This window comes from Pteropus medius, unplaced genomic scaffold, assembly GCF_902729225.1.
Source record: "Pteropus medius unplaced genomic scaffold, Ma_sr-lr_union100, whole genome shotgun sequence".
In the NCBI taxonomy this organism is placed as follows: Eukaryota; Metazoa; Chordata; class Mammalia; order Chiroptera; family Pteropodidae; genus Pteropus; species Pteropus medius.
Window position 1 is genome coordinate 1,267,159 of NW_024347793.1, and position 116,041 is coordinate 1,383,199.

The window sequence follows — 116,041 nt, forward strand, 5'->3', positions numbered from 1 at the left end:
CAGCCACCCTCTGGAGGAGAGACTGTGGGAGGCGAAGACAGGAGCCAAGCGCCCAGCAGTGACAGTACAGTCCATGACTTTGGGGCGGGGGGCATGTTGAACACAGGTGGTCGGGAAGGCATCGGTAAAGAGCCCATTGAGAAGATGTAGGGGAAGAAGGCCCTCCAGGCCAGTGCAAGGTCCCAGAGGAACTAACCTGGCCCGCTGGAAGAACAGCAGAGACTGAGTGAGATGGGGTGGGGGTGGTGGGAAAAGGGAAGGTGCAGGCTGAGTTCAGGCTCCAAGACAGTGCGCTGGGCCACGGGAGAGCTTGGAGCAGGGGAGGGTGGACGGTGTGGTGGGCAGAATAACATCCCCCCAAAGATGTCCTCTTCCTCATCCTAGAACCTGTGAATAGGGTACCTTACGTGGTGTAGTGGGGCGAATAGTGTCCCCCGAAATTCATGCCCACCCAGAACCCCAGAATATGCCTTTACTTGGAAATAGGGTCTTTGTGGATGTCACTGGTTAAGGATCTCAGATGAGATCACCCTGGATCTGGAGTGGGCCCCACACTCGATGACTGGGGGAGGGGGGACCCTGAGACACAGGAAGAAGACGGCCCCATAAAGATACAGAGATTGGAGCGATGCTGCCACAAGCTAAGGAGCACCTGGCCACCAGAGGCGGGTGCTGGCCATATATATTTAACCACAATAAAATATATTAAAAATGTTTTAAAGTAATATTTGGGGGTCTTGGATTTTCTTTGGTGAAAAGCTTGGGAACTAGAGAACAACAGTACAATGTTGGGAAGTGTACTCAGTGCACCAAATGGGTTAATGTTGTGAAGTTCACCTCAATGAAACAAGTAATCATAAAACAAAATAAAATAAAGCCGCTTGCCTCGGGGGACTCCCCGTTGACTCGCTGATGCAGATGCTTCCAGAACTTTCTCCTTCCACGTCACTGTCCTGAGGCTTCCTCTGGCCCTGTCCATGTACCCCGGGCACTGGTCCGCGTCTGCTCAGGCAGCTGACATCCTTTGTCACGGCTGCGAAGGTTTCCTTTTTGCAGACAGCAGGGGTCGCCCGCCCCCTGGTGGTGGCCTTCCGGTAGTTTCCAGTTATGGGTGCTTCAACGCCGAAGCCAAGGTGATTGGAAGTGTCTCTGTCGCTCTAGAAAACAGGCCGAGTTTGGTTTATTTTGAATTTCCATGGAGGCTGAAGACACCACTCACTGTCACCACGTGTGAGAGGGTGCTTGTTCCGTGTGCACCCCCCCCAAAACCCTCCCAGGACTCCTTAGTGCCCCTGAAATAAAATCCCCTGTCCTTCCCACGGCCCCCAAGGCCTTGCTGGACCTGCCCGTCCCCTCTCCACCCTCCACTCCTCCCTCTGGCCACACGGGCCTCCTGGCTGTTTTTTTGGACACACCTGGCACGGTCCTGCCTCAGGACCTCTGCATGAGCTGTGCCCTCTGCCTGGAGGGCCCCTCCCATTTACCCCCTCTCCAGGAGAACCCCGTCTTGTTTTTCAAACCATAGCTGCCACTTCTGTTTACTCACTGAGGGGAGAGAGAGGTGAGGATGTCCGAGAGAGGCGAGCCAGTTCTGGGGAGCAACCAGACAAGAGACCGCGAGGAGGGGGCGGGGCGCGGCGCTTGGGCAGGGTGGGGGAGGCCGTGGGTGGGGGCCGGGGCGGGGCAGCCGACCCTGTTGTGTGGACCCCCACCCCTGCCAATGCCCAGCTATCCTACATCAACACTCACCAGAGAGGCAGGGAATATTTTCTCTCTGGGCTGACACTTTTGGCAAAATACGATTCCTCCAGCTTTTTTTCGTGCAAAAAAACATGTCCATCAAAACTGTCCGCACGGCGCCTGAGGGAGAGGGAGGCCGCTGGATCTGGTCCGGGTATGGCAGAAAGGGCCCCAGGGAGAGGGAGGGAGATGCAGATGCAGCGACCTCGTCTCTCCCTGCATGTGGAGGGTGACTAAAAATGGTAAGAATAACAGTGAAACGCTGGCTGCCGAGCGCTCGCCAGAGCTGGACGCCCCCCTGTGTGTGTGTGTGCCTGCGCCGGGTGCCTGCGCGAGTCCATGGTTGTCACTATACCCGTTTTTCAGATGAGGACGCTGAGCCCAGAGAGGGGAAGACACTTCCCTAAGGTCACGCGGCAGCGCCAGGATGAACCCAGACCCTAAGCGGCTTCCCCAGCGAGGACCGCAAGAGACGCCTACTCGCCCCGCCCGCCGGGAAGGGGGAGGGGAGCGGAGGCCGCGCGAGCATCCTCGGCGCAGGCCAAAGCTTCCAGCAGGAGCCAGTCCGCAGCTCCAGCAGGGGCCAGTGGCTGTCAAATCCGTCCATGACCGTTAACGTTCCAAAAACACTCGGGAGAGGTCCAGCCTCGAGGAAGGCGGCAGGAAGAGGGCTCTGGCCCCGGAGCCCCAGCTGCCGCCTCCCTGTGGCCAGCACCTGACTTTTCTAGAACGTCGCCCCTCCTCCCAGTTTGCATCCGGAGCCAGCACGCGGCATAAATCCCGCTTTACGGCTGTTATTGAAGGGAGCAGGGAGAGAGCAGCCCCAGCAAGGCCCAATTAATTTTCCCGTCTGGCTTGTGTGCCGGCTGAATTTCTGAGCTCCTGGAGGCGGGGCAGAGCAGGCTGGGGACAGGGAGGCCTGAGGACAAGGTCGTGGACAGGCTGGGGCATTCTAGACCCCTGTCCGAGGAGCACTGTTCAGGGAGTCGCAGATTCGGAGCCCCGGGCTCTTGTCTGGAGGGTGGACTAGAAGCTGGCTCTAAGCCCTGAGTGTGGGGTGGGATTTGCAGTTTTTAATTAGGATGAAAATGAGGGTTTCGCCACGCAGACATTTGAGCAAAAACCAAAGGAGGTGAGAGAGGAAGCCGTGTCGCTTTCTGAAGGAACAGCTTGCCGGCAACGGGAACGGCCTGTGCAAAGGCCCCGGGGCAGGACCGAGCCTGGTGTGCCGGAGGAGCAGCGAGGGGGCCTGTGTGGCTGGAACAGAGTGAGCGAGGGGGAGAGGGAGGAGGGGAGGGCAGGGAGGGGGCGGGGCGGGTCACGCAAGGCCGCGTGGCCCTCAGGAGGACTTGGGCTTTTACCCCGAGGGAGGTGGGAGCCCTGGAGGGCTGTGGATCTGACGGGGAGCTCACGGGCGCCCTCTGGCTGCTGTGGGGAGAATAGTCGCCGGATCCACAGTGGAAACAAAATGCCCCTGATAACTTCTCCCTATCGCTACCACGAGCCGCGAGCTGCGGCCCTTCTCGCTCTTTAGAAGGAAAGTTAGCACCTGTGAAGAGGCTTTAGCGCATTCTCCTTGAACTCTGTGCGATGATAGAAATGCTCTCTGTGCTGTCCGGTATGGGAGCCACCAGGGACAGGTGGCCTCCGAGCAGTTAAAATGTGTCCAGTGCAACTGTGAAACTGCATCTCAAATTTATTTAATTAATTTATTTTTTAAATTGTGGTAAAATACGCACAACATAAAATTAACCATCTTAACGATCTTTAAGCGCACAGCTCAGCGGCATGAAGCACACGCACATCGCTGTGCCACCGTCCCCATCGTTTACCTCCAGGACTTTCTCATCGTCGCACACTGACCCTCTGTCCCCATCACACGCTCACTCCCCTCCCCTCCCCCAGCTCCTGGCTCCCCCATCTACTTCCCGTCTCCGTGGATCTGACTCCCCTGGGGACCTCTCGTCAGTGGAATCACATAGAATTCGTCCTTCTGTGTCTGGCTTATTCACTGAGCATAGTGTCATTGGGGTTCATTCATGTTGTAACTGGTGTCAGAATCTCCTTACTTTTCAAGGCTGAATAATATTCCACTGTCTGGATGGACCACGCTGTGTTTACCCACCGTCTGTCTGTCGACGGACACTTAAGTTGCTTCCACCTCTTGTCCGTTGTGAATAACACCACTGTGAACGTGGGTGCACAGATATCACTTTGAGACCCTGGCTTCAGTCAAACTCCATTTAATTTGAATTAATTTGAATTTAAACAGCCATGTGTAGCTAGTGGCCACTGTCCTGGACGGCGTGACTCTAGGATCGAAAGAGAATTGACGAGAACGAATTTTCTCTTTGTTCGGTGTGATTGAATTACCCGTTTGGGCCAGCAAGTGACGTCTTACAAACCACCCACACGTACTAGCGTCCCACACAATATCCGGAGTGGGACGCTCCTAGTGTCAGAGCTCCGTTTCTGTCCCATCTTGTACCCCGAGCCCTCTTGGTCTAACACTGATACTCCCGGCCCACTGTGACGTCTGCTGCGACGGATGAGAGGATACACTGGACCGCAGAGATACCCAGAGAAGGTCCCTGGACCGCCCTGGGGGGTGCGGAAGGCTTCCTAAGGAGGCAGCCTCCGTGCTGACCCCCAAGGATGAGGCAGAGACGCTGGGTGAGGTGGGGGCGTGCGTCCTGGGTGGAGGGAGGGACCAAGGAGCACAAACACGTGCAAGGCCGAAGGCTGGCAGAGCAGTGTGGTCATGGGGACAGGCGCCGGGCTGAGCCATCACTCTGCCTCTGAGGGAAGTAATGCCACACCCCCGGTACAGACGGGGAAACTGAGGCTCCGGGGCCAAGCCGCTTTCTCTGAGTCAGACGGCGGGGCAGAGGAGCAGCCTCGTTTGTCAAATGGGTAGTCAGGTTCTCCTTCACCCTCGCCCCCTAAGCCCGAGGCCACAAACAATAATAGCAGTAGTGTTTGCTGAGTACTTCTTAGGTGTTAAGTGCTGCTGTCAACGCTATATGTACATCAGGGGTCAGCCCAGGGTCAAATACGGCCCAACACCTGTTCCGCACGTTTTTAAGTGCTTGAAAAAAAAATCAAAGAATAATATTTTGGGACACACAAAAACGACATGAAATTCAAATAAAGTTTTATGGCTCACAGCCACTCCTATTTGTCTACATATGGTGGCTTTCACATGACAATGGCAGACTGGACTGAATGGCCCACAAGGCTGAAAATTTTGGCTTTTCGACTTTTTACAGAAAAAGTTTGGTGGCCCCTACCATTGGTGTATTAAGTCCTTGCCACAGCTGTGTGAGTTAGATGCTGTCGCTTTCTCAGTGTATAGAGATGAGGAAACCGAGAAGCACAGAGTTAAGTGGCTTAGCTAAAGTCACAGTGGGTAAGTGGCTGACGGGGATTCGAACCCAGGTCCGTTGGACTCCCTGGACAGTGCTCTCAGCCCCACACCACACCTGGCCATGCCCTCTGACCCAGCCCTCAGCACTCGAGGCTGAGCGCATCTGGGTCCAGCTCTTTCTGCCCCCAGCCTGGGGAGGGGGTAGGCAGTCAGCAAGTACCCAAAGGAAGCTCCAGTTTCCACTCTGGCCCCTCCGTGGGGGACCCTCTGGGAAGACAGCCAATTAAGAGCAAATCAATTAAGCAAACTCTGTGCTGGCTGCTGCCCTGTTTTCCTGACCTCAGTCAAGAGGCTGACGCTCCGGGCTGGCCAGCTCGGGTTCGAGCACACGCGTTTGCGGGCAGATCTGAGCAGGGACTGTAGGATCAGGCATCCCTCCCGAGAGCTCTGGCCCAGCCCAGGGGTCTGCGATATTGGGTCGTACGATCCGATCAGATCTCTGATGAGGAGGGTGCAGGGGCGGGTGCTTCGTGAGCAAACGCTGGGAGAGGGGGACCTGTGGAAGGGGAGCCCGCTCTGCAGAGGAGCTGCTCGGTGTGACCAGGAGTGAGGGAAGCGGAGGGAAGAGAAGGCTATAATTTGCGCATTTTACTTGTCAGTCAAGCGATGAAGGTTGCTGTTTCTTTATCACATGCTATTCAAGAGATGTGACATCTGAAGAAAAAAAAGCGTCATAACGCAGGCTCTTCCCGCTGTGCTCAAGCCTGGAACGATGGGGTTAGAGCTGCTGCAGACTTCGTGGTGCCTGAGAGCAGAGCAATGCAGAGAGAGCAGAGAGAGCAGAGAGACCGAGAACAATAAGCCCCTGGATTCAGCCGTGCCTGAAGCCGACAGTCGCCTGTCCTCACCACTTGCAAATGGGCATTTATGTACGTGGCTTGTGCATGGTAACTATAATGCTCTAGCCAAACAAGTTCCTGATTGTCACCTTCCCGAATGTAGATTAAGTTATTACTCAGCAAATGTCATTCCATGGAGGAACCCGCCCGCCCCGTTGATGTCGAGCCCAGTCATGTGACTTGCTTAGGCTAAGGCGATGTGAGCAAAAGTAACACTGTGGATTCTGAGCTTCGGCCCCGAGAAGGACTGCCTGTTTCTGCGTGTCCTCTGCGCCATGAGACAGGTCTGCAGCAGCCACGAATCCAAGGAGGATGAGAAACCCCTGCACCAGATCTGGACTCGATCCACAGATCAGAACTGAGCCTAGCCACCCCAGAGATGTACGGCGAGAAATAAACGCTTGTGGCTGTGTGCCGGAGATTTGGTGTTTGTCACGAAGCAGTCGCCGACTGTCACACGAGCGCGGGACAGCGTTGCACTTCCGGCTTCTATGGTCGGTTGGATTGGACGGCTCTGTATGACGAGTTCTCGCACACAGAACGGGAAGTGGCCCGTGTCACTTCTGGGACACAGTGTTATTGCTCCCGAGAGCTGTCTTTCTCTAAACCACAGAGATTAACAGCATTCTAGACAGTGGCTGCTCCATCGGCCGGGGGCCTGGAGTCAGGTGACATGGGGCGGGGCCCCACCTCCCCCCAAAAAACGGTAAATATACAATGTGAGTGGGAAATAACTCTTTGATGTCACTAGCCTCTGAGCCGCAGGGCCTTGTGCTACCACAGCAAAGCCATGCGCCTGTCCTGATTCAGTAAGAATGGAAGGTTTTTGATCATTTGGGCAAAAGGAGGAGGCATGTCCATAAGCCGCAAGCCGCAAGGTGCTCAAATGACCTGTTGGAATGTAAATCAACAAAATCCAGCACCTCCCCCAGGGCGGCCTCCGGCAGTCAGCACCCCAGCTTCTGGTTCCGTCTGCGAGCTCAATGGCGATCAGGTGGGACCCAGAATTCCATCCGAGGCGAGACTCCGAATCCGGGTCGGTTTTCTTCCAAGTGCGTGGTCGGCAAAGACAGTCCCACTGCCCCGGCCCTTAGCCGTGTGGGCTGCGCGGTTTCTCTGCTGGTGCCGAAGGCCTTCGAAAGCACCGTCGTCATCTCTGTCTCCCCTTCACACACGCCCTGCTGCGTACCTACTCACTCCTGTGTTCTGCGGACTCTGAAACGCCATCGGCTAGAAGAGCCGACTTTGTTTTATATCCTGCTAAGGCAGAAAACAGCCCGGCCAATTAAATTATGACACAGAGGAAGAAGACGTGTCCCGGTTTCGCAGACGTCAAGACAGGAAGATTGCGCATCTCAGAATCGGTGAGCTGTAGTGTGTTTCGTGGCCATCTCTTTTGCTGGACCCAAGGGACAAGACGCTGTCCTGGCTGTCGCTCCGTCGCCAGCGCCCAAAACAGGGGGCGGCATACGGCAGGTGCTCGATAAACATCGAATGAATGAACGAACCGTCTGGCCCGTGCAAGGTTTTCAAGTGCTCTCTCATTTTATCCTTCCCACAGAGGCACCGTCCATCTGCATTTTACAAAGAGGAAAACCGAGGCCCCCAAAGAGATGGGGACTTGCCCAAGGCCACGCGATCAAACCTGAGAGTGTCCCCCCTGCCCGAGGCCTGGCTCTGGCCCACGGCCTCTGCCCACCAATTCGTGTCGGGGCATCGTTGCGGGGGGCCCATGTCCGGCTTCGCCCCACATCCTCCTCCTCCAGCTGTGCCTCCCCAGAACCTGTTTTGTGAAAACCTGATCACGCCTGCCCAAAAGTCGACATCGAAATTCCTGCCGAGCCCTTGACTCTGGGTAATTAAGAGCATTTTGGGACGCCTTGCTTGATTAAAAGCAGATCATCCATTCAGAATGAAAATTCAGAAGGCAAATTGCTTTTGTTGCAGCCACGATGCTATTTTAAACTCACGCGGTTCTGGAGCTAGTAAAGGCCCCCAGGGGTGCGTTTGCCCCCCCAACACCTGGCCTCGGAGGGGCCCCTATCAGGGTGTCAGGTCCTCCACGTCACCCCCAAACCTGCTCCCGTCTCGGGGACACCCCAGCTGTTGCCTGGCCCTCCGCCTGCCTCAGGCCTTCCCCTCTCCTGCCTGGACCCCAGCCCTGCCCCACCCCAGCCCAGGAGGGTTTTAAATCGGTCGGCTCTCTCCCCAGGGCTCCTTCATCCCCGCCCTCCACCCCTTGCTCTTCCAGATCCAGCTGAGACATCATCTGCCCTGACCCTCAGGCCAGCTCAGAGGCCTCCTCTGGGCGCTGTGGCTGCCTGCGTGTCCCCCATCATAGCTCCCACCACCCATCCTGTCTGTCGCTGCTTGGTCACGTGTCCATCTCCCATCTGGGAGGACAAGGCCAGGTGCGTCTTGGTCACCGCGATGTCCCTAGTGCCCAGAACAGGTCAGGGTACTGATGAGGGAGAGGTAAATACTGAATGAACGAATGAATGAACAAATGAATGAATGACGAATACACTGAAGTGAGGGGTGCTAGGGACCGCGGTGTTCTCAGACACGGCCCCTCAGCTAGCCCCCGTCTGCCCTGTAGCTCACCATTTGCAGCCTGGAGCCCCCACTGCTGCCGTTTCGGCCCCTCCCTTCCCCCAGCAGTGAAGAAACCCAGTCAGAGGCTCAGCTCAAAGCGGAATATTCCTCCCAGCCCCGCCCTCCGACCCCTTCCCCATCCCAGGACAAGGGAGGGGTGCGGGCTGTAGGGGGAGGAGGAAACTTCCATCACAGAGGAACCGCTAGGGGAAGTCCGCGGTCTCCCTCAGAGGGAGATGCTGTCTCCTCGGTCACCAGATGTACATTACAGGGAGGGTCACAGTTACAGCCTAAAAACCCTGCCGCTGAGGGGCAACGGTGTGGAGGCCCAGTGGACAGGCTCCCGCGGTGGTGACAGCCACGGCACGCGCACGCTCTGGCCCGGCAAAGTCACGTCTAAGAATTCATAACAATGCACAGCCAGCAAGGGTTCTCACCCGCAGCAGCTCTGCACCCCAGGGGACGCTGGGTGACGTCTAGGGACATCTGCGTTTGTCACACTGGGGGAACTTCTGGCATCGAGTGGGTGGGGACAGGGATGCTGCTCAACACCCCAGTGTCCAGGACGGGACCCAGTCCACTGTCAGCAGCGCTGGGGAGGGGACCTCCCAGCTGACATTTAGGGATGCTCACTCTGCACAGGCTTTTCTGGGAACTTTTCCTATGAGGTGGACATAAACACCACCTTGTTTTCCAGATGCGGAAAACCAAGACTCAGAGCCGCAAAGCCAGGGCCCCGAGGTCACGCAGTCCATTAGGAGGTCAGCCACTCACCGATGGGTCCCTGGGGCCTAGCACAGGGCCTGGTACATAGTAGGTGCTCAAGAAACGCTGAATAAAGAGCCGAACTGGGACTCGAACCCAAACCAGGTGATTGTTTTTCCGAGGTGTTCTGGCTGTCAGAACCCCGTTCACAGCCCTGGGCCGAGATTTTCCAGGGGCTGTGACCCTCATGTCCCTGAGCCCCAGGGCCTAGGGGCCTTTGGGATCCCGGAGGCGGAGGCTGAAGCTTAACTTCCCTTCGTGGCCTCTGAAAAGGCAGCTGGAGCTGGCGGCTTTGCTGAGGAGCCCCGTCTCCGGCTCCGCCTTTGTGGCCTTTGTGGCCTTTGTGGCCTTTGTGCGGGGAGCCTCTCCTGGGAGCCGGCTGCCTTTCAGGCCACTCAGTCCCGCCTCCCCTCCTGAAAATCCCCCCTTCGGCCCAGAACGGGTGGCTTTGTTCATCTTGTCCTGGCCGCCTCTGCCGTTTTAATCGCTTCTTCTCCGAGCTGTGGAAGGGAGGGAGGAGGAAGGGCGAGAAAAAATAAATAGGGAGGGGAAAATAAAAGAGATTCTTGAGTGTTCGCAGAGGTTTGCATTGAAGGGGATTTCGCCTGGCACTTTGAGATACTGACAAAGGCAGGCGAGGGGTGAGGGGAGGGCGGGGGAGAGGCAGTCGGCCGGTACCCTGCGGGCGGGCGCGCTTGGCCCCCGCGGCCTCATTGAGATATCCACAAAAACAAACTCATCCAGCCTGTCCCTGTGGCAGTCTGGCTGCCAGACCTCCGTTAACCCGTGCGGGGGAGGTGGCCGTGCACGCTCCCCAGGCCCTGAAAAGGAAGGATGGCTGGGGGAGGGCCGGTCCCTTCCCCCCATGACTTGCTGTGTGACCTTGAAGAATCTGCCTGCTGTCTCTGTGCCTTGTCGATCATCAGCCCTTTATGTTTCCACTCTGTAGAGATATAGGATCTTGGGGTGCTCAGAGGATGGAAGGTGCCTGCCCAAAGTCACCCCGCCGTCGAGGGGCGAGGTCGTAGTTTAGGGCTCCCCGCAAGAGGCAGGGAGCAGAGGAGAAGCCCCGGAGGCTCTCTCCCAGGGCGGGCAGGAGGAGGGCAAAAGTCACCATTCTAACATCACCTCGGGGCTCGCTCCCAGCTGGCCTCAGGGGCCTCCCCTCCTCTCTCTGGGCCTTTTCTGTAATAACAATCCACCCAGTGTATGTTGTTTAATTTCGTTATTCAGGCCAAAATGTTGACTGGGCTCCTACCATGTGCCAGGCTGTGTGCTGGGCACTGGGGACACAGCAGTGACAAAGGGAGATGGGCTCAGCCCTCCTGGGGCTCACAGACGATCACATGACCAGGTGGTTCCAGCCCCGGGAGCATGAGGGCTTTGGTGGGAGACACAGAGGTGCTGTCAGATGCACCCAGAGGAACCGAGGCCTCGTGGACTGGTTCCTGGAGGGAGGGACGTCTGGTCTTCTAGGGCTCCTATGGTGACCAAGAAAAACCACGAGGAGCGGGAGGGAGGGAGTCCCAGCGGGAGAGCACAGCGTGGGCGAAGGCCTGGCAGGGGGATGGGCGTTCAGCGTGCAGACAGCCCGGAGAGATGGGGGAGGGGAGGGCTGGAGGGCCAGGCTCCAGGCCCCGGGAAGCCACATCACAGGACACGTGGCAAAGCCTTGCCCAGGCTCTCTCTGCCTTTGGGGCTCTGCACCGCCCAGTGAGATAGCAGATGAAGTTACTCCCAGTTCTCAGAAAAAAACAGAAAACAGAGGCCGCTCAGCGGGGCTGTGGCAGGGCTGTGGTCACGGACAGGGGCAGGGCCAGAGCTGGTCAAGTGACTCAGGGGCCAGGCTCCCCCCCAACACCCTCAGACGTGTTGGATTGACTGAAGCAGAGCCTTCGGCGACATCTCGGGAGAAAGGGCTCGTGTGCGTGGAGAGGCGACTCGCGGTGGCCCCCGGCGTGAGACCCCCGGGGCTGCTGTAACCAGGACCACAGACGCAGTGTAACGCAGAGACTGACTCTCCCACAGGCCTGGGTCGGGGTCCTCCACGGGCCTCGCGGGCTCTGCCCAGGTGCGGGCAGGGCAAGGCCTTCCCGAGGCTCCAAGGAGAAGTGTTTCCTGCCTTTTCCAGCTTCCAGAGGTGCCGCGTCCCTGGCACGTGGCCCTTTCTCCCTCGTCACGGCCAGCAGGCGGCCTCGTCCATCTCTCTGACTCTGACCCTCCCACCTCCCCCTGATGAGGACCCTGTGAGGACACTGGGTGCCCAGGGATCCAGGGTCATCCACATCTCAGGGCCCTTGACTCAATCCACCCGCAGCACCCCCTTTGCCATGAACCATCATGGTCACAGGTTCCGGGGGTGAGGACATAGACGTGTCGGGGGGGGGACGTGATTCTGTCCATCACACTCACCCCCAGAGGGCACATGGCCCAGAAGGGGTCAAAATAGAGCATCCAGGCAAAGCCCAGGCCTTGGAGGGGCCTGTTTCTCCATCTGCGAGATGGGGACCAATCGTAGGCTCAGGTCGCTGTTTTGCTCATCCGTTTAACAGTAAACCTGCAGCAGTGGCCGAGAGAAGCACGGCCCCAGTAGTCACGGGCAGTGAGGGACAGCACACATCGGGGGACATCAGCAGCACCGGTGGGGTAGAGCGTAATGGGGGTCAGAGCACAGAGCCATAGCGAGAAGAGGGGGAAGGGAGTTCCAGGAAGTGGGAACAGTACGTGCAAAGGTCCTGAGGCAGGTCAGTGCCTGGCATCTCTGAGGACCAAAGAGGAAACAGGAGAGACTGGTCTGGGTGGGAACAGCCGACGGATTCCTGGAAGATGTGGGGCCGCAGCTTCGGCACAGACCAGAAGTATGACCGGTCCAGTGCGAAGGACCGGAGGAGGCCAAGGCAGCTGGTGGGCAGAGCGGAGGGCGCGGAGCCGGGTCTGGGGTTGTGAGCCAGTGAAGCTGCCACAGGCAAAGCCCAGCCTGGTGCTTATGAGTCGCCCCGTCTGCATCAAATCCCAGCTCTGCCAATCAGTCTCATGCCGTGGGACCGTGGGCAAGTCGCCTCCCCTCTCTGGGCCATTATGGGGACGACGGTAATGCCAACATCACAGACCCGCATGAGGATGAAACGAGCAAATCCATGAGAAGCCCTAGGCTTGGAGCACAGGAGAAGGCAGAAGCCCAAACTTTGAGGCAAAACTGCCCCCTAAAAGATTCAGCACCCCCTTCTCTCCAAGCACCAGGCTTTTCTTGAGTCTGTGTCCCCAGGAGGGAGGGGTGGGTAGGTGAGGGTCTTACTATTGTCAGGAAATGAACCCCGCCTCCTGAGCTTGATTGCTGCCATCCGCCCCCCCCATCCTCTCACAATGAGGGCGGGGGGCACGGAAGCTCTAACGAGGGGGGCAGAATTAATCCCAGCTCCATTCACAGAGGCACCTCAGTCACTGCGAACGATCTCATGACGAACCAGAAATATTCACTGCTTCACCGAGGAGTTGGAGAGAGGCTTTCCACAGTAGGATTTTGTTTCTTATTTTGTTTTTTAAAAAGTGCACAATAAAACCCTGCCGTTCCTGGGCCCTGGTCCCGGGGTGAAGCCAGAGAGAGGCGCCCCGAGGGGAAGCAGCATCCTGTCGGGTGGGGTCTTCGCCCCGCCCGAGTCTCCCCATGTTCCCTCTCAGGCTCTGGCCTGCTTTACGCATCGCAATCACGTCGTCCTGCTAGTCTTCCCTCTGGCTCTGCCCTGGGCACAGTAGGGACACAGAAATGCTGCCTGCGTGGAACCAGGTCACTGTAATGGCTGTGGAGAGGTGGGAGGCGGGTCTGACCCCACACTGTCATGCAGGTATTTCTTCCTCAGTAATTTGACGGAGCCCCTGCCCGTCCCCAGCAGGATGGCCTGGCTGGGCCCCCACTGTCCCCGCCCTTGTCCCCTCCACTGCCCCACGCATCCAGGGCTCCTCATCCAGGGCTCCGGCTAAAGCTCCTCACCTTCCCTCCCCCTCCTCTGCCATCTCCCACCTGCCAGGGCTGGGGGCGGAGTCTGGGGGGGAACCGCATGTCCTGGGGCCCCCATCGGAGCATATGCCCGGCTCAGAGTCTGGATGCCACCCCTGTGGGCCTTGCCGCTGTGACTGCGGAATTCCTTTATACTCAATACACGCTGGCCTGGTGCTCCCTTTGAAATTAGTCTAAACCAGGCTGAGCCCCGACTCGAGGCTGAGATGCTGGATCCTGGCCTCCTCTGACTCTCGGGCTCCACATCCATCTCCGGAGGAGACTGAGTCCTTCCCAGTCCTGCCACGTCTCAGTCCTAAGCCCTAAAGTCCCACATCCCACTGTGGGACCTGGCTCCGTCGACCTACACCGGCTCAGCCGGATCCAAGAGGCCAGGGGTCCTGCCCTGCCTTCTCCCTTAGAGCCCCCAGGACTGGGGGCCCAGGTGGCAGAGAGAGGGCTGGGGCTAAGGCCCCGCCTGCGGGTGGGCCTCGCTCTGGTCTTGGAGGCCCTGCGGGTGCTCTATCTCCTGCCCAGCGGGGGCTGCATTAGCCGCTCAAAACCCATTCGTGGAAATTAGAGCATAGGCCTCTGCGACAATCACAGGTCATTCTCGTCTCCGTGCCCAGGCTCTCCTGCGGCGATGACAGCCCAGCAGCAGGTCTGAGGGGGATGCAGGGGGACAGGGGGGTCCCAGCCGGCCGGCTGCAGCCTGAGGCCTTCTCCCAGCCAGCCAGAGGAAGGAAGCCACAGTCGTGGGCGGGCGGGGTGGCCACGCAGGGGCCCTTTCTCTGCTCAGCACCTTCTGTGGCTCCCAGCTGCCGAAGACTTCAGCCCAAACGGGTCAACCGACAACAGCGAGTCCCAGCAGCACTAGGGGAGAAGCCCGCTCTGCCAGCTCCCCGTCTTTCTTCCTACAGACTTTGTGGGTTTCTTGAACGTCCTCCACCTCGGTGGCTCATGAGGCGAAGTGAGGCCAGGTTTGCATTTAATTCAGAAGCAGGGGGGACTTCGGGAATGGTTTGATCTAGCATTCCGGCTGTCATCAAGAATCAAAGCTCATTCTGTCTTCTGAGATCTAGTCCCAGCCTCTTCCCCAAAGCCCCCAGGTTTTCCCACCTCTGGGTTTTTGCTCCCTCTTGGCGGGCTTGTTCCCGTGCTCCTAACCGCCCCTCTCCCCCAACCCCCACTCCCCTGCCCAACGTCATGCCCACAGGTAGCACAGCATGGGGCTCTGGCAACAGGAGTCAGGAACTTGGTCACTATCAAGGCCAAGACTTCTCTGCCCCCCACAGCGGTCAGAGGGCTCTTGTTCTATGTCACTGCCTCAGAGAAGCCCCCTCTGGTTACTTCTGTGTCAGTATGACCGGGCCATGGGGTGTGCATCATCGAGTCGGCAGACTGAGTAAAGCATATGGCCCTCCCCAACGCGGCGGGCCTCATCCCATCCCTTGAGGGCCTGAAAGGCAAAAAGGGGGAGGGAGGGAGAATTCACTCTGCCCGACTGCCCACGCTGGGCCACTTGGCTTCTCCTGCCCTCAGCTGGGACTCACGCCACCGCTTTCCTGGGTGTCCGGCTTGTGGGATGGCAAACTGTAGGACTTCTCAGTTTTCATCATCGTGTGAGCCAGTTCCTTATAATAACAAATCTACGTCTAAGTATATGTACATCCTACTGATTCTGCGTCTCTGGAGAACCCCACGATCTCCTGTCCTGATCGCCCCGCCCCCAGACACTCCCCTTTTTACTTCTTTCCCGGACCTCTGAAGCGGCCTTCCTCATTGCCCACTCCTTCTCCCTCCACTGGAATCTAAACCACACGAGGGCAGGTGTGTCCTTCGACTTGGTGGCTGGATCCTCAATATGAGGATAATGCTTGGTATTCAGCAGGTGGTCACTAAATACTGGCCAACTTGAATCATTGACTCGAGGGTCTCTACAGACCTGCAGGGGGGCAGGGGAGGGACCCAGAGGACCAGTGGCGGTAGAAGCAACGGAACGGCCGATTCTGCCCCACATTATAGCACCCCGGGCCGACCCGGGGCTTGCACCTGGGACCCTCCAAGCTTCGGAATTACCAGGACGCAGGGCTCAGAAGCGAAGACAGGGAAGAGAAAGGGGTCCAGCAGTGTCCCTGACCCCACCCATGTGATGCCAGGAGCTCCCCCAGTCATGACAACCACGATGTCCCCAGACATCGCCTAGTGTCGCCGGGGGGGGGTCGAATCGTCCCTGGCGGAGACCCCCAGCCCTGCAGCACTGGCTCCCGGCCCGCCGCCCTGGGCAAGCACCTGCAGCCCTGACGGGGACGCTGCTGGGAAGACCCTGTGAGCGCGACATTCCAGGCGGGGCCAGCCCACCCAGTCACAGCCAGACCCAGAAAGATTGGATTAACTCCGAGAAGCTTGCCAAGACGATCTGTCATGCCGTCTGAAGGACAGTGTATTGATCTCCGCGTTGCAAAAAATTAAATGATATCCTTTTTTGTTATTTAAAACGCTGCTTAAGCAATTCCATAATGGAATGGCCCGGCCCGGGTCCAGGAGCTCCCTGGCCAGCAGCAGCCTCTACGGGTTGGGTGAGGACAAGGGACCGTGGACGCAGCCCTGTCTTCCCCGGGGAATTGATGAGCCCCGGGAACAGCTCCATTTTGCCGGCTACGTGCGCAGCTTTGATTTATTAAAGACATAACAATTATGAAAATAGCTGATTTATAATCAACTCGCCTGAGCCCTAATTGATTTCTGGGGCAAAATTTAGAATGGGAGGCACTGACACCTTAAGGACAGGGCCTTGGGATGGACCGTGATGGGGTGGCTGGGGGGGCTGCCGTGGGTGCAGGAGGATGGGGTGGAGAGACAGTGGCCCGAGTCTGGATGCATTCTTTGTCACCTCATGAGATGTTGGGCTTCCGGCCAGCTTTGCCCCGGAGGGTCAAGCCTCAGTGGAGGCTGCCATTTCCAAATGACCGAGCCGGGCCCCGGCTCCAACAAGACTTGCGCCATAGCGCCCACAAATCTCTCGACGTGTTCTGTGTTTGGGGACCTGCGTTCAGAGTGGCCGTCGGAGCCTGGCACCGTGTGCACAAACGCACCTGCCCCCCGGTGTCCAGAGCCTCCTAGTCCTGCAGAGACAGCCCCGAGCAAGGGTCGCCAGATTTAGTCAATAGAAATAAGGGAGGCCCAGGGAAACCTGCATTCCAGACAAGCGACAGATAAATTTTTAGTATAAGTATATTCCACACAATATTTAGCCCATGCTCATATCGAAAAATTATTCATCATTTTTCTGAGATTCTAATCTAGCCGGGCATTTTGTATTTTACCTGACAGTCCCGCTGTGACATTAAGATGCAGAGACCGAGGCAGAGACTGTTCAGGGCCTGGCCAGGGTCGCAGGATGGCTGACCTAAGAGTCAAATCCCACCTGAAGTCGGAACCCTCCACAGCCTTCAGGATCCCACACTACTTTCAGAAGGGACAACAGCTTTTCCTTCAATGCAGGGACAGATCGGACGGGTCGCAGGGACCAGGCCCAGTGACCAGCAGCCGTGGGTTCAAGATCGCCCCAGTTCGGCCACGTTATTATTGCTGTGTGACCGTGACAAAAGAGCTTCGTCTCTGTGGGCTTCCAGCTCCAGCACTGTAAAATGGCATCTCCGTCACGGGGCGCTGGGGAGGAAACACTGACTTGTGGGCGACCCCCCGGATGAGCACTCAGACACCTGGGTTTCCCTAAGAACCAATAAAGAAAGAGAGACAGAGACGAAGAGAGATATGACAGAGAGAGAGACCGAGAGTCAGAGAGAGAAGGCCTCGAGGCAGAGAAACAGACAGCAACAGAGAGAGATGGACACATCCCGCTTGGAAGTGGGGGCCTCTGGAGGGCAGGAAATCAGAGGGTTCCAGTAGTTTCCTAAGGCAGGGAGAGAGCAAACGGGAAGACCACGGGACGCAGAGCTCTGGATGCACCGCCTGGCAGCTACCCATGCCCAGTCCCCATGACGGCCCCGCTGAGCAGTTTTAAGTATCGTTAAAGATAAAATAATTTTTCCCCCTCTGAGCCGTGTGATTGATGCGGTAATGGGCTCCGCCGACAGGGAGAAGGTCAGGCTGGAATGTAATCAGTTTTTTCCAGAGCGATGCATAAACATGATGGCACGGCAGCTGGGAAAGGGGGAGGGACCCGCGATTGTCCCCAAATCCTCTGAGCTCTCAGCTGAAGGGCACGATGGGGCGATGCGGACAGTGGGGGCCAGGAAGACTTCCTGGAGGAGGTGTGGCTGCAGCTGGGGTTGGAAAGAGGAGGCCTCACGGGCAGGGGGCACTGCAGAAGCAAAGGTGTGGAGGTCGGACCTGTCTCTTTTAGAACCTTCCTGTTCTCCCCCGGTCCCCACATCTCATTGCATTATTCCCAGCCTCAAACCTTCCATGGATCCCAGCTACCGTCCCACCTAAGGATTCAAATCCTGACTCTCTTATTAGCTGTGTGACCTTGGGCAAGTCACCTCGCCTCCTGGCCTCAGTCCCCTCATCTGTAAGACAGAATGATCTTCACTTCCCCATTCCATGTATATGACGCGAGAACTTAAAGAAAGGAACGGCAGAGTCAGTGCTTTTGGGTGCAAGTAACAGGAAAACCCAAGTTAACTTGCTTCGACATTAAGAAACATTTGAGACTACATTTGAGACTACATTTCCCAAGAGCCTTTGCTGATCAATCCCTCTGCTCTCTCCCTTTCGCCTCCTTCATTTTCCTCCCTAGCGCTCATCACTTCCTGACGCTACGCATTTGTTCATTATCTGCTTTCTCCTCCTCTAAATATCGGCTTACCGAGGGCAGGAATTTTTACCCGTTTCGTTTGCGTGTTTGCAGTGGCACACAGAAGGTGCTCGTTAAATGTTCAATAAATGGACGACGTGTTCATCCGGGGCTGAATGGTTCAGCTATTCAAGAACAGTTCTGTGTCTTCCTCGGTATGTCTACCAGGTTGCTCCTCACGGTCCAGAATAACCGTCAAAGCTCCGACCATCACATCCTCGTCCCGGCAGCAGGAAGGAAGAAGGGTGGACGGACAGAGCAGGCTCTCTCCAGCAGTGGACGGCTCCTTCGCAGAATCTTCCCAGAATCTCACTGGTCAGTACTCAGTCACATGGTCACGCAGCTGGCTGGCTGCAAGGGCTCCTGGGAAATGTAGTCTCTGACAGCACGCCATCCCGCAGCTGCAGGATGGACGTTGGGGGCGGGAGACGATGGCCACATGCCTGACTCCTACATCTGCCAGTGCCAGCTGCTGCCTCTATGAGTCTCCTACGACTCCCGTAACCAATTACCGCCAACTTAGTGAAGCTCCTAGTAAAACAATACACACTGAATATCTGACAGTTACGGAACTGGAGTCCAACAAGTCTCCCCGGGCTCAAGTCCAGCTGTGGGCAGGGCTGTTTCTTTCTGGAGGCTCCAGGGGAGAATCCGTTTCCTGCCTTTTCTGGCTTCTAGAAGCTGCTGCATTCCTTGGCTCACGGCCCCTTCTTCATCCATAAAGCCAGTGATGCGCTAGTCAAGTCCTGCTCACACTGGCACCTCGCTGCTTCTCCTTGTCCTTCCTCCTCCTTCCATTTCTCAGGACCCTTGGGACTACATTGGGCCCATCAGGACCCTCCACGATCATCTCTAGCCACGATCAGCTGGCTAGAAACCTCCTTTCCCTCCGTACCCCCTAACTCCTTTTTGCCACGTCACCTAGCGCCTTCAGCGTGGGCTCTGGGGATGACAATCTCTATCCTCTTGAGCCTCCCCAGCTCCTCGTCACAGGAGAAAAGACTTTTGTACCCTCTGCCCAGATAAGAACAGTGAGCCCCCCAGAGATGGAAAAATGGGGTCCCCTTAGTCTCATAAATTCCAAAAGTGGGACCGCGAACGAGTCACATGTGAGTGCGAAGCCCGCGCCTGCTCAGCTGCTGTGCTATTTAGTGCTGCTGCTGTGCGGTCATTATCCGTCCAGCGCAGGCCATGTCCACACTCCTCCACGACTCACGCTAGAGCTCATCGGGGGAAGTCGAGGGCATCTCAAGGTCGCCCGGTGGGTGGCAGAGATAGACCAAGAACCCAAGTCCTCCTGGCTGCAGGCCACGGCCCTCCCTGCCTATGGGGGGAAAGGCACTGCCTAATGGGATTGCCAAGGACACTGCTTAGGCTTCCAGCGGCTCAGGGGCTCACCGGGCCTTCTTTCCTTCCCGGCAGCGGCTGTGGGCCGGCAGCAGGCCAAGTGCCAAGTGGGCAATGTGACACAGCTCCATAGAAGCCACCAGCCACATGTCGGCTCACGATCAGCCCTGCCTCACTGGAGCCCTCTGTCGCTCCCTGTCCTGGTGTGTGCCCAGCTTCCTGGTGCAAAGGAGGGCCTGGGCTACACCACAGCATCCTGGGGGAGATGCGATGAAGGGCTCGCCCGGCCCGGGAGATCGGCCCGGCCGGCCGCCTCGGAAACACTGAGGCAGGGTCCACCAGCCAGAGAAAGAGCAGAGGGTGGGAACACGAGTCATGGGGTCCGGGGGCCCGGTCCCCACTGCAGCTCCTTAATCTTGTTATGCCTCGGTTTCCTCATCTGCAAAATAGGTTTGAAAAATAGAATCTACATCACAGGGCTAACGTGAGGGCACGCACTTCGAATACTGACAGCAGATAAATTCTGTGTGAGTCCATAGGAGAGTTCAAGGTAGTCCAGGAAGGCTTCCTGGAAGAGGCAACATTTGATGTGGGCCTGAAAATATGGGGCGTATTTGGAGGAAATGACCGAGGGGAGGCTGGGTAGTGACTCGGTTCGGGGTGGGGGGAAAAGGTAAGCATATGGGTGTTCATAAGGGGAAACTGAGGCTTAAGGAGGTTTACTGACTTGTCCAGAGCCACAGGTGGGTAAGTTCCAGGGCTGGGATTCAATCCCAGGCAGTCTGGCACGAGGGTCCCCATCTCTGCCCACTCTGCAAGGAGGGCTCCTACCTGCAGCACCAAGCTCTAGCCCTAAAGCTGCTCACTCAGCGGCTGTCATACCTAACACCTGCCAGGTGTTAGAAGCAGATCCCCACCCATGTCACCCCAGCAGCCAGGGCCAACCAAGACAGGTCTGCTGTTAGAGGGGTCCTACTGATCACACACACACACACACCCCACTTGCTTGGTGCCTGTTATAAGCTGTATTATGTCCACCCTCCCCGCCCCAAATTCATATGTTGAAGTCCTAACCCCCAGGATCTCAGAATGTGGTGGAATTGGAGATCGGGCCTTTAAAGAGGTAACCGAGTTAAAGCGAGGTCATACGGGTGAGCCCTAATCCCACGTGACTGGTGTCCTTAGTACAGCAGACACTGACACACACAGAGGGCCGACCACGTGAACTTTAATCGTGAGGGCTCTGGTCTTCAAGTGGCCAAACAACAACAGCTGATTCAGATTGGCTTAGTAAAAAGGGAGCTATTGGAACAAAATGTATGACTTCAGGCATAGTGTGATCCAGGTGCTCAATTCGTGTCAAAATCATCTGCTTTCCTCTCTATTAGCTCTACTCATGGGACAGTGTTTCCCACATGGTGATCTGGTAGCTACTAGGAAGACCAGATTTCCATCAGCTTAATAACCCCTGAGGAAAAGAGCGTCACCTCCCCCATAGTAGAATTTCCCCACATAAGCCCTTCGAATGTTCAGGACTCCACTCTGATTGGGCCGACGTGGATCATGGTGGGTGGCCCTGAGCCAAATGCTGCAGCCGGAGGTTCAGCATCCTCTGACTATCTTTGATTGGGCTTCTATTAAGTCCCCAGTGGGATGGCACTGAGTGTCTTTTCCTGACTTTAGATTTCCCTTGGGGCCACCTCAATCCATAAGAAAGAGCCTCAGAAGGGACAGAAACAAAACCTACATCCCTTTGCTCTGGTGAGTTATACCCCATTCCCATTGGCCTCCTCTGGACATCAAAGAGTTTGAGGAGAGGTGTATCGGCCAGCTATAGCTGTGTAACAAACTGCCACAATCGTAGCAGCTTAAAACAACACTCAATTATTATCTCACAGTTTCTGTATGTCAGGAGTCTTAATATGGCTTAGCTGGTTCCTTGCTCCAGGATTTCTTACAAGGCTGCAATCAAGGTGTCAGCTGGGGCCAGCATCTCCAGGTTCCATTAGAACAGGGTCTGCTTCCAATTCAAGAGTGTTAGCATGCTCTGCTCACTGTCATGGAGCCCGCTGCTCGTGGAATAAGCCCAGGCTAGTCTGCCGGAGGAGAGTCCTGCTTGTCACGGAAGGTGACGATGGAAGGAAATCTAGTGGCCCCAGCCAACAACCAGCCGACCCCCAAACAAGATCTTCCAGCCGAAATTCACAGAACTGCCTCCCCAACCTCAAGCTGAGCAGAGAGGCAGGAAAGGCCAGGTAGAGACTGGAAGGGACACCAACTAATCTGCAGACTTGAACAGAAATAAACGCTTAGTGCTTTCGAGGGTCAGATTTGGGGCTGGTCTGACAAATCTAATGCGCTACCGTGGCGCCATCACCGTTCCCCACTGCGACGGGAACCCTGCATGTGAATGAAACTAGAAGGAATCATTCGACGGACTCTCCCTAAATAAAGAAGTTCTGCTTCGCAGAGTGTAGCTGTCAGCCCTCTGCAAAGTAAGGGTGGCCGGCAGCTCGTCCTGATCAAAAAATGTTAAGTCCCACTTCACCAAGCACCCCAATACCCTCCCTTTCCGTCGCCTTCCTGGGGGGCTCAGCAGTGAGGGGATGCTCGTCCAGGTTTGTAAGCTGAACTGCGGACTGGCCAGGGGCTCCTGGGTCCCTTTAGCTGCCATGAACAGAACCATCTCTGCCGCGCTAGCCCCAGATGCAGCACACTATGAGCCTCGCTCAGGATCTGCAGGCCTTTTCAACACCCGAGATCTTCTCGAGAAGGAGGAACAATACATTCTGGGTGGAGGATGGCAGGACCGGCTTCGGGAAGCCTCTGATCAAAGCGTGCTCAGATAGGGAGCAAGACAACTTGTGTTCTGGACTGGGACGTGACCTTGAGCTTGTCACTGTCCAGGAATGCTTGGTACATAGATGATGGCTCCTGCCCAGTGCCCTGGCCCACCCCTGAGCCCCATGGAGCTCCCCATGGTCCAGCCACGAACAGCACCGCTGGGACCTGCCCTGTCATGTGCCGGTGCAACAAGCTGCACCTGTAACTAAATATGTTTAATATCACCCCCAAAAAACAAGAGTTCTTAGACGAATAGCTCAGCGGTCAGGAGCATAAGTGCTACAGCTAGACCTGTGTAGAAAGCTTAGAAAAAGTGGGAGGGGTCTGTAGATGACGGAATGATGGTCCGGCCATACAGAGCCCCTCGCCACTGCATAAAGGAGGAAGAAATGCTACGGACAGCATCCCCGGGGTGCATTGGAGTCATTCGGACTCCAAAGGGCCTGAGCGAAGGCCTGGTCCCGCATGACTGCTCTGCCGGAGCCGCTGGCGGGGGCGGCAGAATGAGGAGCGAGCGTCTCCTCTGCGGGAGGCTGGGGAATTCCTCCCTAGAGAGCGCGGCTGGGTGGGGACGTCCCTCTCCGTTAAGTCCCAATCACCATCACGAGATTAGGTGATTTCGTTATTGTCTGCAAAGCTCTTGGGAGGGTTTGCGCTTACAGATAATCAACCCTGACGCAGGGCAGAACAGCCGTCAAGGATGCGCGAGGGGGCTCAGGGGGCGGGGCCGAGGAGGCGGGGCCAGGAGGGCCCTGGAGATGGCCCTGTCCCGCACCTCCGCGTGGAGAGAGGGGCTGGGGAGCCGAGAAGGGGGCCGCCTGCCCAAGGTCACACAGCCAGAGGCCAAGGTGTTCCCCGTCCCCTGCCCCCGCAGCCGTGGGCGGTAAACCTGAGTCAGTCCATCCCTGCTCTGCCCACAGTCCTTCGGGGCTCCCGCCCGCCTGCGGTAAAAGCCCAAGTCCTCCCTGTCCTCCTCTCCTCTCTCTGTCCCCCTTGCTCTTTCCATCCCAGTCCCTGGCACTTAGCAAGTGCTCGGAAAAAGTCGAAAGACTCAGTGCGAAATAAATGAGCACCTTGAACTTCTGCAGCCTCTGCTTGGACTCCCCTCTGGATAAGAAGCTCACTACCTCCCAGCCTCTCCGGTTTCACCTCTGAGCTGCTCTGGTCATTGGCAAGGGTGTGTGTGTGTGTGTGTGTGTGTGTGTGTGTGTGTGTGTGTGTGTGTGTGTGTGTCTTGTAGCGCGCGCCTTATGCGCCGAGAGAATCGCGTCGTCGTGCAGTCCGCAGGGAAAATTCTGGAATCTGCAGGATGGTCACTGTTTTGAATACTTTGAAAGCTCGTCTGAGGGTGGGGTGCCGTGAGGGGATGAGGTCAGCCCCGACCGCCTTCCCCTCCTCCCCTGTCCCCCTCCAGCTCTCTCAGTGTGTCTCTGCTTCTCTCTTCTCTTTCTGTCTCTGTGTTTCTGTCTCTGGGCCTTCATGCTGTTCAGAGTCACACAGATACAGATGGAGCTTCTCAGCCCCAAAAGGAAATTACCGGCCACCCCAGCAGCAGAATAATTGAATCTGCGGGCGGCCAAGATTGAATCAAATGAAGGGGTAAAGAGGGGAAAGCTGGGGGCCATGTTCTCGGCTAAAAGCGGGGCCCTCATCAGGGGCCTGTGCTTAGCTACAGGCAACAGGAATGCAGGTGTGGGGGGCTAGGGGCTGTGAGATCATATGGGCAGGCCTGCCCCCCACCTGAGACAATCTGAGCCCTCCAGAAAGAGCTAGAGGCCTCTAGCTGTGCCCCCTCGACACAAGTCCCCAGGGCCACTCAGCAGGGCAGGGACGGGGGCTTCACCAGGGTCCGCTGCCCACCTCATCAGAGCGCGGTTCCATTAACTGTCATCAATCCATCCATCCATCCATTCCCTCTGCCCCCATCCTTCCATCCATCTCTCCCCCACGCAACCAGCCATCCATCCTCCCATGCCCCCCCACGCCCCCTTCCCTTCCTCATCCACCACCCCTCCTTACCACCTGCCCACTGGTCAACCATTAAGTGCCCAAGGAGCACCCCTTTTCATGCGTGGTGCTGGTGGTGCCAGGATAAAAACGACGGCCGAGGCCCCTGTTCATCTGGAGCTTTTAGCATCTAGTGGGGAAGATAAGTGTTAAACAAACAATTGAGCAAACAGCTCCGACATTGACATTGAGATGGTTCCTTAAGGCTGCTCTGGGATATAGCATAGGGGGCGGGGCTAGTCAGGTGGGAGGCCGTGGAAAGGCTCCACGGGGGTGGGGGGATCGGAGGAGGGGACAGTGTGACTGGCAGAGGGAACAGCATACTCAAAAAAGAGCCTGATGTCTGGTGTTGTCACTCGAAGGTGGGTATCCAGGGGAGGTGGGACGGAACCAGCCATGGGAGGCTTCAAGAAGACGAAGGAGATGGAAGGCGGGCCAGGGAGGCGAAAGGGAAACCCGGGTGGGTGGAGTCTCGGAGGGCCTCGCCCAGATGGAGGCGGGGTCCTGCCTCCCACCAATAACCTCTCCGTCCCTTCCTCGCGATGGACAGCTGCCGGGGGGCCCCGATGACGTTGAGGGCAGCGCCTCCAGCCCCTGGTTTCTGATCCCAGCCCCGGCAGCTCTCGCGGGCCAAGCTGCACACCTAATCCAGCAGCCTCCACGCTAAGCTGTGAAATGGGAACATTTCGGCCACCCCACGAGGCTGTGGGGAAGCGCCGAGGCCACGAGCAGTCACTGTGTCCTCTACCCCACGGCTAGCATGGCCTCCTGGACCAGCCAGCCAACAAATATTTATTGAGTGCCCAAATACTGCTCTGCGTGCTGAAGATTCGGCTGTGAGCGAAACAGAGGCAGCTCCTCCGTCCTCGAGGTGCCGATATTAAAACAGAGCCATACAGAGAATAACAACACACAAATGCCTAGTCTAATTTCAGGAAGCAGAATTACAAAGCGAGGAAATGGTACAGAACCGGTCTTGGGGAGATGCCTCTTAGCTGGGGCAGTCCTGGAGAGCCTCCCTGAGGAAGCAACACATGAGCTGAGGCTGGGTCTGGCCGAGAGCTTCGGGAAAAGCACTGCAGGCAGCGGCGGCAAACGCAGAGGGCCGGCGGCAGACTCGAGTGTGGCATTTTAACGATCAGTTCCTGATTGTGGCTGGAGCGGAGCTGGGGAGAGGGAAGGGGCCCATGTCCCCTGACCACCCATTCCTGGCAAACCCTGTTCTCCTCCCCTGCTTGTTTGTCCTGTTTCAATTCATACCATGCGCCGTGCTGTACATTTTTGTTATTTATCTTGCCTGTCTCCTCTCTCTCCGTTAGTTTCATGAAGACGGGGTTTTCTTTCCCTTCGGCCTGCCTGTTCCCTACTCTGCTTCTAGAGCCTTGAACAGTGCCTGGCTCATGGCAGACACTCGGTGAGTGATTCTGAATGAATGAACACATGAACAGTCATCATTCCGACCAGGAGGGCCAGGTTGGGGAGCAATCAGAGCCTCCAGCCACTTCAAGAGTCCCCTTTAGGAGGTCAGAGCTGAGAGGCGTGGGGTCAGCGCCTCCTTTGATTACTGAGATTCTAATTAACTCTGGGGCTGAGAGGGCCGCCCGCTCGGAGGAATTATAGATAAGTCTGCATCCAAGTGTCTGAGCAGCAGCCCTAACGGGCAGGGCAGTGGATCCCCTGCCCCCAGCAGCCAGCTGGCCGGGGAGGCAGGAGAGGAAGGAGGTCATTTGCATAGGCAGGTAATTGGTTTTGCAAATAAATCTGGTTCTTGAAATTTGTAGATTAGCAATAATACGTCTCCAGATGAGAGAGAAAGGTCACGGATGAATAAAACAACAATTAAACTTTCGGGAGATTATTAAACTAAACAGAAACCTGGCACAGGGCAGCCGAGGGAATATGGAGCGAGGCCAGGGAGGTGGAGGGGTCTGAGCTGGGGGCATCTGCAGTCCCGGGGAGCCAGCTTCCTGATGTCCTCACCCTCCCACCTCCTGGGAGCACCTTCCATATGCCAGGCTCTGGGAACAATGAGACATTCTATGTGATACGCCCAGGGCAGCTTTTGGGAGCCCACTTCTCAGAAGAGAAAACAGGTCCGGCGAGGGAGAGGAAAATGTCCAAGGCTGCACGAGGCAGGATTCGAACCCAAGGCCTTCGGGTTTGCACTGCCGTGGGTGGCACTGAGCCTCTATCAGTGGCCAGGAAGCGAGAAGGGGGAATGCCCCCTGCCACCTCTTTGCTGTCTGACCAGAACCATTCCCACCACCACCCCGCACTGTGCCTCAGTCCCCCACGCCTCTAAAATTGAAGCTAAGAGTGTTTTATGTGTCCTTTGAAACCTGCAAATGTTTTCATACTCGTGTGGCAGTTAAATGCGACACAGCAGCTAACGCACCAGGCACTGTGCCTAGCGTGATGGAGGTGCCCCCCGGTCATCCCCGGCTCCTCGCTGCAAGCAACAGAAATTCACTCCAGGAAACACGGGCAGAACGGAAATTTACAGGAAACTCTTGGGGTGGAAGAGAAAGGTAGAGAAAGAGGATTAGCTGGAACTTGGTGGGTCACATAACCCTATTTTGTCACCCACAAGCGTGTGACCTTGAGTGAAGAGTCTGTTCCTTCAGGACCTCAGTTTCCCTATCTATAGGGTTTTAGAGATGTTAAATGCTAGGAAGAAAATCAGGGCAGGAATGAGCAGGAGTCGGGGAGGGAGGGCGGCTGGCAATTTTAAACAGGATATTCAAGGAAGGCCTCACTGGTGAGGTGACATCTGAGCAGAGATCTGAAGGAAGGGAGGGAGGAGCGAGCCACAGAGAGATCTGGGGGAAGAGCATTCCAGGCGGAGGGACAGCCGTGCAAAGGCCCTGGGGCAGGACCATGCCTGGCGTGTCGGAGCAACAGCCAGGAGCCTCATGCAGTTGGAGCAGAGTGAGCGAAGTGGGGAGATGGGAGGGGGGTGGGCAATCCAGAGGACAAGGGGAAGGGGCATCTCCCTGCTGCGATCGCTGAAATGGTGGCACATGTCCACTCCTCCTTTTCAACCCTTTTGGTGGCAGAAGCTGTGGGCTGGCCCCCATGTTCATTCTCTACTTTCTCCTTTAGAAATAGGACCTGCCCAGCTAAAGACTACATTTCCCACCCTTGCAGCTCAGAGTGACTTTTGACTAGGTGGTGGATGTGAGTGTAAATGGTGTGTGAAACTTCCAGGTCGTAACCTCCAAAGAAAAAGATAAGCCGTTTTCTAGCCCTTACCTCCTCCCCTCTTCCCCCTCATCTGGAAGGTAGCCGTGATGGCAGGGGCTGGAGCAGCCATTATGGTCCACAAGATGGGAGTTCTGCTGAAGTGGTATAGCAACAAACTAAAAGCGGCCTAAGTCCCTGGTGATTGTGGAGCCACCACCGCAGCCTGGGATGACGCCCAGTCTGTGAGGATAGACAGTGATGAGCTTCTCCCTCATTTAAGCCATGGTCTTACAGTTTCATAGTCACGGTCATGCTGTCATGGCCAAATCATCAAGAGTCCTGAGTGCCTTCACTGCCCACACTGCAGACCCCAGACTTTCTACTCCCTGCGGACTCTCTTCTGCTGCAAACTGAAGGCCCTCCCTCCCGATTTCCCGCTGACTCTGCTCCTGGCCACGCCCCTCTCCCGGCAACCAAGCTGTACCACGCCAAATGCGCCACCCTGTGGCCAGACCGGAAACTGTCCTTCTTGGTGCTCTTCGAAAATCCTGCCCATGGATTCTTTTTTTTTAAGTTTATTGAGGTAACATTGGTTAATATAATTACATAATTTTAGGGTGCGCATTATAATTTGACATCTCTATATTCTATTGTGTGATTACCACCCACAGTCCAGTCTGGTTCTTGAACGGACTTAATTTTACTCCTAGATGTTTTCGTGGCGGTCCCTCCTAGAACCCAGCAAGTTCCCTCCAACCTCTAAGTCCTACGTCTGCGGCAATTCTGCAAGGCAGAAAGGGGACGGGAGAGAGCGAGCGAGCCGGCTGGGTCACACGGCAGCTTCTCCAGAGGAAGCAGAGAGTGACCCCGGTGGAGAGGATGGACCACTGACCTCTGGCCTGTGGACAGAGAAGAGCGGGAACCCTCGGTCCGCCGGCCCACATCATTCCCCCCAGGAAATGCCTCTGTCATCCCTTCCACAGACGCTTACTGAGCACCTGCTGTGTATCCCCGTCCCATCCCTGATGCTGGGACCAAAACCCACCCGCCCCTCCCCCTCGGAGCTCACAGGTTTGCGTCGGAGCCACGATGAGGGGGCCCAGAAGAGTCCCCTGAGCTTCCCGGATAAGGTGAGACGTAAAAGATGAAGAGAAAGCAGAGAGGTTCACACGGAGGGGGCAGCAGGGGCCGAAGCTCAGAGGGAGTCGCGGTGGTTTCGAGGCCCTGAGGGAGGTCCAGAGCAGGGGGAGATGAAGTCAGGGAGCAAAATGTGGGAACATGAGGTCAAGGGCACTGGGGAGCCAAGGGAGGAGTGGGGAGGAGTGAGATCGGATTTGCCTTTGAGGAAGATCCGGGGCGGGGGGCCGGGAAGGCCAAGCCTGGAGGCGGGTCCAGGTGGGCGAAGGCCCAGGACCGGGCTGCGCCTCCCCCAAGACCTCGCTGCTCCCGGGCGCGGGCAGGAAGGAGAGCGGGAGCCGGTACCTGGCAGCCAAAAGCCCAGCAGCTAATGAGCCCGGTGAGGCGCGAGCTATTTTTAGCAGCCGCTCCTCGGGACGCCTAATAGTTGCGGCCGCCTCCCGCCAGGCTGCCATGGAAACGCTCAACGCCACCGCCGGGAGCTCGGGCCCGGCCCGGCCCGCGCGGCCCGCCCCCCAGCCCAGGGCAAGGACGCCGGCGCTGCCGCGGCCGGGGTGGGGCCCCGCGTGCCACCGTGCGCCCCGGGGGCGCCTCTGCCCCTCTCAGGGCCTTCGAGGGTGAGGATGTCATAGTGGGCGCTGGAGGCTGGGCTCCTGGTTCGAGTCCTCGCTGGGCCAGCCGAAGGACTGCGACCTCGGGCTTTTCCCAGCCGTTCTTGGAGCCTCGGTTTCTCATCTTTAAAACGAGTCGCACCTCAGATTACCGCGGGTACCGGGACGCCTGGAGCTCGAAGCCCAGTGCCTGGCTCCAGTGATTTCAGCCACCCATCGAGCACCTGCTGTGTGCCAGGCACCACCCTGAGCTTTCCACACCGTAAATTCACCCATTTAATCCAGAGGCATTTTGCAGATGAGGCCGTTGCTACAGACAGGTTAAGTGTCTGCCCAAGGTCACACAGCTCGGATGCGGTGCAGCCACTGCTGAAGCTGGCTCTGGATCCTAAGCCTCACCTACACATACATCCACACTGGCGCACGAAGGGGGTCACAGCTACCCCGGGAAGGCCTCCTGGACGGTGGCCTCTCAAGCAGGCAGGTACATGATCCTCGCCACCCCGCTTGCTGGACTAGCCTTTCGGCTTCCAGGGTACACACGGGGCCACTGAGGCGTGGATGGGAGAGCAAGGGCCCGCTGCTTAGCCCTGGAGCTCCCTCCGGCCTCTCTCGCCACCCAGGAGAGCCATTACAGAGAGCCGGTGGGCACCCAGCCCCGGGCAACCCGCCAGCCACTGACACCCACGGCTATTTCGGGCAGCGTCACTCGGGCAGGTTGACAGGGACAGGCTGGAGACAGGAAGAGGTCCAAGCTGGGGAGGGGAAATCAAAGCCCCAGCCTGGGCCAGGACAGGGCTGCCCAGTGGGGACGGGGGCAGAGTGGACAGGAGCATGGCACCTCACTTTCCTCGGGGGTCCCCACCTCCCAGGGGCCGTGGGACGAAGGGAAGCATCACGCGCGTTCTCCCCCCAGCCCCGCAGGGTCCCGCCCGTCTGTATTTAAGTTTTGGATATTTTGTTTCACGGGGACTTGTTTTTCTGTTCTCCTGGATTCCGTAAAACATGGCTGAAAACCGTCTTTCTTCTGCTGTTTGTTGGCGCCTCCTTAAGTTTGGCCTGAGGCGAGTGACTCGCTCACGATGCCCTAATCCCAGACCAGCGACAGTCACATTTGCTCAGGACTGAGCCTGGCACAGAGTTAAGCCACAGACGGCGGTGATAAACGTAGCTAACATTGCAGAAGGGCCGAACGCCACAAACCACACCAAACGCTACATGCCCCCAAGGCTGGTTATCGTTACTCACTACTGTCAGGGGCCCGCAGCCTCGGCGGGGACCTCAGGCTTTGGCGGACCCACCTAGAAGACAGCGGACTGGGCTGCGTGGTCCCAGGTATCATCATCAACCCTGGGTTGGGGAAGACGGAGGGAGGGAAGGGAAGAGGGCGAAGGGAGGGAAGCAGGCGTGGAGATGCTCACACGCGGTGCCGGGGCGGAGGGAGGATCCCGCCTCTTCCCTCCGCCCCGCCCCGCGCTCGCCCTTCCGCCATCAAGGCAGCCTCCGAGATTGCACCCTAGGAGGAGGTGCTGCAGGCTGGCGCCGCTGCCCTGAGCCGGGGCTGGGGGATAGAGGGTCCCGAACGCCGTCTCCCCACCCTTCCCCAGGCACCTTGGTGGCAGGGAGGGCTGGGGAGGGCTAGGTTTCCGTGCCCCTCCCAGCCTGGCTATAATTAGCACGAAGATGAATCAAACGTGAGGCGGGCCTGTCTGGGGCAGCAGCAGCGTCTGACACTGTGATGGTTCCCAGGGCTGATGTGTGAGGCTGGGGGTTAGAGAGAGAACGACCTGCAACCCACGGGTACGGCTGTGGGGACATGGGGCGTGTGGGGCAGGCCCCCAGTTGTGTGCAAAATATACATGCCTGCGACAGGTGCCTGTGTGCGTGTGCATGTGCACGGGGGCCTGTGAGGGACAGAACCAGAGAACTCCCAGCCCCAGGGGTCAGGCTGGGCACAGGAGACCGGGTGGCCCTTGGTAGGGGTTTGTAAAGCTGAATTTTGGGGGTTCACAGAGAAGGCTTCCTGCAGACATGTGCCCTGGGTTTTGAAGTTCCAGAGGGATTCACACATGGGTATAGAAGGTGTTCCTGGTGGAAGGAACAGCCCAGGCGAATGCTCAGAGGCTGAAAGCAAAAAAATAAAAAATAAATCGCAAATTCCGATCTCATCCGGAACCCAAAGTGGTTCCTCTGCATCGGGGCTTTGCAGCCAAGGTCTCGGGTCAGAACACACTCTGGTGGATACCGGCGGGCCCAAGGACACAGGTCCTGGATTCAGATGAGCTCTTGGAAAATGGGGGTGATCATAGCTTGTACCCCTCAGAGCAACTGTGAGATAAGCTAAGAAGCGTGTGTAAACACTTGGCACATACTCAGTGCTTACAGAACAGCTGCTGTTTGCCCTGCTCCCAAACAAGACCACGTAGATCATTTATATATTTCAGTGCATATCCCCCAAAACTTATATACAGAGTCTATTCCGCTCAAAAATATGTATATACCTGGGTTTTCATGGTCGGATATAAAAGTGCATTTTAAAAATAAATACATTTGGTAGAAAAGAATGGAGAGGAGCTTTAGAGAAAAACGATGAAGAAAGCCTGGGGTCGGGAACCACTGGGTAATGGGCTCCTCAGCCTGTTTCCGGGCCCAGTAGTTAACCCGGAGGGGCTCGTTAAGTTTGGGCTTCCGATTCAGCCACTGAGGCCTCCCCTCCAGGGTCCCACCCCAACCCCGGTCCCCCTGGAGGCACAGCCGGGCCCACCCCAGCTGGGCCTCCCTCCAGCCATGTGGGGGCGAGGTGGGCAGATCCGTGGGCTTAGTCATGGGGAATTAAGGTTTAATCAGAGGCCTTTGCTGCTGGGAGGGAGGCCGCGTGGGGGGCTGGGCCGCCCAGATACTGCTGCGCCTGGACTCAGGAGGGGCGAGTGGGACAGAGAGGGACAGAAAGGGACAGCGGAGCCTGTGTACAGTCGGAGCCTGACAACATTTAACACTTTGATACTTTGTTCATTGTCGGAGCCTGACAACATTTAACACTTTGATACTTTGTTCATTGTGGAGGTTTTTGCGCTCTGTTTTTTTCATATTGCATTAAAAGTATTTATCTGGTTGACAGTTGGTGGAGCCCCTTAAATTTTGTTCCCCGGCGAGTGCCTTGCCCTCTCCCCTTAGTGCCCGTCGTGACCCCCGCGTGGTCAGGAGCTCGCCTGAACCTCAGTGCCATCTGATGATGATCTATTATTGCACTCGTTTTACGCATGGGAAACTGAGACCCAGAAGGCAAGTCCTTGGCTCCAGTTCACTCGGCTAAGAGAAGGCGAAGGCAGATTTGGAACCCTGACGCCACCGAGGCGGGGTTCTTGCCCGTCCCGAATCCAGAGACAATGCAACCAGCCTCTTCCAGCCCCTCAGCCTCTGTTCCTGCTGGACCCACCACCTACCACCCATCCAGGAGGTATAGCCCAAGTCCTCCTGAGGCCCACAAGGCCCTGCACGACCTGCTCCTCCCCCTCCCTCTCCCTCACTCTGCTCCAGCCACAGGGGCCTCCTCGTGGTTCCTCCAACACTCCAGGCCCGGTCCTGCCCCGGGGCCTTTGCACAGGCTGTTTCCACTGCCTGGAACACTCTCCCCCGTCATCACTCACCTGGGCTCCCACCTCACTCAGGTTAAAGTCCTAGTCCTCCTCGTGGTCCGCATGGCCCTGCCTGACCTGCCCCCGAGGGAACTAGGGACCCACAGAGGGCTGACAGAGGAGGCCTGGGACCTGACTCAGGTGCTCACCGGCACCCTCTGGGATCTGCTGCGGGGAGGACAGACTGGGGATGAGGGTGGGAGCCGGAGGAGCACAGCGGAGGGAACTGTACCGGTCCAGGCAAGGGATAACCATGCACCCTAATTCCATACTGTCCAATATGGGAGCCGGTGGCACTTAAAATGTGACTCGTTCAAACTGAGATGTTAAAATACACACCAGGTTGTAAAGACTTGGTAAGAACGTAAGATAGCTCATTAACAATTTTTAAAATCGGTTGCATATTAAAATGTTTTGGATGTATTGAGTTAAAGAAAACACATTATGAAAACCAGTTTCACCTGTTACTTTTTACTTGTTTTTCTAGTGGCTACCAGAAAGTTTTAAGTGACATACTTGGCTTCCGTCATCTTTCCACCAGACTCCACGCTAAGTGAACTTGAATTCTAAGGTGCTGTGTGGCCTTTGCACTGCCCAGCAGGGGGCGCCGTGCCCTTGCCGTGGGGCCGGGCAATCGAAAGGAAGAGGAAGCAGTTCAGAGGAAGTCGGTTTCTTGTGGTTGTTCCATCAGTTCTTACAACGCAGCCCGTGTTTTCTATCTGCTATGTCACACCGTCTCAGGGAGACAAATCTACCTCTGGGAAAGGATTCCGCCCCTGCCCCTGGCCTCGCTCGATTCTGCCGGCGTCCGGGGCAGAGAAAGAGTTAGGCCTCCAGAGTCACCTTACGAACCCTGCAGCATTTATTGGGTAGCTACTGCGTGCCACGCTCTATTAGCTCGAGGTGACTCTCCCGAGAAATTCATCCCAAAACAGGAGGATGTTTTCTCCTCCCTTTTTCCAAATGACAACGCCGAGGCTCAGAGAGGGAACGTGACTGCCCGCAGTGGCCCGGCAGGGCCAGGCGTGAGACCAGCTCCGAGTGGTGCCGGTGCCTGTTGCACCTTCCCCTCGGCCGGCCACCTCCCAGCCTCTAATAAACTCCTGAGAAGTGCTGGGCAGACGGCAGCAAGGACACTCTTTATCTGTCCCGATCGGGCCGGCTCGGCGGTCAATAATTAATTCTGAATTTTCCCCATTTATCACGGTGGCAGGAAGGAGCCTGAGTGCTCAGAAAGCCGATCTGGGGCCTCTGTGCCCCTTGGCTCCCTGGAGTCTGGCAAGTGACTGGGGCGAGGGACCCTCACCCAGCCTGAGAGGGGAGGGTATTCCTGGCTCCCACTCCCTTATGCTGGGTGATTAAGTGCCGCACCATCCAGCGGGGACCATCCGAGACCCCACCCCAGCCTTCCCGATGCCCACTGAATGAACGATAGTCTAAATAATTAATGCTGCCAAGGAAAAGCACAGGACAGCGTGAGAATGAAACCTGGAGAATGTGACTTCTTTAGGGTCTCCCCCAAGGGACCACGAAGTGGAAGACGACGTGGGAGGGGCGGGGAGAGGGCGCTGCACCCAGGCCAGCAGCACAGTGCACGTGCTCTGGGGCTGGAAAGCTCCTCTGTGGGGCCCCGCACGAGGCTGGCGGGCTGAGCTCAGAGCACATGTGTGGTCAGTGCCAAGCCGGCACCCCCAGGACTAGGCCTGGAGCCCTCCCAGTGAGGCCAGCAGCCTTCAGTGGACAGCTAGGGGCCGTCGGGGGAAGAGACAGGCAAATTTCCCCAGTGGCCTGGGGGATGGCAGCGAGGCTATTTCTGACCCCGAGGGAGGCAGACAGCAGGCTGGGCTCTGGGAAGTTTTTGTTTTTTTCCTCACAACTGTTTTCCCCTCAGAAGATTCTTTCAAACCCATCGGTCACGGGGATGAGTCAGGTTTCCTCTGCCGGCCTACAGCCTATGCCACGTGAGCAGCTCCTGGTCCGGCCACCCCAAAGACCTCCCTCCTCGGCAAGGTGGGGCAACTGAGGCCCAGAAAGGGACAAGGACCACCCAGAGGAGGACTGTGGGTTCAACTCAGAGGAGGAGTTTCCGGGGCCCCAGGAGTGGCCCCCTGCCCTGCAGCTTCCGTCTCTTCTGCTAGCCCCATGAGGGCCCGCGGCTGGGCGTCCTGGTCACCACAGTGTCCCCAGTGCCCTACACATTGGAGGTGCTTAATCAACGATTGCAAAATGGATGGCCCCAGCAGCCCCAGAGGTCATGCTCAGGGCGTCAGGGGACAAGCGGGTCCTTTTTGGTTGGGGTTATGAGAGACAGATACAGGGACATAGAGACACATAGCAAAACAGACAGAGCCATGGAGAGAAACAGAGACAGAGAAACCCAGATACAGATACTGGAGAGGCAGAAAAAGAGACACAGAGACGCAGTGAGAAAGGGCAGTAAGCAGGGAGCAGATATGTGGAAAAGACACTGAAAGTTGCAGAGACAGAGACAGAGACAGAGAGAGAGAGAGAAGGTGGGGAGAGAGAGAGAGAGAGAGAGAGAGAGAGAGGTGGTCAGGACCACCGCTAACCTGTAGGGGAGCCTTTGTCTGAATTACAAAAAGGTCCTCCTCCTGGGGCCCTGTCACCCCCTCAGCTGGGTGCTTTTGTGCAGTGCATGACCTGCCCCACAGCCTGGAGCAGCTGGAGCCGAGTCTGTCTCGGTATCTCCGGCAGCCAGCACGGGCCAGGCACAGAGATGGCACTGATAATCGCCCACGGCACGAACAAACCGAGAACTGCAGAGCCTGGCCTGGACTCACAGAGACAGACAGACAGCAGGACTCAAGCAGGGAGTCTGCGCCCCTACAGTTCTGAGCCACAGATGCCTCCTCTGGGAATCGCCTGGATTTACTGCCACCCAGGAATATTCCCCTTGACCTTCTGGGAGCGCGAACCGGGTGGGCAGCCAAGGCGGGAAGCGGCCCCTCCCCGGGACGCCTCGGGCCCCAGCGAGAGTTGGTGGCTGCCAAGTCTCACCCGAAACTCCTTGTAGCCCAGACTTGCTCCTGGGGTGGAGCCAGGAGCCTGGGAGGCCCTGGGGTGGGAGTGGGGGGCAGGCTTCCCCCAGTCCAGTTTCACAGGCCAGAGACGGGCGGCAGCTGGCTTAGGGTCCCCCAAAACGGGAGTCAAGGGAAAGGCATTCCTGGCGGAGGGGACAGCTTTTGCAAAGGCCTGGAGGTGAGCGAAGGGCAGGACGAGAAGTGCTTGGTTATCACGGATCTGAAACTTGATTTTGTTTTCAGTCTTTTATTCGACATACTCTGAGAGATAGATGTTCCCTTGGTACCTAGTCCCAGGTGGCACTAGGAGGCCCCAGAGGCGACTCCTCAGAACTCCCGTTACGTGGGTCGGGGGTGGGCCAGGCGGACGGAGGCTGCAGAGCCCACATGGAGGTGGGGCGTTAGGGGAGGGCCTTGGAATTTGAGGGGTGCGCCAGGTAAAAAAGGCTGGAGAGAGCATTCTGGGTGGAGAATAGCGTATGCGAACGTCTAGAGGTACAAAATAACCAGACGAGTCAAGTTAGAGCGGACAGTGACCCCGCGGGTCCCGAGTGGTCAGGGCCGGACCGGAGAGGGAGAGAGGTAGGGCAGCCGAAGCCCAGAGGGAAGCGGAGCCTCTTCTTAGAGGATCAGAAATGGCTGTGCGAAGAAGGGACACTGGAGCTAGGGTTTTGCAGGATGAATAGGAGCTTGCAGAGACGGCAGGGCAGGCAAACGGGGCAGAAGGGCTGTGGCCAGAATTCAGGGAACACGCTGACGGAATAGCAGGAGGAAGGGCCGCAGGAGTAGAGCGAATCAGTGTGGGGCGTCTCCAGACCCAAGCTCCGCAGCGGGCGGCCACTCAGGGCCAAGAAGCCCGGGACGGTTCCACCAAGCCCCGTCGGGCCTGCTCCCGCCGCTGGTATCTCTCCTCCTTGGGTCACAGGTACTGTCCACTTTGGCCCATGAGGACACTTGGCAGGGGACACGTTCCACAATGTGGCTCTGGCACATCGGGTCTGGCTCGTGCCTCAGTTTCTCCATCTGGGAGCCACTTTTGCTGTTCGTGCTCATCTCAGGACTGGGAGGCCTTCAACAAATGATATGAAGGAAGAGAAAACAGGAAAAAAGGAAGGGAGGAAGGAAAGAGAAGAGAAGGAAAAGGCAAGGGAGGGAGGAGGGAGGAAGGGAAAGGCTTTGTTCCCGCCTCCAGGCACTATCTGAGACAGGTCCAACATTATTACTCCAGAACACGCCAGAGCTGTCGAGGCTTAAGAAATGGGTGACGATTTGCATGCGATTTGCATTCAATTTGCATGCTGTTTGTTAAATGTCAAAATGCCCTGAAAATGCTTTCCCCTACCCTGTCTCCAGTCAAGAAGCAGGAAACCCTCCCCGATCCTCCATCAGGGACCCTCCCCCCACCACCCCCGCATGGGCCCCGGGGCTGCTGGCCCAGCAGCCAGGAGGGCGGTGACCTTGGACGTCCCATCTGTAAAATGGGCCGTAATCACAGCCCCCACTGATGCTAAACAGTGCAGCTGGCAGCCTACACTAAATCAAGGCGAGGATGTGGTGCAGACCCCAGCATGGAGTTGGGGCGATTACTAAAAGCCCCACTTTCCTGTTGGGCCCCGGGAATCAGGTTCCAGAGTGTGTGCAGGTGGATGGGCAGGTATGTGCGTGTGACCCAGTGGCGGATAGAGGCCCGAACCAGGCACGAGCAAGGCCTGCGCTGCCTCCCCCACTGTGTGCCCCGGGGTGCCTGGGAACCATCGCAGGCCTCAGTTTACCCACTGTGGAACAGGTGGCTGAAGGCCCTGCCTTAGGAGACCCAGGAGCAGGCACTGGCGTCTTTGGGTCCTGGGCTTGGGCTGGGCACCCAGCAGGGAATGGGGGACAGGACAAAGCACCCCAGGGCAACCTGCTGCACCTCCAGCTGTCTGCAGGAGGGAAGTGGGGGGCCCTCTCTCCCTCCGATTGTCTGTCCTCCCCCCATCTACCTCCATTCCCTCTTGGGCCAGGGAGGTGCCTGCACTGGCGTCTCCGAGGAGAGGTGAATGGGGCTCAGTGGCCTGGCGCCAGCCCCACAGTGGGCAAACACGTGGTCTGAGTGTGCTCTCTGCGTGGTCACGAGTTTTTACCCACATGGGCCTGCTCTGGGCCCTGCGGCCAACATGGCTCTTAATTAGCACATTATTTCTTCCCAGACGCCACACCTCTGCCCTGTGCCTCTCCAGCACCTGGAGCGTGAACACGAACCTCCGGGGCTTACGCAGGCCCTACATCCCCGCCCTGGGGTCCCCCCACTCCCGGGGTCTGCACAAAGGACCTGACACCATGTGGCCGCAGGTCCGAGATCCAACTGAGGCCCAGGATTCTATAGTGGATGGTCTCGTACCCAGACTTCCCTCAAAACCCTTCCTGGAATGCCCCCCAAATTACATCCCATGCGTGCCTCAGTGCCCTACCTGGTACAGGAGCCCTCACATCCCCACGACACTACCAGAGCCCTCAGACCCAGCTGGGCGACGCCATGCAGGGGGCGAGGCAGTGGGATTTAAGGGGAAGGGGACACCGCTTAGGGGACGGAAACAAGTATGAAGTGGGGAGGTGTCTGGGGATAAGGGTGGCATGCGGAGGGACCCTGGAGAACTGGGAGAGGGCTGGAGGCCCCTAGCATCCACCTTTAGTCATCTGAGATTTCCTGAGTGCCTGGCTGCACCCCGCAGCCGAGACTGTTCACAGTAGCGGGGGCTTGTGGGAGCCCGAAAGAGGACAAGGTGCTCCATGGCCGGGCAGGAGGGCATCCGAGAAAACTTCCTGGAGGAGGCGGGAATCCCAGGTGGGTTGGAGCCGCAGAGAGGAGTGTGGAAGGTACCTTAGGCGGGGGCACAGCCTGGGCGGAGGTGTGGCCGGAGAGAGTACAGGCGGGGGCGTACTGCCCTGAGCCCCCTCACCCCCTGGCTCCCGAGGTGGGACACTGGGGCCCCCAAAGGGCGCCATCCTGCTGGGATGGCCTCAGGGTCACACAGCACAGTCTGGCCGGCTGGGGGCGGCAGAGAGGCGGCAGTGTCCGGGGTCAGTGTGGGGAAGGGGCTCCACCCGGAGGGTCCGAGGCAGTGGGCATCAGCTGGTCAGGCCAGTGTTTCACTGTCCACCCGGTTGTGAGCCCAGAACCTGGAACAGCAGGAGGACGCAGATGACCACCTCGAGCCAGGCCGTTGGGGGGACAAAACCCCAGTCCTCTGGCCAAGCTGCCTTCCCTTTTCCCCAATGTCCCTTCCCGACGTGGACGGTGACACCTGCAGCCGCCTTCCCGATGGCCCTGGCTGCCCTCCAGTAGGGACGACGATAGCCCTCAGCCACAGGTAGCTAGCCATCCTGGGTCGTTTAAAGCTGCTTAGTGGCAGTCACGGGAAAAGAGTATGATTGCAGACAGAGTAAGTACGATGAAACCAAGCCTACCCAGCAAAGCCCTGCCCTTTCATTGTAAGGAGCGGACAAGCAGAGCCCAGAGAGGCAGAGAGACTCGCCCAAGGTCACACAGCAAGTCGGGCGACATCATTCGCATTAGTCGAGAGGTAAGTGAGAAGGCAAGGACAGTGTCCCCGCCCAAGGGGCGAAAAGCACAGGGGAGTGAAGGGGGATGACGGTCAACAGGTGAGCCCTTTCTCTCTGGGCCTCATTTTCCCCATCTGTGGCCTCCACAATCTGTGAGGTCCCTGGAGTGACTTACCCCCTGACGGTGCCCCCCACCGCAGGCTGCTCCTTCAGCCAGCATCTTCGGTCCCCTTGGTCCTGGCTCCGCCTCCTCCAACCCGGACTACCTGAAAGCGGGGGACAGAAAGGCACAGGTTGCAGGCCAAATGCAGCCCTCACCTCAGCGCTCAAGACCTCCCTGCCTGCTTAGCATCTAGCCAAAGCATCGTCCCACATCTCCCAGCATTCACCTGCAGCCTGGGGCCCTTTCCCTGGCTCCTAGACACAGCCAGGGCTCCAGGGAGCTGTCCCGAGCCGCCTCGTCCTCCCCTCCAGACACGATGCATGCCACATACTTACTGAGCACCTACCATAAGCCAGGCACTGAACTGGGGACACGGCAGGGAATAGGATGGGCAATGACGCCCTCATTAAGTGGACAGGAATAAGGTAAGAAAAACTATAAAAATACAGTGAGGTCAGCTGGTGAGTGCCGGGGAGAAAGGTAAAGCAGGGGTGTGGGGGACGGGTGTTAGCAGGATGCAATGGCAAACAGGGTGGTCAGGGCAGACTGCCCTGAGGTGGCATCTGAAGCAAAGGCACGAAGGAGCCGCTGGAGGAGGGAGGAAGCCAGAAAACATTCCAGGCTGAAGGAGCATCCAGGGCAAAGTCCTGAGGCAAGACGCTGCCTAGGGAGTCAGAGGAACACAGCGCCTACTCATAAGCTGACGTTCATCATATATTTATTTGGTTTCTTGTCTCCCTCCCCCACTGACCTGACCCGGGGCTCCGTGAGGGCAGGCCTCGTCTGTCTGAGTCACCACTGGGTTCCAATGCCCAACACATGACCTGGCACACAGTAGGCATTCAATAAATGCTTCCCGTATATCGAATGATGAGTATGGTGTGTGGACATTTATGGGTTATCCAGCTGCCAGACCTTGTAGGGGAATGCCCTCTGCCAGCCCCAAGTCCCAAACCCCCATCGGTCCCCATCCCACTGTCCCCACCGCCCCCTGAGGTGCTCCCTTCTGAGGGCCTGGGGGGGGCAGGCTCTCTCCCCAAACACACACACACACACACACACACACACACCAAGTCTCCAGGACCAGCAACTGAGGCTCCTGCTCTCAAAACGTCACCCCAGGCTTGGCAGAACCAAGCCTCTAGTGCAGCGGCCCCCAATCTTTGTGGCACCAGGGACCAGCACTCCTATGAGAATCTAACGCCTGACGATCTGAGGCGGAGCTGAGGCGGTGATGCCAGCGCTGGGGAGCGGCTGCAGATACAGATGAAGCTTCACTCGCCTGCCCACAGCTCACCTCCTGCTGTGTGGCTCGGTTCTTAACAGGCCACGGACAGGTACCAGTCCACAGACCAGGGGTTGGGGACCCCTGCTCAGGGTTCCAGCAAGCGTGACCTTCATAAACTCCAGGGTTACACACATGTCTCCATTGTGTCCCCTGCCCAACACCTCCTAGGCGGTGCCTGTCTGGGGCTCTGGGACCAGCCCCGGCCCATCTCCCTCACCTCATTGTCTACCTCATCAAGCACCAGCCTCCAAAGATGCCTTTCTCTGGCCAGCGGACTTCTTTGGGGACCCCCGATGGCCAGGTTAGAGTATAGACAGCAAGCATCAGAATGGGAATGAGGGGTGGACAGAGGTGGTGGAGGAGATGGATAGAGGACAAGAGATTCAGAGAGACAGGGACTCAGAGAAAAACAGAGACCAATGGACAGAGAGACAAAGATGGAGAGACGCAGAGAGAAAGAAAAGCAGAGAAAACGGCACAGGGGATAATGGACAGACACAGAAATGGACAGAGCCATGGAGACAGACAGAATGACAGGAAGAGAAATAAACAGGACAGCACCATGGAGAGAGGGAGAGAGGTGACAAAGATCATGGGAAAGGGGAGGCCAGGGAGAGGCCGACAGGGAAAGAGAAAAGGAGGAAGTTGCGGGGGTGGGGCATCCAGCTGCCCTCCGCCGCACTCAGGGCCCCCCTCTCTCCCTCCATCCTCTCGGGGCGGTCACACAGCAGCAGTGCTGGAGGCGGCCTTCTAGGGGGCAAGAAGGGCCCGGAGTCCACCCGCCCGGACCGCAGCCAGGCCCTCTTGCCCCCCACGTCCGTCCCGGGCCCTACCTGACCTGACCCACTGTCCACCTGGGACCCCCGCCAGGCCCTCTGGCGCCCCGCTGTCTGCCCCCAGCCTACCCCAGCAGCCCCTCCCGTCCCAGCCCTGACCCACTGCCCCCACAACCCGCCCCCCGCCCTGGCCCCACGCCCGCCCCGCCCCCGCCACCTGGGGTCGCTGACGAGCAGCAGCACCGAGCCGTCCTGCAGGCGCACGTCGCGCACGGTCTGGTGGTCGTCCAGGCGCCGCGCGTTGTAGTAGAAGGTGCGCTTCCAGGAGCTCACGCCCTGGCCCACCAGCTGCGCGCGCAGGTCGCTGAGCGTGTCGCGCGGCCGCACGGTGAGCGGCAGCAGCAACGCCTCGTCCGCCAGGTGCACCTTGATGTGGTAGCGCTTCCAGCGCGACAGGCCCCGCCGCAGCCCCTCCATGGCGCCCGCCGGGCGCTCCGCACCGGCCCCGGCCTCGGCCCCGGCCCGGCCCCGCGCGCCCTGCGCACCCGCCAGACCGGCCCGGCCGCCCGCCCGCCCCCGCCGCGCCCCGCCCTCCCGGACACGCCCGGTGTGCAGGACGGAGGCCCGGCGAGGGCGGGGCGCGCAGGAAGGGCGGACGGGCCCCCGACCCCCACCCACAGACGCCCCTCTATTTATACACAAATTCAGTATCTGCTGGAATCGCAGGGATGCCCGAGAACAAAAGGCACAAAAAGAAAACACATCATAAAGATGAATACATAAATCCACAATGCATCTGATGACCCTGGGAACTCCTAGCGAAAGAGAAAGGAAGCAGATTGGTGGCTCTCCTAGAGATGAAGGTCAAGGGAGGTCTCTCAGAGCAGATGGCATTTGAGTTCAGATCTGAAGGAGAGGGAGTGAGCCAGCCGTGCAAAAGGTCATGGATCACGAGTCCTGCGGGCTGGGGCAGGAACAGCCTGTGCAAAGGCCCTGGGGCAGGACCCAGCCAGGTTCATTAGAAGAACAGAGAGGAGGCCTGGGTGGCTGGAGCGGAGTGAGCGTGGGGGACAGGGAGGAGGGGAGGGCAGGCAGGGGATGGGGCAGCTCGTGGGGGGCTGCATGGGCTCCTGGGAGGATTGGGCTTCCACCTCAGGGAGGTGGGGGCCTGGAGAGCTCTGGGCAGAAGGGGTCACCACTCATTCATTTATTCCCTTAGTTCTTTCGAGACACAGTGAACAAACACCCACTCTGTCTGGGCTGGGCTGCCGAACGCCTGGCACCACAGAAATCACGGCCTAGGGCCCTGCCCTTGAGTCTGGGGACACAGACACTCCCAGCCCAGTGGGGTCAGGGCTGGAGTAGGAGAGAGCCCATGCTGGGAAAGGCCAACAGGTGAGGATGGCTTCCCAGATGGGTAGGCACTGGAGCTAGGATGTTGGCAGATGAATCGGGGTTCGACACGCCCATAGTCATAGTCACCGGCTACATGGTTCAGTATGTGCCTAGTGGGGAAAGGTGGTGGATCAGGCTGTGGCCAGCGGCGGCCACAGGAGGCTTGTGAGCAGGGACTCACCCACCCCCAGTTCCGTGCTGCCCCCCTCACCCTCGCGACCCCTTCCTCTGGTGCTGCCTGTCTGTTCAGGTGCACGTATCCAAGCACCTTCTTCCCAAAAGCCTTCCCTGATTGCTGTCTGATTCCCGTCCCACTGCCATATCCTCCAGGACAGGACTGACCAGTTCTGGGTATCTAGGATGCGGGCTTGATCTTGATGATTCAAAGTCTGTACTTAGAAGCCATTTAAGATGGAGCCCACTGAGAACTCTTCCTCCAGCAGCTGCCGGGAGAGAGGGAGGGACACCGAGGCCAGAGCAGGGCAGAGGACGGAACAGGGGCTCTCATCTCGACCTTGACCTTCGGAAGTTTCTCCTTGGGCCTCGCTGGTCCCCTCTCCCCGGTGGGATGCCGTGATGGTAGAGCACTTAGAAATGTCCCCGAATTCAGCACAGTCACTCATAATTGGCTATTTGAGAGAATAATCAAAAAGAAAGGCAATTTCACTCTTCCAAAAAAGCAAATAAAAACAAAATTAGCAGACAGGAAAAGCACCTGCTACTAAGTGACAGGTGGTCTTCTAGGTACTTGATTTAAAAAACGGAACGCTTCCCTTCATTCTCAAATGTCTCCATGATCTCCCATTTTACAGACGAGTAAGCTGAGGCAGAGAGAGAGTAAGTGACTTCCTGGAGGAGACACGGTGAAAAATGGCAGAGCCAGGATTCGAACCATAGCCCCCTGGCTTCAGTGCTCATGCTATTGTTCACTGACTATGCAGCTTCTTATATAATTATCAGATTTCAGACGGACATTTTAAAGGCGGCTAAAAGCAAAGTAAATTCCAGGAAGATCTCCCCTCCCAGAAAACAAAACAAAACAAAACTATAAAACTACTAGAAGAAAACATGGGACTTAAAAATAATAACCCCAGTTTGTCGAAGCATGACACGAAACCCCGAAGCCTTTAATTAACTGACTACATACAAACATAAAATTCTTACACACGCACACACACACATACCAGGAGGTCAACAGACAAAGTCAGGGAGAGTCTCCTCCAAAACGTGATAGACAAAAGGCTGATTTCTTTAACGTGTAAAAAGCTCCCAGAAATCAACAAGGACCAACAGGCCAAAAGAAAAAGAGGCAAAAGACATGAATGGTTTTTTAAAAGGAAAATGAGTCTCTTGTAACCATGAGAGGAAGCTCATTCTCACTCATAGTTAGCCAGGTATGACATACAGCTACCACGAAATAATCTTTTAAAGTGTCTATCAGGTTGCTGAAGATGGATGAGTTCGATAATACACCGTGTGGCTGGGGCTTGGGGAAGAGCCATCTCGCACATTGGGGTTCCAAGTGTGAAATGGGGTGATCTCTCTGAATAGTTATTGAAATGATAAGCCACCTAGATTCCTCCGGGAGCCCACCGGTGTGTCCAAGGACAGGTTACAGCACAATGCACGTGCTGAGTGATGTACATGTAACCCGCAGCAAACCGTGAGGCTAAGTCATCGAACGAAGTTGGGAAACTGAGGCCCAGAGAGGGGAAGTGGGCAGGCTGGCTCTACCTGCAGAACCAGGCCAGCCCCAGCTGCCTCCCTTGCCGGGCCAAGCTCTGGGCCTCACGTGTCACACCTGTTGATGTCTAGAACAGATCAGAGCAAGGCCCAGGGACAGTCGGCTTTAACATATGGATGCCAAACCGGCCACGCTGAGCCCTGTGAGTGTTGGGTGCCAGTTCCAATTAATTCTGACTTTCTCATTAAGCCGTTAGGAAAAGCCAGGTGGCTGTGGGCAGCAGGCCCTCTGCCTGGGCCGCTGGATTAGAGGAACCATGGTTTCTGCCTAGAGACACTATTATCTGTCACGAGCAATTATGGAAGAGCTAGGCAGACAGGGACAAGCTGGAGAATCCCCGAGTTCTGGAACCGGGGAAGCTCAGAACCGCGGATCACCAAAACTGAAGACGCCCAACATCCTGAGAGGCCTGGAGTTCTAGGCCCTCAGAATATTCGCTCCTCCCGGAATATCCTGAACATTCTAGAATTGGAGGGCTCACTAGTATAAGGGTCAGGGTTCCAAGTGACAATCAACACACGTCACATCCGGCTGTCTGAGGGGGCAAAGGAATGTTGGGGAAGGTGCGAGGGAGTTCAGAGAATCAATGGGATGTGAAGAAAATGGGCTTTGAAAACGGGCCAGAGCATGTGGGTCCTCTGAGCACCCGCGTCCCCCCAGTCCTCAGGCAGATAGGGAGGGAGGGTGGGTGCTGTGCCAACTTGACCCCGGGGGTGACGCAGCCACTGAACATGGCTGAATTCCGGAATCACAGATGCTTGGCCTCTTGTGACACAGAAGAGGTTTCTTATCTAGAATTGTCCCTCGTGAACTGCAAGCCCAGAGGCTCACAGGATGTTTTTTAAAATGAATCGGTAAATGAGTGTTTCCATGTAAGAAGTTGGCGCCTCGCCGAGTCCCCAGTCCAAGCGGTGGCCGTGGGCCCTCCGTAGACAGGACGTGAATTCCCTACAGTCCCTACCAGGTCTGAGGTACCCACTGAGCCCCAAAGGCCAGGTTTGCCCTCTGCGGACCAGTAATAGTACTTACTTTGTACCCTTGTTTTGATCAAGAAAGTGAGTCCCAAGGCGGCTGTTTCCCAAGATTCCCCCCAGGGGGAGGCTGAAAAGGCTTTGGAAAAGGCTTTTTTGTGCTTTATGATGTCATCCCATTGGGTCCCTGTCACCAATCCTATGAGGTTGGTACTGCTGCTCCCCCACTTCTCAGAAGAGAAAATTGAGGCCGGAAGAAAGAAGCCACGCCCCCACGGCCATGCAGAGAGGCGGAACAGAGCCCCTGGAACACGGCAGGACTGAGTTAGCAGGTGGGCTCAGGTACCTCTCTACCTGCGGCGGGGGGTGCCCAAAGCAGAATGTAGTGTGGGGAGGGTGGCTTTGCGAAGGGCACAGGGATGTTTGGATTTTCTTCTAAGGGCAGTGGGGAGCCATGCGAGGCTTTGAAGCAAAAGTGTCATGATCTAATTTGTACGTTAGAAAGGTCCCTGACAGTGGAGAATCTATTTTAGAAGACGGACACACTGATCTTTAGCTGAGAAAGGCCTCAGTCTTGCTCGGTCAGCTCCATGAACACGTGTCCTCACCTCTCCAGGGAGTGTTTACTCGGGGTTTCCACGGAGGACTCCGGGCACCAGTAAATGCTCCATAAATGTTTCGGACCTTAGGTCAGAGGACTCTCTTCAAAGCTACTACTTTTGGGGCCTACCTGTACCCCTCTAGGAAAATTTCACAGGACGTTCATTGCTAGGGCATCCAGCAAATGAGATTTCATGATGGTCCCCGTTGGTAAATTATATTATTCCAGTCTAGCTCTATTAGAAACAAAGGCCATTTTCCACCAACGTGTTCCAAAGTGGCATCTTTCATGTATACAGAGCTGTCAGAGATAAGAACAGAGAGACACGTGCAAAGAACATAGATGCCTCTTTGAACACACAAGACTTTAGGTAGGAAACTGTGAAATAAAAACAAACATGGAAAAGTGCTGAACCACACTAGCTAGGGTCCTCCCCATCCGGGTATTCGACAAAGATAGTTGATAACACTAAAATTCTGTGAAGGCGCAAGGCGTCGCTGGCGTAAGTTAGTAGCTTCTCTCTGGCAGGTAAAATGGCAACATGTATCGAAAGCCTTTAATGGATAATAACTAGTTACAATGACTCACCTTTGTGGAGCGTGGAATCGATTTCGCCTTTTTCCCACTGGAGCAGAGGCTCCCCTCAGGCAGCAGTTAGGGTGTTTTGTCCACTGCTGAGTCCCTGGTACCTGGAACAGCACCTAGTTCGGGTTTATATACCCTGTGTGAGCGCGTCTGGTCTTTCTGTAAACTGACCTTTGAGAATCACTGAGCTAGACAAACAGGGAGGTTTCCGTGCAGGCCCCTGAGCAGCTCCTTGTCAGGCCCTTCAAGACAATCCTCAAATCCTGGGAGGTGAGCAGAGAGTTTGCGGGGCCTCACGTGTTAACGGATGTGCTTGCGGTTATAACAATTAAATCTGATGATTTCGGACACTTGCTGTGATGTGCCAGGCTGTGTTCAGAGAGCTTTTAAAAACTCGGTCACTTAACAGCAAGACTATGAGGTAGGTGCTAATAGCAGGCCCATTTTACAGACGAGGAAACTGAGTCCACAGCATGAAAACACCCCCCTGGCTAGGGCCTGGCACTCAGTAGGTGCTCAGGTTTAGTCGAACCTAAATCTTGCTCGGTCAGCTCCACGAACACACGTCCTCGTCTCTCCAGGGAGTGTTTACTCGGGGTTTCCATGGAGGACTCTGGGCTCCAGTAAGAGCTCCATCAATGTTTCAGGTCTCGAATTCCTTGGTTGACTCAATGCAGAACTGTCAGGGCAGGCGACCGGAGAAGGTAGCGGCAGGTTCCTGTGCATAAACACGACACAGAGTCACCCCTCCTGCCCAGACACACACAGGGACACAGGCGAACACACTCCATGACCAGTGCAGACACACACTTCAGAGAGATACACGTACCCGCTGGCCAGCGCAGCAGATATGCACGTGAGACACACGCACACGACCTAGGGCTTTGGCCTGGGGGAGCCAGGTTAGAGAGGTTCCCCCCCACCCCCGGCCCCGTACCAGCCTCCACCTCTGTCCCTCCTCCCTGGGGCCCAGAGCCTCCTGCTGGCAGACCAATGCAGGGACCGCAGGTCTAGGGAGAGGGACTTGGGCAGCAGGAGGGGCCCAGCAGCGCTGGCTGTGACACAGAACGTGGCTCTTGGGCGCCACCAGGTGGGCACAGGGGAGGGGGCGGGGGTGGGGCACGGCCGCCCAGGGGCTCAACATCTCTGTGGGGCTCTGGGGCTCTGGGTCCCTCCGTCCTTCTCTGCCTGCCTTTGTCTCTGTTTGTGTCTGCGTGTCTATTTCTCCGCATCTGTCTCTTTTTCTCCGTCGCTCTCCCCCATACCTCTCTCCCACCTCTGGAGCCCAAGGTCTCTTCCATCACTGAGCTGGGCACCTCCCAAGCCCCCTCTGCACACCCCCTTAGTAGCCGCATCCCCTGTGCGCTACCCTCCAACGGCGTCACCCGAACACTTCCCGCCACCCCAAGGGCTGTTGCTGTGACTCAGTCTGCGTGGGGTGTGATGACCAAGCTCACCAGCTTTGCCTGCCACCCACTCCTACCTCCCACGCTCTGGTCTCTGGGGAGGGGGCCTCATGCCTGGGGGAGTATGTGGTCCCCCTGCTGTGCCTTTGTCTCACCCGCAGGGAGCCGGTGAGGAGTGCTGGTTGTGTGGTGGTGGCGGGGTGCAGGGACTGTGGGGACTTGGGGCCCCAAGCAAGGCAGGCCCCAGAGAGGAAGCGTGAGGGGGAGAAAGAATCCTCGAACCCTGCTAGGAGGGTGGGGATTTCCTCTCGACGGGCTGGCGGCCTGACCCCTGACCAGCCCGGCCCTCACGGGCCTCTCTGTCCCCATGTTTCCCCTGCTCCCTCTGGCCCAGCTCCTCTGAGGTGCCACACACTTTCCTTCCGGGGAGCTACTGCGCATTCAGTTCCCTGCCCTGGAATGCCTTTCCAGTCACCTCCTCCAGGAAGCCAGCCTTACTCCATCCACTTGACCTCCAGAGAGCGGGTCTGTCGGTTATGGTCATGGCCGTGTCCCTGGCACAGAGCCCAGCGCGCAGGAAGCGCCCAAGAGGAGGCGTCTGCTAAACGAATACACTAGAAAAGGCTGAGGCTGCTCCTGAGTCTCGATCTCTGATCTTGCCTTGGGGAAGTGGGTGGGCAGCGGGGTGCTTGGCCGAGTGGGCTTCTTCCCTCTGTGCCCTGCTTTCCCAGGGAGAGGGGGGTAAAGGGATATTTTCTGGGCCACTTGTGAAATCTACCCTGCTGGGTCTCATTTCAGCCAAGTCTGTAAATATTTGCTCCGTCGTGGCCAGCAGCATCCACGCAGGAGAAGCTTCGGTGCCTTTTATGAGCCTCCCCGTGGGGCCCGACGCGAGGTTCCTGTGGCTGGGTATGTGGGGCGCCCCGGCAGTTTCACAGCTGCTTGGCGCGGGCTGGGTAGGACTGCGGGACTGAAGACGCCGCGAGAAGCCATCAGTGGCTCTGGCACTTAACCCCACAGCATGCGGCAATCGAGAGGCTGAACCCGGTCCTCTGGTTTTAAAAATTGCGAGTGCAACATGACAGATCCCAGCTGTGATGGAAATGGATGCCAAGTGGCCCCTTGCCCCAGGTCCGAGGCTACCCCTGATCCTCAGAGGGAGGGGCTCTGGCAAGGAGGCAGGAGGCCCAGGTTAGACCTGGCTCTTTTGGAAGAATTATCAGCGACCACAACCATTTGCTAAGCACCTATTCTAAGCAGATATTGTGCAAAGCACTTCAAATGCATCATCTCGTCGCATCCTCAGATTCACTCAGAGGGGTTCAAAGTCACTGGCTCAAGGTCATCCAGGTGGCAAAGGGCAGAGCTGGGACTGGAACTCTCACCTGGCTTGGCCTGAAGTCACCCGACTCATGGAAGCCTCCCAGACAGGGCTGCCACTCTAGTGCTTCTCACCTGTCAGGAGCAGCTGGAGGTGAGACTTGGATTAGATCAGGTCTGAGTCGGGGCCTGGGAACCTGCATTTTAGAAAGCACCTCCCTCCACACCCAGGTAACTCTTGCTAGATGTGATCCTCAGTAATAGCAGGTTACTACTGCACGTGTCCAAACGTTCGCAGTGCTCCCTGAGTCTCAGCAGGGACCATCTGTCACCTGGTGCTTACTGAGGACCCAAGACACGTGGACATGGCGGCCCTATCACACTTCAAACTAGAAGAATTTTCCACCAGGCCTCAAAAGAGCCACAGGCCACACAGATGAAGCGATCTGAAAATTTGAAATTACAGGATTATGATGTATTTTCTTTCTCTTCTCTTCAGATTCGATGAACATTTACTCATTGTCTATATTTCAGGTGTGTTGGTCATGTCTTAATTTTCCGGTTTTTGATGCTTTGCCATCTGGGTCTCATCCTGGCTCACTACCCTGGACCGCGTGACCAAGGTAGGGACGGACTTACTTCAGAGTGGAGACTCCGGCCCTCAGTCTGCAAACCAGCTAAAAAGCGCCACGGCCCTGCTAACCAACAACTTTGCGTTTTTAAAAACTCAAAAGACTTTTTATTTATTTATTTATTTTTTAATGTATATAACATTGCATTTGAAATCATTTGACTAAAAGTAACACATGCAATTTCAGCCTGGCAATCATCGCGCAGGCTTGGGAATTCCTGCAAAGTGAGAAAATTTAACCTAGGAGTTGTTTTGAAATGTCATGAAATCTTTATGAATACAAAATTTAGCAATTGATGAAGCTGACACATTTTCTTTGTCGATGCGGAGACATCTGATGAAATATTAATTCTGATTCTAGTTTTCTTTTTGTTTGTAGACCCGATCATTTCTTTCCGCCTCCTTCCAGGCCTCACGTTACAGGTCCCGCAGAGGATGAGCATCCCAGGCCCTATCCTGCAGCGCCTCCCTGTGCCTGTAAACATTTATTAAGCACCCACTATATGCCAGGTAGCAATTCTGAGCTTTATAAGTGTATTAACTAACTTAATCACAATGAAGACGCTCTGAGGTAAATACTATTATCACTCTCTTCTTCCAGTTTAGGAAGCCAGAGCAGAGAACTCGTTAGGCCCTGTGGGCAGACAGGCGGGCTGATTCCACGCGTCTGGCTCCCTCACCTGCCCTCCTGGCTTCGACCCCAGTGCTTCTCACTCCTGTGATAAAATACACATAAAATGTAAGAATTCTGAAGCGCACTCACAATGTTATGTCACTGTCCCCACCGTCCACCTCCAGAACTTCGTCTTCCATTAAACACTCACTCCCCTCCCGTCCCCCAGCCCGGGGTTCCACTTTTCTCTGTGAATGCGACTCCCCTAGGGACCTCTCGTGAGTGGAATCACAGTATCCATCCTTCTGAGTCTGGCTTCTTTCACTGAGCAGAATGTCCCCAGGGTTCATTCGTGTCTTAGCGTGTCAGAAGGTCTTTCTTTTTTAGAATAATATCCCATTGTATAGACGCACCTCATTTTGTTTATCCACCCCACTGCACACCCAGTAGGGTGGCTATTAGAAAACAAACAAATAAACAACAACAAAATAACAAGTGTTGGCGAGGATGCGGAGAAATCCGGTACTTGGCACCGCTGGGAACAGGGCGGTGTGGGGAAGTGTGGCTGTTCCTGGGCGGTTAAACCCAGAGTTATCATCTGACACACACACCCCCGCCCCCCCCGCTCCCTGCCCCCCCCTCACCTGGAGTTTGGAGACGACGTGAATAAACATCCACGGTCTTCACAGCAGCCGAACGGTGGCAACGACCTGAGTGTCCATTAGCGGCTTGTTACCTTTTGTTTGACCTTTCTCTCTCTTGGAATAAAAAACGGGAAAGATAAACCAACTACGTGCAACTTATGAAAAGGGGTCGACCCAACGTGATGCCTCGTCAGACACAAAGAAACACATAACAAACGATGCCCGATAATGCCCGGCACTGTCCAAAGCAGCCTGTGAGCTCTGGGTGTTAAGTGCTGCCGATGGCGGCCGGGGACTCACGCAGGGGCCACTAACAGCGCCAGTCACTGATAGAATCGGGGGAGGCACTTAGACCCTGGTGGCTCTGCTCACAGAAACGGTGAACAACCCTCGGTGAGGCTCTAACCTGAACGATGAGCGGTTTCCTCAGTTTACCCAGAAGCTGCGTTCCTGGAGAAATCTGTATGCGTCAAAACTGTGACGAGCACCGATGAGAGGTGAACTGCGTCCCACCCCGAATTCGTGTGTTGCAAAGTCCTGGCCCCCGGGGCCTCGGCGTGTGACCCCGTTTGGAGACGAGGCCTTTACAGAGGTAACATGAGGTTATTAGTGACCCCGATCCAGTATGACCGTGTCTTTATAAAAACAGAAAAATGAGCCGCAGATGCACACGGGGCGGGGGGAGGGGGGTGAAGAAGGCAGAGAGGAGGGTGACACTTCTATAAGCCAGGGAACACGAGTGCCAGCGACTATCAGAAGCTGGGCGAGGCCTAGAGCAGATTCTCCCCCATGGCCTCAGAAGGGTCCGCCCTGGCCAACACCTTCACTTCCAGCTTCCAGAACAGAGAGAATAAAGTTGTCTCAAACCACCGGGTTAGCGGTACTGTCACGGCGGCCCTAGCAAACTGCCGTGCTTTGTGTCTCTCTATAAAACAGAGCCGGGTTTTAGGCCCAGCTTGCTGGGAAGGGGCTGTTCAGGGGGAATGGCCTGCACTGTGTCCCAAGGCTCAGTGGGCAGATTGGCGACAGCACCCGGGGGAGAGCCCTGGCATTGTACCCCAGGATGCCACTCCTGCCTGCCAGAGTAGCTGCTCCACTGCAGCTATGTGACATCTGAAAACTAGTCTCACCTACACCCCAGGCCGAGTCTGGCTTTTCTTGCCCACTACGAGAAGCCTGGACCCCAATTTCTAGACTCCATAGCTCAGAGAGGAGACGGGCCTTGGTGCAAGAGACAACATGCCACACCATCCCCCATGTACAAACATGGGGACAGGGTCCTGTCGACCTGTCACTAGAAAATGACTCTACAAGCCCCTGTGGTGGGGGAAGCTTACAAAGTGTTTATTTGCAGCAATTCAGACAGACAGGACACGGAGGGCCAGCGCTGACCTGCCTTTAATGTGCCGGCTTCCGGCAGGCTGGGGAGGATTTCAGATTGCTCTTTTAAAACTAAACAGCCCAGCGGGAACACAGGGTACTCCCGGAGAACTGGCAATTGTTCCGGCCTGTGGGGTGGCTGTCCTAGTTACAGAGAGGAGGGAATTGAGGTCCCCAGCAGGCAGCACGACAGATTAACTCTTACCACTCCGGACCAGGGCCGGGGCTGGTGGGAAGTGAGCCCTCCCTCTCACCCGTCCCCAGGCCCCCCAGAGGCCCCCGGCCCAGCCCGGTGGCCAGGCCTGCCGCACTTGAGGTGGAGAGCTGGCCCTGTGATGTCCCAACACACGTGTAGTCACCCGCTCCGAGGGCAGCAGCTTTCCCTGGACAGCAACTCTCCTCCCACGGGCAGACCAGCACCTCGCTGTGTGTCACGCCAGAGCGGGGCTCCCACCAGCCCGTGCCTTGCCTGGCAGACTTTAATGAAGAAAAGTGGGATCACTTCCACCGCACACAAGGACACATCACATGTGGATTTGCACTTGTGGAAAAACGGCTGATCGGGCACACTGGGACCATGCCATGCCTCTGCAGAAGGGCCGTTGTGCTCCGGGGCGCCCCAGCCCCGCCCAGGGGTCAAGGGCAGGGCCCACCACACATACCCGGCCACAGCCAGATCCCCAATCCACATACCGTCACTGGGTGCTGCCCCCAGGGGTGAAATGACCAGCCAGGCGCTCCCTCCACGACGCACGCATCGCTCCGTCCCCACGACGAGAATTCAGATTCCCACCCAGCTCTACCGTCTACGAACTCGGGCGGGCAATATAACCCCTGCGCCCGTCCCCTCCTCTCTCAGACGGGGAAGAGGACACCTCACTTTCTCTGTGGCTGGGAGAACCCAGGGTGATGAGCCAGCAACGGCCACGCAAAGGCACAGGGGCGGCGCGGCACGATGGTACTGGCCTCTGCTCTGCAATCACGACACACACGGCCAAGTGCGAACCGTAAACTTTTATTAATGAAAATGGAATGCCTCGTTAACAGAAACCTTGTCTTAAAAATGGCAGAACAAGAACACACTTACTTAAAAAAAAAAAGTGAGTTCACATTGTACCGAGCTACAACATGACGGCAGGATTTGTTTTCATTTCTTAAAAGATTCCACAAGTTCAAGGTAATTGGCTAAGAGGTTCAACAGTGCGTCAGCCTACCTGAACAAGGAAGAAGTGGGGTTTAGTAGCGGCGGGTGAAGTGGGGGTACGGGTGGGGGTGGGGGTGCAGGACTCTGCTGCCCCGGTCCTGGCTGGCCAGTCCTCCACCTTCCAGTCCTCCACTGGGCACCACGTGGCCCTGGGAATGCCCACCTTGTGCAAAGCCGCCTCGCCTAGGAACAAAGGCACACGTTTGTCCCTTGAAGTGCATCATGCTTTCACGTAACGTGGCGCGGCGCATGGCTCTGCAGCCTTTAGAGCCTGAGTGGCTTTTCCAGACTGCCTTCCGGGTCACTGGAGAGCATTACTTGCACAAGTTGCCAAGAGCTGCGTTTGGGGTCTGTGTTCAAAACATTCAACCCAGCAAGTTGATCAAACATGCAAAAAAGGGAGAGGAAGTGAGGAGCAGGAACAAATCGATTTTAGCCGGGAATAAAACTTCTTACCCCGACATTCCACCCCGGCTGGCCAAGTGCCCCGGCCCCGAGGGCCCAGACAGGACCCGCTCGCCACCTGGAAGAGAGGAAAATCTGCAAACACTCCTTCCTTGGAAGCCTCTGGGAACCCTGGGAGGAGGCTGGCCTCTGGAGAGTTCTGGGGCTGTGGCCGCCCCGCCCCAGAAGCGTCCCCATCCCGGCAGGAGTCAGCTATACCTTGCCACCTCGCGTGTTCCCGGCCCGCTGTGCCCGCGTCCACCGTGCCCGGCCAGGCGCGCTCCTGGTGCTCTTCCAGCCTCTGGCTGTGCTCGGTCCAGTCGCGTCCCCCCCTGCGCGGAAACAAGCAGCAGGTGGGGACGGTCCCAAAGCGCCTCTACGCCGAGGCAGGGGCCTGGCGATCACACCCCACCAGCGGGTTTCCACGGGCAGTGGCTGAAGGCGGAAACCGATGTTTCCCCAACTGAACGCATGGAATGCCTGCCGGTGGGTGACAGCTGCCCAATCGTGCAGTGACACTTTTCAGGGCTGTCTCCCACTGGAGGATGAGTCGTCCCATTTAAGTTCCCCACAGGTACTTAATGAAAACGGTTTAAATGTTAAAGGATCAAGTGCTAAGTGGGTCGCTGGGAAAGCACCCTTTCCATTAAGCTGTCAGATTGGCACTGCCCCTGAAAGCCCCAGGAGAACCTTGTGGGGTCTGTGACCTGGCCTACAAAGTGCCTAAAGACAACTATGGCTGGGTGTGGGGGGTGAGGCTCCTCTGCTGTCCACAAGGGCAAGGTTAAGAAAGGCTTTGAAGCCAGCTCCTTCAGTGGGCAGGGGCCCCGGAGAGTGAGCTGGCAAGGCACGCGTGACCCGCTCACTTTCAGAGTGGCCGGGGGAGGATGCCCGCCCCCCGTCGTGGCCCGCCCACTAACCTGGGTGGAGGCGGCGGCCCCCGGCTCTCACTCATCCTCTTGTCCCAGCCATCTCGGGAGTCCCGGCTGTGGCGCTCTGGTCCTCCATGGCCGTGGCGGTCGTCTGAGTAGTGCTGGAAGGCACAGGAAAGACAGGACGATCCTAGCCACGTCCCTCCGGGATAGGCTTGCAGCAGGCTCACCTTCCAAAAGGCTGTCAATCTGTGCGCACTGATATGGGTTGGGGGTGGCTCTGCCCAGGCCCGCTCTGAGCCTCACTGTGCTGGGTGCTCTGCTGGAGACCCTGACAATGCTCTTCCTGGAAGAGCCGCATGCTTCCAGACCCCCACCCCGCCCTGCTTGAGAACTGAGCACTCTGCCGTGGGCGTCACACAAAGCACAAGCGCAGGCCTCTCCTGCCCCGCAGCGTGGAGAGCCTGGGCTCTGCGACTCATGATGGCTCCTCTGAAGGGCCCGCTAAGAGTCACTGGGAGTCTCTCCTCCTGGCTGATGACAAGAGCACCCCTCCCACACCTCCAGACTCTGCCATCCATCTGTGGAGGTGGCTCGGCCCCTCACAATGCCGGAGGTGAGTGCCAAAGACAAGAATGACTCAGTGCCCCTGGCCAACCGGCTCTGTGCTCAGGAAGCCAGCACAGCTGGGCAGCGACAGAGCGGATCTAATGTCCTCTCAGAACATACCTATTATAAAAAAAAGTCTTTCAAAAACCACAACTTTGAAGCCCATCCCCCACCCTTCTCACAGCAGGCTCCCCTTTTCTGAGCCGACACCCGAAGCGCCCCTCATGGAGTATCAGCAGATCACCAGAGGCCTGTCCGCCTATGCACACCAAGATACCAGAACGCACCCCAGCACCGCAAGTAGAAGCTCCGCCGCTCCCCGCCCCCACCAAAACATGGACTAAGCGACCCCCTAACAGGCCACTTAGTCCCACAGTCCCAAGACTCAGAGGCACTCTAAGCAAGCAGGCCACGAGACATTGCAGTTTCTGCTGGATAAAATGAAGCAAAAAGCGAGCCTACGTATGTGCACACAGGAACTCGCTCATCAGGAAACAAGCAATCCTGCGCGCCTGAGCCCCCCACCCACCCCAACAAGGAGCAGGCGCCCCGGGGCCAGAGTCTGGACGCTACTCACCTGCCCATCTCGCTCTCCCATCACTGACCTCGAACCTTCCCTTCTGTGAAAAAGGAAAATCTCACTGTGACAGCAGCTGACAGCACTACACATTTCTGCGGGCCCCACACAAGGGCTCCACGATGGGGGTACTTGTTTTACGTCCCCACATATGAACGGGGCTGATTTTCTACAAATTTACGGGCCTGAATTTTTACAAAAGCTGGCTCACATCTGGCTCTGGGGGTAGGAATCACATCAGATCTTAGAAAGGTGAGAATAAGGAGTTTACTGAAATCCCTCAGAGAAAGGAGTCTGAGAAGCAGAGGCCCACCCCGGGAAGCTAAGGCCTTATTTACCTGTGGCCTGGTGACACTAGTCAGGGTAATGGGGAAGCCTCAGAGGGTCCCTAACCTCTGGTCTGGCCCATCACGAGATTCACACCAAATCTCAAACCAGCTCCAGCCACAATGAACTGCACGAGTGGCTTCTCAGCAGCCTCCCCGCCCCTCTCTTCCCTCCGGGAAGAACTAATGGCCGGTGAGATGGCTCTAGGATACGTGGCCCAGGGGAGCCTACTGAGATTTCCCCCAAGAGAGGATTCTGCAACTGGAAAAGCAAGGGCTGTCTCTCTAATCAAGCAGATGTAGTCCTCATTAAACGAGGCATTGGGGAGGAGAGGAAAGAGGAAAAGGGAAGGAAAAGAAATAAAAGGAAAGCAAAGGGGGGAGGCGGGGGGGAGGGGGAAAGAGAAAAAAGGCACCGGCTAAAAACCCTGCCTAGAGCTTCGAAACACAAAGGCGACCCCGTTAAGCACTGTCCCTGTTCTCTGGTCAGTTGTCTGCAGTTTGTCGGCACAGCGACCTACGGTGGTCAGTGGACCGCACAGATGTGGGCTCCAGCCCCCCCACTCCGCCTGTGCTGGCTCTGGCGGGTCACAGCCCCTCTAGAAACTGCTTCTTCATCTGTATTAACAAAGCCCCATGATTCCAGGGAGGCTCGTGCTGGTGGGAAGGACAGAGATAAATCCCCAGGGAACCATGAAACTCAGAGCCTGGGCCACTCCCAAAAGATCTGAGTGTCTGGGGGGGTGGGGATGTACCAAGGCAGAGGTCCTGCCCAGGGCCCCATCTGTCCTATCTGTGCAAAGGACAGCACGTGAAATGGGCTGAGGGGCCTTCCTGCCAGAGAAGTCGCGGATGCTCTAAGTGACCCCAGATTCCAACACTCGTGTTTCCAAATCCCACAGTCCGGTCAGTCACCCACGTGGACCTTCGCAAGTCAGAAAGACACTGAGAGAACAGAGGCCCGCCCCTGCTGCAGACAAGGGGTGGGGCGCTGACCTGTCAACCACATGGTCCTGGTACTGGCTCCGGTCACGATGGTCAAAGTCGTGGAAGCGGTGATCGTACCGAGGGAAGTCCGGGCGGTACCGGTCCTCCATGGCCACACGTTTGCCTTCCGGCCAATACACATCATCTCGCCTGTTGTAAAAAGGATGCAAATTTCATACACGGAAGAGAATAAAGGGGAAAAGGAAGGCAGTGGAGGTGGAGAGGAGCACTCTCTCCAGACCCAGTATCATTTAAAATGTCCTGCAGGGCTAATCTCTAAACATTCAATCATTACTGCTTTGATTTGATAAATTAATATCCCCCAAACCGCCAAGAGGCATACGGGTATTCTCATTTGACAATTCTGAAAAACGAACTGCTGTGAGCTAATTGTGTCACGAGGCTGTTAATACCTTGATCCCTGCCTGAGCTCAAATGCGAGTGAAATGAAATATTTGATTCTTCAGTGCTGGCTTTCCAAGGTACCACGTTTTCACCCTCCCGTCTTCTTGGTAACCTGAATCTCCCTCTGAGTTTTTTGCAAAATGCAAAGGAAATTAGATCAGGTGAGAGTGAACTACATACAGCTCAGGACAGCATCCAATTATCTTCTTCCTGATTTTTACCAGAAAACTAGGCTCATGGGTGGCAGGGTGATGGGCGGCCGTCAATTAAGCAGCTCAGAGGAGCTGGAGACCAATAAACCTACTTTTCCACGGATGGCAACGTCCTTTTCCACGGTGCCGACTCTGTGCCTCTCCCTCTACAAGGACACACGAGACGGAGCAGCAGCCATGGCCAATGCGGGCCTAACGCATGCTTTGTTGTCTCCTATGACAAGCACTCGGGATGGGGGTGGGGGTGTGTGTGTGTGTGTGTGTGTGTGTGTGTGTGTGAGAGAGAGAGAGAGAGACTATGCTCCACCAGGAACCACAGTGGGAACTAAGGACGGCCTAACTGAAAGCTTCACAGATCTTTCAGCAAGTGGTAACCATCAAGGTTCTCCGAAGCTCAGTTGGGGAAAAGAGTTGCAAAGCTACAAGACCTTGACGTTGAACTCCATACGCTGGAGGTGCTGGTGCCTGTGGGTTCTGGGCAGGGGTCCAGATTCTGTGTTAAATAGCCCCGGCTCTGCACTCGGGGGCCCAGGGGCGGAAGCGGCTACTGGAACGGGAGGCCAGGCCCTCACCTCCCGTCGTCGTGGGGCCTCCGGAGCCCCTGCCGCCGCTCCTGCTCATAGCGCAGCTGCTCCTGCTGGCGCCGCAGCTCCTCGCGCTCGCGGTGGATGCGCTCCTGCTCCTTCCTGCGCTCGCGCTCCACGCGCATGCGCTCGCGCTCGAGCCGCTCGCGCTCCATGCGCTCGCGCTCCAGGAGGTGCCGCTGGCACTCGAGCTCCAGGCGCTCCCGCTGCAGTCGCGCCTTCTCCTTCCAGGCCTCCAGGCGCTGCTCCCGCTCCCGCTGCTCACGCTCTCTGCGGGGACAGGGCAAGGCTGCCTTGATTTCCTGCCATGGAGGCCCCTGGTCACTGGGGCATCGCCCCCCAAAGGGGCCTGAGCACTTCCGGCTGGCCATTCTGGATTCGCCGGCTTGGGCCCCAGGCTCGGCTGCTGCCCCAGCTAGGAGGCGGCAGGTGCTAAACAAAGCCACTCCCCGATGAGCTGCTTGGATCCTCCAGAAGCTCCAACCTCCGAACCTTCCCTTCCTCAAAACAGCAGAGGGTGGGCTGGGAGGCGGTGGGCGACAGCAAGGAGACACGGGCCAGGAGGACTTGGCTTAAAGGCCCCAGAATGAAGCCATGTCATTAAGGGGGGAAAGTAAAAAAAGGCGTAAACCCAGAGCGAAGCCTGGAAGCGACAACAAGAGCTACCCGAGGGAGAGGGGCGCTCTGCCGTGGGTTAATGCTCTACAAGGAGCTGTCTCTTTTTCACACCTTCCCTTGAAAAAGGCTGTATTTTTGTCACCGTGAACAGACCTGGCAAGGTGTGGGAACAGAAAAGAAGGCTGAGAGACTGACCATCGTATGCTGGCCTGGCACCAGCAGCCACAGCCAAGGTTACATGTCCTCAGCCTCTGTTCCCCAGGAGCTGAGCAGGGACTGGGACGCCCCCCTCTGCATCTGAGGAGCAGTCACTGTCGCCCCACACACTCCACCGGTGCCTGGAAAGGCTCCAAACCAAGCACCAGCCAGCCAGCTGGAAGCCCAAGACCTCCGAAGGCGGTCAAAATGCTTCTCAATGTGCGTTTATTCTCCAAACTGACATAAGCAGGGGCTGAAATCACATGACCTTCAGGAAGTTTCTATGTGATCTGCTTTAGCTCAAAGAAGTTCCCCAAACGCCGTGACAGAGAGCTTTCTGTTTCACAGAGCAACGCTGGAGGGAAAATGACGAGGCTCTAGACACCCGGGCGTGAAACGGCAGAAATCCAAAGTACTCTGATAAACCAGCTCAACAAGACGAGAGGGGCAAAGAACGTCGCTGTGTGGCCACTGCTGCGTGAGAAGGCCACCAAACGCAGACACCCCAGGAGTGAAGAAGCCACTCCTATAATACCTCTAACAAAGCCACCCCATTCCTTAGCTGCTGTTCTTGATTTTATTTACATAGGCTTCTGGAGGGAAGACTGAGGTCTCAACGCTGGGGACCCTCCATCAGAGCCACCCCGGGATGAGGCTGCTCCACGGGCCAGGGTCCAACTTTGGCCAGAGGAAATGCTCAGCAGATAAACCCATGATGGACTGTGATCTGGCTCGAACCCTCACCTTTCGGTCCTGGAGGAAACTCATGGGGGCGGAGTGCAGGGAGTTCAGGCCACATAGGAGACTTGACTGGGGAGAAAGGACAACCGTGCCCCAAGGAGACCAGCGGCCGCCAGCCTGGCTCGGCCCCACTCACCGCCGCCTCTCCGACTCCCGGATTTCCCGCTCCCACTGCCGCTGGCGCTCTCGCTCCCTCTGCTCTTTGATTTTGTCAAATGACAAGATGTCTCTCTTCTCTTTGCTTTCCGATTTGCGATCCTGACTCTTGGAGCTCTGTTTATCAAAATTGGTTTATTAACGTCAGAAAAATGATTACAACAAATGCACAAAGTTAAGTACACACATCTGAACTAGACTAGGATTCTTGTCGTGTGCAATTTACACGGAGACCACGGCACAGGCCACTTTACTACATGCCCGAGTTCCACTGCATCGTAGAGTCTAGCCCTCAAACGCTGTGAATGAAGGGCATTCGGGAAAGAGAAAAGGGAGAGAAAACCTCGGGAAGACCTACAGGGAGTTTTACTAGCGCAGCCGAGCCACATACACCACGTAACCTAGAGAACTGGGCTTCTCAGAGCCACGGGGCACAAGCACCTGATGCCCATCCGTTCACCAGAGGCAGCCATTAAGCCAGCTGTTCGGACAGCTGGATGATGGCCTGCACCTTTCACTTCTCAACGGCCAGCTTGGGGCTCAGGCCAGCGGCCTTGAAGTAGACAGAGCAAGTGGCAGGCGCTGTGCTGTAAAGCGGCGCCCCATCGAGGCGGAAAGTATTAACAGGACTTTCACGCTGCTCCATTTCTGGGTAAGGCAGGAAACACCAATGGCCGACTCCCATTTCTGAGGCTCTCAGAGGCTGGGACACCCAAACTGGTGACGAATCAGACTCTCCCAGGAAGCTGTCTCAGGGCCCTAAACACGAGGCCCCCTGCAGACCCACAGCCTGACTCTCCGGGGAAGCGGCCTGGGGGACCACATTTTGAAAAAAGCCGCTCAGCCTAATTCCTTAATCAGTCCATGCAAGAGCACAATCAACGAAAGAGAAAGCGACCCAATAAAGAGACGGGCAAACGTTAGGGACCAACACAGTCACTCAAAAAAAAAAAAAAAAAAAAAAGAAAGAAAGAAAAAAAGGGGACGAGGGGGAGAAGAGGGACGGACAGACAGATAGGACAACCTCAGGAAGAGGACAGATCTACAGCCCAAAACACCACAGGACACTGATCGCCTGTGAGACGGGCAAAGTTTAGTGTGATCTGCACACACAATAGGCTGGGGTGAGGAGGGACAGACACCCTAAGTTCCAAGGTGAGGGTTCAATCTCATGTGGTGGCCGGCACGGCAGTGGAGTCCCCAAATTGGACTCCTGGGTTCACGGCCTTGCCACTTACGAGCGGCCTGGTACATGCTACGCATCCCATGAATGTCAATAGCCTCGGCAACCTTCCTGAAGGAGACCTGATGACATCTGTCACAAAGAATAATGCACGAGCACCTCTGATGGGCGTTTCTGGTATGAATGCAAGTCTGCCAAGGGGCACACACAGGATGGCCGCCCCATGGCAGTTTTCAAAAAGGGATATGTCCGTCTACACTGGTGAGTACATGTCCTAGCTCTGCAAACACACCGTACGCCAACGTGGACGTCACCTTTCTGGCTCTGACATCATGCTAGTTATAGGGAATAAAACCACCGGGGGAAACTGGGTTGACGGGCACGTGGGACCTCTGCAGTTTTACTACTTCCTGTGAATCTACACGTATTTCAAAACTAGATTAAAAAAAAAAAAAGTTAGGGAGTAGAGCCATACACCTCAGTATGTTAAGTTCTCCAAGACAGATTACATACAAAAGGTATCTGAGGGTGTTGCAGGGGGCCTGGTCAGTGGTGGTGTTCTCAGCACACATGTGTGCTGCGTGTGTAATGCGCTGAGAACACGTGTGAGGAGCCCGTGTCGAAGTGGAGAGACTTCTGTTTTGCTTGTGTTGTGTCTTCCTGTACTATCTGAATATTCTAATCCTGCATGCATTACTGCTATCTGGCTAGTGAAAGCATCTTAGTTTTCTTCTCTAAGTTTCTCTTATTTTATGATTTTCCTGTAGCCCACAGAAAAAAATGCCAGCAGAAACTATTCTCTACAGAATCCAAACGTTAACTTAAAAATAGAGTCTCGACAGTGAAGTTCTTGGGTGGACCCTGTTCCCTTCGCGCCCCTGGAAAAGCAGCGCTGTCTCCATCCGCGCTCTCATTGGGACCTTCGTCTGGGAAGCAGAGCTTTGTTTTCCAGAGCAGAGGGAGCAAAACGAGAAGCCACCGGCCTGTCCAGCTGGGCGCACAAGCTCCTTGTCTGACGACATGCAGACAGTCCTAGGGTGGACTCTACGTCTCTTTTTGGTTAACAGAAGAGTAGAAAATCAACCAAAGAACACGAACGGCCTGCTAACGCTCGGCCGGAGGGCAGCAGCCCGCCCACCGTGCCCGGTGGTGAGCCGCCGTCCGGAACCAGGTCTCCCGGCAGAAGACGGTACAACCTGACGGAGAATCAGTGAAAGGCCGACACTTGCGGAGAGCCAGCGCCGATGAGTACTGTTTTGAAATGAGTTCTAGAACCTGATTTGCCTGTACATATAACCTAGAGTTAACAATGCGCCTCCTGAGGACTTCGAAGAATTCTTAAAAACGTCAAGGGCAAACAATGTTGTTTTCATAATGCAAATCAAAGTAGTCATTAAGCCAACAAAAACAGCGGGACCTGAGATACAGAAGCAATACTCACTCTCTCCTTTGACCTGCTTGTGGTTTTCACACTAATGACAGGCTCTCCTTTTGACTTATCCATCACGACTGTCCGTTCCATTCCTCTGCTTCCTTCAGGAAAAACACAGCCATCTGTGAAAACATGCCGACGCCCTCGCTTCCAGCAAGCGGTGCATGGGCCGGACGGGGGCTCTCGCCACTCTGCCAAGTGACTGGTGCTGACTGCGGGAGCCCCCTGTGACTCACCCCGTCTTCATGAGGATATAAAGGAAGCATGAAATGGCTGGCAGACCCTCACAGGTCTCTGCTCACTAGAATGGAGTGGATGTGATCTGCTCACATCTTAAACTTAAATCTGAGTCAAAGTGCCTTCTGCGACGTGTACACGAACACATCCCACCTGCAGGGCCCCATTACTCCTCACATTCAATCCTAGTGGCTCCCCGAGAAGCGATTTTGATTTTTATTCCTCCCACACATTCTGGAAAGCTCTGTAAAACTTGGTCCTTGTGCTCCAAATCAGACACTGCCAGCTCTGGGGGAGCCCCCTTAGCACGAGTGGGCTTCCCGTCCTTCGTCTACAGCAGCAAAGGCTCCAAACCGACTCCCCGCTCCACGCTACGCTAAGCAGGCTCTAAACCACTGGAATGATTACTGATTTAGGGAGATTTGCAATACTCAGACATTTTAAAGACACGTTCCTCATGAGACTGCCGGCAAATTACTGCAAACGCTCAAGATTTAACTTCGAATGCACTGCACCAAATCCCAGTGCTCTAGATGGTTGGGTTTTGTTTCTAGTTTTCTCTTTCGGAGCACAGGAGGAGACGGGATTTTTTGCCACAAAACATTTTGTGGAGTCTCGTGCAACTCTGAAGGCGCAGAGCACGAGGAATTTTTATAAAACGACAACAACAGAAGTGGCATGCTCCAAGGGCAACTGCTTCGAAGGGGACAGATTACGTGAGGGTCTTTCGCTTCACTAGTTTTTACTAGACCTGGCTTTAACATGCACGTGGGAAAAACCTGACAACACACCTGCAGAACTGTACTGAATTAGTTTCACGAACTAGAATACGCCCCTCTGGCAAGTGTCTCTCTTCTGCTGGAGACTCAGGACAAGCAGGAACCCTAGTCACTGAACTGGAGCGCCAGTAAGCTTAAGTCACCACCCACAGCACCTCCGGACTGCCGCTGCCCAGCAGGAACTCCGGTATGCCATCTCATCGCCTGGGGCTCTGCTACTTTACCGGCCCCCCACGAGCAGCCAAACTCAGCAAAGCCACCAAAAGCTCGCGTGCCCACTTGATCTATGACACCCACCAGCCACCACCCTGACTGGCTCTTCCCGGTTCCTGAACACTTAGACGCTCATCACCTGATTTCGTGACTCTGGACCGATTTGTGGCTCCCGGTTTCAGCTCATCCTCGTCTTTTTCTTCCTTCTTAATGTCTTCGGGCTTTTTTTCCTCCTTTTTCTCGACCTTCTCCTCCTTCTTAATTACGGTTCTACGTAAAAATGTGGTTATCAAACTTGAGTTCCCGAGACTCTACCAGGAGCGCTTCGCTTGCTCAGATATACAACAAACCAGCCTGGCGGGAAGTGGATGGAGGGAACTGTTTGAAAACCGTGGGGATGATAACTCCCTCTCCGGGCGCAGCCCCTACTCCCACCTGAGTTATCTGCTACATCCCAAACACGCAGGATGAAACGGCAGGCTCCTGGGGATGTTTTTCCAAAATGCCAGCTGCACTCGTATATAAGACAGGCGCGCGAGTGGACGTGAGAAAACACTCCAACCATGTAAGGATGCTTGTGAAGAACTACTGTGTAAATGTTTCGTCGTGAAACGAAATGTGTGGAATATTAAGTTTCGTGGGGAAAAACATTTTTCCCAAGTAGGCACAGTACAAAATAGAATGGAGGTACCGTATGAGGATGGGAAGTCCCTGCGGCACGAAACAGTGGCCCACCCGCCCACCCACCCACCAGCACTCGCGCCTGCTAAATGCATACTTTGGGGAGTTAAAATGGTGTGTTATGTGTCAGCAAATATGGAAACTGTTAGTAACAATTCAACCGAAGGCAGTTTTATTCTAAGCAGTGAAATAAATCATCACTGCCATTCAAATCTGTCTCAGGCAGCTAAACTCTATGCTTATCAAATGCCCACAATGTGCCAGGCTCCGGGACGGGTAGGCCAGGCCGCTCTGGGTTAACCAGCACTTCTTGCCCGCTGCGATGTTTTATGGCACTTCTAGAGACTGACATAATGGGATGGCACTTGACATGCTGCCCTATAGTGCTTTTCGCCTCGTGCTTTAAAGGTTAGTCTGTGTGGACACACACACGGATCTGGTTCCTTTCAACTGCTGCACATCTCACGGTCATTCCCCATTTTCCTTCTGACCTACTAGAGACTGCTTCCAGTGACGCCACGACTACAGACAAGGCTGCCATGGATCATCTCGGATGCGCCTCCCCCCTGCAGGAGACCTGAAGGGTGTCTGGACAGGAGACCCGTCCCCTACTTGTTCTGGACTCACATGGTACCTCCCACACACAAAGAACCTGTTGATAAAACTAAGTTAAAAAGTAATTCCTAAAAAAAACAAAGTATATAGGAAAAAAAGGCTGAAGGGATATAAACCAAAAAGTGTCCCCTGGGGTAGTGGGTCACGCCTGACTTCGGCATGTGCATTCCCAGCGGCAATCACGGAGCAATCGCCACTCGTCCAGGACAGCCAAGACAAGGCAGCCACCTCTGTGGAAGAGCTTCCCTATGTCGCTCAGGCTGACCACTGAGCCTAAAAATTCTTAGAATGAAAGGTTAAGATAGATTTTTACTTGAAGAAAAATAAGCTTAAAAACAAATTTTAAAATGCTCAATCTCCTAGGCAAACCACTTGAAGGCAGTTTGGTTTTAAACATCTTAAGCTCATCACCCAGTTAAGTGCCCATCGCTGGGGACAGCGGCTCAGGAGTAAATCCTGGCCTCGACACTTGCAAGCCGGGCTGTGTGACCTTGGGCCAGCACAGCCCCTTTCTGAGCCCGTTTCCTCTTCTATACAGAGCACAGACCTCACGGGACTCGCCCAGGGGTTAAAGGAACCCCCGGCCCGTGGTAGCTGGTTATCTCCCTTCCTTTATGCTGTAAACACACCTCACTTTTGTGATTAGACAATCACGGAGTAAAATGTAACTCAAGACACCAAGAGAATCAAGAACTCTCAATAGCTCTCCATTCTCTACCAACACAGATTTTTCAGCACCCTTCGTAGATGTGTCTATCTTTAGAGAAACTGCTAATAAAAGTGTAGGTCTCACTTCCAAGTAGGTAAAGGCTAATCTGACATCCATTTCTCACGCACCTACGATTTCCAACATGGCCACGATGAAGGCTGTCAATTACATCTTTAAAAATCAAGTCCAACTTACGAGTATTGACGTCCATGGTCATGTATACACAATGCTAAATTTTCTTATGTAAAAAACAGCAAAATGGAATTACTGAGACTGACAGATTCTCAGCAAAGGGTTCAGTTTTTACAGTGTGAGTGGACCTGTAAGTGTGAGGGCCCAGACGTTAAGAATGAAACAGAAGTATTATTCTTTCATCTTGTGTGTGTTTTTTTAAAAATAGGGTACTAAGTTGTTTGGACATGCATACTAATTAAGGACCATCTGAATCCACTTTTCAGAGTTATAGGTTACTTCAATTAATAACTGTATTGAAAGCTGACTTTAAAAAGGCAGCAAGATGCAAAACCACCTCTGGTTTAAATAAGAAGCTGGGAAGGCTGTCTATGCAAAGAAGACCACATGCCTGTTTCATGAGTGACCCTGTGACCGCCACCTGCCCTCCTCCCAGCCATCGTCCCAAAAGAAAGGTTAAAAAAAATCACTTTACTTTTCAATTTTGATCTCCACAGAATGATGCCTGTCAACACTAGACACTTTTTCCTTCTTCACTTCACACTCTTTTCTGTCGGACAGCTTCTTCCCAGCAGGTTCATTCTTAGCCTAAAATATAATGCAGATAAACAGCTCACAGGTCAGGTCTTGTCGCGTGTGGTGCTTGGGAGCTACAGCAGGCAAAGACCGCCTCACCTTCTCTACGGAGATCATTCTCCCATGAAGTTCAGTTCTGTGGAGATGGCTGATACACTTTGTCGCCTCATCGGATGTTGACATGGTGACAAAGCCGTAGCAGCGAGCACCAGGACTGCGGGCGTTGGTCACCACTTTGGCCCCGACAACCTTTGTGGGAAAGGGCACTCTTATTTTCTCAAATAACCACATGACACGTCAAAAGTTATTAGCAGATAACTGATCAGAATTATTTCCACTAGTTTTCACTTCTCCAGAAATTGTCGGATCTTCAGTTATTAAAGTGGTTCTAGTTAATCCTGACCTATCAAAATACAACTGCTTTTGATACAAGATCAGTCCTTGTAGTAACAGCAAAAAACCAGGAAAGCTAAAGACAGTTAAACTTCACTAACTGCAATTTGTTAATTAATCAAAAGCCCTCCTCACTTGGATCATTTTCTCCAACTGCACTGTATCTGTGGATAGCTGAGAGCTTTTATGTGCTCAGAAATGCACCCCAGTCTACGTGGACCAAGGTGAGCGCTGGCCCAGATGCAGAGTGAATGCCCATTTCCGGCCAGACTGGAGTACCAAGCATTTACCCTCCTGTCTGCTGAAACAACTAAAAAACGGGAGGAAATGCGGGCAACAAGGGTTTACAGACACACAGGTTGGAGACCACAGGAGGAGGGCCTAACCGGGGCGCTACCCGGGGTGAGCAGAGCTCCGAGTCTGAGGAGATCCAGGCAGCAGGCAACCATGCTACCACAGAGAACAGAGCTGTGCAGAGACGGTGGCAGGAAGCTGCCGAGGGTCCCCTGAGCAGCGCACGCGTGAGGAAATCAGCGAGGCCAGGGAGGGGACCAGCTGCAGGAGATGAGGGAACAATCCCCGGGCTCGCTCCGTGCTGCAAATGGCCCATTCCTCCCCCAGAGTGAACTCAGTGACCAGGATTGCAAAGCCTGTCATTCCCGGGCATCAGGCTGAGTGCGTGGAAGGGCGCTGCCTAGGAGGCGATGACACTGGCCTCAAGCTAAGGCTGCTTGGGCCCGATGGCAAAGCCTAACAGCTCCCTCAGAGGGAGCGAGTGACTGGACTGTGCCCCAGCCAAAACTCAAGGACATTTGTAGGGACACAAGGATAACCAGTTCTCATCAAGGCAAGAGTCCCAACGCCTGGCATCTAATCAGAAACGACTGGGCTAGTGGAGAAAAATCCAACTCTAATGAGGAAAACCAACTGACTGATAGAAACACCCAGAAATGACACAATGACAGAATTAGTGGACAAAGATACCAAACGGTTTTCGGTTTATCCTATTCAAGAAGGCAGAGGAATGGCTGCGCACGTCAGGTGGAAACATGGATGTTTAAGAATACCCGCACCGAACTTCTGTAGACGAAAAATGTATTAGATGAGACTGACAGCTGAGACTACAGAAGAAAAGATCCGAACGCCTGACGACAGTAAGGGAAGCTATTTATTCAAAACGAAACCGAGAAAGACGACCGACACGGAAGAAACCAGAGCAACAGTGACTTGTGGGATGTGTGGTGTCCTCAGAGGCAGGCGGCACAGGAGAAACCTCAGCAAACGAAATCAACACACGTCACCGGCAAAGTGCTCCAAACCAGCGATAAAGAGAAAATGAGAGGCGGCCGGAGGAACAGAAGCCACGTGAGTGCACGAGAACAAAGCTGAGGACCGTGGCCCAAACCGGTGGGGAGCGACGTGCGCCATAAGCAGTGGGGCGGCTCTGTCGTCTCAAAGATCAACGAACCCGGAATTCCATGCCCGCGGAAACGGCTTCCAAAACGAAAGCAAAAGAACCACTTTTGTGGATCTACAGATTTCCCATCGGCAACCCTGCCCTACGAGAACTGTTCACGGAGGGAGATGGTAACCAGTGGGCACTCGGATACAAACAAAAAGGAACAAAGAGCACCCCAAACTGTAAACACATGGGAGATAAAAAAAAAAAAAACAAACCCACATTTTGTTCTTATTAATCTCTTTTAAGGATAATTCTTAAAAAAAAAATTTCCACAAAAACAAACCAAGAATACACTGTGTGGTTCACTGACTAGAAGTACAATGTACGATGGTGCCGTGGTAAAGGCTGAGGGGCAACGGCGGGCCACTACCATGAGGCACGTACCACTGTATGATGTCACTGGGAGGGACCGAGGTCAGTTAAGACAAGCCCTAATTCCTACAAGCAACCACTAAAAAAAAGTTATAGTTCAACCAAAACAACAAAGACGACATCGAAAGGGAAAACAATATCTTGAGACAAATGAAAATGGAAAGTCAACGACGGGATGCGGCAAAGCCGTTCTAAGAGGGAAGTTCACAATGAATGCCCACGTCAACAAACAAGAAAAATCTCGAATCAACAACCTAACTTTACACCTCGAGGAACTAGAATTTAGATATACCAGTTATATATATAGTTATAGATTAATAAACCACAAATTGTAAAAAAAAAAAAAAAAAAATACCCAATGCAAAGCGCGGCAAATGAACAGGAACACTGCAGTCAAGAAGAAACGGGACAGAGAAAACAGCGAGATGGCAGACTGAAACCCCGCCCCATGAATGTTCGCATTAAATGCAAACCTCCTGTAAGACGGTCCAAGAAGTGAGGGTAGAGCCAGCACCCAGGGGAGTACAGAGGGCCCAAGACCCAGGAACCCTGTGTTCTGGCTCTGACCATCTGAGTGAACCTGAACAAGTCATCTCCTCTCTCTGGACCTGTGACCCAACTGAGAGATGAGAGGCGGGGTCCATGCTCTTTGGGTTCCCCGCAGACCCGGACATTTGTGTTTCTGCCTACAGGGCTGGAGGAATGCTGCTCTGTCTGCAGAGAAAAGCTCCCATCCACCCAGAGCATCTCCTACAGGGCCGAAGGTGACAGGAGCCTCTTCTGAGGCGGACACAAGTGTCAGCTCTCTGACTGCAGAGATGAAGCTTAACATTCTTGCCTCTCCTCAAGGTCAGGGGGCTGAGCCAATTATGGGGTCATTTGACCTTTCCACCAAACTAATCATCCTTGCAAGGCATCACTTCCAATGGCTGTTAAGCCCAAATGAGAGCGGATACCACGAGAACCTCACACGTCCCTGTCCCCCTTTCCCTATGGCCTTCTAGCTCTTCGCAGCAGCCTTTGACGTTCACCTGGTCCCACCACAGAGACTTCCTTTATCCGGACCTGAGGCCAAGGGCCAACTCAGGCCTTCCCCTTACATATCACCACCTCAGCAAGCTTTGTCGAACCTACCTCCCAAATCCAAATTAGGCCTCCCTACCACACACGAATGGCATGCTGTAATTTTCCTTAATATACTTATCAGAATGTGTGGTATGTTTATTGCGTAAATGATTTTTCCACCAGCCTACAAGATCTATGGTGACAGTGACTTCCTATCTGTTTACACAGGCTTTATAATCAGTGCCTGGGTCCAGAAGGGAGTCAACAAAATCAATGAGTAGATTACAGCTTAATAGTTTTAGAAGGCCTTCTGAATGCTGCTTCTAGGTCCTATCTGCTTAAGTCACCAATGCATTCACCAATTATCTAATTGGGTGACACAGACCTGAGCAAGGAATGACCTGGGCAGCCAGGTTGAGACAGCCACCGAAACTCTGCCTGGAATCTCCGCAGCTTCTCTACACCTCACCTACCTCTCCGAGAGGGCTGATTCCCGCAGGCACCCAGGGGACCGGGGCGTGCCTACGACTCACATAGTAAGGCTGTTTCATCATCTAATTTCAAGATGACAGGATCATTTTTAAAAATCCTTCAAGTTCCTTGGAAGACTTCCGAATTGTATTGTTTTCCTCCTGCGCCTGTGAGCAGCCTGAGTTGATTTATTTATAAACCGCTATCGCGTTCCAGTTCTCCAACTATACACTTAAGATGCTGTTAAGATTTTAGAAAATGCTACATGTCAACTCCTCGCTTACTGTTAAGAACGAAAACTCGGCATGCCAGTTTTAAGTTTTGTATACACTAAAAGACGGCAGTGTTTTCGAAAAGTTAGAAAAAACCACAAGAACATTTAGATTGGGACTCCTTATCCACGTTTTCTGAGCGCTGTTCTACATGATCGTCTGCTCTGCCTGTTATCCATTGTCCACCAGAAAACAAGGCACATCACCCAAAGCCAGGTGGCTTTTCCCCCTAGAGGATTCCTCCCCTGCCTTTTTTAAAATCAGAAACGACCACCGATAAAATTAACGGCGGCACCAAGAAAGCTTCTAAACCCTTGGGCACGTTTTTTTAACGCTAAATCAAAGCTGGGTGGTGAAACGTGAGGGAGAGCATACCTTTCCATACTTGCTGAAAAGGTTCTTCAGATCTGTCGCTCGAGTTGTGGAAGACAGTCCACTAACCCACAGATTCCGGCCAGAACTGCTGCCCGCCCGACCTGGAGCAGGAGGGAGAGGATTATGTTTGGCTTCCAGGCATCATAGGAAGCATAGCCACGCCTAAGATGGTGGTCCTCTCTTAAACCCTAATAACTATGTTCAATTTCGACTCTTCTGATTCAAGAATTTAATTACTGCCACAACCTAGGACAGAAGACGAAAACTTTGAGTGGCAGAAAGTGAGTTTTCTTACTTGAGAAATAATCATGTCCAAGTCAGTGACAAACTGAAATGTCTTTCAACAATCAGTTCCCAACCAAGACAGAAGTTTCTAGAACTCCTGTTAGATTGCTATGCAAGGGAAAAATAGGACTATAATAGGATGTAGTATGACAGGATTTTCACTAGCCCAAAAATGACAACCTCGAGAGACATAAAAGTCAGCTTGCCGACATTTAAAGATAGTCTCTCAAGACACCACCAAGACGGTTCGTTCCAGTAATCTACAATGGAACAACTACTGGATCCAGACAGACTGTGGCTCCCACAGGCCCCTCCCTCCATCCCAAACTAAGGACTCCATAGGTGGCCCCCAACCACGTAAGTTAAATCATACCTTTTTCATCTTTAATGATTGGCTTTATATCTTTTTCTTCCTTAAAAGAGCTAGAGACAAAAGTGAATGTTAATCACACAGGAAAAGAAAGAGAGAGAACTAAATTAAAAGCATATGTGCTAAAACTGAATACCTACCAGAAAATTAGTCTGAAATAAAATTTTAACAGACACCTTTGCAAGCTTATATTGGATATCTGACCCCCCCCAAAATACAATGTCAGATTCTTAAGTCAATTCGATTTAGCTGAAGAGAACGCTTAACGATTTAAGAAGACAACCATAGTAGGTTGAGAAAAAGAAAAGGAATCAAATCACCCATTAAAAATACACAAAGAGAAATAAAACATTCTTTAGAAGTAAGCTACAATTTCGTCAGTCTGGCTGGCCAATTGCAGAAAAAACAGCTTATGTGTGTCATTAAACGACCAATGAAAAGGAGATAGCGTCTGGTCTAAAACTGAGAAAAAACAAACCTCATTTTCTGATCAGCGCCCTCACTGGCTGAGGACTCTTTAGGAGCCGGAGGGACTTCATTACAAGCTTCAAAAGCAAACTTCTTCACGTCTTCTTTGCTATCTCTGGGGTCTGGGCTCGAGGCTTCCCGGGGCGCTTCCGCGACCTCCTCGCTAGAGGCTTCCGCGCGCTCTGACGCTTTACTACTCTGCTCAACTGGCTCCTCTAGCCCTACAGGCTCACAGTCCGTCCTCTCGTCACCGCCTGTCTGCTCCACGGGCTCCCTTTTCACTACCGCTAACAGGGTGTCTGCCTTGCTCCACTGAGCTTGTGCCGTTGACTCGCTGGCCAAATCTAAATCACCCTCCTCCGGATGGCCGCTGCCAAAAAGGTCCTCTTCCTCCGCAAGCTTTCTGTCTGGCCCCACGCTACTTGTATCCTGTGCAAATGGCTGCTCCAGCTCGGAACCTTCTTCTTTTACTGGCTCAGATTTACAAGTTTCCCCCAAAATGTCGAGTATTTTCTCATTTTCTACGGATTTAACAGGAATAGAATGGCACAAGGTTTAATTACCAGGGAAATACAGCAATCACAAATGCGGAACTGGCACGGCTGCCACTAACACGAAGAGAACTGCTAGCTACACAGAGATTGGAAAACCCGCGGGTACACACGTTACACTGGTTACACTACCTGCGCTCCGACCGCCTGCTAGAGCAAGCCGCTACGCTACCCGGAAGAGAAAAGGCCCCCACAGATTTAAGCACCTACAACCACTTGGCCGCTTCTCGACAGTCTTCTTCGTGTTTTGTTCAAGTCTGGGTCTTCGGACTTATTTTTCCAACGTCCAAGGTGCTGAACCGAATGCAATCACCATTCAATGACAGCTCAATTTCCAAATTTCTTTGCATTTCTTTTAACAGAACAGTCCAATTTGACAACCAGAAACTCTTCCGATGGTGGGAGAAAAACGCAGTCCAGAAGGGAAATAACGTGTTGGAAATTTTCATGAAGAAACTCTGTTTCCTCTTCTGGAATCCAGTCACTTCTCGGGTTATAAGTGCCCTGACAACCACTTTAACCTGCCTTGACTGCATTCAAACGACTGCAGCGACATATCACAAGATCTGTTTCATGTGTAGAAACACATGGAAGGATCAAGGGGGAGAAATTACATAAATACCACTCGACGTGGTTAGAGAGATGAGCGTAATCGCGACATCTCAGCACATGCACGTGACCGCCAGAAACCAGAACGGCTGTTCCACAGATCTGGTGATACGAATGGGTTTCCAATCTCTGATCCTTGTATGATCTGGATCGTCCACCGTTAAAATAACACACGAGACCGTAACCCAGCTTAAAAGACATAGACAGCTTGAAAACAATAGTAGGGAGAAAACTTTCGAACCATAACTGTTGTGTTTCTCTTATCAGTACCTGGCTCCAATAGCGGTTCGTCAATATCCTATTTAGAAAGAGAAAAGGAAAACGAGGCACTTAGAACACTGGGCGGATACTTTGCCCGAGCAGTACAGCTTTCAATCAAGAATGAAGAAATGCTTGTTTCAACTTTCTCCACTCAAAACCCCGTATCCCGTTCTATGGTCATTCAAGGAAGACTAGTGCGTTTGTCAGTTTCTGCCAAAAAGCGGAAGGGTACTGGTACTAGTACTAGTCTGTTCCATTCTCCCCTCAGAATTGGGCCACCCTGCCTCAGGGTTGAGCTGATATAGTAATAATGGACCCTGAGGCTGGCAAAGACTCCCACAGTCAAGGCAGAGATCACACAGATGGCTACTACTTTATACATCACACCAGACTGGAGAAGTGTTTCTCCCAACATAAACTGTTGTTTAAAGCTAAAACCTATTAAAAGCATCTCTCTACCCTGCTTAAAAGCTCTCCCTGCCATGCCCATCTGTAAGATCATCAGCAGAGCCCCTTTCCTGGCCCGCGCTCTGGCAAGCAGGCCCACCCAGCTTCCGCCACCCCACCGGCCAGTCTGGCTCCACCCCGTGTGCGCCATCCCCGTAGTGAACCACATTTCCTCTGTCCCAAAGTCGCCTGTGTTCCCTCACCGGGCTAAGTCCTGTCCGATGTCAGACCCCAGTCAGGACACAACTTCCTCCAGGAAGCCGCCTAGGCGCGTTCACAGCCCGACGGCCTAAACTTGTCCCACACTGAACTTCTCTCCCTCCCAGTCTCATCCCTGCTGGGCATCTGCCCTGCCCCCACTAGGCTGCAAATCCCGAGACTGAGCGGTTGGGCTCAACCTCTTGTCCCAGCACCCAGCTCAGTATCAACACTCAGCAGATAGTTCTCGCTACGTACACGCACGCATCCTCTCCCGCTACGGGAAGCTGACCACTCACGCAAAATTCCCAGCCCTGCACAACCAGATGGTCCCTTACCGGAGGTACTCTGAAGTCCAACGATGAAGCATCCAAAGTGCTCTCAAAGCCTTCCCCATCCACCTGAAAGATGAAAGGAAGGTCACTTTGTGGGGACAGAGCTGTGAATGCCAAGGTCTGCGTCTCACCACACTGCAGGCAACCTACACGTCTACTTCCTTCATATACCTACTGCCATCTGCAAGTCCGCTGTTGGATTATTCAGTTTATCACCTGCCTCCCTGCCCCCATGCCCGCTCCAGGACTGGGTGACGCCGGCATTGCTGACAGAGGCTCATCATGATAGGCATTCTGTCAGTACCGCCCGAATGAAACTAATTCATTTCCCACGCAGCTTCCACATACTGGTGGCGGACATACACCACCCAGCCACAGAGTTCCCAAAGCAAAATGCAAAACTTCGAAATCCTCCGATTCCACTCAGTAGCAAAACTTTTAAAATAACAGTAACCAGGCACTTTCTTTTAGAGTGCTTTATTTAAAACGAACACTTGATCGTTTCCTCTTTTTACACTATTTACTTAAAACAAAACAAAACAAAACCCAACTTACCTTAAAGATTACTAAATTTGAAGGCCTTTCACCTTTTAAAGTAAAACACAAAAATATCCCTTCCCACGTTTTTTTTCCTTTTTCTAGGTTTGAACCTTATAACCTGGAAGCTCCCATCAGCCAAGAGGTGGAAACCAAGACCTCTCTGAAAATAATTAATATGACACAACAGGATCGTGCTGAGGGGAGGGACGAATCAGTTGTTCAGTGCTACCCTAGGTTGAGGTTTGGTGATGTTTGGAGTTTGTGACTTTTACCCATAAGGTTAAAGTTCAGTCCTATGAAGGCGCTTTTCTCCAGTTAAAGCTGTAACGTCTTACTAAATAAAACCACCAAACCAGAATGGCGGAGCATGTCGCGTTGGTGAGATAAGAATGGCTATCGGTCCTGGGATGGCCACAGCTGAGAGCTCCATGCCAAGACACCGGGCGTGAGAAGGTGGGAAATTGACCCCAGTAACGAACTAAAGTCCTCTTGTGTCTGCACGGACACTAATCGGGGGCCCTTTCACATGAGGGGTCCTTCTAGGGGGGACAAATACTTCTCTTCAGCATATTTCACATCTTTTAATAAGACTAACCCTATGTATATAGTACATTTTCCAAAATATCAAAATTACTTGGATGAAATTGTAAGCTGTTTTTTATCTATTTTTTAACCTACTTTTTAAAAGAAAAATACTTTTTCAACTGTACCAACCTTTTACTCACAACTTATGCTTAGAAAGCATCTCCCACCCACTTATTGAAATATTCTCCAGTACCACAGAGAAGTTATCCATTAGTTAACATCTGACTTGGTGGAGTTTAAATGGACACCAATGATCAGGTATGGAAGGAAGTGTTTACGGCGATTTCGCTGTTTGCTTTTCCTTCGGCCCCCACCCAGCATTCTCTCACTCATGTAAATCGCCCGGGCCCCAGGAGCCTGTGGCTACCACACATCCCGAGTCCGAGTTACCTACAGCATGCTCCGGGAGCTGAGCCGGGAGCTCTCTCAGCTGCGCAGCCACATACTCTTTGCTCTCACAAAGGGCATCGAGGATGCTGTCTGTGCCGTCCTCCCCAAAGTCTGGAGCGTTGCTGTTCTCAACTTCCGCTTCCTCTAACACACTAACATCCATCATGTCGATATTCTGCAAGCTCTCCAAACTTGCATCCATGTCCTCCTGTGAATGGGAATGAGAGGTGTCAACGACCAGGCAGACCAGGACTCGGAGCTCTTGCCACCGTCTCCACTGTCACGCCACATACCTGCCCATCTCTGGAATCCTCTTCCAGGCCATTGTCTTCTGCGCCTTCATCCTCCATCTTCTGTCCTAATTAGAGAATAATTACTCAGTCAGATAACACTCAGGTCTGGCCTCATAATTAGTTTACGCAAAATAATAGACTTAGTGAGAACATGTTACGAGGAAACCAGAGGTGCCCATTCTATCATGTGTAATTTTGTCTCTATTGTGACGTGATCATTTGGGATTTCCGTAACACTATCAAAGCATTTTGATTTTGCACAAAATATCAAAGAGCATCAAAAAGTTTTCAAAAGCACGCCAAATGACAAACGTTCTAAAAAAGAGTGAGCAAAGGATAGCATTTTTCAACAAACGTAATTTCAAAAATGTAATATCCACCTATTAATCAAAGAACTGCAACTCAAAAATAACACCCCAGATCGTTAACTTGCTGGTCTTCCCTACATCCCATCCACTTCAGGCAGGCCACCTGCCTTTTATCATCCTTCAGCTCGGGAACCTTTTTCTGCAAGGCAAAAGCTACCACAAAGTCCATAGTCATCTTGTGTCTTGCGAATGCAAAAGAACTATTTACAGTTAATGTAAAGTGTTCCCAAGGCACGCAGGACGGGTAGGAGAACGGAAACTTCTAGACTCAGAAAGTAAAATCCCTGGGCACCACATATATCAAAAGTCTTTAAAATGTGCAGGCCCTTTACTGCAGGCGTTTCCATTAAGACATGCACCAAATGTCTGATAGGGAATTCAAAAATAGGTATTTATCCCATCTAGAACACATACACAGCCTGAACACCTGAGAGGGAAACCAATTACAGCATGTTTTGTTTACATGTGGGGCACCAGTATGAGGAGTCAATGGGAAGATTGGGATGTATAATCTGGTAACATCTGGAGATGTTTTTGGGGCCACACCTCGGGGGGTGCGACTGGCATCGAGTGGATAATGAGTGACCGAGGATTGCTGCCACATCGCAATGCACAGGACAGTGCCCAACCACAAAGAATTATTCACTCCAAAATGTCAACAGTGCCAAAGCTGTAAAACCCCGGAGTATACCATACAATGTCTTGCAACTTAAAAAAAAATTAAGCTAGTAATCAATATTTAACGATATGGTAAAATGCCCATAAAGTTAAAAAAAAAAATAAAAAAGAAACAAAACCACATAGATCTACTTTTATTAAAATGCATGTGCATAAAAAATAAAATAATTTGCACGTGTATGTTTGTCTACATGCAGGTGTGAAGATACATACAAACGGATCTGACTGAGGCCACCGCCAACAGTGGTTAAAATACTGAGTGATATGATTAATGACCATTTCATTTTCACAGGCATACCTTTTATGTTTTCCAAATTATTAAAAAGTATTTTTTTAACTTTTTAAAATGAGAAAATGAAACATAAGGAACCTCAATCTTTGATTAGAGACTCAAACTGCAGTGCCTATACCTTGTGTCTCGTTCACCATTATTTATTAATGACCCCTCAAGAAATATAATTTTACTACACGTAAGGCACTATGCTCTCTACATCTCATTATTTAATACTCCCCACAACGCTGGCAGGTTTATTATCCACTTTTGACACATGAGAATTTGGTTCAGCTCCAAAGCTGGGACTCAAAAACTCAGCCGTGGCACTTACTGCTACATCTAAACCCAACATATGCTTTTGAAATACTGTCTAAAAATGTCTGGTAATTGCACCCAACATCTAGGCCTCTAAATAGTAGCCTGCAGTGCCTACACAGGATGTAAACAGGAGAGAGGCACACACCCTAAAATCTCACCAAAAAGTATCTTACATGAGACTGGGAATGACAAACCCTGGGCAGACAGGCTTCACCTCAATCCCAAGGGCCTGGGCTCTGCTGACTAAAAGCTGAAACGGGAGGGGGTTTGAGAGACAAGACAAACTAGAAAATCCAATTTTAATCTCACATAAAACCTAACTCAAAATTTTAATCTTTCAACACACCTAACAAGTCTTCCACAATTTTGCCTATTTAGATAAGCTAGGGAAGAGACCTCTTGTTTTGAGGATAATGAAACAGTTTTTCCTAAGTTTAGCTACTCTTTACTTTTGAAAGGCAACAATAAGGATGGCTCCATAGTGTAGTGGTTAGCATGTCTGCTTTACAGGCAGAAGATCCCGGGTTCCTGACCCAGGTGAGGCTACTGAGTGCATGCTGCGAGCGTGTGGGCGAGGATGCCCTGCCTTCAGAGAGCCAGTTCTTAAGGGGAAACAGCAACATCCATAGGTCAAGGGTGGGTGATTTGAAGGGGGTGGGGGAGCCAACAATTGCTTATGAATTCCCAGAATTAGTCCCACTTTGTGGCATAGATATTGGAAATGATTGGTTAATTCCTTCTAATCACTTTTGTACAAACTCAAGGACCTAATTTCAATGGGCTGCTGGGGGGGACGGGGGACGGCTAACACTTCATATCACTAACCACGCGCCCTGACACCTTCGAAGTGCATGTTAGCTCAACAACTTGCATGTGCTGTCCTCTGCCCCCTGACCTCGGCCATCTGTTCCTTCTCTGGGAGTTTGTGACTTCTTTGAAACGGGAAGAGACCAGTGCTAGAGCTGTACCAATAGAAATAACTTATCAAAGCTTTCAGGACAAAAGATTAACTCCAAGGAGTTCTGATTTGACCCAAGCTTTAATCCACATTGAGAGAGGTTTCTATTTGCATGTTTCCTGCTATAGACCCGTCTTTCACAGTCTGTATTGATAGTTTATAACTGAAATATGGACCAATACAAGAACAGCAAAACACATCAACGTTTTAAAATTAAACAAACGTAAACCCCTTTATGGAACCTAATTTTAAAAATTTAATCTTTCAAAACACACGTATGTATAAATTTTAACCAGTTAGATGAGTTACGCAAAAGTTGTCCTTTAAAGAAAAGATGTTAAAAAGTAAACTGAAATTACTGAAAAAGCTACAAATGTTTTACTTTGTAAGCAGCTGGTCTCCATTACGTGAATCTAACACTTCAGATAAATGGGACATAGACAGCTGTGAGAATTTTTGTGCTGCACCTTTCAAGAAAATAAGTCCATCACCAGGTGTTTCAAATTATACTGTCCTTATCGCCATAAAATCTAATAACGAGAATGACAACCAATGAGAGTAGCAAGATTTCAAAGTTTTATGGAATTAAGTCCTTCTGAAAATAACTGGTTATGAGCCATAAAAAAGAATGAACCGTTGATATGTTATGACATAAATGAACCTTGAAATTGACATGCTAAGTGAACAAAGACACAGAACAGGCGAATCTATAGAGACAAAGCCAATTAGATAATGCCAAGGGCTGGGGGCGGGGTAAATGGGGAGTGACTGCTAACCGGCACATTGGCTTCTTTTTGGGGTGAGAAAAATGTTCTAGAATTAGATACCGGTGCTGGTTGTACAGCCTCGTGAATACGTACTGCACTGAATATTTTAGACAGGTGAATTTTACCATACGTAAATTGTACCTCCATTGAAAAAAAATCACACTGGTAAAACGTAGGCTGGGTACAAATACTCTGACAATTTATTTTGGACTCTAGAGAAGTTGGGATCTTTTCAGTCTCGGGTAGTCATTTTCCCTGCTTTAAGTCCTATTTTTTGAACCAGGAAGGAAGCAGAGCAGGTGCATTCAGCCGCTCAAACCAGTTAGGGCAGCTTTTAGAGTGTATCTACTATAGCTCTTTTTTAATCCCAAAGACAAGAGCTCAGATGTTTTCAATACACAGCTTAATTTTACTTGGCGCTGGCATATCTCCTCCAGCACCCGACAGACCTATTTGTTAGTTGGTGAACAGCAGGTCTAATTGTTAGATGGAGGACAATTAGGGCCAAAGGCATTCTCCTCCTAGCCTGGAGGGCAAAAAGATGCTAAAAAGCCGGTTCTCTAAGTTCTCTAAACAAACACTCAGGCCTCAAGCAGCAATAAGTACAGGTGGATACCTTTAACACATCTCTTTGTTGTCTTCTTGATTGTGGCTTCCAACGTTATGCCAATTTCATCAGGATCCTGCCCTTCTTCCTTGACCGCCTGTCAGGAAAAGATGAGTTTTACATCATCAAGAGCTACAGGGCACACAGTTCCTTGTAACAACTTCCCAACACACAAAGGCAAACCCTTCCTTGCCGAGAGTAAGTCTGGTTCTGACATCTGGGCTGAAAGCCCAAAAGGCACAGGATAAATGAATCCAACACAACCTAGTTCTCTGTGGGCCCCACACCCAAAAGACAAATGGGTGTGTAAGCTGGGGCTCCAGAACTGGGGTCAATGACCAATTCCGAAATGGCCCCTAACCTCCAAAATCCCCAACCTTCTAGTTAACAACATCATAACGCAAAACAGCAGCTTGTCCTTGGTGGGCATGCGCCCAGGGCTGAGTGGTGTTCCATAGACCAGCTCTGACCTCTGCGGAGGCAGAACACGAACAGACTGGGTCAGGGGCGGTATCTCAGTATCTCCTGCGTGCCTGGCACAGGACTGGGCCCTCACCAGTGAACTCACAAGGTCCCTACCCTTGAGAAGTTTGTTTTGGTTGAGGAGACAACAATCCCCAGTACTAAATTACCTATTAAGTGCTGTGAGGTGGGACATTTTAAGATGATGTGACAGAGAGAGAGGCAGGAAGGTGGAGCCGCACTTTAGAGAGAGTATTTGGGGAGGTGACAGCTCAAACAGACCCAAAATGACAAGGAGTCAGCCAGGAGACCTGGGAGAAGAGCAGTCGGGAGGAGGGGATGATGGTAAGCGCAAAGGTTCTGGGGGAAGGTACAAACACCCATTTTCCTGTAAGATCTCAACGGTCCTTCAGTCATCTGTTCTCCAGGAAGGGAAACTGACGCGCAGAGAGGAGAAGGCACATGTCCAAGGTCACAGAGCCGAGTCTCCAACTAGAGCCCCGGGAGGCGTCCAGGGGGCACTCTAGTGGCTAAGAAGGCGGGCTGTCAGCGCACTTGAGGCGACTGGCTGGCAGGAGGCAAGGCACAGAGAGGGACGGTGACGGGCCAAGGTCACACAGCCTGGTCACCGGGTCCTCGACAGCTCGAGCCGGGGGGTCAGCCAAGACGGAGGCGGGCTGGGGACGCCCGGATCCAGGAGTCATGGTGACAGGCCCAAGCGGAGGTGTGCCCCGGCCTCCTGCACCACCCTGGGGCCGCGAGCCGCCTCACCTTCTTGAGTCGCTCCATCAGGACGCTCTTGTTGCCACCCGTGTCCAGGTTCCGCTTTTTCAGTTCCGCCCGCAGGTCGATCACCCGCAGATCGCTGAGCTTCCGCGTTCCGGCCTCAGAGGCGCCCGAACCGAGAGCGGCTGTGCCAGAAACCGAGTCGCTAGACCCTGCCAGAGTCTCCGCCATCCCCGGCTTCCCGTCCCCGCCACCTACTCTCCACACCTCCAGTGGCTGTAGCGGCTCTGAGCACAAAATGGCGCTGCCTAAGAGGAAAACGCACTCGCTTCCTCCCACCCCGCTTTCCGGCCGCGCATGCGCGCCGCCCATACCAACATTCTAAGCTGCAAGCCAGCTCGCGCGACGAACGACAGCACGTTCCCCGCCTCAACGCGCAGGCGCCGTAACTGCAGTACGCATGCGTCCCGGCCGCTCGCGGCGGGAGGCCGGCGAGACGCAATGCGCCTGCGTACATCTCCCAGGGCTCGCACCACGCATGTGCAGACGCGACAGGGAGCGTCGGTCCTGCGCCGGGTACGCTTGCGCAGAAGTGAGGCGCGCCGGGGCGGCTGAAGCGGTTCTCTGGCAGGCGGCGCCATTTTGTGCTAGGTGCCGAGATAAAACCGGCCCGCTTCTGTGTGAAGTAGGTGGCGGAGCCAGGGTCCCTGGAATGGCGGAGACTCTCGCAGGCTTAGGCGATTCAGGTGCGGCGGGCGCAGCGGCTCTGAGCTCCGCCTCGTCGGAGACCGGGACGCGGCGCCTCAGCGACCTGCGGGTGATCGACCTGCGGGCGGAGCTGAAGAAACGGAATCTGGACTCTAGCGGCAACAAGAGCGTTTTGATGGAGAGGCTCAGAAAGGTGGAGCCGGGGCCCTGGGGGTGGGCAGGAGTCGGGTCGGGGACCCCTGCGGCTGCGACAGGGCTTCCCCTGGCCTCAGGGCCCGCCCCCGGCCGCGCTAGAGGCCTGCGCCCGGCCTCGCTCTCCGCGCTTCTCCCGCTCGGCTCCTCACAGGCCCTGACGGGGGCCGAGAGCCCAGCCGGGCCCAGCCTCGAATCCCAGCGCCGCATTGGAGCGAGGCAAGAACAAGGGGACGCGAACGGGGGAAGCCGCCGGGGCCCCGCAGCTCTTAGGTGGCGGGTGACATCGGCCGAGGGCTTCTGTTTTCACTGTCGGCCACTTGGCCGAGAGCTTTCCTGTCATTGTCTCTCCTCAATCTTCCGAAGTGGCCGAGGGACCCCGAAATTCTCACTTCCTGGGTGAGGTAGGGGACTCGGTCAAGGTCATACGGCCGGGAAGAGGAGGCGACGGGATTTGAACCCAAGCCGGCCGATTTCCCTGAGCCCGCGCTGGCCGTGGGGGTCTTCTCCGGGGAGGTAGATGTTCCGTGCCCCGTAAGGGCCAACGATCCTTAAATAGGGGATTAATTTGCAAAGTAAACACGTCGAGAAATATATATATATATAAGAAAAAAGAGTTTAGGGGTTCGCTAGCAGTAGTTCAGAGAAATAACACGGAAGGGAAAGCGCTCTTTGCAGTAGCGACCAGAAATGTAAAATATTTGGGGAGGACACCGAGATGGCTTCAGGACTTCCCCGAGAAGCAGGCAGCGGGCGGACTCGGAGCTCTGCCGCGTCCCAGTGGCTTGGTCTTGGGCACGGAAGACGTTAAATTCTCTCTGAGCTTGTTCCTTTCTCTGTAAAAAGAAAAACGGCGCTTTCCTGTTGAGACTGAGTGAGATTGCATAAAACGGGCTTGGCATGTTGCCCGGTTTATGTGAATTCTGAGGATATGATCGTTGTCACAATTCCCTTTTCCCCTGTGCCACCGTGTGTCCTTTGCAAAACGGGGCCTCTCATTCCTACCTCAGGGATTCCGAAAGATAGGTGTGAAAAACACGGAATTAAGTGTCTGTGTCCCTTATGTCTTTCCTCTTGTTGATTTGTTTCTTTGCCTTTTTTCCACCCGGCTCCTCTTGCCTTGGGACCCTCTCAGCCTGGGCACCTATCCTCCCACCCCCTGCAGACAGTGAGGTGTGCGACTCATCCCACCCCACTGGCTCCCAGACAACTGAGAATTGTGTTTTTTTGTTGTCATTGTCGTTGTTCTTTACTTGTTATTAAGAGGAAGTAGGGATTATTTTCTATTTTCCGGATGAGGAAGCTCAGGCTTGAGAGTGGTGAGCTGATATGCCCAGAGCCAGTTGGGGCCTTTCTAACTTGAGCTTGTGTTTCTTTCACTATGGATACTAATTTCCTTTACTCTGAGCAGGCAGTTCGTTGACCAAGGCATTTACCTGGAGAAAAATGCAGGGCGGGTGAGGGTTGGCACTTGGGGAGTTGTGATCCATGACGTCTGCCATACCCAAGGTGTAGCCACCAGGGTCTCCTCAACAAAGTCAAATTGGGGGTTTTATCCTTTTTTCCCCCAGACAGCTCGAAAGCCTGCAGAACTGATAAGATGGCATTGCGTTTTCCTGTCAGGCTGGTGGCTGAGACTGGTGACTTTAGGAATCTTCCATCACTGTCATCTCTGAGGGGACAGATCCATCCCTGCTTCTTCCTTTCAGTTTCTTAGAGATGTGACCAGAATACGTAAATACTGTACCCCTATCTATTTTCTGGTCTAAGCAAGTCTGGAATTACCGATCTTTTCTTCCACTTCTCTTCTCTAGGTTGTGTCCTTTTCTTGATTTATTTTTCCAGGAAGGGCAAAAGAGGAAAAGGTGGAGGGAACACACACGGTGTATTTTGCCAAGGCCTGACTCAGAGCCCTCAGTCCCCCTAGGGATGACCCTGTAAACACTGCAGAAGAGACACATTGAGGGTGCAATGTACCCTCCTGCTTTGGGGCAGTTCTATTCTCCTAGTGGTGTTCCAGAATTGTCTGTCTCCAGTGAAAGGGTGAAGGACTTTATGGATGTCTGTTCCTTGACCCCAGGGCAGAACTCCACTTCTCTTCCTGACTTTTGCTTCAGAGAAGAATGAGAGATTTTTTTTCCTGGTACATATTAGGTGTTGAACCTCTCAAGCTCTATTCTAAATTCAGGCTTACCAAGCTAGGAAACTGCCGAGAATCCGAGACTTCTGGAATTGTGTACAAACGAAACAGTATTTGAAGTAGGTTTAAATGAAAATGATGCTAACAGGATAGTACAGTAAAGAGAGAAAGAGTTTTTAGTGAAACCTAAACATGAAGCCCAGCATCTAGGGATGTCATCATTGACATGTTCCATACTGATTTGCTAAGCGTGGGTGGAGATTGTCGAAGTGAATGACAAGTTCTTGGGGTAGGAGGTCAGGCTTGCCAAAGCTCCTTATAATTTTGTATCTTTTGAGGTAGGTCCCCTAGTGGTTGAGAGCAAAGCCTTTGGAGTCAATCATGGATGTGTATGATCAGATAAGGCAATATATGCCATGTCTGGTCCCATGCCACTCAGTAGGAATTCGACCAATGAGTGTCAATATTCTGTCCAGTCAGTGCTGGTGGTGCAGGCGTGGCATGGGGGAGGGGAGGATCTCAGAAGGTTGAGCAGCACATTGCTGGGTGAAGTCATAGGAAATTGAAGAGAGCGCCTTCCCTTTTTGAGTTCCCTTGAGCCCAGGAATAGGATGAACAAACTTGTGGTGATAATATTAAAAATAAGCCAAACGTTTGTTCAGTGCTTGCTTTACATAGGTAATAGAGTTCTTACAATAGCTTTTCAAAGTAAATACTTTTATTAGCCCCGTGTTGCAAAATGAAAACCAAAATCAGAACCTTTAAGTAAAGCAGAAAACTGGCAGTCAGTCTGATTCCAGAGCCCTTGCTCCAATGTGTACAGCAAGAGAAAGAATGAATGAAAGGGGTTGAGGGCAGCATTTCCAGATCAGCAGTTCGAAGCTTCTGTGACAGTCAAATCTCTGTGTTGACTCTTTTTGGTGAACTTTTCTTTTACCTTCCCTTTAGGCAATTGAGGATGAAGGGGGTAATCCTGACGAAATTGAAATTACCTCAGAAGGAAACAAGAAGACGTCAAAGAGATCTAGCAAAGGTATTGAAGATTTTATGAGCACTGCTAACGTTTAGCGATGCCATCTAAGCTACTTTCTTTGCTAATGTACCTCGTTTACTAGGTTGTATTTGGGGCCTGTGAAGTGCTCTGTGAATCAAAAAGGCCTGGAATGAAGCCTTGTTATTTTCTTTGAAGATCCCTGCCCTGTGTTTTGTTTCTGTGCTACTTGGGAATTCAGAGGATGGAAGGGGTATTCGAACTCATATTTATTTTCCTTCGTAGGTTTCTGGGCAGCACTTGCTTATCCAGACCCTTACCCTTCTTTAAGTAGAGAGTATTTAATACAGTTTGAGTCCCCTATTACTCTTACTTGCAGAAACTAACCTTTTTAAATACCGCTTGGACAAAACAGAGTTGTCACTTTTACAGACATTGTTTTCAAAAATTGCCTGCCCTATGAAAACATTCCATGGGGCACCGATGACCCTGCCATCTGACCCAAACCTCCCTTTCCCTCTTCCTCCCCCATCACCTTCCTCTGCTGCATTCTGGACTTTCATCAGGCCGCAAGGGTTCACTCTCTTGGGCTCTGCTCTGCCCATTCCTCTTATCTGTCTGCATTCACATCCTAGTTCATCCAGACACAACGTCTGATCCTACCAGTGGCAACTCTTATCTCCGTAGGTGCGTTGTCATGGCCTAGTTCCTTATACCCTGTTTACGTCATTCTGCCTTGTGTCAGAACCAGATTGTTGAGGGCAGGGGCTATATCATCTTTGTTTTTCTTCTCCTTCGGTATTTACTCAATAACTTAATTTAGTAACGTTCAACTACTGTTTTAAGAAAGAATCGGCTACAATTGGGCATTTGGACGTCTGAAATTTCCCTTAGGTGATTGGAGGCTTTGTTGCTCAGGCCTCAAAAGAAAATATATTACCTGGCCAGTGGTGAAGAACTGGGTTTGAATTGTCTGAAAGGCAGGCACCACTGTCAGCCACACTGTGTGGTATAAACTCTGAGGGCCCAGCAGTCAGTGACCTCACGTTGGAGTCACTTCTGTGGTCCATGGTACATCGTCCACTTTTGTCTTTGCCCAAGTAAATGTCTTTGCCAAGGCAAAAGGTACTGGAAAATCAGCAGAGAAAGACAGTCATAGTGGGGGGAAATGGAGCCTGTGGGTCTTCTTTTTGCTTCCCTTTTTCTTAAAAAAAAAAGTAACGAGGTTTTTAAAAATGCAGATATGCAGTAAATGAGATGTAGAAGTTCCTTACCAGTTAGGAGGCAACTTGTTAGAAGGTCGGGCATGTTTTCCCAGTCATTTAAAAATAAATACATTAAGATGCACACACACCTGTGTACATTTATTTTCCTTTTTTTTTTAATAAAACAGGTTCTATGCAAAATATTTTGTAACTCGCTTTTCTCACTTAACATGTTAAGAACACTTTTCCATAGTGCTATAAGCAAAAGCCCCCATTCTTTTTTAATAGCTTAATAGTAGTCCTTCATATGATGTACCACAACTTAGCTCCTCAGTCTTTTTATTACCAAACTATCCAGATTTTTTTTCTAATTCTCAGTGCTGCCATGAACCAGAAATGTGTCTTTCTGGTTAAAGGAATATATTTTTGATGACTTACAAGAAGTAGAATTCTGGGGTCAAAGGATATGTACATTTTATTTTAAAATAGCTACTCCAACAGGCTGTACTGGTTAATCTCTCAGCCAAAAATACGGAGTGCCTATTTTTTTAAATTCTCACCTAGCACCAAGTATTATCTTTTTAAATGTGTCATAGGGAAGAAAGGTATTTTGTTATACTTACCTGCATTTCTTCACAGATAAACTTTTCATTTGCATTACTTTACAAATTAGAGAGCTTCTGATAAATGGCTATCTGTATTTTCTGGATTGCCTTTCCATGCCCTTTGCCCATTTTCTAGAGTTGTTTGTCTTGTTGACTTTCGAAGGCTCTCTCTAAAATGTCTCAATTGTTTTTATCAGCCTGTCATTTGACCTGTCTTGTTTGTGGGGTTTTGCTCATTAATCGTTAATACAGGCCGTGCTGCCAACCTGTTCTATATGGTTCCTAGACTTTATGTTGTGTTTTAAAAGGCCCTCCCTTGCTTTAAAATTATAAAAGGTATTCTACCTTGTAACAGTTACGATTTTATTTTTATATCTGGATGTTTACTTCATTTGGAATTTGTTTTTGCATTCGGTGTGAAGTAGATGGGAGTCAGAATATGCACTGTTTCTAGGGGGCTCCTCTTGCCCTTTCCCAGTCGCTCTCCCCTTTCACCCCTTGTGTGGCTGCTTTCACCATAGGTCCGTTTGCCTGCTCCGGGACTTCATGTAAAATAGATCCACTCAGCACAGACCCTTTTGTGTCTGGTTTCTTTGTTCAACATAATTCTATGTGGAGCTTTACAGTACATTTTGATATTTGATGGGGGCAAGTCTGTAAGGTCTACTGAATTATTTTCAACTACCTTATTAGATTGTATCAAGATTTTGACTGAAAATAGAATTTTCTTCTGACCCATTTCATGAACAAATTCAAAATAGTTTGAAATCAGCATGCTGATTATTCAGAATCCTTGAACGTATACCTAGTAATCTTAGCACTCCTCCAAAATAGTTTTATACCAATAATTTGTTTAGCAGAATCTTTTAAAATAATCAGCAAAGTAAATTTAACTGGAAAAGCAAAGTCAACATGTTTGCTTTTTAAGCTATTAGCCAATCTTGTACTTCTGGGTTGTTTTCGATTTGTCTGTTTATATGTGTATATTTTTTCCTGAGCTATTTGAGAATAAATGACAGGTATGTGGGCCTTTGCTCTATAACATTGCCTAAAAGCAAGGACGTTATTATGTAACCATAGCTGTCAAAATCAAGAAGTTAACATTGATACAATACTATTATATAAGCTTATACCTTATTTAGATTTAGACATTTGTTCTAATAATGTTCTTCACAGGTCAAAAGGACAAATCCAGGGTTGTGCATTGCGTTTCAGTTTTCACGTCTCTTTGGTTTCCTTCAATCTGGAACATATCCTAAGACTTGTGGTGTATTCGAGACATTTTTGAAGAGTATAAACCACTTATTTTAAATCAAAAGCAGTCTGTTTTTAGGTTTTTTTATTTTGTTTTGTTTCTCATCAGTAGGTTCAAATTATATGCTTTCGTCAGCAGTACCACCAGAAGAGCTATTCTTCTCAGTGTATCCTCTCCAGAGGCACATGCTGTCCATTTGGTGTTCATCAGGTTTCTCCACTGGAAAGTACTACGTTACCCTTTGTAACTGTATCTTTGAGACTTATGTAAATATCCTATGTATCCTCCAGTAGTTTGAGCATCCACTGAATCTTGTCCAGTAGTATTAGTTCTGGGGTCCCCAACCTCCTGGGTCGCAGACCAGTACCGGTCGGTGGCCTGTTAGAACCGGGCCGCACAGCAGGAAGTGAGCAGTGGGTGGGTGAGAGAAGCTTCATTTATATTTGCAGCCGCTCCCCAGCGCTAGCATTAGCATCACCGCCTCAGCTCCGCCTCAGATCATCAGGTGTTCGATTCTCATGGGAGCACCGTTAGATTCTCATAGGTGCCAAAAAAAGTTGGGGACCATTTTATTAGTTGATTTTCTACCATAAGGGATAGCTTGCTCTTCTCCCCCATTTATCAGTGTGAAGTTAGAGATTCTTATTTTATTCGATAGGTCGTAAGACTTTGTGATTATTATTGAGACTATTATCACGAGAGTCCTTTACACAGACTCTGTTTTTTTGACATGTCCATGTCATTCTTTGAGCACTTCTTTCTTTCTGGTCCAAGAGGGTGTTCCAGTCTCATACTCTCCCACACCCCAAGAATCAGCCATTTCTTCCAGGCACCCGTGTTCCTTCTTGTGGGGAGTGCTGTGCTACCGGATTATCAGCTTCTTCTAGGCCAGTGCTGGATTTGTAAGGTCTGTTGGGCTGAATATGCCTCGTGAAATTAAATTCTGGTAAAGGAACCAGAAATAAGCCAATGACAACTTAAGAAATGTGAAAAAAATAAAACTCTAGCTAATATGAACAGTGCATACCTGCCAAACTTGCTGGCTAGTTATAATTGTTGATCACATGATTCTCTTGTATTTTGAGGTAGCAGTGATATCATTTGCAAGTCAAAATTATTAAGCAAAATATTGCCAGACGGACATAAAAATACATGTAGTATTCTTAAATAGTAAATGACGGCAAAAGAAACTGTTCAAGACTAATGATGTAACTAATTTTGAGGAAATTTTCCTGGGTGTGATGGCTTCATATCAGAAAGTTGTCGTTTGCCTTTTTACCAGAAAGGGAACTTTGGAGCTTGTCTGTTCTAAAATTAATCTAAAAAGAATATGTACAAGAATAACTAAGATTTTGAAAAACCAGTGATGCAGACTTGCTCTGATCTTAATAGGATATTGGAAACAGTGGAAAGTTGGAGGATTTGTTCATTTTAAAGGTATCATTAAGGATTTTTTTTTTTTTTTAAATGGTGTTGGAACAGTTGGCTGTCTATCTCACAGTGGGGAAAACTATTCTTACCTCCTTCCATGCAAAACAAATTCCAACTAGGATAGTACTTTTATATAGTTATAAGGAAAGCTTGAAATGAGAAAACTGAGAGACTAGAAAGAAACATAAATTTGGTTACATAAAAGGTTTAAGCTTCCCAGCAAAAGATGCCACAAATATTTAAGGCACAGACAAGCAGAAAATATCACAGCATATAAATATCCAGAAAGCATTAAATGTTCCTACAAATCAATAAGGAAAACAGACAAACAGTCCTGTTGACAAAGAGTAGAGACTGTAAGTGAGCAGTTCATAAGTAAAAGAAATAATCGTGACGAATAAACGAAAAAGGATCCCCTTGCTAGCAGTTGAAGGAAAACAAAAATAATGAGCTGTTATTTTTGTCTATCACACTGGTAAAAATTTACACAGGGTCTAGTATCCCACATTGGCGAGGGCGTGAGGAAATGGGCAGTTGTTGGGATAGTAAACTAATAAAGCCTCTCAGGTAACTAAGGAACATCCACAGTATGGGCTAAAAGGTGGCAGTAGATCAACATACAGTGCAGGAAAATATTTCAAGTCCTGTTACTAAGCAACAAAAGCAAGTTACAGCGAGTATATATGCAATATGATCCCATTACATAACAAGTTTTTTTAAGTTTATATAATATATGTAAGTGCTCAAGAAAATGTTTCGAAGGCCCACATAGCTGATAACAGTGGTTACCTCTTAGGAGCACAATGGGGAGAAGGGAGACTAATTTTTTTATCTTTAAGAGGGTGAATCTTCTAAGTAAAATTTACAGTGAAATGAGTGTGGATCTTTTAATGAGGGTATTTGTATAGTTGTACAACTGTGTGTAATCAAATAAAAATAAGCAGTGGCCTACCCACATGCTTCGGGCCGCACAGGGCAAGTCGGGGTGGGGGGAGGCGGTTCACCAGGTGGGTGAGTGTGGCCATAATCAGCAAGGCAGAAGCTGAGTAGAAACGGCGGGTAGAATCCAGGCAAGAGAGTGGGAGCTGCTCACGGAGGCCGTGAACCACGCTGGCGTTTACGCAGGGAGGACCAAGGAGCACCTTTCCTTCCATATAAAGACAGGCAGTCCTTTAGTGTCTGCCAGGGAGTGATATTTTCTTTTCCAGAAGCAAGAATTTTTAAAAATTATATGATTTTTAAAATGAGCAAAGTAAATAATATTGAACGTCAACCCTAATTGAAAAATAAATAAAAATGAGCAAAGTAAAAAGGCAAATGACAAACTAGGAAAATAATTGCAACTTACATCACAAACAGTGGGCTTCTATACCTAATATGCAATACCCTAAAAAGTCTACATAACAGCAATATCCAAGTAGAAATGTACTCAGAGGAAAAGATAGCACTTGTAGCAGTTACTGATCCTTGGGGTACCAGAGAAAGGTGGTGGGGTCTAGGTACCGGTAGAGAAGAGACATAGTTTTTATTCACATTAATTTGAGATTAGTTTAAACATTTTTCATCTTTGGGAAGTAAGGTGTCTTTTCCCAAATAGTGATTCTTGAGAAACATCCTAGTAGGAGTATATGGTTTCCATATTGAAAACAAAACATTCCTAAGTCCATGTGTTCTCTTGACATTTCCGATCATGTCTTACCTAGAGAGCTGTCTCCTGGAAGGGATTTGGGTTGCAGTGTACCTGTGCTGCTGCTCAGGAGAAAAATTGGTCATAAGAGTGAAAACCCGATTCTGCTTGATGAAATTCTGTTGCCTTTCTTGTGAAAGGGAGAAATGTGGGATAAAGGTGGCAAGTTTGTGGTAACCTATCAGATTTTTCCTAATTACTGGAGTAGAATTGAACAGAAACCAGTGTACATATTCTAGAATGAGAGCAGCTTTATCAAATCTGGTACAGATGGGGAATGCTGCCGGCGCATCTTCCCGATGTATGTACAGAGACCTCTGAGTTGAGTTCCGAACGCCTTTTGAAGACCAAAGCGTGTTTTGCCATGAGAATGCCATTAAATATTAATGGGGTTCCCAGTCAGCCACCAAGGTTGTTTGTACATAATGTCCTGAATTCTGACGATCCCCTGTGTTCCAAAATAAAAATCAGCTAGCACATGTTATAAGGTAATTCTTATACCTGAGAGGGTTTTTTTTTTAGCCTCTATTGTGATATAAATGGTTAGATTTGGGGTTTGTCTTTCGTAGCGTTTTTACTACGAATGTTGCACATTTTGTACAACTTACAGATTTCATCATTAAATACAGGCAAATTAAGATTTAATTCCTTTATTACTTGAAACATTTGTCGAGCTTAAGAAATTGATCTTCACGCTGGACAAAAGGCCTTGCAGGAAGTGGGTTTTCCCACAGGTGGGCAGCACATCAGCATCCCTTCCTGTGCTTTGAGGAACTGAGAGCCACCTCACCTCCCTGATCAAGAGCTATAGGAAGCCGCATCTGTGGCAGTAGCTCCAAGACACAAAACTACTCCACTATGCTCTTCTTTTGAGATATGAGTATATTTCATGCATTCCATACATGTGATTTTATTCTTTACATTGAAAATAGGTACTCAATTTTAGTGATCCTGCTGTAGAGACCAAAATTTTCATTTTTGCCATAATTTTTTATCATGCCTAATAATTTCCACTTTTTTTCTGCTCTCATTATTTACATTTTTATATTTTACTCAGTTTATCGTTCATTCAAAAAATAAGGCAAATAACTATATATGCCAACATGCCTTGCCTGCCCACTGAACTGTTGGTTCCACAATAGATTGTGAATGTTATAAACTTATCTATGAGGAAGAGAAATTACAAGGTTGGGTGAGGGTAGTTGGGAAAATGTTTTCCTCATTTTTCAAAGTGCTGCGTCAAGGCTGTCTAAAAAGTGAAATGCAAGTCTGAAAAATGTGTCCAGCCAGCCTCTTACTTGCTTTTTCTTAACCTTAAATTACTAACCTCTTGAAGAAACCCCTGAAGTTAAGCCATTTCTTCCAGTTCACTTTAGTTTCCTTTTTTTCTAGTTAATCTCAATACTTTGTGTTTTTAAAAATATCATGTCACATAATTAAAACTGGAATAGAAATAATGGCTCAGTGGAAGAGAATAAAAACTGAAAATGGTCCCAGGCATATATAAGAATTATAATAATGAGTAGGGCCAACATTTCAGATCAGTTCGGGGTGGGGAGATGAATAGATGGTGCAGGGAAATCACCTTCCAGGTGGGAACAGCCATTCGGAAAATAGTCTCACTCTGCACAAAACAGAGTCTCATGTTAAATCGAAAATCAAAAAGGAACTAAATACAGATGAATGTTTATTTTATGTAGTCTTAGTTTGGAGAAAGAATTTTAACTGTGAAGGTAAAAACCATTTACACATAAAAACTGGTTAATCGCTTTAGCTATATGTAAAAGTGAAATTTACCCAACACCTGTAAATACAATTAAGATTAGTAAAGAATTGGGATAAAATGTATTGCGTATACAGTGTGCAAATAGATGTTAAAGGAGAACTGGAACAAGATTTGAAATGGGGAAAAGAATATAACCTTGTAGTTTTATGAAACTACAAATGATCACAATTTCAGCCTAAGCAGGAATCCGATAAATTATTTTTAAAAGTACTAAGTATTCCTTTTTTGCCTCATACTTTGGCAAGGGTAAAGAAAAATGGCTAGTTTTAACAAAGATTCACTGTCGTTCTAACTATATGAATTGAAACAAAATTCCTATGGAATAGCTCAATAACGTGTAGGGGTTTTTTTTTTTCTTTTTCATAAAAACCTTAAAAATACACATACTCTATGCCTTGGAAATGCTATTTCTAGAAACATGTTTTTTAAGAGGATAAGTGCAAAAAAAAATCTGAGTATTCATCTTTATATGCATTTTCTCAAATCTCCAACCACAGACATTAATTAGGTCAATGACAGTATCTCCGTATAGTGCTATTAAAGAATATGGAAATATGATCACAACATGTTAAGTGAGAAGATTATAGAACGACAGTACAATGCCATTTTTATAAGTGTAGAGTGAGTATATACGGAGCAAAGTATGAGAGGATATCCATGTATGTCAGTATATGATGTGAGGATTAACTCTAGGTAGTAGTTACAAATGGCTTTTATTTTCTCTTTGCTTATTTATGTTTTGCTTTACATCATTATTTCTGTGGAAGAACATGCTCCTCGTTCCTTAACTAAAAAGCAGCACATTCGTACAAGATACTATTCTGTCTACAACCAAAGCTACTTGAGAAAAATGCTAGGCCTGAGAAAGGTCTGGTCTGCCTCCACCTTACCAAGAACCGAATTCCAGCTCCTCGTACTTCCACAGTCCCTTGATAAGACCAGAACCTCTTCTGCTTGGGGGGTGAGGGGGCTGCCTTGTCTGGAATGGCCTCCGTCCTGGATTACACAATGCTGTTCCTAAGTTGGGAAGTGGTTTAGGTGGGGGCTTATACAAGCAAAAGTTATCGCTTCTGGAAAATGCGTATTATTGACCCACGCTGTTAACAATTCTGTCTTTAGGACGTAAACCAGAGGAAGAAGGTGTAGAAGATAATGGACTGGAGGAAAATTCTGGCGATGGACAGGTATGTGCAGCCTTGCCAGTCAATCTGCTTGGTGGATGGACCGGACCCATGGAGTCCATCCACTGATGGATGTGTTTCGTTTTGTCACAGGAGGATGTTGAAACCAGTTTGGAGAACTTGCAGGACATCGACATGATGGATATCAGCGTGTTGGATGAAGCAGAAATCGATAATGGAAGCGTAGCAGATTGTGTGGAAGACGATGACGCTGATAACCTCCCGGAGTCCCTGTCTGACAGTAGAGAGCTCGAGGGAGAGATGAAAGAACTTCCAGAGCAGCTTCCGGAACGTGCTGTAGGTGCTCGACAGTCTCTCCGTGTACCCTGGATGTGTCGGTCCCTCCGGTATCATAATAGAGAAGTTCTGTATTTGGAATCGAGTTCTTCTTTTAGTGCCAGTTCAGTAGGATAATGGCTAATCCAGTCACATATAAAATTCAGGTGATTCTGAAAACACTTTTTTGCTTCGTTGAGAAGTGTCTCGTGAGGTACAGGAGCATATGCTATCGTAATGCAGCATTAAATATTTTAGCGACATTATTCCAGATCTTCCTGTTCTAGGAGGCTGATCTGTGGTATTTTGGCTTGAATACCTTGAAAATATCAAAAATAGAAAGTGGTTGGAAGTCGGGTTTTCCCTGTTAAGAACTGATCGGTACCCTCTTAATAATCAACCTTTAATACTAAAATTTGACATTGTTTTTAAAGCCTTAGTTTTTTTCATGTTAGAAACAAATCAGATTTACAATAGGCTTACAGTGTGTATTATTTATTGAATTTTGTCAGGCTTTAGGCATTAATGTCCTTTAATCTTTTTTGTTACAACAATATGACACGTAGATGCTATTGCACCCGTTTTCCAATTGAGAAAATTGGAGAGTAAAGAGAGAAATATCTCCAGGCAACACACAGCTCATAAAAGAAATAAGAAAACCAGGCTAATTCCAGAGTCCATGTACTTAAGTCATGCACCATGCTGTCTCAGTGCCATTAACTTACTGTTTTACTTCTGTGAGGACGATTTTGCTGGGTAAACAGAAAAAAGGAATGGGTCACCTATGCTTTCCCAGTCCGGGGCTCCTACCCCAACACTCCGATTCGGAAGTTAATAATTCTAGGAGGCAGGGTTCTCAGAGATGCTCTTTCATTCCGGGTGGTAGCCACCTCGGAGGCTTGAGGAAACGGTGGTAGCCAGGAGAATCCGCTCCAAAGTGTAATTCTGGACATTGTTCCTGGAAGAGCAGCCCCCAAACCTGGTATTCTGATCTACTTGGAGGGCAGTCCTCCCTTACCCATAGAGGTATGTTCCAGCACCCCCAGGTGAATCACTATCATGCCGTTTTGATTCCTGCACTGTTTTGTTCACTTTTCATTTTATGGATGTACCATTATGTTACCTTATTATCGATGTAGTAAATTGTATTCTCTGTTTTATAGGTAGAGGACAGAGAAACTATAAACAATTTAGACACTTCATCGTCTGACTTCACTATATTACAGGTAAATTGTTAACATATGTCTTAATAACTTTAGCATCAAAGGTTAGACGACGGTTTCTGGAAACCGCTGCAGACATTGTATGGCACTCCCAAGTAAAAGTCATTGCAAGGTTTGCCTACTCTGTCATCTTTAGAGTAGGTTTTGTTCCCCTCTCCCCAGATGCAATGGGCCTATTGCAAAGGACTTATCATGTTGGCTTCCCCTCCAATCACTATGGCTTCCTTGTAGCTGAGAGGGCATATTGGGGAAAGTTCTGGTTGATTTGGTTGCTGAAGGAAAGGCCCAGCCTGTCGGACCCGTTGCAGATGGCATCCTCTCTGTAGAGACTGCTAGCTGAGACAGCAGGTACGGGGTGGACAGGACACAGACATCACGGCTGGGACAGGTGGATTCCAGGGCTTCTGGTTCTGGAAAGTTTTTGTTAAAGAAAATGCACAGATTTCTTTTGATGATTGTATCATCTTGGCTGTTTCATTACCATCTGTGTAAATATTAAATCTTAGATGAGAACAAATGAGATGTGGACTAACTTTCAGGTATGATTTATGTAAATGTGGGTCTTGAGTTTCCTTTTAACTTTTCTGCCAGCCTACATAGATGTAAACTCTTGGAGTAAACTTGGGTAGTTGTCTAATTTTCCATAGAAAGTTTTGTGAGGAAATGAAAATACAGTCAACTTATGCCGGTCTTTTTTTTTTTTTTTAAATAATGTCACCTATGCTACTTAATTAGAAATCATCTTTCAGACAAGATCTCCATTTGCTTCTGCCAGGCTAGGCGAGGTTGGTTTTTGGCAAGCCAGAACCCCAGCGTCAAGGAGGGTGAACCCTAAAAAAATACTTGGTGGAACCCAGCTTACCTTAAGGCTGATGTCTCTCTCCAACTATAAAGTGACAAAACCATTCTTGCCTCTGAAAAGAAAGGAGGAGCCGGGTCTGGTTTCATCGAGTGTATTTCTAGGTTAAAGACTCCCAAGTTAAAATGGAAAACATATAACCTCTCCCGGAGACAAATAGGAATACATTCATTTTTCTTTGGAAAAAAGGAGAGAATTGTTCTACCTAGAGTGATCCTTTGTTTCAGTCATAGAGTCTTAATTCCCAGAGTGGAATATGTTATATTAAAAATAAATTGATTGCAAATAAATGAAACTACGGGGGAAAGTGAACAATTTCTTAGGGCTTCCTGGAATGGTAGGTCAGTCCCCAGGGGAAGGTGTAAGCCACCCTCATCCATGTAAGGGGTATATGTTAAGTACCTGGGATGCGTCAGTGTGGATACAGACACAAATGAGAAGAAAGGCTGGTCTCCGTTCTTGCAGGGCCTATCCTCCATGCGTGCAGTACACACGTAAGCAGCATTGTGAAGCGGCCTGAACTGATGCAGACTCCTCCTCACACAGCCTTTGCTTAGATCTTGGCTCTGCTGTGTGTTCTTGAGCAAGTTTGTCAGCTACTCTGTATTAGTGTCCTAAACTGAAAACAAGGGTGTTACTAATAGCACCAACCTACTAGGACTGTTTGATGATTTCTTATATACGTACATATATAGTGCATAAGTTTGCACCCGGAACATAGTGCTCGTTAGTATTTGGGCGGAATTGCAGAATAACGTACTTTGTGCAGAGGAAATGTAGGGGCCAGGACCACAGATTGAGAAAAAGGCCCTTTGTTAGTGTGACAGCCTTTGGAGCCATTTGGGGAAGCCTTTCTCCAAGCAGATAGCCCCTGAGCTAAATGTGTAGGATTTGGCTAGAGGTGGGGACAGAGGACAGATCGGCCTGTCAGGGAGGTAAGTAGTGTGAAGAGCCATTGCTGAAGGCTTTAGGTCACAGAGGGACCTATGATCCCTGTGGTGGCAAAGTACAGACAGATGGGATGGGAACAGTAAACCAGAAGCTACTGTAAGTGAGGGATAGCAGTGGTCTGAATTGACAGAACTTCCGGGAAGGGTTGCAGGGATGTTTGGGAATTAGAGCTGGCCCAGTGGGGACCTTGATTGTAGGAGTGTGTAGTCCTTGAGAGCATTCAAGTGACCAAGGGGGGAGGGGCAGCATGACCATGTGAAATAAGAACGGTCCAACTACCTGTGCCCGTGTTCCCTCAGTCTTGTGACTATTTAGAAACTAACAGAATTCAGTGAAATCCTGGTGGTTTGACAGCTGTCGGGCATTCCGTTAGACACTAAAAGAAAATGAAAACAGCATTCTCCGTGCATTTAAGCGTGCAGAATAGAGGGATAGACAAGCATGTGATCAGTTCATCACCACAAGAAGTGATGATGTTACCAGGCACTGGGAGATGCAATGAAAAATGGAAACAGGACCAGGCCCCTGGAGAGTAGCCTGGAATGTGGGGCTTGGGGCCCAAAGTAGCTGGAATGCCAGCTCTGTGGGCCATTTTTCTGAACAATCATGTTTTCTACCTGTTGAAATTTGAGTTTCCTAGTCTGTTTTAAATTTTTTTTTTTTATATATAGTTTGGGTATAAATAAACTATAGGTTTCACCCGTCTGGCACTATCTTATTTATGGGTTTTTTTTGCAGGAAATTGAAGAGCCATCCTTGGAGCCAGGTACTGTTCAATGAAAAATTTACCAATGGGGGTTTGGAACCATTCTAATTTTCCACCTTCTCTAATTTGAATTCTTAAATTTTAAAAAGTTGCCTTACTGTAGTATGTTGTTCTAAAGGTTTACGATCCAGAACATACCAGGATCATAGAGATTGGAAACCCAGCCATATCACCAGATCTGTGAAAGTGGCTAACTTCTCATTTTGCAAAACGTATCGGTGAGATGAACCGATCTCATGCCTTTTTAAATATAAATGATGCTTAAACGTATGTAGAAAAAGTTTGCATGCCTCTCAAGAGCTAATACCTCTGCACCCCACAAAACAGATCTTGTGATATTGGGCAGTAGCTTAACTTTGTGGTTTTTAATTCAGGCAGTGCAGGTAGCGGTAGGGAGATAAATTTTAAAACATTGAGACGTAATGGATTCCAGAAGAGGAAAGAGTTTCTTCATGAGAATTCCAAACAAATACTATTCACTTTCTGGACTGCAAGTATCTCAGAGCACCGATGGAAGAGATTCTGGTTTTCATGTTGGACTGTTCTGTTAAAAGAAATTCAAAGAAATTTGGAAATTTGGAAATTTGGAAATTGAGCTGTTCAGTGAATGGTGATACATTCAGTTAAGCAACTTGGACTTTGGAAGCTAAATTTGGAAGAGTCATATATAAACGACGACAGAATGAAGACTGTCAAGAATCAGCCAGAAGGTTTTGGGGGTTAAATCTCTGGGATGCTTTTCTCTTCCGGGTAGCGTAGCGGCTTGCTCTAGCAGGCGGTCGGAGCGCAGGTAGTGTAACCAGTGTAACGTGTGTACCCGCGGGTTTTCCAATCTCTGTGTAGCTAGCAGTTCTCTTCGTGTTAGTGGCAGCCGTGCCAGTTCCGCATTTGTGATTGCTGTATTTCCCTGGTAATTAAACCTTGTGCCATTCTATTCCTGTTAAATCCGTAGAAAATGAGAAAATACTCGACATTTTGGGGGAAACTTGTAAATCTGAGCCAGTAAAAGAAGAAGGTTCCGAGCTGGAGCAGCCATTTGCACAGGATACAAGTAGCGTGGGGCCAGACAGAAAGCTTGCGGAGGAAGAGGACCTTTTTGGCAGCGGCCATCCGGAGGAGGGTGATTTAGATTTGGCCAGCGAGTCAACGGCACAAGCTCAGTGGAGCAAGGCAGACACCCTGTTAGCGGTAGTGAAAAGGGAGCCCGTGGAGCAGACAGGCGGTGACGAGAGGACGGACTGTGAGCCTGTAGGGCTAGAGGAGCCAGTTGAGCAGAGTAGTAAAGCGTCAGAGCGCGCGGAAGCCTCTAGCGAGGAGGTCGCGGAAGCGCCCCGGGAAGCCTCGAGCCCAGACCCCAGAGATAGCAAAGAAGACGTGAAGAAGTTTGCTTTTGAAGCTTGTAATGAAGTCCCTCCGGCTCCTAAAGAGTCCTCAGCCAGTGAGGGCGCTGATCAGAAAATGAGGTTTGTTTTTTCTCAGTTTTAGACCAGACGCTATCTCCTTTTCATTGGTCGTTTAATGACACACATAAGCTGTTTTTTCTGCAATTGGCCAGCCAGACTGACGAAATTGTAGCTTACTTCTAAAGAATGTTTTATTTCTCTTTGTTTATTTTAAACTGATTACATAATCTTTTTTCTTTTCTCAACCAGTCATGGTTGTTTTCTTTAATTCTTCCTAATTATCTTTAGCCCAGCAGAATTAATTAACTCCTGTGGGTCTGAAATCTTATGGTTAGGTCAGATTTCCAATACAAGTTTGTCGGGGTATCATTTTTTGAGAACTAAATTTCGGGTAGGTATGCAACCTCAGCACGTATTTTAAAATTTTGAGTTTGTTTCCTCGCCGCTGCTTCCTTCTGGAGTGACATTATTTTTTCTCTCTAGTTCTGTCGAAGATGACTCGGATACAAAAAAGCTTTCCAAAGAGGACAAGGGTAGGTCCCCATGGTGGCACCAGTCCCTTGCAGCATGTGTTGGCCTCAATAGTGGCGGGTTATTTAATTCTGGTTTATTGGGTACTGCATTTCTCACCCAGATTTGCCTGTGTATCTTCTATGGAGCCTTTCTCCACTCTTCTGCTTTTCACTCTGCGGGTTCTGGGTTTTAGGGAGCAAGCCATTTCCTCAGGGTTGACGTGTCAGTGTGGTGCAGACACGTGCTTTTGCGAGGGTGCTTTGAGCTCCTCGATTCTGACGCTCTTATTTGCAGATTCCTTAGCCTCAGTGACACTTGCAATGGAAAAAAAGTGCTCCTGGTGTCAGATAGCGTGGGGTTCCCTGGTGTTTTAGCTTTATTGATTTCTTAGCCCTTTATTGTAATCACTAATTGAGAAGAAATTTTATTGGTCCGAGTTCTTTATTAATTAGTGTTCTAAAAAGATGAAACTTGGAGATAACTGCAAATGTATATGTCATCAGAAAGAGAAGCCCCAAAGTTGTGTGACATGGAAATCAGCTGTTTTATGTTCAAAAGCCACCCCACTGGGTTGCGTGGTGTCATTTAGTAACTTTCTAAGGGAACCTCTCATGGTCCTAACAGCCCCTGACTCGCCGTGGTAAGTGGCATTGCTGGTGGTCCTGTTGGGTCTAGTGTCAGCTCTGGCAGATGTGCGAGAACATTGGGCCAGGCTCCCTGCACCCAGCTGGCTTTGAGTGCTGCTGACATCTGGGACAAGTGGGGAAAGTGGTTTGGAGTGACTTTAATTTTTAAGACTCAGGATATCGTGAGAATTGCATTTTTGACCACAACTTTCTTTTGAAATAGGTCGTAGCAGTTGTGGTAGAAATTTCTGGGTTAGTGGACTGTCTTCTACCACCAGAGCTACAGATTTGAAGAATCTTTTCAGCAAATATGGGAAGGTAAGACCAAGGGCTTTCTGGAGAAGTGTCTAAGCCATGGCGATGTGACCTTTAAATGCAGACCCCTGCCCGTTTGCATGACTCCTTGCTGTTTCTGAGTTCACATTAGCTCAGAGCCTGTGGAGGGCCTGCTCCACTAGGAGTAGAGGTGGGAAACCTGTGGAAGCTCCCAGAGCCCCCGCCTACTTTCACAATTTTCGGAATCCATTTTTATTGCTTCAGGACTTAAACCCAGAAAGTGCCGCAGGGGTTGTAGCAAAGGGCAGAGTAGGGAGGTGCTGTCGTCACTTCTGGTGACTACAGGAGAGGATGTAGACGGGTTACGGACAAGGCCGTTGCGGTCTGACCCACAGCAGGTTCTAGCTCTGCCGCTCACCGTTGTATGGTAGGCGTGGTAGAGGAGTGTTGCTTCCCCTGTGGAAACGTCATCTCTACATCTGGGGGCCCTCTCAGCCCACCTGCTTTCACCCACCGCCAGGGTGGCTCCGGCCACCCCTCCTGTGTACCACTTGCCTCTCCCTCTCAGCCCATGAAGGTGGCAGTGATGGACAGATGTGCGATGCGCCAGCCTCAACCCACAAGTGCCTGCTGCAGCTCGTTGTTCGTTAGGGCACCTGTGTTGGCCTTTCTTCCTCTTACTCAAATTGTCTCCTTCCTCCCTATGCCTCCTGGACTCGCCTCCCATATAAGCCACATCCAGGGCTCCTTGTCTCTCAAGAGTCAGCTTTTGGGGCAAGCCAAAGTGAGCCTTGGCACAAGCTCTTGTTTATAATAGAGAACCAGCAGTACTCACCTTGGTTCCTGACGTCTTAAGTGCTAACAAGGGAAGACCTAAGTGTGACACAGTGACAGAAATAGCTCATGACTCCCTGGGCCTCCCCTGTGGCCCTCAGGGCCCATGGGGTTCCCGGCAGGGAATTGTCACCCTGAAGCCTGCAGGATCGTAGGTGCATTGCAGGCCTCGTGGCTTGAATACAGGACCAGACACTCTGAAAACTTGCTCAGGGTTACAATTCTGTGTGGGACATTGAGGACGATGGTGGCTCCTGTGGGGCTTCTCCTGAGGCTGGTGCCTGCCTCAGCCTGAGGGAGTTGGTGGGGCATTACACGGCACCTGAGGATGTGCCCCAGGGCCTGAGACATCTTAGTCTGCTACTGTTTCCAGTGAGGTGGATCCCGCCTTTCAGAACACTCCTCACGAACCTCTCCTGATGTCGATCGCCATCTGTAGATTTGTCTTTCTGCTTCACTGTGTTCATTGTCGCTTCTTTACAAGTTTGAGACAGTGTTGAAGGAAGCTTGGCAGAACTCTGCCTTCCGTTTCACTTTTTCTCTGCTCCTGCCCACCACCATCGCGCTTCCCTAGGAGGGACAGCCAGGAGTGGAGGCGGCCCTTGGAGGAGTGGCTGCGTGACAGGAGCATTGTCCTCCCCAAGTCATCTGCCACTTTTTCAGGCGCGCCTGGTGACAGGGTTTCCCCATCGATCGTCATTCCAAGGAGGGAGCCGGGACTTGGGGTTCATCAGAGGGAAGCAGCGTAAACCGGAATGGTCTTGCGTGTTTTTGAGTGGCGGGTGTTGGGGGCGGAGGGCTTCTTGTCCAAGACATATTTCTGTGCTTTCCATCGAGGTGGTGGGTGCCAAGGTTGTGACAAATGCCCGGAGTCCTGGAGCTCGCTGCTACGGCTTTGTGACAATGTCCACAGCAGAAGAGGCCACAAAATGCATTAATCACCTGCACAAGACAGAGCTCCATGGGAAGATGATCTCTGTGGAAAAGGTAAGGGGCCGTTTCCTTTCAGGGCTGTGACCTTTTGAGGAAATAATAAGGTAATACTTTTACTTGCTTCTGTTTTTTCAGGCGAAAAACGAACCTGCTGGGAAGAAAACCTCTGACAAAAGAGAAGGTGAAGGGAAAAAAGAGAAGTCCAGCGCCAGCGACAGGTACCACTCTTCCCCGAGGGAATTGTGGCCAAGGTGGTTCTTTTCTTTATTTCACATCCTTCAGGTTCTCCACAGGTAGGGAGGAGTACAAGGCCCGTCACCCCCTTTATTTTGCCCATTTGTGAGAAGGAGGTTTCACCACCAGTTAGAGATGATGTCCTTACTCCAGGGCACTCGGGGAAAGCAGGTTGGGCTCCTTGTTCTTTGTCGTCCTGCTGGAGCAGGCGCGTCCTTGGCAGTTGATTCTTGTTGCAAGAGTCCAGGCATGACTGGTTTGTTGTCCTCGATGTCTGATCTAACACGTTTCCGTGTCTGGCGTCTTATTGATAGATCCGCAAACCTTAAAAGGGAAGATAAAGCTGACAGAAAAGATGATGCTAAAAAGGGTGAAGACGGAAGTGGAGAAAAGAGTAAAGATCAAGATGATCAGAAACCTGGCCCCTCGGAGCGATCTCGAACCACGAAATCAGGTAGCTGCCTGACCGGTAGGCGAGATCTCAACCTATGCCCCGCTCCCAGCAGCTGCGACTGGTTGGCAACACAAACTAGATTTATTTTCAGTACAGTTGAGTGTTTTTTCCTTCATTCGGCTGTTCCTTGTTTCTTGCCTTAAACTCACTCCTTTCGCCCTGTAGGAAGCCGGGGAACCGAGCGGACTGTGGTAATGGATAAATCCAAAGGCGTGCCTGTCATCAGTGTCAAAACGTCGGGGTCCAAAGAGAGAGTGAGTGTCGATGAGCATTTTTCATTTGTCGTTTCTTCCATTTACATTTCTGAGTGTGCTTTAGGAAATTCTTGAGCCTAATTTGAGGAAAGTCGTTTATCTTTTCAAAGTATAGAGGTCGTAAACTAAAAAAAATTGAGAAAGTTCAAAAGCTTTCTTTTACAGTTAGTTCTGAATGAAGAGAATAGTTGCTTTTTTTTTTTTATTTTCTAAGGCTAATGTTAAAATTCAGATACGGGAGTGGTTAGTTTTTCCCTGAAAGCTTCAGCAGCCTGCGCTTCGTCTGTCTCCTAAACCCACGTGTGCCCCAGCCAGCCCTTCCGGCCACCTCTAAGCCTAACTCGGCTCCGTCCCATCTCCGTCTCCTTGCAGATGCTCCACAGAACACGGACCCACAAAGCACCTGTCTTAGGTTCTTAGCACTGCACTCTGCTTGCCGTTGGGGTCATAGGCAGTGTCGAAGTAGTCACACGCTCATCTTCTGACGACAGCCTCATAGCTTTTTGATAGGTGTGGGTCTGGGATCTCCAAGACCACCCACATTCAGCAATTCACCCATGGACTCAGCGTGCACTTGGTTGTACACAGCTAAGATGGGCTACAGTGATGCAGTGAGGATTCACGGCAGGTCATGGGGGAAGAGACAGGCGGAGTCTGGAGGGAACCCTTTTTGACCCCCGTGTGTTCTGTCTCCGTGAAGGCTCACACAGCAGAAAAGATGAAGCAACACACAGGCAGTGCTTCTGCCCAGCGAAGCCCATTAGGGCCCCAGCCCAGGTTTTTATCAAGGGCTGATTACTTAGGCTCCCTCTGCCAGCGAGTCTCAAAATTCCCGACTCCAGACGGAAAGCAGGTATTGAGCATAAGTCACAGTTTGCATGGTGTAGGCACAGTGAGCCTCTCTTACCAGTTAACTGTCGACTAGGGCACACTCTGAGCACCAAGTTCCCAGACACCAGCCTCAGGCCTGCCGTATTAACCCTGCGCTACACAGATGACAAACCGTTTAAGTTCATTGAATGGTGTGCGTCAGTTCCAAGCCAGCATTTTAGTTATGGATGTCTGCATGTGTTTCTGCAGATACTTTAACATGTTATAGCCTTTTACCCTTATTTTATTAAAAATGATTGGAAAATGAGAAGATGAAAGCGTGGGTTCCAGGGCTAAGGTGGGTAAATCTAATACAAAGAATGCAGTTATCATGAATGAAGAGTTCTCAGGCATACCGGAAATGGCTTTAGTTGGGCTTTCACTGAATATTTATGAAGTAATTAAAGGAGAAGACTAAGGAATTTATTTTGGATGCAGAAAAACGGTATAATAAATACTTTCTCAGTGTCATAAAAATTATAGGGGGTACTGCTTATCTTCCATTTTGGCCTTGCTTGAAAATACTTATCATATTTTAACATTAAATGGTGATGAAGGTCTATGACTTTGAACTACGTTAAGCCAAAATGAACTCGCTTAGGAGAGAACACATCACGCAATTGTTTCGTTAAATGTTAATCTTCACTTCTGAGCTTCATGTCGGATCATGGACCTGGACATAGCTGATTCTTCCTGTTGTCATTTCTGTCTTAATGTTTCTTGGTGAACCAGGCGTCCAAGAGCCAGGATCGCAAATCAGCCAGCAGAGAGAAGCGGTCCGTTGTGTCCTTTGATAAAGTCAAAGAGCCTCGGAAGTCAAGAGACTCAGAGTCCCGTAGGTGAGTCAGGGTTCAGGAATGTTACTGCTTTGGTTGTCGTCCTGGACTGCTTTTAACTGTGTTCTAGAAGAGTGTTTTGAGAGTCCCCTGTGGGTGGAGAACTGCTTTAAACCTGTTTGCTCTTTTGGCTTTCAGCTCATAGACTCTCTGTGCTCTGACTTTCATCCTTTGGCTTTTTCAAATGATTTTCTCATGCAGATAGGCCCACCTCTTCCTGGAGATTGTGGAAGGGAACAGCGGCAGAGCTGGAGTGCCTTTCTGGTGCAGTAGTGCTTGTTAACAAGACATGCCAGTTTACTCCAGAAGCTGTGAACAAGGAAGAAGTGTGGGGCAGACCCACTGAGTGAGCCGAGAGGTCCTCATCCTTAAATAAGCCAAAAATGTCTTTGTAATTTTTAAAAACTAAACAAATGGTTTTGATCATGTCGAGTGACAGCTAATTGTTTTTATCAAGAATTTTCCAACTATAGTTTAAAAAATATGTGGTAGTAAAGAAGTCTAGTAAAGACTGAGGAAAAGGGGACAAGGGGACCGTTTTTTATAATGCCCAACACAGAAAGTTCTGCCTGAAAAAGACGAAGGCATTGGACAAAGGGAAGTTTAGTTTTGTTGAAGTTAATTGGCAAATGAGTAAACAGAAATGATCCATGTGCATGTGGAAATTTAACATGATGGTGACATTTCTCACTAGTGATAAAAGGATAGACATCCTCCAAAATGGCTTCACGTCTTTTGACTGTTCTTGGGACAGTCCTTGAGGTCTCCACCTCATATCATTGACAAAATAGTCAAACTGATGATTAAACACAAACATAAAAACTTAATATCATTCACGTAACGTGAAAGTAAATTTTTTATTAATTTGAGCTTTGGAAGGCCTGAAAAATTATAAAAGAGAAGTAGAATAAGTCAAAACTTAATCTCTCTACAATGAAAGACTGTAGAGAAAGTCAACAGGTGAGAATAAAAGTGATTTGAAATGGGAGTAGTAAGGAAAAATAACCCGATGGGGAAATAAACAGAGGACAGTACGTGCCCATGAGACGGACCTATGGAACGCGGCTCGGCCTCTCGGAAGTCAGGGAAATGCACATGACCGCGCAATGAGGCCAGCTTTTCATCCACCAGTGTACTTTATCCACCGTTTGAATTACAGTGTGGAAGTCGGTGTTTGTACTGGTGGGAGCGTACTTGGGCATGGCCACCCGGGGAGACATTCCACTTAGCACGCACTTCTGAATCCTAGTGTCCCAAACCCGGAAGTGCCACCTCTCTAAACCTGCCCCGCAGGAACTACACAGGAAAATGGCAGCAGTAACATTTATTTTTGTGAGATTGGCCTCTGGGTGCTGGTTATGTAAACCTGCCCCTCCGTGGGCTCCTTCCCACAAGTGTGCTGTAGATCCATAGAGATGGGGACGTGAAAGCATCCAGGACGTGCTATGTGAACCGAGGGAGCTGCCAGTTTTGTCCAGGATACAGACACAAAATAAGGCAAGGCCATACATTTCCACTGGTATAAACATGTGTCTGTAAGTGCACAGCAAAGGCGGGAAAAGACACCCTAGCAGCTGTCTTCTCTGCCACGTGCACAGACGAGAAGGGGGTGCACTGAAATGCAAACTCTCACTGTCAGAATAGCTGTCGGTACCCGCGTCCTGGGGTGGGGGGCACTTGCGTGGCCTCATCACCATTTCACCACTCAGCTGCTGCAGGCCCTTGCTTGTTAATTCTGAATTTGTAAACAGTATCAGAAGATTTCGATTCTAGTGCACCAGCCTGGTTTCATGATGAGTAAATGAAGCTCGTGATTTAGAGAGCTAGGATTCTAATCCACTTACTTGATATGAAAAATACATTTTTATTTTTAATGGACTATTTAATAGAGTCAGATGTTAAACTCCAGAAAGATCTCAGTTCATATTTTGGTTGACCACGCAGTCCCCCTTTGCTGTCACCTGGCTGGTCATGGACTGAGCCAGAAGCAGAGCTCTCGCTGACATTCCCAGGCTCTTGCTGCTGCTTCTGAGGCAATGGGCCCCACCCTGGTTCTCCGCACCGTGGCCACAATCCTGCAGTCGGGGCACGGCGCTGCATTCTGCCCTTGCACAGTGCTCCATAGCTGGTCTGCCTCCCCCGACAGAGCCATTGTTTTGCATCCAGAAAGCTCTCCAGCCAGGTGAGGAGCGGGCACCGTGGCCTGTGAGCCCCTGCAGCTGCTGCTCTTTGCCCGCAGGTTGCGCGAGCGCAGCGAGCGGGAGCAGCGCATGCAGGCGCTGTGGGAGCAGGAGGAGCGGGAGCAGCTGGAGTACGCCCGCGAGAGGCTGGCCTTCCATCGGCACCGCCTGGAGCGCGAGCGCATGGAGCGGGAGCGGCTGGAGCGCGAGCGCATGCATGTGGAGCACGAGCGCCGGAAAGAGCAGGAGCGCATCCACCGCGAGCGCGAGGAGCTGCGGCGCCAGCAGGAGCTGCGCTACGAGCAGGAGCGGCGGCCTGCAGTGCGGCGGCCCTACGACGTGGACGGCCGGTAAGCTGAGCTGCTCCTAGCGGCTGCCCTGTGGGCATCCCATGGCATGTAGAATTGCTTTACAGTCCCCACGTCACACTCATCTGAGATTCTTAAAAGGAAGCCGAAGTGAATGTCATATACTCTTCAGGGAACCTGCGCTCTCTGAGAGCGGAGGGAAGATGTTCGGATCAGGTTGAGCCTGATAGTCACTGGGTCCCAGCTCCAGCACAGACCCCCATCAGAGGAGTCCAGACACCCAGAGCAGCACGAACACACAAGTGCTGGGAGGACAGCCAGACCCAGAGGCATCTCTTTCTGGGCCCCTTACGGGCTCTGTAATTATTTTAGTAATTTGTTTCTGCTTGTTCTGATAATAAACGTAATTCTAACTCCCCAGACATCTTGGCGTGACATGTGACTACTAAAGTGCTGGCCGCCAGTGAGAGAGCACTGGCAGGGGTCTGGGTGGTAGTCCAGCAGCAATCCTGTCGTGTTTCCAAGTGCACTGCAATTTGGGAAAACAGTGGTTTCTTTTTAATTTCTCCCCTCCTGAATGGGCTAAAGAGGTCCCCTTGTAACGTACAGTGTGACTTCAATAAGGGGCTTTCAGGCTGTCTTAGGCCTTTTTATGCCTTTGTGCAAAATACTGAAGGTAGAAGTCTGTTCTGATCATAAATGTTTTGGAATAGTACATTTCCAGGGCTTCTAAAAGCCTCCCCCCTGGGCATCTTTGCCGGGTCGAGTCAGTGTCAGGATGGACGAGGTGGAAGTGCACTGCAGAGCCCGGATGACACCTTGCATGCTGCCGTAGTCGATCCAGGCTGACCCTCACGGTGGCCATTACGCAGACATGCATGGGCGCCTGCCCACGTCATCGATCGCCTCTTATTAGGGAAACCAAAGCCTTTCTGTGCAGGGCGTTTTGGACAGAGTAGAATAGTGTCATTCAGTCAGATCTCATGTCGTCCCTATAGCCTCGCTCAGCTTGTGCCCCAGGGAATATTTCTAATAAAGTTAATTCTTGTTCCCTGAAGTGCTAGAGCCTGGGACAATATGAGGGCGCAGTTCTCTAAGCATCCACAAGCTGATCTCTTTGGAGAAAGAAAATGCATTTAGTCCTTCCTTTCTTCTCCTTCCAGGCGAGATGACGCCTATTGGCCAGAAGCCAAGCGGGCCGCCCTGGATGAGCGCTACCATTCCGACTTCACCCGCCAGGACCGCTTCCACGACTTTGACCACAGGGACCGGGGCCGCTACCCCGACCACTCGGTTGACAGGTCAGCCAGGCCCCCATGACCTTGCCCGCTCAGTGCAGGTCGTCTTTGTCCTGGGTCGTTCATGTCGACGACGAAGTGAGGTTGGCCCGTCTGGGCTCTGCGAGCCCACTTGAACCATCGGTGTGTGGTTCAGCTCGGGACATGCTTTCCATTTGGGGGATCTCACCGACCTGTCCTTCCTCTTACGGTTTTGTTCAATTTCCTCTTTCAGGAGAGAAGGTTCGAGGTCCATGATGGGAGAAAGAGAAGGACAGGTAAGTGAGAAGCTAGGACTGTAGCCCCAGTTTTCGATTTCTCTCCTCTCCTCCTCCCATTTGCATTAGAGGAAGGATGAGTAAAGGGAAGCGCAGCCCTTCAGTGCTTGTGGGATGATGGTTGGAATGATCTGTGCTTGGTCTTGTCTGGGTTTCCAAACAGGTTTTCTGAAGTCTTTTTTGGTCTTGACTCTACAGTTCTGTACACCATAGAAACTTAAATGCACTGGTAGCAGAGACCAGAGAGCCTTGGTGACAGACTCTGTCGTGGCCGACGAGCTGCCACGCTTCCGGGCCCAGAGTCCGCGTGCGCCTGTGGTTGCAGGTCAGCCTGCCCCACTGGGCCTTGGACAGCAACTCTGCTTCAGTCCGCGCTCGTTTTCTTGGCAGAATTAACACGTTGGAAAATAAACTTTTTCCTTCTTTCCTGTCTCAACATGAGAACTTGCCCAAGGAGCCACGACTCTTAAATGGATTTACGGGGAAAGTGGGGGCGGGGTGAGGGAAGGTTGTGGTCAGGGCATTGTTCGGCAGAGTTGCTGCCTGAGAGCCTGTCCTTTCGCTGCCTCCCGCACATTCTCTTGAGTCCTGCCCTCCTCCCTCGGGTCTGAAGAATGTGGCTGGGGATGGCGTGGCTCTTTGGCTGTATCAAGGGGGTTTCCCGTCACCCTCAGGAATAAGCCTATAACCCTCACATGGTTCCTTTTCTTTTCTCTGGCGGTAAATCTTACATGCAGCTAAATCTACACCTGGTCTTCTAGTGTTTCTGTGGTGAAGTTGGGCACAGTGGTCAAGTGTCCAGGCTCCGGAATCAGAACCAGGGTCACACCCTAGTGCCACCACTTTTTCCGAGCCTGTTTCTCCAGCCACGAGATGGAGGTGATAACTGCACAGGGCGGTTGAGGAGTAAATGAGATGACACGTCTGCGGGAAGTGTGTGCACAGCCCGGCACATGTAGTCCTTAGTCATTATTAGCTGTTTTTCATATGATCATCAGACAGTGTTTTCAGGGTCTTGTTGAACCGTTACGTGGGCCGCTCGGTTGGACAGAGGAATGTTGGTTAAACTTTAAAATACAAAGGAGAGATGGAAATGAGTTTTAAAGAAACAGCTGTTGCTGAGTTGAACTTCTCTGCTTCCCTGTGTTAAATGCTCTTCTGTCCAGTTTTGCGTCTTTAGATAGAAGACCGTTGATAAAAATTCATTCTTTCTTAAATGTTTGTCTTTGTCCAAAACTACGTGTAATGCTACAACCAGGGGTCCCCAAGCCCTGGACCGCAGATGGGTACCACGTGGCCTGTTGGGAACCAGGCCACACAGCAGGAGGTTAGCGGTGGGCGAGCGAGCGAAGCTTCATCTGTATCAGCAGCTGCTCCCAGCGCTGGCATCACCGCCTCAGCGCCACCTCAGGTCATCAGGCGTTAGATTCTCATAGGATCACTGGTCCCGGGTGCCAAAAAGGTTGGGGACCACTGCTCTAGACCATGACCTGGTGATGATTGTAGAGTCTCATTTCAGCAGCTCTTTTTCTTTTGGCAGCACTGACTTTGTGGGTGTTTAGGCCTGTGATTTTGCCCCGTGAAGGAACAATGTTCTGTTTTGTTCATCTTGTAAAATTGATCCCTTTTCTTCTCGTTGAGGGGTAAGAGGCCAGGGGAGGTAGGTGGTGGTCAGGGCTCTTTTAAGGGCATATTCCTCTCGCCTTGGAGGGCTTCTGGCGTAATGGGGAGGTAGCATGGCCGCAGACAGTGATGGGCCACGGAGTAGGCATCCACGGGGCTTTGTGACCAGACTCTTCTAGTTCTTTGTCACTTCGATTATGGGCCTGGGATAAAAGTCCCCAAAGTCACAGGTTGGGTTCATGGAATGGCAAACCATGGAGCCAAAGCCACCCCGCCTCCAGCTCCCTAAAAGTCAGCCTTGGACGCTCTTCGAGCAGGCAGGGACAGGCCTTGGGAGAAGAAGAATATCGGCCTTTCCTGTGTCATTCCTTCTTCTCTTAGTGTATGGAGTGGGGTCAGGCACTCTTGGGGCTTGTGCCAGCCTAGGACTTTACACAGTGATGGTGCAGAGTTGTCAACTGGGCACACCGGCCAAGGGGCAGCCACTCTCAGCTCTGTCCAACAGGTGTCCTGTGTCCCTAGTACAGCCAGGGCATGATGGCAGGTCCAGGAGTGAGTCGTGTTCAAGGACCCCTTGTGGCCTTTCTTTTCTGTCCAGTCGCTCCGTGGCAGGGGTTGATTACATCGTGAGCATGGGTGTGGAGCAGCTGCTGGGGCCCAGCACCCCTCAGTCCCTCAGTGCTCAATCCTCTGCCTCTGGGTCGGGTGAGTCTCAGCCCTGACTCTCCTGTCCTGAGCTCCGTTGAGTGCCATTTCCTCACCAGGCCATGAGCACACTTCAGGGATGCTGCTGTGCCGTGTGAGCCAAAATGACCCGTGTGTCACAAAATGGGGCACAGAGTGCCTATCTCAGAGCTGCAGGCATTTCTGAGTTACCGTTGTCATTATTACCTCGTTGCCCCAAAGGCCTTGGGACACAGGGTTGATACTCAGACCTTTTCGTTCTGGCTCTTTAACATCCAGCATTACCCTGAACGCCACGGAGGACCTGAGCGCCATGGGCGGGACTCCCGCGACGGGTGGGGCGGCTACGGATCTGACAAGAGGATGAGCGAGGGCCGGGGGCTGCCGCCTCCACCCAGGTTTGTGTCTCATGCTCTCCGGTGCCTGTGCGGCCTCACAGCCGGCAGATTGAGGACCATCGGTCTCGGGGATGAGAAGTGTGGGCCCTGTGACCTGGCGCACTTGCCACAGCTCAGGCGCCCTTAGAATTCTGTGAGCAGCATGGGCCTAGACCCAGAGCCAGTTCCCACAGCCTCCGCTGCCTGAGGGTGGGGGGCTGGGAACACGGAATGCCACCCGCCCTCCAGAACACCCCGCTGCTGCTGTTCGGAGGGGTGGAATGGGGGCAGTCCAAATCAGAGAAGTCTTTTTCCAAGGGGCAGACGTGACTGGGGGGACCATGGCCGAAGACTAGAGGATGACCGTGCGTGGCAGGGCGCTACTGACGGAGGAATGATAGACAGGGACCACAAGAGGTGGCAAGGTAAGGCCTGGCTCTCAGGAACATGTTTATAGAGAAGCATCTGGAAAGCTCCAGCTGCACCTGCTCTTTCCAGTGAGTGTTCATTCGTCTCCCTACTCTCCATGGGGCCTTGCTCGGGGCCGGCGGCGGAGGGGCGCCCCTTAACCACTGGATGGGGGTGAGGTCTGGCGCAGGAAGAGTGCTGGGTGGTGTGTGCCCCCCCCAGGCCTCATGGCGTCTGTGGGTGTGCAGCTCTCACGTTACACAGCCACCAATGGGGACCTGTGAGCTCTAGGTTGACTGGGTGGCTCAAGAAAGGGACAGGACTCGCCTGACCCCGTGGCCATGTGCTCCAGAGCTGTGTCTTCGGCTCAGAGGCGCTGTGTGAAAAGTCTCTTGTTTTCTAGGTGGTGAAAGAAGCATGTCTGGTCACTCTGGGCCAGGTCACATGATGAGCCGGGGAGGGATGTCGGGGTAAGGCATCTGGCGTCCTGCCTGTACCGGCCCCTTCCGTGCATGTTGGGTTGCCTTGGGCGTAGGTTTAGAAACATTCAAATCTTTCCAACTTACACCCCTCCCCTAACATGCTTGGCCTGTCCTCACTCCTACAATGGTGTGGGTCTGTCCCCTGGTCCTGCTGCACGAGAGGGAGGAGTCCTGAAGAGCACGCGTCCCTTGGGAATGCAGCAGACCCCAGTGAGCGGGCCGTTGGGATGGGGCGGGCCCCGGGGACACAAGCATCACGAGCCCCCACATCAGTTCCAGGCGTGGCAGCTTTGCCCCAGGAGGGGCCTCTCGGGGCCACGTGATCCCACGCGGGGGCATGCAAGGTGGATTTGGAGGCCAGAACCGGGGGAGCCGACCCAACGACGCCCGCTTCACTCGCCGCTACTAAGTGCTTGGACCCTGTTACATCACGTGGCAACCAGAGTACGTTCTGTTAGGAGTTATCTTAAACTGTGTACAATAAATTTTTTTTTATCTGCTGCCATATTGTAGCTCTATACAATGTGAATGTTTTTGTTTTTTTTGGTTTTTTGTAATAAATGTGTTTCTGTTCACATACCCTTTATTTAAAGTGTCATCTGTTTATTTCCGCCTTTCTAAGTAAAACGAACTCACTCGCCTTGTTGAGCCATAGCTTTTCCTTCAGAGAAGGAGGGCTGAAAGGGGCAGTTTCAGGGGACAGTTGGGTTGTCAGCACTGCTGACTGTGGGCCCGGGCCCAGGCCGGAATTCAGGATCGTCTGGGTCATGAGTCGCAGCCACCTTGTCCTTCCTCCTCCTCTGCCCTGTGACGTCCTTCAGATGTTTGTCGCCCACACGCTGCCTCCCTCTGTATCTGGCGATCTCTGTATCAGCCTTTGTTGAACAGGCTGTTAATTTGTGTGTACAGTAAAATCCACGCTACACGGAATGGACTGCTTCAGCCATCGTTATTATACAGTTCGGAGGCATTAAGTGCACATCGTACAACCATCATCACCATCTCCAGAACTCCTCTCCCTAAACCAGGAACCTCATTTAACACTAACCCCCGCCCCCAGGCCCTGGCTCCCACCATCCACTTTGTCTCTGGATTTGACTCCTCTGGGGGCCGTATGTCAGTGGAACTGCACCCGGTGGGGTGAGAGCAGGGAACAGCAAATCGCGGCGCTGAGGGTAGGAGAAAAGCCATCGAACACCATCGAAGCCAGGAAGTGAAGAGCTCTGCCAAGGGAGGGGCGAGGGGCCCGGCGTGGCGGGGAGTTGCCTGGACACAGGAAGGCGGGGGTCTCATCACTGGACAGTGAGGCAGGTATGTTTAGGGCCCAAGTGCTATCTGAAATCCTGGGGTAATGCTGGGTTTGCAACCTGGCCATTCTCTCCCTGCTTGGCCTTGAGGAGACATCCCCCTTCCCTGCAGCCCACAGGACTGTGTCTTT

General features: G+C 52.0%; 2 protein-coding genes and 1 long non-coding RNA gene across 7 annotated transcripts; 2 read left to right on the forward strand and 1 right to left on the reverse strand.

Annotated features, from left to right (window-relative positions):
* The first annotated feature begins 30,842 nt into the window (after positions 1 to 30,842).
* LOC120615416 (uncharacterized) lies at positions 30,843 to 34,441 on the forward strand. Of its 3 annotated transcripts, none has more exons than XR_005656264.1 (3): positions 30,843 to 31,111; positions 32,430 to 32,768; positions 33,434 to 34,441. It is a non-coding gene; the product is annotated as an uncharacterized LOC120615416 (long non-coding RNA). The 3 variants fall into 3 exon arrangements; XR_005656263.1 differs by having other exon boundaries at positions 32,486 to 32,768; XR_005656262.1 differs by having other exon boundaries at positions 32,585 to 32,768.
* Positions 34,442 to 54,042: 19,601 nt separating this feature from the next.
* SAFB2 (scaffold attachment factor B2) lies at positions 54,043 to 82,820 on the reverse strand. Of its 2 annotated transcripts, none has more exons than XM_039878441.1 (21): positions 82,543 to 82,820; positions 81,319 to 81,406; positions 77,340 to 77,404; positions 77,051 to 77,254; positions 75,535 to 75,597; positions 74,561 to 74,588; positions 73,141 to 73,651; positions 72,666 to 72,715; positions 72,008 to 72,108; positions 67,697 to 67,846; positions 67,497 to 67,609; positions 64,964 to 65,094; positions 63,605 to 63,717; positions 60,961 to 61,097; positions 59,256 to 59,537; positions 58,076 to 58,216; positions 56,754 to 56,796; positions 55,616 to 55,728; positions 54,915 to 55,027; positions 54,708 to 54,774; positions 54,043 to 54,434 (listed from the first exon to the last, which is right to left on the reverse strand). In XM_039878441.1, the coding sequence occupies exons 1-21, from the start codon at positions 82,726 to 82,728 to the stop codon at positions 54,284 to 54,286; spliced, it is 2,850 nt and encodes a 949-aa protein (XP_039734375.1). In that variant the 5' UTR covers positions 82,729 to 82,820; the 3' UTR covers positions 54,043 to 54,283. The 2 variants fall into 2 exon arrangements, with proteins under 2 accessions (XP_039734375.1, XP_039734376.1); XM_039878442.1 differs by having other exon boundaries at positions 54,284 to 54,434; positions 63,605 to 63,696; positions 82,543 to 82,818.
* A 252-nt stretch (positions 82,821 to 83,072) lies between these two features.
* On the forward strand, positions 83,073 to 115,121 carry SAFB (scaffold attachment factor B). 2 transcript variants are annotated; one of them, XM_039878438.1, is made up of 21 exons: positions 83,073 to 83,398; positions 86,486 to 86,570; positions 95,617 to 95,681; positions 95,772 to 95,975; positions 97,118 to 97,180; positions 99,726 to 99,753; positions 100,706 to 101,216; positions 101,640 to 101,689; positions 102,519 to 102,613; positions 104,243 to 104,392; positions 104,474 to 104,556; positions 104,887 to 105,026; positions 105,192 to 105,280; positions 106,883 to 106,989; positions 109,226 to 109,516; positions 110,638 to 110,775; positions 110,987 to 111,029; positions 113,616 to 113,734; positions 114,032 to 114,138; positions 114,525 to 114,591; positions 114,877 to 115,121. In XM_039878438.1, the coding sequence occupies exons 1-21, from the start codon at positions 83,210 to 83,212 to the stop codon at positions 115,010 to 115,012; spliced, it is 2,760 nt and encodes a 919-aa protein (XP_039734372.1). In that variant the 5' UTR covers positions 83,073 to 83,209; the 3' UTR covers positions 115,013 to 115,121. The 2 variants fall into 2 exon arrangements, with proteins under 2 accessions (XP_039734372.1, XP_039734373.1); XM_039878439.1 differs by having other exon boundaries at positions 83,074 to 83,398; positions 114,038 to 114,138.
* The last annotated feature ends 920 nt before the right edge of the window (positions 115,122 to 116,041 follow it).

What these genes read in the sequence shown, in the direction of transcription:
- SAFB2 (XM_039878441.1), bottom strand. Translation starts at nt 82,728, where the DNA reads ATGGCGGAGACTCTGGCAGGGTCTAGCGACTCGGTTTCTGGCACAGCC. An exon ending in GAATGATCTCCGTAGAGAAG is followed by an intron (nt 67,610 to 67,696) that starts GTGAGGCGGTCT and finishes ATTATATTTTAG; the next exon opens with GCTAAGAATGAACCTGCTGG. An exon ending in CAGGACCATGTGGTTGACAG is followed by an intron (nt 56,797 to 58,075) that starts GTCAGCGCCCCA and finishes CCTTTTTCACAG; the next exon opens with AAGGGAAGGTTCGAGGTCAG.
- SAFB (XM_039878438.1), top strand. Translation starts at nt 83,210, where the DNA reads ATGGCGGAGACTCTCGCAGGCTTAGGCGATTCAGGTGCGGCGGGCGCA. An exon ending in AGCAGCTTCCGGAACGTGCT is followed by an intron (nt 95,976 to 97,117) that starts GTAGGTGCTCGA and finishes TCTGTTTTATAG; the next exon opens with GTAGAGGACAGAGAAACTAT. An exon ending in GGGCTGCCGCCTCCACCCAG is followed by an intron (nt 113,735 to 114,031) that starts GTTTGTGTCTCA and finishes TCTTTTTCCAAG; the next exon opens with GGGCAGACGTGACTGGGGGG.